The following is a 120,774-nucleotide window of genomic DNA, read 5'->3' on the forward strand; positions in this document are numbered from 1 at the left end:
GAACCATGAGGTTGCGGGTTCGATCCCTGCCCTTGCTCAGTGGGTTAAGGATCTGGCGTTGGCGTGAGCTGTGGTGTCGTTTGCAGACGCGGCTTGGATCCCGCGTTGCTGTGGCTGTGGTATAGGCCGGCGGCTACAGTTCAGATTCGACCCCTACCCTGGGAACCCCTATATGCCGAGGGAGCGGCCCTAGAAAAGGCAAAAAGACGAAATAAATAAATAAAAGGACTCTAGTGGTGGACTTTCCGGCATATGACATTCGGACGGGGACAGGTTCTTGGGGAGCAAGGAAGTTTCTGTATTTTGCTGGGAGGAGGGGAGGAAAGGCCTCGCTCAGATACGTCCCAATTACAGTCTTGATGCCTTCACATTCTTCTTTTTAAAAACAATTTCCCCCTTTATAAAAGTAATGGTACCGTTTTAACAACTTAGCAGGTAAATACTGAAAAAAATCATCCCACTGAAGGAATGCAAAGTACTGCGAGCCTTTTGGGAGGTTTTGCCCTGGTCTCTTCCCCAACGTAGCTAGACGTGGATTGCTGCGGATTGCTGTCTGGGTTTTTATTAGATATTTTTGTATCGCTGTAGGAGTGCTTTAAAACCTCCCTGATGCTTGCCTGCATTTCCTGGCATTGTCTTGTGGCCGGGGACCTGGAGCACTACGTAGCTGGGGGATCTGAAGCAAGAGAGAACCCCATCTTTGGACTTCAGTTTCTCCAGCTATGAGCTGTGAGTGGAACATAAACTACCAGTTCCCACAGAGGTTTCATGTTTTAGGAGTCGAGCTGGCTTTCTTCCAAGCAGTGGCCTACTTGGGTCTCCACTCGAACTATTGGATCCTCCTAACTGGAAGACGGAAGGGCTCAGGGCAGGTCAGGGGGCCTGGCCCAGAGTATGGACTTGGGATCAGCCCTGCTGGGGCTCTCGTGGAAGGGACGAAAAGTGGCCACCTGCCCAACTCCCCACTTCCAGGTGCGTCCTCCAGTTGCTACCTAACAGGATTGGCCTTGGATTCCTCCTCCAGCTACCCAGCTACTGAGCTTCTTCGGTCTCCCCTCACGGGCCTGACCCACCCTCGGGGGTATTCGGGAGACCCAGGGCGCTGCTCCCTTCCACCACCAAGCGGGCAGAGGGGAGGACCCCAGACATCCAAGGCCTGAGTGTGGGTGCAGTGAGGTGACGTCCCTCTCCTGGGAAATCGGTTGGGCCCCAGGAGTCAGGCCCAGGGAGGCTGCGCCTGCAGCCCGGGTGCGGCGCCGTCCCCCTGGCTATCTTTCCTCTCCGCGGTGGCCTGGGGGCGGACGGACGCGGCGGCGCCCATCCTGGCCTCCGTGCGGTTTCCCGGCTAGGCCCAAGGAGGTGGTGGAGCGGGAGAGAAGAGGGAGGAGCGCGGGGAGCTGGAGGGGAAGATCGAGGAGCAGTGGGGTGGGCGGGGGTGGGAGGTAGGAGCAGCCGGCCGGGAAGGAGGAGGAGAAGCGGCGGGCGGGGGTGAGTCCGGGGTTGGGGGGGCGAGGAGCCGGGAGCCGACGAGCCCCCAAGGGAGACTGGAGGCAAAGCAGCCTAAGGAGAGTGAAGGGTTTGCAGCAAAAAGGGGGAGGAGCCGCCGCGGGAGAAGGGGTGGAGGGAGGGGCGAGGACCCGGGTAGGGGCGGGGCCTGCGTACGCCCCGCCCCCCGGCCGCGCCGAGGAACGAAGATGGCCGGGCGTGCCGCGGGAACCGAGGAGCTGCCGGCAGCAGCGGCGGCGGCGGCTCTGGGGCTGTGACTCCACGCGCGGCGGCAACCCGAGTGACCCAGGCAGCGCGGGCAGCGGAGCGCAGGGCTAGGTGGGCGGCGGGCGGCGGGCAGCGGGCGGGCGCCCGTGCGCGGGCGCCGGGCGGAGGATGCATCGGGCGCGGCGGGCGGCTCCCCGCGACCGCCCCCGCGCCCCGGGCGCCGGGCCTTAGTGCTGGCGGAGGAGGCGGCGCGCGTGGGGCGGCCGGGCGGCGGCGGGGCCCGAGCCGTCATGCCGTGGTTGAGCGGCGGCCGCCGGCGGCGGCGGGGACAGCCGCGCGAGGCCCCGCGGGAGCCGCCGCCGCCCGCGCAGTCCCCGCGGGAGCCACCGCCGTCCGCGACCCCCGCCGCGGCCCCCGCGCCCCCCGCGCCCTCCGCGCCGCCACCGCCGCGGGCCCGAGAGAGCGCCGAGCTGCCGTTGCCCGCCGGCTGGGAGGAGGCACGCGACTATGACGGCCGGGTCTTCTACATAGACCACAACACGCGCCAGACGTCGTGGATCGACCCCCGGGACCGGTAAGGGGGGCGCGGGCCCGGGCTAGTGTTGGGGCACCCCATTCCTTGGCCCAGGGAGAGGATCGAGGACACCGGGAGGCCTCTGGGTCTGGGCAAAGATCCGGGTGCCCCCTTCCCCGGGGCCCTGGACGAGGATCGAGGCGCCCCCTCTCCGGGCCTCGAGCCCCTGGAGCGCGGAGCCCTGGCCTCCTCCCGGCCTCCACTGCGGGGCGGACACTCTGACTTGGTTCCCTCACGTCACCCGCTGACCGACGCCTGGGAGCTGGGCGCCTGGAATTTCCTCTCCAGGGGCTGACGGATGGCCCTCTCTTCCTTTTTCCGCCGCGGCCTCGCCCATCCCTGCCGGGCCTCTGCGGCCCACCGCCCCGGGCTGTGGCCCCACAGGCGCCCCCCGGCCCCGCGGTGGCCAGATGAGCTGTCATCTTGGAGCTCAAACGTGCGCCCCAGCTCCGTGGTGTGGGTTCCTTGTCTGGCAGGCTCAGCCTAGTTTCCATTCGAAGACTCTGCCAGATGGGATGGGACACTTCAGGGATTCCCGGTTCTTTGGAGGAACCACCAAACTGGGTTGGTTACTCTTCAGCACCTTAGAAACAGAGTAAAAATTCTGATGGAAAAAGCCTTGTGTACTGCGGCCAGAGTGGACTCTGATTAGACCCATATGCTTTTGGAATAAATGGAAAACAAAAGTTGAATTTTCGCTTTCCTTTTTGTGCAAGATACGAGTAGAGCTTTCAAGTTGTCTTCTGATTCATGTAACTAAATCCTCCGGAGTGAAAAACCGATGCTTCTAAAATCGAACACCAGATTGCGATTAATTAAATTCGTGTAATGACGGTTTCCCTTAACTTTTTGTTCCATTGTCTGTTGGTTTCAGTGGTTCAGCTGCTCTTGGAGAGATGCGTTTTTTTTGTGCACTTGGAATTTTGTTGAAACTGAGCGTTTCCAGTGATTTTCTGATATCTTGTCCTCTCGGAGCAAGTTCGCTCCACGCTGGGCCTGAGTGCCAGAAAGGAAATACTGCGAGCTTCCCAGTGATTTTAAGACATGAAAAGGCCTAGTGTGGTGACATGCTCCTGTTTCCTCTTCCCTGCACAGGAAAGGCAGCGCTGCATGGCATTGGCGTTTGAAAATAAACTTTTGAGGAGGGAAGCCGAATTATTGTTTGAAGATTTCTCTGGGTTTGGATAGGGAAAACAAAGAAAGGCAAAAGGATCATGGTTCCCTAACAAAATTCTCTTTGAACATTGCAGACTTCTGGACTCGGAGACTTAGATGAGTTATAGCACAGTTTTTATGGCTTAGAAAGATGCTTAGTTATTTTGAAAATCAGGTGAGATCATATTATAATTTTAACCAAAGGCTCGAGCCACAGCTGTCTGATCAAGCCTCAGATGGTTCTGGAGTTGGTAGACCTGCTTGGAATGCGGCACCCTTTTATGCCGTATGTCTGCTAAAAATCCAAACAACTGGAAAATGACCCAATTAAAAATACTCTTTTGCTTAGGAAAGGCGAAGACTCATTTCATGAGGATAATATAAAACAGTTGGGGTTACGGTGGAGTGGGGACTCAGGCTGGAAAGCACACATGTAAGAATTTCCATTTTTAGCGGTCCCACCGGGGACCTAGGTGAGCAGGCCCTCCAGAAGACAGCTACCAGAATCTTCCTTTCCGGGCATTTCGTATGCATTTCCGCTGTGCCTCTTTCCAGAAATCTGTGTCGCTGAATGACACTTTCACGCTTTTCAGACATCGCCTATGTTACAGATTTTTAAAAAGTCCTGTTTCTCATGCTCAAAGTGTCGATTGAGTGGAACAAAAGTGGATATTTTCCTTTTTTTTTTTTTTTTTTGGTAAAGTAAAAACATGTGTACACTTTTATGAGACATTGTTTTTATAGCGAGTGAGAATTCAGCAGGGGACAGCTTGCACTTCGGCTCCCATAATACCTTGCCCGAAATATGTATGGAATGTTCAGCAAGCCACAAACATTTAAGTGGAGCCTACGGAAGGGTGTAAATGGTGTAATAGTCATTCTTCTTCTTCTTGCAAAACAGAGCCCTGCTGATTTTGATAGGTGACTGGTTATCCTGTAAAGTCCTAAGTGATTTTCACTATATGGGGAAAAACTGTGTGTGTCACAACACAGCCTTTTCTCCATGTGCATCTGACAGTGAAAACCCTTTTTTTTTGGCGTCGAGTTTGGCCCCCCCTCCCCCCCATCAGCAGACAGTACTCAAGACGTGAGGACTTTCCCTGGTTGTACGGCTATAAATACCATAACATTCCTTGCATTAATAATTCGATTTAACAAAAATGAGGGCTTTCCCCAAACAGCTTCCAAACAGAAACCTGACAAGAGAGGCAAATAAATAGGTTTTTAGGGGAAATGAACATACGGAGGAATAGATGAATGTCTTAGGCGAAAATTGTGACTTGACTGAGAACCTCGTTTCATATATAATTTTTTAAAACCGTAATAGCCTAAAATATGCTGCCGTGAGCCAGGTAACCAACCGAGGGCCGAGGGTTGTAAACAACCTCTTCCAGCATTTTAGAGTAATTCCATTCAATGCCGTGGTGAACATTTCATATTGCCAGCTCGGGACGTGTTTGGTGAATGGTTGTAGCTGTACTTTCTTTTTTGAGTGACAACCAAGAGGTTGCAAGCCTGAGGAACCATCTTTACAGATGTGGCTACAGATGTGTTAAAAAAAAAAAACAAAAACGCACAACCAAAACACCTCAGTGTTTTCAAAACAGAATTTCTTTCGTGTGATCATGAACCCACCTGCGGTTTAAATTCACTATCTCTGCGGATCAGAATTGTGCGTATGATTTTCCCAGTTCTGGGGTGGGAGTCATACCCAAAACTTTGTTAAAAAATACCAAGTTAATTTACCATTTCCGTGGCTGGTCGTTGCTAGCAGCGAATCGTGTGTGGTTTACATTAGTGGCACATGTGCCTTCTACATATATGAACTCGCAGATCAATGGTCACTTTATAAAAAGGTGGTTACCATGTAGGCGGGAAATACGGGAAGACCTTTTTTGCCGCTTTTGGAAACATTCGGTGCCTTCGACGGTTGTGTCTCTGTCTGCTTCTGGCGGGGTGGTGTTGACAGCCTCCTGTAGATGGACTGCGTGGTCGAACCTTCCTGTTCTGCTTCCGAGAGCTCAGTGGGGATTGTGCGTTGCTGGAAATGCCCACCTGGAGCAGAGTAAGAGGGGTGGGCCCCTTCACACTGGGGACCAAAGCAGAGCATAAATGGTCAGGATGCTGCTGGGAGGCCCCGATCCTGTCATGACAAAAGCTGTTAGGGAGCCACTTGTTCACGAGATGGGATTTGACCTGCGCCACGCGGAGGAATTCTGTGGTGTATTAAAAAAGTCCTTTGAACCATTGCTAGTGCTTTAAGGAGAAAACAATCCGTGGTTCTGGAATTTGCCATGTTGGAGCCCCACATGACAGGGCCCGCTGACATCACTGCTACCTTCTTGGAACCTAGGTTATTCAGTGTTAATTAATAGGAGGTTTCCTATATTTACCACCACAGAGTCTATTTTGGGATTTTGTAAACTTTCTGATAAACAGGTAATGATTTCTCCACTTTTCACTCTTTAAGATTATAGGTAGTGTTTGTAAAAACATGGGGGAGCGCCTGGCTTTTAAGGCCATAAGCTGTGGGCTTCTGTAAGACTCTTCCATTCAGATGATCAACACCCACTTCCTGGTTTATTCTTGGTCTAATATCTTTCTTTTCTTTTCTTTCTTTTTCTTTTTTCTTTTTTTTTTTTTTTTTTTAAGAAAAGTGAATGGAAAAGTCATTCATTTCCAAAAATAGCTCTCGGATGTTTAGAAATCTCTGTTTCCTTTTCTTCCCTTTCAGTCTGATTTTGGAAGTGGCAATTATGGGTTTCACCTTCTCTCGTAGGCACTGTTGTTGCAGAAACCCTTGGGTCAAGTGTCCTGTCAGAGGTCACCTGCTGGGCCCGGTGAGCTTCTTCTAGCCTGGGTCCTTTTGCTCACGGGCTGCCTTTCCAGTAAATCCAGGAAAATTAATCTGATAGAATAAAAGAAGAGCTAAATTCTTCGGAGTTCAGTTGTTCCCATTTACATCCAGTAAAATGAAGTGATATTTCTAGATTCCTGGCCTTCTGTGTGCTGGGATGGTAGATGGAGACCAAGTGTGTCTGGGAGATGGGAGACACACAAAACGGAGACTGTGATGGTTGCCAGGCCCCATTATCAGGCGGCGATGGCTTCTGAGAAAAGGAGGAGGGCTCACTAGAGCCTGGGGGTTCTTTATCGTCTTCCACCGTCTCCTTGGTCGAGGCCTTTCTAGTGCTTTCTCAGTGCTGGGGCGGGAAGCGGCAAGGTGAGAAAAGTGCTGCAGCTGCGGAAGTGCTGGGTGTGTTTGGTCCTTAGAGAGGGACCAGGTCAATTTGACTGACCCAGCGTCTTCGTGTATGGCAGGCCAGACTCGGGCAAGGCCTCGCATAGCTTGAACCCTACAGCTTTGGGGTTGGAAGAGTCAGGGCTGTCTCCCACAAACTCCTCATCCCATACTTGAGGGCCACAGCCAAGGGGTGCATCCCTGTTGGAAGGACAGGGACTTGAGCTGAGTCTGACCCTGATCCAGGGCTCTGTCGCCTGTGCCACCCAGCTGCCCAGCCCCTGCTTAGTTGTAAGCATACTCCCTCTGTTCATTCGCTCCTGCATTTACTCATTTGGGAGCTGTTGCCCAGCCTCTCCGTCTTAGGGTCTTTTCCAGGGTTCAGGATCCCAAGGGCGGAGCCCCAGCGGACAGGCCCTGCCTCTGGGAGGGCTCACACGTCCTTTCCCCTGCGGCCTCCCATGCTGTTCCTGCCTCCAGGGTCTCCCCGCTGGGATCCTTGGGTCTTAAGGGCACATGTGGGGTGCTTAGCATGTGCCAAGCAGTCTAGGCGCTTGCACGGGTGCTCGACCTGAAAGCCCACGACGACTGTGTGAGCTGTAGGGCAACAGGTGATGGAGCGGAGGCCCAGAGGGGGGCACTTAGTAACCTCGCTTCCCAGAGCCTGCGAGGAGCGGCTTCTTTCTGACTCCAGAGGTGAGCCCCGATCCACTGCTGAGGCCTGACTCTCCCCTGGCTAAGGAACTGCGTGCCCCTTGTACTGTGTTATGCCCACTGGCTCCTTTTATCTTGTGTTCCTTGTTGTTAGATATTTAACAGGACCCCCCCTCCCGCCCGCCCGCCCCCTCCCCCAGATGGAATAATGACCTTCCAAAGATGTCCACATCCTAGTTTCCAAAACCTATTAATGAGTTACCTTCCAGGCAAATGATATTTGTAGGTGGGATTAAGTTAAGAATCTTGAAATGAGGTGATCATCCTGGATTATCTCGGTGGGCCCAGTGTAATCACAGGAGTCCTTACAAGAGGGAAGCAGAGGGTTAGAGTCCGAGAAGGAGATGCGACAGCAGAAGCAGGCCTTGGAGTCATGTGACCCTGAGCCACAGAGTGCAGGCAGCCTCTTAGAAGCTGGGAGAGCCAAGGAAGTGGATTTTCCCTTCGAGCTTGCAGTTGGAACACGGCCCTGCCGACACCTTGATCTTGGCCACATGAAACTGATTTTTGACTGCCGTCCTCCAGAAGTGTGAGATCATAAATGTGGGTTGTTTTCCCACCACGTGGTTTGTGGTAGTTTGTTACAGCAGCAGTGGGAAACTAATACAGCCTCGATGCTGTTTTCCCAGAGGGGCTGGGAGCGTCTGGCGAGCTCGGTGTCTTTGGCAGCAGCCACACCAGTCCATGTCTGTTGGGTGCTCGGGGCGGGGCGGGGGGGGGGGGGGGACTGTGCTAAGCATTTTACACTTTCTGCCGGGCTCCTCACCACAGCCCTAGGAGTCCTGTTCCTGTGGATCGAGTCCGGAGTTTCACTCACGTTAGGCCCCAAGTCATATATATATATATTTGCATTTTTATTTTATTATTATTATTTATTATTTTAATACTTATTTCCCCAATACATTTTTTTTCTACTGTGCAGCATGGTGGCCCAGTCACACATTCTCTTTTTGCACAGTATCCTGCTCCATCATAAGTGACTAGGCATAGTTCCCAGTGCCACCCAGCAGGATCTCATGGCTCATCCATTCCGAAGGCAACAGACTGCATCTATGAACCCCGAGCTCCCCAGCCATCCCACTCCGTCCCCCTTCCCCTTGACAACCACAAGTCTGTTCTCCGAGTCCATGCTTTTCTCTTCTGTGGGCCCCAAGTCCTGTCTGATGAGCCAGCCAAGTAAGCGTGCGGGGCAGGGCGGATTTCTGAGAGAAGAGGCCACGTAGGAACGTGTCGGAGCTTTTCACGGATGCTGACGGCCCTGAGCCGGAGATATCCAGGGTACCAGGACTAGAGAAGTCAGGGACTCTGTCGGAGAAGCTGTGAAGGAAACAAGCCGCGCCCGGGACGCAGCCGATGCTTGAATTCAGGCCGAGGGTCGGCAGAGGAATCTTGCTGACTCACCAGAGGCCAACCTGGAGGCCACCTGTCAACCGCGCTCAGAAGCCGTCACGGTTGCCGCCCCCGTCGTCGTCGTTGTTGACCGTGCGCGCTCGGGGTCTTGGTGTCATCGGGGAGCATGTTGGGCCGCTCGGCGTCCTTTGTGGCTGAGAGGCCGTGTCCTCGAAGGTGTCCAACCCTGGCAGGTGCCCCTGTAGAGCAGGCTCTCGCGGCCCCACACTGTTAGCCCCTGGGGAGGGGCTCCGTCCGTGCTGTCGCGCTGCCTGCGTAGCGCAGGGGGTTTGGCCGCAGCCCTGGCCTCTACCTGGGGCCTGCCAGCCGCACAGCCCCCCAAGACACGACCCCCGAAGGTGTCTTCAGACGTGATCAGACGCCCGCTGGGGCGTCAGCCGGCCTGTTTGAGACCCGCTGATCTCCTTCTGTCCGCCCGGTTGCAATGACGCCTGTTGAGGAGCTGGATTTTCTCAAGTGGATGGGCAGTTCCCCAGGTGTTCCTCAGCAGAGGGTGAGACCACAGAGACCCGCTGTCTGTGTTTCCACGAAGAACGGGTGTTATACATGTTTTTGTGCAAATCCCTGCATTTACTAAGCATGCAACTAGGAATACCAGTACATGGAGCTTTGGGAAAGTAATATGAATGTATTCTTCAGTTGGTAGAATATTCTCCATCAACAGGTCGTGACTAAATGCCAAGTGTATATGTGTGTGCAGGGGACCAGAAGAAAATGAGTGTGTTAACACTTCACTGTTCCACAGCATGCCAGAGAGCCGGCCTGGCCTCCTGAGTGTGTGTGTGTGCGTGTGTGTGTAGATTTCAGGTTGCCTGAGACCTCCCTAGAGACATACCCATCCCCCCCAATCCCTTCTCTGGATGAAGGAGCCACCAGAGAAAGGTGCCCGTCTCTGGTGTGGGGAGCCCTCTGAGTGTATGGGTCAACTGGCTTTGTCCTGTTTTTAAAAATTGAAATAGACCTCATATACTGTAAAATGTACCATGTTATTTTATTTTATTTCAGTTTTTAGGGCCGCACTCGCGGCATATGGAAATTCCCAGGCTAGGGGTTGAATTGGAGCTGTCGCCGCTGGCCTGCACCACAGTCACGACAACGTGGGATCCAAGCCACGGCTGTGAGCTACACCACAGCTCATGGCAACGCCAGATCCCCGACCCACTGAACGAGGCCAGGGATCAAACCCGCATCCTTATGGATACTAGTCGGATTCGCTTCTGCTGTACCACAATGGGAACTCCAAAATGTACCGTTTTAAGTGCGCAGTTTAGTGGGGTTTTTTTTGGTACATTCACAAGCTTGTGCAACCGTCGCTACTATCTCATTCCAGAACATTGTCATTGCCTCAGAAAGAAACCCTGGGAGTTCCCACTGTGGCTCAGTGATAATGAACCCGACTAGTGTCCATGAGGATGTGAGTTCGATCCCTGGCCCTGCTCAGTGGGTTAAGGATCTGGCATTGCTGAGCTGTGGTGTAGGTCAAAGACTCGGCTCGGGCCTGGCCTGGCTATATGGCTGTGGCTATGGTGTAGGCCAGCAGCTGTAGCTCCAATTCGACCCCTAGCCTGGGAACTTGCATAGGCCACAAGTGCAGCCCCCCAAAAAAGAAAGAAAGAAACCCTGTACCCATGAACAGGTAATTCCTCATGTCCCCCTGCTCCTGGCAGCCATGAAGCTCTCCTCTGTCTCTGTAGATTTGTCGGTTCTGGACGTTTCATGTACTTGGAGTCACGCAGTCTGTGGCCTTCCATGTCTAGCTTATCTCACTCAACATCATGTTTTTGAGATGTGTTTGTGTTGCAGCCTGGAGCAGTGCTCCCTTCCCTTTCATCACCAAATACTGTTCCATGGTGTGGCTCCACTGAATTTTTTTTTTTTTTTTTTTTTTTTTGCCTTACCCATAGCATGCGGACGTTCCCGGGCCAGGGATCAAACCCGTGCTACAGTGCCATCTGTGCCACAGCTGCAGCAACGGTGGATCCTTAACCCTATGCGCCACAAGGGAACTTCCTCCACTGTGTTTTGGAAGCCGCCCTGAGGTGCCCTCCCTGTCCAGGTGTTCCCTGCAGAATATAGGAAGTAGCTATGTCTTTAATTCCATTATGTCAGCTCCCAACTATTTTACTCGAAGTAAAATGACCATGCATATATTTACAATGTCAAAATATAAACATGACCTCGTGTCCTCGGTGAGAAAAATGAGGTCTCGGGCTGGCCGTGATCAGCTGTTGTCTGTTCTTCGAACGCTGCTTGTTTTGGCTCCTTGATGCCTGGGAGCAGGCTTCTCCGCTAGGACTGTACACAGTCGAGCTGGCCGGGAGCTTCAGGAATCCTGGCACCTGGCACGTGGGCCAGGTAGCCCCGTGTTCTAAGCTGCTCTAAAGATTGCACTGTGCAGTTCGTTTGTGCCAGGGCTAGTGCGAAAGTGAGTCTGGAGATGGGAATCACCATTGAGAGACTTGGTGCATTTATGAGTTTTTCCCTGCAAACTGCACCAAACCCATTGTCGTCGTCGTCTGTCCAGTTTTGAAGAAGAAAGTGCTCTTGTCCTGTGCCCCAGCTGGCCAGACCTGCATTCGGGTCCTAGCTGTCGTTTAGCTGGCTGCACCTGCTTGTAACATCAGTTTATTGTGGCCCTCTCACATAAACTGGGGCCAGCGTGGGTGGTGGCCGGGGTTCAGGAGCGAGGGGGCTGCGTGCGGAGCCTGGGTCCCCAGCTACAAGGCAGCAGAAGTTGTTGGCATGTGGAGCGCAGCGCTGCATTGCAGCGAGGTTGGAAAGCCGCCAGTCTGGAGGACCGAGATGAGGAAGCCCTCAGTGGCCGTGGGTGTAGGATGGGTCCAGTGTGTGCCTTAAGAGAGAGGGGTCAGTGTCTCCGTTCACATTTGTTTGTAAGGACTTTGTGTTCCTCTTTGGGGGAGATAGTGGTGGGAACCATGAAGATAGAGTCAGGGGTGGCCAGTATGTCTTTTTATCCCTGTTGCTCTTTGAACTCTGTGGATTTATCAACTCTTCAGATAATTAAATGAAAAATTCCGCACAGAACAGGGTGCTGTAGGAGTTCCCTGGTGGCTCAGTGGGTTAAGGATCTGGGGTTATCACTACTGTGGCTCTGGTTGCTGCTGTGGTGCAGGTACAAAACAAACAAACAAAAAACCCCGGGTGCTATTATAGATAAAAATTTCAGAAGCCCTTCTCCTGCCTCTTCTCCCTTCCCCTCCCCCCCTTCCTTCCTCGACCTCTATCCCCTGGCAATTTCTATTCCCTAACTTGAGCCTAGAATACTTTCCTGTTTCTAATGATGATGTCACTACCCAATATAGTCAGCCAGTGTTGCTCTTCGGTGGATATTTTCAGTTCTGTCACTGCGCATTTGGAATTTCAGAATTGTGACACATGGCTTTCATGGCCTACTGCTTGGGAATTGCCCTTCCTGTCTTTTTTGAGGATTTTCTCCCGCCCCTTTTCCCTGGGTGTCCATTACTTTTTGGAAGCGTCAGTTACATGGGGACAGATGGACGCGTTGGGTGAAGTGCAAGAGGATTTGGAACGGGGGCGTTTCAGGCTTCCAGCCCAGGGCGACCGGCAGGGCCGAGGCCCGGCTCCCGTCTCCAGGATGGGGCCTGGCGTTCCGAGCGCAATTCAGGGACGGTCTGGCCGCAGCCAGCCGCGATGGCACCCTCTCTCCCGTTCCGCTTCCGTCCAGAAATGCCCCTCGCGCACAGGGGCCTGCTTCTCAGAGGAAACGTTCTGAAAGAGGGCATGACGCTGTCCTGACAGTAGGCCCTTCTGAGGCCTGGTGCTGCATTTATGAAGCTTAACGTGCTTCATGGGACTGATCACCCCATCACTGCAGCCAGAGGATCGGTGGCGTTGGTAAAACTGGATTCTTGGACATCCTGGTGACCAACAGCGCTGCCTGGTGGAGTTTTTCTCTGCACCCAGCTGTGCTTCTCTCCCGCAGACCCCACCATCCAGTCTCGGTTGGCGCGGTGCTGTGATGCACAGGCGTGCGTGGTGCTGATGGTCAGGCCCATGGGGAGCTCACGGAAGCGTTCTTGCCGCGTGAGAATGACCGCATGTAGAAATAGGCAGAACGCAAGAAAATGCCCGCTTGCCTCCCTCAGGCACCCGGCCTTACAACAGCTGGCCGTATGGCCTTCTGGTCCCTTCTCGATACCTCTCCCGAAGCATATGTGCAGAAGCCTGGACCTTCGTTTTGGAGGTTTATGGAAATGGGATCGTGCTCTCCCTCTCTTCTCTGTGCCTTGCCGTTTTCATTGAACGGTCTGCCTAGGTGCTCCTTCCACCATCAGAAGACGTGGATCCACCACCGTTCTTTTCAAAAAACATGTTTTTATGGAGGTAAAGTGAAATTCACTCAATGTAACTCCTTCTCAAAAAAAACATGGTGCCACCACGCCCTCTGTCCACTTCCAAGACATTTCCATCTCCCCCAAAAGAAGCCTGTGCTCATTAAGCCCTCACTCCCCGTTCTGCCTCCACCAGGGCTGGCAGCCACCAAACCACCCGTGTCCTCTCTGTCTCCGTGGATTCGCCTGGCCCGAGAAGTTCAGGGAGGTGGGATCAGGTTTATATATCTGTGTGTCTGTATACAGATGCCCTTTCGTGTTTGGCTTCTGCCACCTTGCCTGATGTTACTGAGGTTCATCCACGAAGTCGGGATCTGGTTTGGGGCTTCTGCTTTTGTTTTAGTGCCAAGGACACACATACCAGCACGTGATCCTAACTGAGGGCAGCCATGTGAACTCTGCACATGGGAGCAGCCGTCACCCTTGAAGAAAAATCAATTGCGGATCAAAGAGATCAACTTAATGTAGCTTTTAGTTTGTTGGAGAAAGAGAGAAGTAGAGAATGTTTTGAAGTTTCTTTTTAAATTGAGGGCTAGGAAGCCAGAAGTGAATGGGGTTTTTGTTTGTTTGTTTTGTTTTGTTTTTTCGTCTTTTTAGAGCTGCAGGTGTGGCACATGGAGGTTCCCAGGCGAGGGGTCCAATCGGAGCTGTAGCCGCCGGCCTACGCCAGAGCCACAGCAACGCCAGACCTGAGCCGCGTCTGCGACCTACACCACAGGTCACGGCAACACCGGATCCTTCACCCACTGAGCGAGGCCAGGGATCGAGCCCGCAACCTCATGGTGCCTAGTCGGATTCGTTTCCACTGCGCCACAACGGGAACTCCAGCGAATGGGGTTTTTAATAAATACAAAAAAAAGAGATGCTGCATCTGTGCCAGATGTGGTGGAGGATAACACATAATTAATATCACCTAGCTCTTTTCCTCAAGGAGATGGGAAATGAAAAGACCTTATATAAAATAGTAGGCCAGCGATGCAGCCGTTGCCAGCCTGCTGCTGGGGGAAGGGTCAGCCTTGAGGTCAGAGGGTGCCGAGGGTCCAGGTCCATGCCTGTGCCATGCCACTGCGCACGTCCCCCGATGTACTTGTGGCAAGATCTTCTTACACAAACAACAAGAATAACAGTACTTGTTGTCGGTCGGCGACCTGATGCTTGCTGAGTGTAAACTGTTTCCCAGATGTGGTGGCTGGCCCCGGGAGATCTTAGGACAGGGGTTGGCTAATAGCAGCCTGCAAGCCGAATCCAGCTGGCCACCTGTTTTTGTACAGCCTGCAAGATAAGAATGGATTTCCATTTTTAAATGGTTGAAAAAGAATCAAAAAGAGAGTAGTATTTCGTGAAAGTTATGTGGAATTCAGGTCTCAGTGTCCATAGATTAAGTTTTATTGGAGCACAGCCATGTCTGCGCAATTATTTATTGTCTGTGGCTGCTTTTGAGCTACAAGGACAAAGTTGAGTTGCTGGGCAGAGACCATGTGGCCTGCAAAACTGGAAATATTTACTGTCTGGGCCTTTGCAGAGAACATTTGCTGACCTCTGGTCTTAGGAGAATACGGGGTCTAATCCAGGTAACTATTAGTCACTGGGGGTGGGGTGGGTAGGGCCGGGGCAGGGGGAACAGGCTAGGAAGACTCCAGCTGGGGAGTTCCCTGGTGGCCTAGTGGTTAAAGGATCCAGCGTTGGCAGTACTATGGCACGAGTTCGAGCCTTGGCCTGGGAAATGCATGCCATGGAAGTGGCAAAATAAAATAAAATAAGAGAGAAGACCTCAGCCGAAAGTCTAAGCAGCTGGAGGGAAGGAGCTCAGAATTGTAAAATGCAACTGGGGACCTTTGAGTCAAGGAACCCTCAGAAGAGGCTTCTTTCCTCCCCCCAGAAGGATGCTGCATCTAACTGTCAGGAGACAGCCACGGCAAGTTAGATTAGCTCATTTAAACAACGTGCAAATTCAGGTGACAGTTGACCCTTAAACACCTTGGGTTTGAACTACGTGGGACCACCTGTGGGTTTTTTTTTTTTCCCCAATAACGAATACTCCAGAACAAAACTGTGCATCCGGAAGAGCCATAGGAACAGGGGGCTAACTCTACGTTATACGCAGATTTTCAACTTTGTGGAGAGTGGGAGGGTGCACACCCCAGCCCCCGTTTTGTTCAAGGGTCAACTGTACTTTATGTAAGGCAGGAAAATAATCACTTTTAGAATGATTTTCATTAAAAAATACACAGCTAATTCTGGGGATCTAATGCACAGCATCAGGGTTACAGTTAATGGTACTATAGTTGCATACCTGAAAATTGCGAAGAGAGCAGATCTTACTTGTTCTCATCACCAAAAAGAAATGGTGATTATGTGATGTCATGTTGGAGGTGTGAGCTAATTCTGCGGTCATCAGATTGTTGCCCTGTGTATGTGTATCAAAATCAACACATTTGTGCACCTTAAATTTACACAATGTTACAGGTGTTACATGTCAATTATATGTCAGTAATACTGGGGCAGAATACACAGTTAAGAAGCCAAGATTTAAAGGTATGAAAAATTTCAGTTCCTGGGAGAATTCAGGTATGGGACTCTCATTCTTTTGTGCTCCCAGGCAAACAAGCCTCTTCCCCCTCCCGCCACCCCAGCCCCACTGTGTGTTTAATGAACTTCAGTGGTTCAGTTACAGGAATCCTGCATGTACACATATGTGCCTGCTCAGAGCTCATGGAAGGACAGAAGAAACCCAGCTGCTCTCCACCTCTGTCTATCCCCCTTCACAAACCTGGAGACACAGGGAGAGCCCTTCTTTAGCCTGTTCCCCTTCAGAGGAAACCCCTAAACCTCTGTACGAGTCCAGCCAACAGGATATGATGTCGGGGGACACTGTGCGAATGGTGCATGCAGCTTCCCTGTACAGTTCTTTGCAACTTTCTGTGAATCTATAATCATTTAAAAATAAAAACAGTTTAAAAAAAGGAAATGGGAAAATGAAGAAACCAAGCGGAGATCTAGTTATTTATATAATGTTTTTACATTAAATGACCTCTTCCCTTTAACTCAGTTATTTACGTTTTATTCTGCTTTTTCTGGACACTACCTAGCACATAGCAGGTTCTCAATAAATGTTTGCTGAATGTAGTTATGCATGTAGAAACAGGTTTTCTGTCTTTGTAATGATAATCTTGTATTTGTGTTTTGCCCTGAGTTTTCCTTATATACAGTTCCTCCAGAGCAATGTCTTCTCGCCAGCTGTCAGAGCCCCCATTTTCTTGGGGTGACCCCCTTTGTAGACCTTCTCTGCAGCTCCGGGTGAAGTCCTGGTTGCTCAAAGCCAGTGGGTCTCAACTAGGGGGTGATTTTGCCCCCTAGAGGGCATTTGGCAGTGTCTGGAGACATTTCTAATTGTCACAACTGGAGGTGGGGATAGGGTGCTTCTCGCATCCAGTGGGGAGAGGCCAGGAATGATGCCAGATGCCCTGCAATGCACAGGACAGCCCTCGCCCTAACAAAGAATGATCCGGTCCCAGTGTCAGTAGTGCCCGAAGTTGCTCTAAGCAGTCATAGAGCAGCTAGGCCTGCAATTGGCTGAGGCAGGAGCACATAACCCAGAGCTGTGAGGGGAGATCCGAGACAGGCATGGGTGCGAAGAAGGCTCCTGGTTCCCATAGACCTACACGGAAGTAACTTCTATTGATGCCTTGTCTCCACCTAAATCTGGAGCTGGGCAGAAAAGTCGCTTCCATGAAATCCAGTAGGGAGCCGGCTGGGAAGCCGAGGGTGGCTGAGTGGAAAGCCTGCGTCCTTGATAAGGGGCGTGGGTGGACGATTTAAGGCTCTGGAGCTGCCTGTCTGCAGCACCTTTTCTTCCGTGAAATGTAACAAAATCTCCTTATCTTTTAAAGTCAGTTGAATTGCAGTTTCTGCTATTTGAAGCCAGTGGGGGCATCCTCACTTATGCGTTTCTATGCTGTGTTGCCCTGTAGTTCTCATCAGCGACATTCTTGTTGGGAGCATAGGCTCCCACTGAGCAGCTGTACTGTAGTTTATTCAATATTCCTCTGTTTTTGACCGTTTAGATTGCCCCTAATTGTATGATATGTAAGTACTATTATTGTAGTACTGCCAGTGTGCGGTTATTTTTCTCCATAGCATTTTGTTTCTGTTTTTTGCTTGTTTGTTTGTTTGCTTTTTAGGTAGGTTCCCAGGCGAGGGGTCTAATTGGAGCTGCAGCCACAGCTACACAGCTGGGGCCATAGCAACATGGGATCTGAGCCACATCTGTGACCTGCACCACACAGCTCACAGCAACACCAGATTCTTAACCCACTGAGCGAGGCCAGGGATCAAGCCTCATGGATACTATTTGGATTCGTTTCCACTGCACCACACAGGAACTCCCTGGAATATTCTATTTTGGAATGTTATAGAATTACAGAAAAGTTGCAAAGCTGGGATCGTTTTGCCCCATTGGTAACATCTTATATCAGCATCATACACTCGTCAGAACTGAGAAGCCAACCTTGATATGTTACTATGAATCTACCTCCAGACATTATTTGGATTTCACTGGTTTTCCCACTAAGGTTGCTCTCTTTTCTATTACCACAGTCTTTGGAAGGATTACATTGTTGCTATTTGTATGGTCGAAACCTAATATTTTGTATGTTTTCCCTCCATCTCTCTCTTGTGGGTATTCACCTCTCCTTCCTGCTTTTGACAGACCTGCTAGGAGTGCTCTGAGGCCGGCTGGAGGGCAGGGCTTCTAAAGCACGGTGGAGTCACTGACCCCAGGAAATCCGATGCATGGTAGAGGTTCTGGCTTTGGAAACACATGCAAACACACAGAAACCTGCCTGTGCTTTCAGGAGGAGTACAGACCCCTCCAGCCCAACCGTGGTTCCCAGAATAACAGGTTCGGTGTGAGATGGGCAGCCACCCCGAGAGGTGCCTGCCTCACCCACTGTGCGTGTCGTTGAGAGAAGGGGTGCACGCACGTGTGTTCTTCCATCACTAGCCCAGGTACATCTGCATCACACAGCAGCCATGGTACAGTGATTCGTGGAGAACCTTCTCTGCTTTCTCTGACCCTTCTCGGTCTCACACCCAACCCACCATTAAACTCTGGTGGTCAGTCACTAGATAGGAGCCCCAAGTCCTGGATAGGTTTCCCATGGGAAGGGAAGTGGTGGACGTTTCTCCGAGACACCATGCCAAGTGAAGTAAGCGGATGCAAAAGACAGCATGTTAGACAACACGTGTGATTCGATGGATGCAAGGTGTCCAGAAAAGGCAGATCCAAAAAGGTAGAAAGTGGATTAGTAGTACCCTGGGACTGGAAGTGACTGCTAATGGGCACCAAGGGAGTGATTGGGGGTGACGGAAAGGCTCTAAAACTGGATAATGTGTTGCGCAACTCAGTACCTTTACTAAAAATCATTGAATGGTACCCATAAAATGGGGAGATCTTATGGTTCGCAGATCATACCACAGTAAAGCTATTTTTAAGAAGATCCCGAGTTCCTGTTGTGGCTCAGCAGGTTACAAGCCCTACTGGTATCCATGAGGGTGTGGGTTCTCATCCCTGGCCTTGCTCGCTGGGTTAAGGATCCAGCATTGCTGTGGCTGTGGTGTAGGCCGCAGACGTGGCTCCAGTTTGTCCCCTAGCCTGAGAACTTCCATATGCCGCAGGTGCATCCCTAAAAAGCAAATAAATAAATAAATAAATAAATGAAACAAAATATCCCTATCTGGAAATTCAAGGGCTTGCGTTGCCTTGGTAGTTGGGCACACCGGGCTACATAGATTAGACTTGGCAGCCTCTAACCACGCAGAAGGCTTCTAGGCAATGTCCGTACCATCGCCAGGGACTCTTACCAAGAAGCCACATGTTAAGGTCACCCAGTCGGGGGAGTGTACCACCATGCAACACCCTGGTGATCATTACTAGGTTACAAGTAATAGTTGCTTTCACGAAGGCAGCTGGCGCTTTCATTCAGAGGGGTTTATCTTATAGGGCGACTTCTTAGCACTGCTGACTTTTCGTTTTAGAAAAGGCAGCGTGGTATCTGCTGGTGTGGCAGTGTGTAGAGTACAGTGCCATTTGTGGATAAAGGATCATGGACACTGGGGCCTTTCAACATCAGCATTGCTATCTTTCACATCTTTAAGAGGAAGACCCTCTTAAAATTGTATCATATGCTTTTGATTTTTTCTTAGATACATTCAAACATAACATTTTCGTGATAGTTACGGTTTGTACAAGGGCCCATGGGTCTTGATAGGTTTTTAAAATGTGCCAGTAATCCCAGGGGCCCGAGTGTGGTCAGCCTTGATTTTAGACATAGGTGGTCCCGAGTGTGACGCAGGGCTCTGTGTTGGATGTGTGCCCCAAGGCTGTGTTTGGCCTCTGAGCCTTGCTTTCTTTCCTCTCTGAGAGCATAGGGGCACTGAGGGCAGTGTCTAGTGTGTAGTGGACATATTTTACTTGTTCTTGTGGTCGTACTAAATAATCAGTCCACTTGGTGGTTCTTCAATGTCTTTTCTGTTCTGCGTATCATAATTTCTCCCCTCCATCCTGTCACTTCTGCTTCTGAGTCAATTCCTTAGTTTCGTCGTAGTTGTGAAGTGCCAGAGACCCACCATTGTAAAGACAGGCACTCTGAGTATGTGCTAACTATTTTCCCTCTCTGCTTGGAGCTCTTTTTGTTTGTTTGTTTGTTTTAGGGCCGCACCTGTGGCCTCTGGAAGTTCCCAAGCTAGAGGATGAGTTGGAGCTGCAGCCGCCAGCCTACACCACAGCCACAGAAACTCGGGATCCAAGCCACATCTGTGGCAATGCCGGATTCCTAACCCACCGAGCGAGGCCAGGGATCGAACCCGCATCCTAATGGATACTAGTTGAGTTCGTTAGTGCTGAGCCACAACGGGAACTCTCTGGAGCTATTGTTTTCATTCCCTTGGTTTTGGAGCTGAGGAAGGGAAGTTAGTGGAAATGAAATGTTACTAACAGATTAGAGCAGTGCCACCAAGCTCTTCTGGTAAAGCTAATAGTAAATATTTCAGGCTGGGCGGGCCTCAGGGTCTCTGTTGCAACCGTTCAACTCTGATCTAGTAGCAGCTCAAAAGCAGCCATAGGCGATACCTTACTGTGCCTGTCCCTGGCTGTGTTCAATAAAAATGTATTTACAGAGGTAGGAGGCAGGCTCGATGTGGCCCTTGGGACCTAGTTTGTTGATGTGGGACTGATACCATGCTTATTTGTATACTGCGTTCACACACCCAAAGCTTTTGCATCTTGGCTTCTCGTTATAGTGGTATTAGCCAGGGCACAAATCTGAGAACACCCTGAATACATATAGAATGACTGATTTCCAGGTATGGAGGTTATCTTGTTCTGGAATTTGGTATTTGAGGTACTCAGTGATATCAGAGATTTTTAAAATTCACATCATATGACTAGATCTTGTTCCGTAATTAATCGACACTTAATATTGGACAGATACTGAGAATAGAAGTTGATCAAAGGGTAAGATCTTCAGCTACATCTTTTTGGCTACCGTGTGCAATACCGACAAGAGAGTTTTCATATGTGTATTAACAGCTTTTGGATGTACATTTAAAGTCACAGGTGAAAGGAGTTCCCATTGTGGTGCAACGGAAATGAATCCGACTAAGAACCATGAGGTTGCGGGTTTGATCCCTAGCCTCGCTCAGTGGGTTAAGGATCCGGCGTTGCCGTGAGCTGTGGTGTAGGTCACAGACGCGGCTCGGATCGTGCATGGCTGTGGCTGGGGTGTAGGCCGGCAGCCATAGCTTCGATTCGACCCCTAGCCTGGGAACCTCTACATGCTGCGGGTGTGGCCCTAAAAAGCAAAAACAAACAAACAAACAAGATAAAGGCACAGGTGAGGAGTTCTTGCTCTGGCAAAGCAGGTTAAGATCCGGTGTTGTCTCTGTGGTGGTGTGGATTCAGTCCCCAGCCCAGAGTTTCCATATGCTGTGGGTGAGGCCAAAAAAAAAAAAAAAAAAAAAAAATATATATATATATATATATATATATATATATATATATATAGCACAGCTTAACTTATTTTGGAGTTGAAGTTACATTTACCCAAATCACTCTGCTGTTTGGTCTGTCAATGGAGCTTGAAGAACGCACGTCCAAACTGATGGCTCTGGAAAGTCCTGGCTCTGGTGGGGCTCGCATGCCGGTGGTGGGACATGGCGAAGCTGGTGAAGCGGGTTAGAGGGGTGGTGGGAGCTGGTGGGTCCCTTGGGCAGTTAACTTAGACGTTTTCCTAGCAGCCCGGAGCCAGGGCCCAGAGCTGTAAGAGAGATTCACCCTCGGGCTCAGGGATTGTCCCGGCACAGTCAGCACCTGCGAGCAGTCATTTGGCCCCAGGAGACGTTCGGTCGGCCCGGCTCGTGGCAGGGCCTGGGACGGACCTCTGGTATCCTAGTCGCCTGTCTGCTTCACCCGCCTCCCAACCCTTGCCACTGGGAGGGCGCAGGGTCCTGCCAGCGGGGACGGCAGGGCTGTAACGTGGGCAGCAGCACGAGGGGGCCGGGCCTTCCCTGTGCTGTTCCTCAGCGATGCTGTCGGGGCGGCGAGGGACGCGGTGGAACAGGAGGTGCCATGCCACGGATGGATCTCCGTCTTGCCATTTTAGCAGCTGAGCTCTTTGTTTGTTTGTTTATTTGGGGGTGGAGGAGCTGCATCAGAGACATGCCGGAGTTCCCGGGCCAGGGATCAAACCTGTGCCACAGCAGTGACCCGAGCTACAGCAGTGACAGTGCCAGATCCTTAACCCACTGAGCCACCAGGGAACCCTGTGTATTCAGAGTATGTCTGTAGAGGAGATTTACCTATACTTTGGAATGCCCGTACAACGTGGTAAATTCTTGTGTTTAGAAACCAATTTTTACTGTTATTATTACTGAAAAGAAAAGGGGGGGGTAGTTGCTTTCTTTTCTTTCCTTTTTTTTTTTTTTTTTTTTGTTGTTGTTGTTGTTTGTTTGTTTGGGGCCGTGCCCATGGCTTGTGGAAGTTCTCAGACCTGGGACTGAACCTGCGGCACATCAGTGACCTGAGCCACAGCAGTGACAACCCCCAATCCTTAACCGCTGTGCCATCAGGGAACTCTGGTAGTTGCTTCCCAGTGGTTGGGTGGTTGGGATCTAACATGATAGGGCTGAAGCCCATGGTGGCTGGTTCTGCAGAGCTCTTTCCTCGGGAAAGTCACATCGTCTGTCTGCGGTGCCGCTTTCTTTGCTGCAGACAGATTGCTTCTGAAGGCATCTCGCGTAGATCATTCTGTGATTGGTGGGCCCAGGTTAACCCAAGATTGCCATCTCATCAGTCTCAGGATTAAGCGCCAAGACACCAGCAACCAGAATGCCCCCCATCTCCATATCCCAAACCTCTGAAATGCCACCAGGCAGATGGCATATTGACAAAAATGTCAAGAAGAATTACCAAGAATAGCTTCTTGCATTCACACGTACTTGTGTGTGTTGGGGGGGGGGGAGGTGGACGGAGCACCATTTGCATTTTAAGTGCCACCGTGGTGGCCAGAACCAATCATTCCTGCTTGAGCGACTCTCAACAGTCAACTCTATCTTGGGGCTCTAGACAGACTTTCCATTTCTGAATAAGCTCCCATGTGCTTATTTTACCTTGAAGATTATTCATAGAATTCTTTTTCTTATGCCATTTATAACCTGGCTCCTTTCAAGACATGGATCACGATAAAGTTTTATATATAAACATGTAACTGATAAAATACTTATTTTTCCTGAGTCATTGGCAGCATCTCAGTTCTAAATCCAGTGCCAGCTCAGTAAATATTTGGAATCCAAAGTCTGCATTTCCTTCACATGGGCTAATTTTTACCTTGTCATATGGAGAAGCATATGCTTGCTCTCCATCTATTTCGGGGCGCTTAGGAGCCACTCTTTTCATCGGTGGGAGTGGACCTCATCCCTTTTTTGTACCAGTGAAAATAACCACCCTCGCTTGTCACTTCGGAGACACGTGCTGCTTTTTGTCATTTTCAGTAAAACCATGTGGATTAATCCCAACCAGGTTATGGGGTAGGAGGAAGAGCTAAGCTGGTTCTTCCACCATCCTGAGCTGCCGGATTAGTTTGTGGAAGGCTCTCCAAACTCCTGGCTAGTTCAAAGACAGCTTGGAATCCGCAGAAGCTGGTCCATGTCGGCTGGGAGCTGCTCATTAATCGTGTAACAGAAAAACCAAGCACGCCTCTGCGTCTGCCCTCTCTTTCCCGTGGTCTTTTTTATGTTTCAGTGGTGTTTGGTTGCTTTACCTCTCTTCCTGGAGTTAAAGAAGGCTCCTTGGCATAGTCCAACCTACTAAAATAAATGAAAATTGGGAAATTTTCCGAGAAGCAAACCAGTGACATAATGGTACCCCTGGCATTCGAGTTACTGGAATTGGTTTTGTGAAGCAGTTGGCTGGTACTGTTTGCAAAGCTGGGAGGTATAAGAAGTGGGTTGGGGGTTTTTTCTCACCACAAAGGTAGCGCTCCATCAATCATTTCCGTATGAAAGTTCTTTTTTCTACCCTTGAAAGGAAAGGGGAACCAGAAGTATGACTTTCAAGCCATCGTTCTTTTGATTATCAGGTCTTGTATTTACTGGAAAGATAGGCTCAAAGTCAGAACTCGCCAGAAGCAGGGAAAAGAAGGTGCTGGAGAAAGAGCTGCCATTGTAGCGCAGTTTGTTTATAAAGGAGCCAGGAAATATATGTACTCAGGGTAACCACCTCTGCTCCAGTGGAGTTGTGTAGTGGAACAACAGCCCACCTTCTCTAATCAATATTCCTCAAGCCGGAGTTCCCGTCGTGGCGCAGTGGTTAACGAATCTGACTGGGAACCATGAGGGTGCGGGTTCGATCCCTGGCCTCGCTCAGTGGGTTAAGGATCCGGCGTTGCCGTGAGCTGTGGTGTAGGTCGCAGATGCAGCTTGGATCCCGCGTTGCTGCAGCTCTGGCGTAGGCTGGCAGCTGCAGCTCCGATTCGACCCCTAGCCTGGGAACCTCCATATGACGAGGGAGCGGCCCTAGAAAAGGCAAAAAGGCAAATATATATATATATATATTCCTCAAGCCACATTTCTTCAACACCTCCAGGACCTGACTCCTGTCGCTGCCATCTCTAACAGTGGCTGGTCTGCCAGCTCAGGGTTAGATGGTCCTTTCTTCTGTTGAACTGGCCCGGGCGGCAGCTTCAGTTTCACCTTCCCTCTGCTCCTCGTCTGGGCCCGTGGTCTCATTAGGGCGCATTAACATTCCCCTGTTTGGGTGTCCATGATGAGCGCCCCACGGGCCCTTGATGCTGAGGACACCTCTCTAGTTTGTTTTGTGTTCATCTGTGTGGACCACACTGTGGGTCCGTCCATCCTTTGGGGGACCTGATTTTGAATCCATACACTGTCTTGGCTCTGTTGCTCTTGAGTGCCTTGTAGCTATGATTTCGCCGTTATCTTTGTTTCTCTGAATGTTATACGTCTATTTATATTGTTTTATTTCATTTTTTCCTTTTTAGGGCCACACCGTGGCATATGGAAGTTCCCAGGCTAGGGGTCGACTGGGAGCTGCAGCTGCCAGCCTACACCACAGCCACAGCAAGGCAAGATCCAAGCTGCGTCTGCGACCTACACCACAGCTCGTGGCAACACCGGATCCTTAAGCCACTGAGCGAGGCCAGGGAATCAAACCCGCATCCTCATGGACACAATGTCAGGTTCTTAACCTGCCGAGCCACAATGGGAACTCCTATTTGTGTTGTTTTAAAGGGTACAGTTTTTTTTTTTTTTGTTCCCCCAGAGACAGGGAGGGCAGTATGTCATACTCTTGACCCTTGATGAGTGAGGTGTCAGATAAAACGCTGGGGTCTTAGCTACAGAAATGCTCTCATTTTTATATTGATTTAGGGTTGCGTGTGTATATGTGTTTATATATCCCCACCCTAGGAGATTTGGGTCAGCAGGGCCCAGGAAGTTGCCTGATAGCCACTTTTCTGCCGTCTTTAAAGCCGGAGGTACAATTCATAGAACATGACATTAACCACGAACCATTTTAAATGGTTAATTCAGTGGCATTCACGGTGTTGTGCAACCGTCACCCCTATCTAGTTCCAAGATATTTTCATCACCGAAAAGAAAACCTTGTACCCATTAAGCTGTCACTCCCCCATTCCTCCCTCTTTCCAGCCCCAGGCAAGCACCAATCTGTTTTCTGTCTCTCTGGTTTGCTGATTCTGGACGTTTCTTGTGCATAGACTCGGGATAGTTGGTCTTTTGTATCTCGCACAATGTTTCAAGGCTCATCCGTGTGGCAGCACCCATCAGGACTTGATTCCTTTTCAAGGCCGAGGCCCATTTCACAGCACAGAGTGCATTGTGTTGACGCCTTCCTTTGTTAGCGGGCACTTGCCTGCTGTCCCCCCTTGGCCACGGTGAGTAGTGCTGCCGTGGCGGGCATGTGCAGGTATCTGTTTGAATACCTGCTCTCAGCATTCGTGGGTATGTCCCTCGGGGTGGAATGGGTGGGTCGTAGGGTCATTCGATGTTTACCTTTCTGAGGACCCACCAACCTGTTTTCCCAGCAGCTGTACCATCTTACATTCCCGCCAGCAGGGCAGCAGGGCTTTCATTTCTCCACGTCCTTGCCGACCCTTGTTGTTGTTGTTGTTGTTGTTTTGTCCATTTGGTTTTTGAAAAAAAATGGCCATCCCAGTGGGTACGAAGTGGAAGCTCCTTGTGGTTTTGACGTGCCTTTCCCTGGTGGCTGATAACATCAAGCCTCTTCCCATGTGCTTGCTGGCCATTTGTATATCTTGCTGCAGTATCTGTTCAGTTCCTTTGCCCATTTTTTCATTGGGTTGTTTGCCTTTCTGTTGTTACATTTGAGGGCTTGTTTATACATTATGAATACTGGGCCCTTATCAGGTATATGATTTGCAACTGGGGTCCATTTTTGCAAAGTTCTCCTGGTGAATGCGGTGAGCAGCCAGGCTCAAGAACACTCATCTCTGGACCAGTGATTCTTGGGGCTGCCTCCGAAACCCCTGGGAAGCTTTCTAAAAACAGACACATGCAGCCCCTTAGCCTCACATGAGCCATGGGGTTCTGATAAGCTCCCTTCCCACCCCGACCCCCACGCAAACAGCTCCTTGGTGAAGTGGTACTTCTCAGGTGACCGATGACCTAACCGAGTGGCAAGTATCATCCAAACAGAGACGCCAGCAGTTCCATGGAGAATCAGCCAGCATCCGCTGCCTGCTCCCCTTTCTTCAGACTGTCCAGTGCCGCGCATCCTGCTCGTTCCCATCCCCGGACAGCCTGGCCCTCCCCGGAGGACAGACTTGCCACATGGTCAGGCCTCTCAGGAGGGAACATTTCATCTGCCTGTTTCCTCTGTGCCCCTGGGAAGGGCCCCCAGCATTCGCCTGTGCAGTGTGGAGCTCTGAACTGATTTTTCTCGGCTCCTTCTGACGGAGAGAGCTCTGTTGGTGCTTGCTTGAAATGTTTCCACTTTCATCACGATAAGCTGGAATGTTGCGGTTTTCCACTCTGCGGAAAGATGTTGTCAGTGTGTTTTCTGCGCCCTCATTACCCTTCATTCCGCAGGAGGCCGAGAAGGTGGGATGGTTGAAGGTGCTGGGTGGGGCTTTCGGGTGAAAGTTCTCCTCCGCTGGGAGGCTGGGCGCCGGGGGCAGGAGCTGGCGTGCGCTCCGGTGATCTCTGCTCCGCAGGCCTCCTCCCCCGCCACTCTGGCCGTTTCCTGCGGCATCCCTTATCACCCGGGGGGTCCCTTCTTGCTCCTGGCTTCCTAGGGGCTGGGTCCCCGCCTCATTCCAGTGCGCCGCCTGGATTCCCCGGGTCTCCAGCTGGTCACAAGTGACTGACTTCCGTACGCACTTGGGGACCCGTGGAGTGGCGTGGCTGTGGCATCCAGCAGCTCGATGTGGCCACAACCACAGCGACTCGGGATCCTTAACCCACTGAGCAGGGCCAGGGATCGAACCTGAGTCCTCATGGATAGTAGTTGGGTTCGTTTCTGCTAAGCCACAGCGGGAACTCCTCAGTGACTCTTTTAGAACCACTGTCTTCCTCTGAAAAAGGAGAAACCGATCCTGGGATGAGCGAGGCCTTTTACTTTTTACCCTGCGCGGAAGCGTATTGTCGTGAAAGGTTTTAGTGCATGTGTTTGGTTGGCACTTTGCCCTTCTCTCCGCTTTGCCAGACCGTACGCTGTCCGGGGCCTGCCCTCATCTCTCTTGTCTCCCAGAGCTTTTCATGCAGTCGGCAAGTGGCAGTGCCATCACCCACCCCTGGGGTTGGATAAATAATTATTTGATTGCAGCTCTAAACATATTTTAAATACTCTAGGTGGAATTCTCAGTTTGGAAAGTAGATTAAAATAACTGTGCCCCTGTGCTCACCACGGATAGCTCCTGACTCTGCTTACCTCCCATCTTCCCTACCCCTGGAAATGCCCCTGGCACCACCCCCCATGACTACCTACCTGTGAGCCTCATGTAGTCAAGCTGGACTTCAAGTTAAAGTTAAAGAGCATTTTAAAAGCGACTGCAGGAGTTCCTGTCGTGGTGCAGTGGAGACGAATCTGACTAGGAACCATGACATTGTGGGTTTGACCCCTGGCCTTGCTCAGTGGGTTAAGGATCTGGCGTTGCCGTGAGCTGTGGTGTGGGTTGCAGATGCGGCTCGGATCCCAGGTGGCTGTGGCTGTGGTGTAGGCTGGCAGCTGCAGCTTCGATTCCTAGTCTGGGAACCTCCATATGCCGCGGGTGCAGCCCTAAAAAGACAAAAAAAAAAAAAAAAAAAAAAAGTCTGTGGCTCATACCCCACCACGGATCAATAAGGTCCACCTTCTGGGGTGAATCCAAAAGGGGTTCTGCTGGCAGCCAGTGTGGAAACCTGCTGCCGTCGGACTCCATGTTGACAGTGACGAACGGATATTTGTGGATGATTTCAAGCCCATCATGAGACTGGGGCCCTTCAGCCCTGACCTTAGAAACCAGAAACATCGTTGTAACGACTGGAGCTGTTATAATATAATAAATGTTATATCATTGTTAATAATATTATTATACATAATATGTGGCATAGCTGTTCGACCTTTGTAAAGGGGAAAGAAAGGTTGCCTAGCTAGACATGCCATCGCAAAGGGACGGGAGGGTTCGGTGTTGTGCTCCACCTAAAAATCATTCATCTTGATGCTGCATCACTGCCTCCCTCTGAGCTTCTGCCGCGGCCCTCCTGCCATCGAGGGAGTTTGTCAGGCAGTGGCAATTTGTTAATTATTTGCTTCCTGGCGGAGCTGAATTCCTGGAGGTTAACTCCTGGCACGTAGCATCTCAGATAGCTTTCCTGCAGTGAATATTTAAACAGATGAATAGCACTTGACAATTTTCGTAGAGCTTCTCCTAGGGTGGGGTGCGCAAGCTCTCTCATCCGTAGCCAAGATTACATGCCTGAGACAGTGAGCATCATTTAGACCAAGCCTCGTGCCTGCCTCTGCTTGGCAGGAGCTCCCTGTGCATTCCGCCTGTTTGCTGGGCCCCCTCTGCTCTCCTCCCCTTGGCGCGGTGATGGCAGACTTAGGTGCCCACTGGGGCTGGCCCCCCGCCAAGTGGCCCGATGTCAGAGGTCATGGCGTGGCGGGGACGGTGGCATGCCAGGGAGGGGCCCTTTCTAAAGGGGGGTGGCCCTCATCAGCTTTGGCCATTTTGGTCTTTGGGGACTCGCCTCCCCATGTGCCAGCTCTTCTGTTTCTCAAGAGGGTTCGAAACGCAGGTGTGGGAAATGAAATCTCCTGGGGTCAAATGTCAGCATTCCAACGGGGTTTGGGTGGAAAATCCGAGGCCCAGCAGCGCCGACCGGACGGAACATGTCTGCGGGCTGAGCTGGCCCCGGGGCACCTTGGCGTCAGGTGCCTCCAGCTCACTGCCTGGCTTGCCCTTCCCCGAGACCCGGGAAGATTGCAGTGACGGCCGCGCTCGTTCGCAGGGCTCATGGAAAGAGGAGAGGAGAGGATTCTGGGTCAGCTCTTTCTCATAAGAAACGGCCTATTTTATTTGCATAGACATACCACAGTCCCATCCAACCCTCTACCTGCAGTTATTGCTGTGTTCGGGTGTCTTTTTCTAGCTAGTCTTTTTTCTTTTTGTAAATAAAGAAACCGAAATGTGATCCTGTATCAGTAATATAGCCACCCTTTCTCCCTGACCCGTAGTAACCAAAGCACTTCCAAGTTATTCCAGTGTAGTATTAAACATACTTAAAAAAAAATTATCCCAGGTAGGCCTCACGAGGAGGGGCATTCAGGGTGCTTTGTAGGCAAGGGGCCACAGTGCCTAAGCACCTGGCTTGTAGTAGGTACTGGGGACTAACCACGGCACGACTGTTGGCAGGCGGTCATTTTTTGGATCCCATCTTTTTTTTTTTTTTTTTTTTTTTTTTGTCTTTTTAGGGCCGCATCCATGGCATATGGAGGTTCCCAGGCTAGGGGTCAAATCAGAGCTGTAGCCACCAGCCTACGCCAGAGCCACAGCCACTCCAGATCCAAGCTGTGTCTGTGACCTACCCCGCAGCGTGTGGCAACGCCGGATCCTTAACCCACTGAGCAAGGCCAGGGATCGAACCTGCGTCCTCATGGCTCCTAGTCAGATTCGTTTCTGCTGAGCTGTGACGGAAACTCCGGATCCCATCCTTATTGTTGGCCACTTGGCTTATTTCCTTTTTCCTGTTATTGTACGTGGTACCGTGATGCACCTCTTTCTATGTTAAGCTCTTTACCTGTTTTAGATCATTGTCATAGGTGACACTATTGACATTTTGGCCTGGGTGATCCCCTGTCCTGTGCCTTGTAGGATGTTTAGTGGCCTCCCTGGCTTCTGCTCACCAGCCTCACTTGTGACAACCAAAAATATCTCTGGACACTCCCGCATGTTCTTGGGAGGCTCATTGGCCCCTGTTGAGAACCACTGCCCGAGTGGGATTAGGGACCCGAAGAGTGTCAGTGTATTTTAAGATTTTGGACCTTAAAATATATGCTGCTCAGAGAAAAGACTCCAGTGAGCTGCTGTCTGCTGCCTGTCTCTGCTCTGGTTCACCCCGTCTTCTTCCCCCGAGGAATCTTCTTCCTCCCGCTTCCCTGTGACTGTCTCGAGCAGTGCTGTCCAGTAGTAGAACATTCTGTGGTGACGGAAGGAGTCAGTGTCTGCTCTTGTGTGGCAGGCATGGGCCGCATTTGTTTCTTGAGTACTTGCAATGTGGCTAGTGCCCCCGAGGAATGACCGTTTTATTTAATTTTGACTAATTTCACTTTAAATGGCCACACGTGGCTAGTGGCTACCACGGTGGATGGTGTAGGAAAGCCCCCCTCTGTGGCAGCCCCAAATCAGCCACCCTTTCTCAGAGTGGCCCTGCTCTAAATCAGATCGACAGGGAATTTTGAGGTGACTTCTCCTTGGTTGGTTGTGTGAGTTCAGCTCCTTCTTTTGTTACCTTCCAGCATCCCAGTTAGACAAGCAGTTGAAGGAAATAAGGCCTAATTGCAAAGCGAAGGAACTCGGGTGCCCTCTGGCCCCCTAAACCTGCCTGGAAGGTGTTTGCCCACAATTCCTAAGGGACCTGATTTGGGAATTCTGGCTTGAGAGGAGGACAGTTTTCCCTTAACTCATTCCATCCGTGTCTTCCTTTTCCAGAAATGTCCTCACTGGCCTAGATAGATGGAGGCTTCACGTCTTCATCCCTCTCTTTCTCCCTTCATCTTCGGGTCCGTTCCGCAGCCATCCCTCCCTCTGTGTCTCTCTCCTCCCTTCCTTCCCGCCTTCCATCTGTCCATTGACCTCTCTCCTGATCCAACTGTTTGTCCATCTTCCCATCCGTTTATCAGGCCCTCTGTCCAGCCTTCAGTCCATCCAGCCCTTCCTCCATCCATCCTTCTCCCGGTCCAGTCTTCCCTCCGTCCTTTCGTCTGTCTCTCAGTCCATCCCTCTGTCCATCCATCTGAGCACGGTGCACTCCTGCTGGAGGGTACGGGTCTGAGCCAGGGACCGGGGAGGCAAGACCTCTGTGACCTTGACTTTGTGATGTGCACAGTCTAGTGGGGGCAGCCCAAGATGCTTTCCCTTCCAGGAAGATGCAGAGCAGAGTCTTGGGGGGGGGGGGCAGGATTTCCTGGGCTCGAGGGGAGGTGGCTTCTACAGGGAAAGGGGGCTCTAGAAGCTTAGAGTGAGAAGATGAGTTAAGGTCATTTTAGGACTGAGAGCCCTGGGCCGCTTTCGGGGAGGAGAACAAAGGCAGAAGGCCTGAGCCCTGTGGTCTTGTTCCCTGCACCTGGATTGCTGGGCCATGGTGTCCCAAAGCTGGGCAGCCTGCGCCCTTTGTTCCTCCTTGGTTTCCGGCCCTGGGAAGAACTCCTTAGCTCACTTGCGTCCCCTCTGCCGTCGTGAGGCAGAGCCCAGCACGTGAGGCCAGCAGTGTTCCGGCGACGGAGGGGCCAGGCACGTCCACACGCGCGATTCAGCCGGTCCCATTTACCTTAACAGTGTGCTTTGGGGACAGTTTAGAACTCTGCTCGGGGGGCACAGGCTCCGCAGGCTGGCGGCTTCGTCTTGGGGACATGCACTGACACACTGGACAGAACAGGTGTATTTCAGAAAAATCCCGGGTTCCTTGCTCTAGCTGTTGCTCTCTGCCTCAGACATAGGTGGGTGCCGTGCTTTTGGCCTCCACGGCTCTCCTGGCCAGGGCTCCAGGTGGGGGCGTGCTCCAGCCATCAGTGTCCCCGTTGGCAGGGCCAAAGGGATGATTCCGCAGGCTTCCCGGTAGTGGCAGGAACCTCTGCAGAGGACCTGGTGTGACCTCTGAGGGAACTTGCTGGAGTCTAGCCTATACAGCTGGCCCAGGGGCTGCACACACGTTTCGGCGACAGGCCTTGAGAGGCTCGGGGTGGACACGAGTGGCCTTCTAGAGGATTTGGGATCCAGAAAACTGAGCTTCCAAAGGGTGGCAGGGACGCAGAGGCGGGAGAGCCACAACTAGAGCTCCTGGGGTTCACTCTGAAGCCACTTCAGGGGACTGCTCAGGTATCATTACCCCCAGTCCTGCTCTGAGGATTTTTTAAACAATTCTTAGAGTTGGTATTGAGCAAAATGACAGCGTCCCTGCACCAGTGCCTGCAGCAGTTGGCAGAGTAGCGGGGGGCAGGCGGGGGTAGCAGTTTCCTAGGTTCCAGGATATCCTGTCTCCAGCCTGGCAGCACCCAGACCCCCAGCGCCCAGTCCCCATGTCATGCCGGGCCCGCTGGGGATGTTGCCATAAAGGCAGCAGTGACCGTCCCTGCCTCCTCGGAGAGTCTCAGGGAGCCTCTACAGCGGTCATGACTTTCCCCTTGGGCCGGCCCCCGGCAGTGCAGGTGCCCCACAGAAGGCCTTAAGCGTGGAGTCCTCCCGATGTCACTGAGAAGGGGAAGCAGCAGGCCCCCGGAAATAGCTGAAGTGCACCGAGCAGCACCGGTGCTCCTGTCACCCTTTCAGCTCGCCTCGCCTTTGGCAGGGCCCTGGTGACTGGCTTCACCGGCGCCAGGACCTGCGCTGCCACTGTCCCCCTGGCCTAGCGTTTCTCCAGCCTCCACCTTCCCTGCCCACAACTCTGGCCCCCTTCCTCCTGGCACTCTCCCCGGAGCAGAGCTGATGACCCCCGCCTGGCCCCATTCCTCAGGCCCCCAGAGCCCCTGTGCACTGAGGCAGCCTTGTCCCGTACTGGGTCGCCTGGGTCTTCCTTGAGCCACACCCGTTCTCACCCGCGGCCGCCTGAGCCTGGGGCAGGTCCCCAGTCCCTCGGGCGGCCTCTCGTGCCCTCACTGGTGCTCCTGGCTCCTGGGCCTGGAACCCACGGCTGGTGAAAGTGGCCTTTCCCCCAGGAGCCGTGCTCGCTCCCCGGCGCCTCTTCTCCTGGGCGGGGAGCTTTGGGAACAGGCTTCCCGAAACCGGACGTCCCGGACAGGCGACATTTTGTGTCTCCACGAGGGCGGCATTCGGGGTATACGTGTAAGCACATTTTTCTAGGGAGGAGATCCGTGGCTTATCTCAGATTCCCACGGAGATCCAAGACCTGAAAGAACCGCTGTTTCTGAGAACTCGCCCTGCCCTGCGCCCTTTCCTGGCACGTGTTCCCTTGATGCGTGACTGCGCGGCTTAGATGTTCCGGCATCTTCCCCCGCGCTTTTTGTTCACGGTCTCGGATGGGGATACACGCGAAGATGCATCTGTGAAGAATGGAATCCTCCTGCCAGAAAGAACACAGACGAAGGGACTGCTGCAACGTTGTGTGTGTCGTTGGTGGGGTTGGGGGCGGGGAGGCGGTGAGAGGAGAGAATGAAGCCCAAAACGGATGGCTGATACAATCCTTTAGCTCTTACTCGTAGAAGCCTGGCCCAGGACTTCTGCACCTGGGAACAATACGCGGGGGAGAGCTTGATCTTGGCAGTGTTTGCAAAGCTGAAATGGAGATCACAGAGCCCGGAGTCCTGGGCCGTGTCTGCCGCCGTGTGCCTGTGTGCCGCTCAGCTGAAAGGATGGCCAGACGGTACCGGGTCGCCTCCCCCTGTGATGCCATTTCTAAAGAATGTTATTGTTGGGTCCCTTCGCCCGCCTTGGCCAGTGGGGTTTTCCTCTCCTATTTCAGTTGAATTTTCTTCTTCCGTCAATTGTTACTATTTGTTTCTTTTTTTCCCCCAAATCCTTCCTTAAAGACCCCCCCTTGTAATTTTTAAATATCCTTTCCTGTCTGTTGTGTTCCGTCGTAAGTTAAGACCAAACCTTTATAATACTTATTTATTTTTTATTTTTTCGGCTGCACTCGCAGCATGTGGAAGCTCTCAGGCCAGTGATTGAACCTGCGCTATGGCAGTGACCTGAGCCGCTGCAGTGACAACGCTGGATCCCTAACCCCCTGCGCCACAGAAGAACTCCAGGGTCGTATTTTAATTTAATTTAATTTAGTTTTTTTAGGGCCATACCTGCAGCATATGGACGTTCCTGGGCCAGGAGTCAAATTGGAGCTGCAGCTGAGGCCTACGCCACAGCCACAGCCACATGGGATCCAAGCTGAACCTTCAACCTGTACCACAGCTTGCAGCAACGTCAGGTCCTTAACCCCCTGAGCGACGCCAGGGATTGAACCCGCATCCTCATAGAGACAACATCGGGTCCTTAACTCACTAAGCCACAAACGGGAACTCCTTGTATTTTATTTTATTTTATTTTACTCGCTGAATTTTATTACATTTATAGGTGTACAGTGATCATCACGGCCCAGTTTTATAGCATTTTCATCCCAAACCTCCAGCCGATTCCCCCCCAACCCTCCTCTTTGTATTTTATTTTTAAAGGAGTGTTTGAACCCCCTCATCTAATGTTTTGGCCATATTAAAAATAAGATGGCCATAAACTTCCTGAACTGGACTCTCCTTGGACTAATCATCATTAGCAATTTGTCAGGAGAGTAGGGGAGATAAAAATTACTTAAAATCAGAATAGGGTGCGTCTTATGCCTATTCTTTTAGCGGTAACACAGCATCTCTCTCTCTGATGTCTTCCTCAGGGATGGTGGTTCCTGCTTGATTGGCTCTTGAAACCCTCTCGTTTTTGCCCAGCATCCTTCCTCTGAGCTGGATGCGACCCCAGCAGGCTTCTTCCCCTAGTTTTGCCGTTTCTAAGGTGCCGGCCCCTGAGCTCACTTTCCTCCTAGGTCAACTCGGGGTGGGGATAATGGTCCCATCTTTTAAAAATCGTTGTGTTGATTAAAGGAGATTCTCCCGGTCCCTCCCAGCACAATGCGGGCTCTGCCCCGGGGCTGGCGGGTGAGCTGCTCACTTTGGTGTCTGCAAAACCCACAGGGGGGCTGGCGGCAGCCCTGTGCATTGAGCATGCCAGTCCTCGTGTGACCGGGTGGAGCCACCTGTGGGATGTCCTGCAGGGCTGCCTGTCTCAGTACTGCTGACCGCGCCCTGCTCCGGAAGGAAAGGAGACGATTTTGTGTCACGCGTGCAAGTGAAGGACAAGTTTCATGACATAGTATCGTACTAACCTTGTGATTGTGAGGTGTGATGTACTATGTTCTTTTTTTTTTTTTTTTTTGTCTTTTTAGGGCTGCAGGTGCAGCATATGGAGGTTCCCAGGCTAGGGGTCGAATCGGAGCTGCAGCCGCCAGCCTACACCACAGCCACCTGTCTAGTATCCATGGGGACATGGGTTCAATCCCTGGCCTCACTCAGTGGATTAAGGATCCAGCGTTGCCATGAGCTGTGGTGTAGGGCGCAGACGCAGCTTGGATCCTGCGTTGCTGTGGCTGTGGAGTAGGCCGGCAGCTGCAGCTCCGATTCGACCCCTAGCCTGGGAACTTCCATATGCCACGGGTGCGGCCCTAGACGGCAAAATAAATAAATAAAAATAAATAAATAAATAAATAAATTTTAAAAAATCAGAGCAGAGTATGTGGGAGTCTTCAGAGACATGTCCTCCACTCTGTGGCCTGCTGAGCTGCCTTTCTCCCCTCCAAGCATGTACCTGTCCAAGAAGAGCTGTTCTGGGGAGGAAGGATCCCAGAGCGCCTTGGCCTCCGAGCCCTGCAAGCTCACACAGTTCAGGCCTGGCAAGCTCAGTCCGATCCTAAGTGCCCTTTCCTCTCTCCAGTCTGCCCCCTTGCAATTGTTCCTTGACTCCCGGTGGGCTCCGTTCTGGTTTTGATATGGTGTGTCCCTTTCTGAAATGGGCCTGATTAGTTTATCACACCGTCTAATGAAGGCCTGGTGTATGTGAGGCTTCAAAAGTCGAATTAGAGAAACAGCCTCCTTTCTTTCTGGCAACTCACAGACCAATAGGGGGGGTAGTAGCTGTGTCAGATAATGACAACAGGGTAAGTGCTGTCGCGAACAGAAACATGGACGGTGGTCCTTTTTCACCCCTTCCGCCTGCAGACCCCATGATGAGGAAAGGACAGAGCATCCAGTCCTCTCCAAACAGTGTCTGTGCTTGGCTCACATGCTCTGAAATCGCTCAGGATGCTCACATAACCAAGTAAGATTACATATTCAGACTTCTCGCAGATTCTGGTTTCTCCCCTTTTTTCCCAGTGTCAGCCAGCTGACTGTTCTAACCAACAGCTCCAAGTCGTCGCTGAACAGAATAGCAGTTTCTTGTCCGTTTCAGTATGGGCCTGTGGGGGTGGGGAAGGGGAAGGGGCTTTGCAGACTCCATGATCTAAAGAGTCATTTGGGGACCCAGGCTTCTATGGTTTGACTCTTTTCAGGCTTCTAACGAAATAGCACAGATGGAGTAGGTCACAAAGAATAGGAAAATTTTCCTCCTGGTCCTGGAGGCCGGACGTCAAAAGACCAAGGCTCCAGCGTGGTCGGGTTCAGCGAGAGCCCTCTCCGTGTTTCAGAGCCAGTGATGCCTCACTGTCCTCAGCAGGACACTTTATAAGGGCACTCATCCCGCTCTGAGGGCCCCACCCCTAACACGATCGTGTTAGGTATTAGTATTTCAACATACGAATTGAGGATGGGGGCGCAGGTATTATGCAGACCACAGCAGCCGTCCTCTCCTGGGTTGGTTGTTTTTAGCCAACAGGCGGAGGACACGAGAGGGCGTGGAGGGTTCCTCAAGGAGATGATGGGACAAGCCCGGAAGGGGTGTTGGTTTCCTCTACCCACGGCCCAACCAGCTGAAGCCGGGTCACGTGGCTCTACCAGCTGCACGGGAGGCTGGGAAGTGTGATCTTTCTCTGGGCCCAAGAGGAAAAAATCTGGGGCTTGGTAGAAATGTTAACATTGTTGCTACTCCACTGCTTTGGGTGAGGAGTCCTGCCTTACAGGAGGCAGCCTTGAAATATTGGCTCAGTGCTAAAGCAGGACTGTCTTACTGTGGCTCTTGAAAGATGCATTTGGCATGATTCTCAGTGGGATTTTGTGACCCGATGGATATCCCTGTTGGGATTTCAGTGACATTGACTTTCAAAGTGAGGTGAGTTGACTGTGCTCAGGTTCTGCCATCTCCTCTCAGGCTAGCCAGCCCATTTCTCCCCTCTGAAAAGCTGTGCCCTGCAGCAGGTGCTGGCACCGGGCTTTGCAGTGCAGAAGTTCGGGAAGATGAATGCATCCCTAAATGATGTGTTGTTCCCGGGAATGACACAGAGACAAATGTCAGTAAGATGTGCCTGATGGAGGCATAAAGGGCAGTGGGAAAACTTGCTAACGCAGAAGCAGTGAGCCTGGCGCTGAGCCTTTTGGTTTTTAAATCACGGACGGAGGACACTGGAGGCCTCCTGCAAACGCAGTCTTGCAGTTGCCAGGGAAGGGGTTCACCTGCGTCCGATTCTCTGCGCTCTCTTGTCTGGTGGATTCACTGCTAGTCATCAAGCCCCTCCCCGTCTCCTCTTGCCCTGAGATGTATGTGAGGAGCTGTTTGCTCTTCGGATTAGTCTGGGAATTTGTCCGTGAACCGTAACTGTTAGTTTTGTGTTGGAGTCAGTGAAAAAACTGGTATTATAATTTTTTTTTTCTCCTAAAGAAGACAGTCTTTTCACATGGAAATCATGAGTGTAATTCAAGAACAATTCTAAGACTCATCACTGAAATCGGATCACTCATGCTCCCTTAATACACTGAGGCGTTCCCTTCGTGGCTCAGCGGAAACGAATCTGATTAGCATCCATGAGGACGCAGGTTCACTCCGTCGCCTCACTCGGTGGGTTAAGGATCCGGTGTTGCCGTGAGCTGTGGTGTAGGTCGCAAACTCGACTCGGATCCTGTGTTGCTGTGTCTGTGGTGTAGGCCTGCGGCTATAGCTCTGATTAGACCCCTGGCCTGGGAACCTCCATATGCTGTGGGTGCAACCCAAAAAAAACACACCAAAAAACCCCCCAAAAACAACAACAACAAAAAACCCCACTGAAATGTCAGTCGCAATGTCTGGACTGAGTTCTAGGTTTGACTAGCCTTTACCCTAACTTCTAGAATTGGGACTCGATGACAGCTGCCCAGGCAAGTACGTACATGTTCTAAACACATAATCAGTGTGATTGAGTGACTCGTCAGGCCTAATGTGGCAGGTTTGCGGTACATGCAGTGCTGTTTTAAACGTGACAGAGAGTTGAGGAATCGAGCTTCTCAACTTCTTTTGGGGGGTGATCACCCTCTCAGGGGATCGGCTGGCAGCCCTGGACTGTGCTCATCAGCGTTTTTGTGTGATTTCAGGAAGTTCAGAGACGCGCTCACTGCTGAGAACCTGGCTGTCAGGTGTCAGCGTTACACCACTGAAGTTGGAGAGGCGGGGGCACAGCAAACAGGGTCCAGTTCTCCATGTACCAACCCCGCACGCCCAGGGTCTGTGCTCTGGCGGGCTCTGAAACTCCTTCCCTGTGAGCCACGTGCGGCAGAAAAGGTGAAGGGAGTCGCCCTAATTTCTTGAGGATTGCTTTGGAATGAAATGGAGATAAAGAGTGTTCTGTCTGAATCGCATCTCTCAAAGAAGCCTGACCTGGAAATAGGAAGACTATCTTGTGGCTGGAGACTGGAAAGCATAGACCAAGGCATCACAGGATTATGCTGGCCTCCTTTTCACAAAGGAAACGTGTTCCCCATCAGTGTGTGTCCATAGATTCAGAGAACGGAGTACTGGTTACGAGGCAGGGCGTCGGGGAAGGGCCAGATGGGTAAAGGATGTCAACTGTACGGTGACAGACGGAAGCTACACTTTTGGCGGCGCACACGCTGCAGTGTATACAGAAGTCAAAATATAATGTCGTACACAGGAAACATATATAAGGTTATCAACCAGTTATAACCAGTGTTACCCCATTTTAAAACCAAACTTTCCCCATTAGAAAGATTGTAGGTCATCCAAACAGGTTCACTTACCCTCATGGGCTGAAAAAAAAAGTCAGTGTCTATACTCTTCTCTCTCCTCTCTGCTCTCCCCTTCGGCTGCCCACCTTTACTCTTCTGCGATTTGAGAAAGTGGGTGTCAGATTTCCCCGCCCCTGGGAGGGAGGGTGTGGCTTTCGAGGTGCTGGAACGGTGGCCCCCAAGATGTCCACGTCCCCCTCCCTGGAGCCTGTGACCGTGTTACTTGCCATGGCACATGGGACTTTGCAGATGTGACTCACCGCAGGGAGCTTCTCCTGGATGATCTGGGCGGGCCCGGTGGGATCACGAGGTCCTTTCTGAGTGGAAGAGGGATGCCGGAGAGGGAGAACCTGGGAGCTGGCATCCTGAGAGAGACCCCGACCGAGGCTGGCTTCGAGGAAGGGAGGGGCCGCCACGGAGCACCCGCAGAGGAGCAGAGGGGGGCCGCAGAGGGGTTCTCCCCTGAGCCTCCAGAGGCGGTGCAGTCTTACTGACATTTCGGTTTTCTTTCTTTCTTTCTTTCTTTGGCTGTGCCCTCGGCATGCCGAAGTTCCCCAGGCCAGGGATCGAACCCGTACCACAGCAGCGACCTGCGCTGCAGCAGTGACAACAGCAGATCCTTAACCACTAGGCCACCAGGGCAACTCCTGACACTTTGGTTTTAGTCCAGTGTCGGATTTTAGTTCGTTCCAGTCTCCGGAGCAGTTAAGATGATCAGTGCGTTAATGCCACCGAGTCTGTGGCCGCTCAGCACTGCCGCGAAAGGAAGCTCCTGCGGTCTGAAGCAGGTCTCCTGGAGGGTGAGGCGGAGGCAGGTGGCGGGTGGAGCTGGTCTCCCCACGGTGACTGAAGAGGCCGCCCCCCAGCCAGCCTGGCCCTGTGAGGTTCATCGGATCATGCCCATTTGAAAGAGAGGAAACTGAGGCTGACCCCGAGAGAGCAGGAAGGACTCCTCCGAGGTTTCAGGGCAGTAAATGGCTCTCCTGGCACGGGCACTAACCGAAATGGCCCAGGGCCACTTCTTAAAGAGCCTTGCAGGCTGCAGCAGGCAAAGGGGGCAAAAGGAAGCCAGCGCCTGTGTCCTCCAGCCCTCTCCCCCTTCTTGCCGACCCGCTCTGATAGGAATGGCCAGCAAAACGGACCTGCCGGGGCCAGGAAGAGCTGTGTTTGAAGGGGAGACCTCCGCGGGGAGCTGCGGGCGGGGAGGGCCGGCGCTCCGGGCTAATGCTGCTCGGATAGGAGTCGTCGGGGGACCAGGAGAGCTGGAACTGGCCCCGGGGGCCTCCCGATCCCGCGTGGGATCGCCAGGCGCCCTGCTTCTCGGTTCGTCGCCCAACTCCCCCCTTCCCCCCCCCCCGCCCCCCGTCCCCAAAGCGCCGTGAAACTTAGGCTCTCCTCCCGCCCTACTTGTTCTTGGAAAGTCCAGCATGCCCGTGCCACACAGATGTATCCCCGAGCCCTTGAACACGTGCGATCAGGATATTCCCAGGGGGTGACGAGAAAGGCCATCTCTGAGTGGCTGTAGAGTGTATGCTGCTGGTAAAGCGCTTGCGCGGTACGTGTCCCCTGGGCGCCCTGAGCCCATGTCCGTTATTTACAATAAAGAACAGAACGTTGGAACATCCTTAAATAGCTGACTGGAGGTGCCTGGTAAAATAATTATGGTTTACTGCCTATGATGGAAGGTTCTAGCATGACAGAAGGCGATGCTGACAGAGACCTAAAGGACCTGAGGAAATACACAAATGAAAAGAATCAGTGTATGAAATTGTATCCAGTATGATATCAGCTGTGGAAAAATGCAGGCAGATGCACTAAAACACGAATCCAGGGCTTCTGGATCATAGGGGATTTTATTTCCTCTTCTTTATACTTTACTGGCTGAATTCTTTACATCGAATTTAAGTTCTGGAGAAAAGAGCTTCATATCCTTCAACCTTGTAAATTTACTTCTGGGAATCTTTCAAGGAAAGTAATGTAAATACAGATTATGAGCTTTATGCACAGAGATGTTCCTTTCATCATAGGTTTAAAAATTGATACATGATTCACGTATAACATAAAAGCCACCATTTAAAGCATCCAGTTTACTAGTTTTCAGGATAATCTCAAAGTTGTGCAACCACCAACCACTATCTAATTCCAGAACATTTTAATTATCTCTGAAGGAAGCTCCATACCTCTTAGCAATCATTCCCCATTCCCTCTGTATCTCCAAGCACTGCCACCCACTCATCTGCCCTCTGTCTCTATGGATTTGACTGTTCTGGATATTTCTTGTAGGTGGAGCCATACAACATGTAGCCTTCTGTGTCTGGCTTCTAGTGACTTCAAGGTCCATCCATATTGTAGCATCTGCCAGTAATTCATTCTTTTTTCTTTTTTTTTTTTTTTTTTTGCATTTTTCAGGGCCACACTCAGCCTATGGAGGGTCCCAGGCTAGGGGTTGAATCAGAGCTGTAGCTGCTGGCCTACACCATAGCCAGAGCAATGCCAGATCCAAGCTGCCTCTGTGACCTACACCACAGCTCACAGCAACACCGGATCCTTAACCCACTGAGTGAGGCCAGGGATTGAACCCGCATCCTCATGGATACTAGTCGGATTTGTTTCCACTGTGCCATGACAGGAAACTCCCCTTTTTATGGCCGAATAATATTCCATTGAACGGATAGACCATGTTTTATTTATCTGTTCATCAGGTGATGGCCCTTAGCTGTTTTCATCTTTTGGCTACTGTGAATAATGCTGCCGTGGACATTCTTTCATGTAGGCATATGTTTTCATTTTGCTTAGGTACACACCTAGGTGTAGAATTACTGGCTCAGGTGGAAACTCTTTGTTTAGCTATGTGAGAAATTGCTGAACTGTGTTCAAGGCAGTTCTCATGAATATTTATACTAGTGGAAACTCGGAAATAATGTAGCTACCCGTAGTGCTTAGGTCGCTTATATTAATCCCCTTAGCCAACTCTTTGAAGACATGCAAGTTATGTATTCTTAGATCAGGTGCCGGAAGTCAAAGGCAGTTGAGACAGGGTAATTGTTCTCGAGGAGCTGACTCTTCAGCGCTGTTCTGGGTGAGGTTTGCACATAATTTAAAACAAGCAGGGACAGAATACTTTGGCTAAAGTGTTAGGCCGTTCTTGAGAAATTTTTGGAGAGACTCAAGGTCTGAATAAGTAAACATGTTACAAATGGACAGAGAATTATACATACTGTATGATCATGACTGTGTCAGGGAAAAAAAAAATGAAAAGAACCTAGAAAAAAGACGGAGGAAAACACCCCAAAATAGGAAGAATGGTTTTATTTGAGTGGTGGTATGGATGGATCTCTCTCCCCTATTTCGATATATTTCCAAAACTGTGCGATAGAAACGAAAATACCCTGGAGTCTGTGTGTCGTGACCGTGGGAAGGAGTTGGTGGGACAAATCTAGCAACTAGTTTTTGGGGGAGGTGAGAACTCAGGGGCCTGGACTGGCCTACCAGGGGGTGAAGACAGGACCTGGCCTTGCCTCGGGGGAACGTGTGCAAACTCAGTGCACGGCCCTGGTGTAGAGACCACTCTGCTTGAGGACAGGCCCCTGGACATCGAGGTCTCAACCAACTGGGAGGATGCCCACTGGCAGGATGAGGGGTCATGGGATTGGCCACCTTGCCGAGGGTGCTCACCGTGCCAGCCACGTCTGAGCTCACTCCCGGGTGGCTCCTGGCCTCCCCCTGCCACGCAGGGGTCATGCTCTGTAGCCAGCAACAGCCAGAAAGCCCTCCTCGCTGAAGAACAAACAGCAAAAGAACGCCACTGTCGCAGACTCCCAGGCACTGCCCTTCTGACAGTGAAAAGGGAGTCCAGATTTATTCAGCTCTCCTCATCGTGGCAATGCGATCCAAGGGATTCTGAAACCCAGTACGTCACCTGGAGTGATGTGGTCGTTACTCAAGGCATGTTACCCACCAGCACCCTTCTTGGGGGGAAGTCGTCGTTTTGATACCGGGGTGGTTTTGAATACCCACGGTGGTTTGTGCGGTACGACAAAAAACCCCAAAGTCTCTGTCCCATAAATATTTTGGAATGATAACGAGGACAGTAGATGTAGGCGTTCTCAATGTCGTTATTGAAAACCAGGCCAAAATGTGTCTGTATTCAGTGACGTCACAGCTCTCTGGAGGCTGCATCATCCTGATAAATAGACGGACGAATCAGAAGAGCAGCGTGTAGATATTTATGTGCATGTTCTTGAATAAGACAAGAAAGCCTTCTCTGCACTTCACTGGTCCTACTAGTGGGCACAAATGTCCCCTGCCATGTGCGATGCACTGGGACAGCAAGTCAGGGCTTACGTAGTTCATGCATTACCCATTGCTGTATCACACAAATTAGCCTGAGATTTAGTGGCTTCAAGTGACAGTGAGCATTCAGTCACACGATGTCTGTGGTGCAGGAGTTCAGCTGGTGGTCCTCGCTTCAGGTCTCACGAGGCGTTGTGGTCAAGTTGCTGGCTGGGGCTGCTGTCGCTGAAGGCCTGACTGGGGCTGGTGGATCCGCTTCCAAAGCCATTAATTCATGCTTCGTTTAGAGAGGAAGTGGAATCAGAGACACGTGGATTCTTTATCAAGCCCCAAAGAACATTCACCAAAATGGTAGCTCCGTCACTTTAATTTTTGGAACAGTGAGTCTGGAAGTGTTATTTTAATGACTTGCATTGTTGTGGGTCGGAAATCGAAAACCGTGAACTCACCATCATTTTATAACAGTTCTGCGCTGTAAAGGAAGTGAGCTGGGCTCAGCGGTGCTGCCAGGTCAGGCTTCCCACCTGCGTTTGTGGACTGAACGAGCTCGTGTGGGCAAACGCGCTTCTTAGGCTGCGCCCGCCTGTGCTCCGGCAATTTTCTCGAGGCTTCCCGGTGAATCTAGAAGAGCAGGGATGTGCTCAGGTCGCAGTTTATCTTAAAGCAGCGCTGCGTTTGATGGGGTCTGGTCTCGTTCCAGACTTGAATCATGCCTCACACCCAATAGCCGTTAGCGATTTGCCTTGGGCCGGTGCCACCACCACCTCGTTCCCCACCTGTAAGGGAGCCATGGCCCAGACGTCGGTGTTTGGGGAGGGGACAGATGGCAGGCGGCAGGCTCATCTTGTGCTGCTGTGAGCTTCTGAGGGCCTCATGTTCGAGAGGATCATCCACGGTGTGTTTTATCGTCTGTGTAAGCATTTCTGTTTCGCTGTTGACTCTCACTTTTAAAATCCTCTGTTTAAAATGAAGACGAGCTCCGTCAGTGCCTTTCTGAGGGTGTCGATCAGTTTCTAAGTGCTCCTGGGAGAGCCAGAGCCTTGTTGTCTAACCAGTTCGGGGAAATAACATGTTGAGAATGCATCCTGCTCCTGTGGGCTTTGGCGCTGGTTGTGGTGTCTCCCATTCCTGGGGCCAGAGGCTCCAAGGGAGATGTGGGAAGATTGAGGCAGTGAAATTTAGGTTATCAGATTCCCATGCATACCAGCCTGTGTGCATTTATAGAGACAACTGATTAGATAGCTGCCCGGACTCAGACAATTATAGGTGTGGCCTGTTTTCTACCACAGCTGTCTTGTCAATCAGCGTGATCATGGGGGGGGGGAGGGAAGGGGGGGGCCTCCTTAAAGAAACCCATCTGGAAAACCTGTCCTTTATCCATCTGTGTCAAGCCGAGGTTTCCAAGATCAGATCGACTTCAAGGAGAGAGGGCTGTGGACAATGCACTTGTGTTGGTTTTTCTCCAGAAAGCAAAGAGAACGCTTTGCAATTTCTGATTTCCCCATTGTATAAGGGAGACAGGCCGTATTTAGTTAAGCATCTCCTTGCATTGTTCCCAGCCTTGTTTGGCTTTTTGCATTTGGTCAACGGTTAATGTTTAACTCCCTGACCTAGGACCGCTGGTAGATGAAACTCCCAAGTGCATTTTATTTATTTTAGTTTTTAATTTTTTAATTTTTTTGTCTTTTTCAGGGCCGCACCCGCGGCATATGGAGGTCCCCAGGCGAGGGGGCTAATCGGACCTGTAGCCACTGGCCTACACCCTAGCTCACGGCAACGCCGGATCCTTAACCCACTGAGCGAGGCCAGGGATGGAACCCGCCACCTCATGGTTCCTAGCTGGATTCGTTTCCACTGTGCCACGACGGGAGCTCCCCCAAGTACATTTTAGATAGATTTAAGCCAGAATGTACAGAAAGCGAAAGCTGTGATGGGGGAACCTGTGTCAGGGAATGAGAGCAAAACACAGGTGCTCGCCTGTTGTGGCAGAGTTATATTCCGTTGTCATCACCTCAGTAAACATGCTGCTTGGAAGAAGATGCTTGTTTTATGTGTTTTGTGACTGTCCGTATCTGTTTTCGGCTGGTATGTAAAGTTGCATGTTGAGATAGCGATGCTTTGAACTGTGAGTGCATTGAAATCATTAGTGATTACTGTTTAGGTAGAGGCAGTGAATTCATTTTCCAAGCCAACAGGTGGAGCAAAAGCAGTCCGATAAGATAACATATAACTTCGTTAGTGAAACCTAATTCTAGAGTCGATTCAGCGAACATCCGTGACATTGACCTGACTCTCACATTTGCTTTCATAATTTTATTTTGCAGGATAACAAAGCCATTGACCTTTGCCGATTGTGTTGGGGATGAACTTCCTTTAGGATGGGAAACTGTGTATGATAAACAAATTGGAATTTATTACATGGACCACATAAATAGTAAGTAGAGTGCCGCACTGGAGTTACTATCTGTGAATGAGTTTTCATGCTGATCTCGAAGGTGCAAGGAACTCTTTTTGTGGAATGACTTAATTGTTGCTTCCTAACACTCCGTTTCACTGGCTTTTATAAATGGCATCCGAAGTGTTCCCTGGCTGAGCGCTTCACAAAGCGAAGCGGTTCTGTAGCTGCCGGGCTTGTGTGGTGCTCAGGACTGCCTGGAATATGTCCACTGGAGAGTTTCCCTACCCAGTAGAAGGTAAATTTCCCCGGCAGCCTCGTAATAGAAACCGCTCTCAAAAGGAGAAGGAGGAGTTCCCGTCGTGGTGCAGTGGTTAACGAATCCGACTAGGAACCATGAGGTTGCGGGTTCGATTCCTGGCCTCGCTCAGTGGGTTAAGGATCCGGCGTTGCCGTGAGCTGTGGTGTAGGTTGCAGACGCGGCTCGGATCCCGCATTGCTGTGACCCCAGCGTAGGCCGGTGGCTACCACTCCGGTTCGACCCCTAGCCTGGGAACCTCCATATGCTGCAGGAGCGGCCCAAGAAATGGCAAAAAGACAAAAGCCAAAAAAAAAAAAAAAAAAAAAAAAAAAAGAAGGATGTTCCCCACAGAGTTACTGTTTCTAAGTTCTTGGAACAGTAAATTGCCCAAGTGGTTGCCTTAGCTCCATTCTGTCTTAGGCCTTGGATTTTAACTTTAATATACCAGTCCTTTGGGGGTATGGGAAGGGAGAGAATGATGTCAAGACCAGAGCTGGAATAATGGGTCCGTGCCCACCCCAGCCTTCTTTCTAGAATTGAGGAGAGCAGTGGGCCTCAACCCGGGCTGCTTTTGCCTCTCAGGGACCCTCGGTGATGTCTTGAGGCATTTTTGGTTGTCGGGCCCGGGAGAGGGGCAACCGGCATCTGGCGGACGGAGGCCGAGCTGCTGCTCAGGGTCCTCCAGTGCCCAGGACGGCCCCCCCGGAGGCCAAGCTGCCCCGAGTGCCAGTGGCGCTGAGGTTGACACGCTGGGTCCCGCGCTGCATTTGGTTCTAGGCCTCTTGTCCACGCCTCCCTCCTGGCTCTCTGCCTCCTCCCCAGCCTTCCTCCATCGGGTACCAGCTGGGCATCCACTTCCCTTTCAGATTCACATTTTCTCACTCCCGCATTTCCTTCTGGCTGCCCCCAGTGTTTCTGTCGTTGTCATTGCTACCGGCGATAGAAGTTGCCCCTAAGTTACACTTCTGTCGTAAGTGCCAGGGAGGCCGGGAGGGCCCGAAGATGCCCATGTCCCACCTCGTGAGTGACGAAGCCCCTTCCTCCCTCCGTCCCCATGCTGAGACCCACCCAGGCTGGTGTCCTTAGGGCTGATCCCCACATTGTCGCTTGCCAGTGGCCTCCTGAGTTCAGGACTCGCAGACCCAAATGGCGAGGGGTCCTGTCGGGCCTGGGGCGGTGGAGTCCTGATCACGCTCTTGCCCTTTGTGTGATTGCCGCTCATACCCAAAGCGTGGGCAGGGGCTGCGGGCCCTGCTGCCTTCCCGGGCAGTTGTCCACATGGCAAGAGGGCTTCTAGGTGGATACACCACCTGCTGGACTGGGCTTGGTGCTCAGTGACCCCCCTCGAGGGCAGCCCTCCCCTGGCGCCACCTGACCTGGTGCCTCTTGTCTGTGCATGCAGGGAGTCGAGGTGTCTGGGCTGCTGCGCCGTGGGCTGCGCACATGCACTGGGCTTTGGGCGCTGCGGGCCCTCGCGGCATCCCTGGCGGGCACAGGGGTCCGCCTCGCACAGCCGCTCTGGAAAGCCTGCCTGTGTGCCCTGCGAAAGGAAGGATGGAAGAAAGGAAGGAGGAAAGGAAGGAAGGGAAAAGTGGTGCCTTTGCAGGAGGACTTAGAGGATGATGGAGTTTCCTGGTGGGCAGAGGAGGACAGAAGCAGCCTAAACACATGGATGAGCATTTCCAAAAGATAGGGACTGTGAAATAGCCAGTCTGTTGAGAGGATGTTTGTGGGGGAAAAGACAGAAACTAGAAGTGAAGCTGGCAAGTGATGCTCCTTGGGACTCAGACATCACGTGGAGGATGTCAGACGTTGTCCCTTAAAAGAGGTGCATGTAGGGAGTTCCCGTTGTGGCTCAGCAGGTTATGAACCCGACTAGGATCCATGAGGATACAGGTTCCATCCCTGGCACTGTTCAGTGGGATAAGGATCCGGCATTGCCGTGAGCTGTGGTGTAGGTCGCAGACGTGGCTCGGGTTCAGTGTTGCTGTGACTGTGGTGTAGGCCAGGAGCTGCTGCTCCAATTTGACCCCTAGCCTGAGAACCTCCATATGCTGCAGATGTGGCCCTAAAACAAAGAGACAGAAAAAGACGTTCGTGTGTCACAGAAGTGCAAGCGGTGTTGGGAGGGTGAGTGGGAAGCACACTGAGGACGGCCTTTGGTGGGACGAGGCAGGAAGCCCGCGTATTTTTGGAGAAGGGATGACGAGGGTGCTGAACAAAAGGGGGATGGAGAGAAGGCACAGCACGCCAGCCGATGCTCGGTGCAGGGGCAGCAGCCACCCGCTCTGGATGACCCACAAAATGTCCTGGCTGCGGGAGAGGAGCAGGAGTTGGCCGAGGGTGAGTCTCAGGTTGGCTCGGTGGCTGGGGCCCCGTGACAGCGCCCTCCCCTAGAGGCCCAGCAGGAGAAGCAGGCTCGTCGTGGGGCTTTGTTTGGATTGCGTTGAGTTTGGGTAGCGAAAGGGCGCTGTGTGAGAGCGACTTCTGCTTTGGACGGATGACTCAGAATTACTTTGCGTCCGTCCAGGTGGAGATGCACCTAGGAGGCAGGTGGAGAGACAAGGTGGGCGCTCAGGGGAGAGGGTGGAGCCGGAGATGGGCCTGAGCCCTCTCACGGGAGCTGGTAGCCTGAGAGAACCGGAGTGGAAAATGCGGGAATTTGGAGCAGGGGAGACAAGAAGTCCACGGAGAATGCACAGAGACACGGGGTGGTGTCCCGGAGGTGGGAAGGGGCGCGTCCCGGGTGGAGGAAGTCGAAGAGAGGAGGGTTGGACACGTCTCTTAGGTTGACAGTGACGAGCCCCTTTGGCTTCATGTCCACCAGCATTTACTTGCAGCCTGAAAAGTTGTCTGGTTTTGTCTTCCCCTCCATGGATCTGTTTCTTGTCTACAAATCTTTCATCTTATCCCAGGCATGGGTATGTAAATAGGAGGCGATCCACACTTTGGGAGGGTTTGTTGTATAGACACTTCCATAATGTGCACCCTGGTAGTTAATGAATTCTCATATCGGCTGGTCACATACCTGCATGATTATTGTCCATTTAAAGATGTTACTTTGAGACGTTTCCCCGGTGGCTCAGCGGGTTAAGGATCCGGCCTTGTCACTGCTGTGGCTGTGATCACTGCTGTGGCACGGGTTTGATTCCTGGCCCGGGAACTTCGGTCTGCCGTGGGCATGCCCCCACCCCCCCACCCCCCAAAAAAAGAAAGAAAGGAAACAAGAGATTTTTATCTTGAAGTTATTATGCTCTTCTCCTGTTCATTTCAGAGCTCACCCAGATTGAGGATCCCAGAGAACAGTGGAGACGAGAGCAGGAGCGGATGCTGAAGGAGTATTTGATTGTAGCCCAGGAGGCTCTCAATGCCAAGAAAGAAATCTACCAGATTAAGCAGCAGCGGTTCGAGCTGGCCCAGGAGGAGTACCAGCAGCTGCACAAGATGTGCGAGGACGCCAGCCGCTCGTACGCCAGCTGTGAGTTCCCACACGTGACTTTCAAAGCCATCTCCTGGCTAGGTTTTCTGCAGACACCAAACTTGACTCGGGCGAGACAGCTTCATAAAGTATCTAGGCGCACACTGATAGGCAGTTAGCCTTCCCGCACTGGGATCAGATGGCCATTTACTGTCACTCTTTATATTGATCAAGTGCCTACCTTGGGCCAGGCACTGCGATGTGCCGGAGCTAAGAAAGGCGAGGTCCTGGAGTTCCTGCTGTGGCTCAGTGGAAACGAATCTGACTAGTATCCCTGAGGACACAGGTTCGATCCCTGGCCTTGCTCAGTGAGTTGAGGATCTGGCGTTGCCGTGAGCTGTGGTGTGAGTCGCAGATGCAGATCAGATCCCACGTCACCGTGGTTGTGGTGTATACTGGCAGCCGTAGTAGCTCCAGTTAGACCCCTAGCCTGGAAACCTCCATATGCCATGGGTGTGGCCCTAAAAAGCCAAAAAAAAAAAAAAGGTGAGGTCCTTGCCCTCAAGGAGCTTCCATGCAGGTGGAGAAAGGAGGAAATAAACACACACACTTCAGGTAGTGATACGATACGAAACAACCTCCTGACTCACACCTGTCAGCATGACAAAGGGCTGCAGCCAGAGACCCCTGCCGTTAATAATACGGCTTGTCTTGGGTGATCCTTGGGAGAGTTTCAGGCCTCCCAGTTTCTAGGAGGGGCTGGAGATGCCAGGGCCTCTCGTAGCCCCGCTCTTCTAGGGGGAAGACTACGAATGGAATCTCAGAGTTAATCCAAGCAGTTTACAGGCTGCCGCTGTCCCTGGGGTTTTGACCAAGCTCTTTCAATTTGCCGTTTAAGCGAAACTCCGTTGAGGAAAACTGTTAAATGTGACTCAGATGAACTATTTCTGGCCACAGGCTGAAGTTCACGACAGGGATCCTCTTGGCTTGTGCCCTAACAGAGGTCACCTCCAGAGGCCTGGGCCCAGGTCAGGAGCTGCCGGTGGCAGGAGCCATGGCACGCCCGGGCTCCCGCTGGCCACGTGGGTCTCACACTGCCCGGGTCACCGTCATGGCTCGTCAGCTAAAGCAGGGAGGCATCTCCTTGCTCCACTTCTGGGATCAGAATCACGCGTGCACTCACTTCCCATTGCTTCCTTCCTTGGCAGTGGCTCCCCGCAAAAGGAACCAACCTGGCACCGGCTAGAGTTTTCTCTGCAACTCTGATTGCAACATTGGGAGGCCTTGTAACATGGCGATGTTATTTTCCCTGTAGCCTCAACAAACACTGTTGGGTCGGCGAAGTTACTTTTTCAAGGTTGCATCGCCAGTAAATGGTACAATTGGGGTTTGCACCCAGATCCCTTTGTGTACATAACCTCCAGTGCCATGTACTGTTTCCAAGATGCTTAAGAATCAGCTCAGAAGAACTGATCATGGTTTGGGAACACTTGCCCGCCTCCCATTGTGCAAGTTTCCTGGAAATAAGGACCGATTATAAATTGACACATCGGGGGGCACTTTTGCACCAGTGAAAGGGGCAGGTCGAAGGCAGGGGCTCCTTCCTTCCTGACTTTCTCATGACGAAAGTCCTCCCATTGCTAAAGTATTCATTTACTTTTCGGTGGATATTTTCTTCGCACCCGGGGTTGGCATGTACTCAATGCTGGGGACACGATTTATCCCCGATGGCTGATTGCAGGGGAGAAGGAGGCAGTCGCGGTAAACAGAGGCATTAGCTAGAACAGCCGTTTCTGACCGTGGGACGGAGCGGGCCGGGGGAGGAAAGCGCTGCCTTCCCCTCCCTTTACAGAGTTCCCCTGAGTTATGGAAATCACCAGAAGATGACTCTGTTCATTGGAGAGGAAGGATTGTGTCTCACTATCAGGCCATCTGGTACCTGAGACTTTCTAAGCCTTGACCTTTTTTTTTTTTTTTTTTTTTGTCTCTGAGCACAGCGAAGTTCTGCTTTGCTGCATTTGCACACACGTGTCCCTGTGAAACTAAGACCCCCCCCCCTTTATTTCTGTGAGCTTATCGCTGGTCCCCTAGCTCCCGGCACGGAGGCCGGACTTCTCTGCCAGAGAAAGTACACCCGTGCTTTCTCTCCAGCTCCATTGTCTAGCGTTTTCTCCTCCCTTCTTCAGTGCAACGTGCTCTTCTGTTTGCCTTCTTTTTATCAGCGAGTACATTTGTTATCTCAGAACCTTTTTTTTTTTTTTTCTTTCATCCTCCCTGAGAAACTCTAGCCGCCACATGCATTCAGATGAGGTGACTGAGCCTCTGCAGGATCTTTCGGAAGGAGTTCTCGTGTGGGGGAAAATTATGGTCTGAACCACAGGCCGGCAAGTCATGGCCCCCAGGCTGACTCCTGTCCACTCCGGGTGTTTGTAAACAGACTTTTGCTGGGACCCAGCCACGTGCCTTGTCGTCTAGCGCAGCCACGGCGGCGGAGTTGACGAATCATCAAGACAGAGAGTTGCTGGCCCACAACCTCTCTGGTTCGTGGCAGAGGAATCTGCAGCAGTGGCTCTCAGCCCTGGCTGTGTTGGGGGGCAGGGGAGCTCCCAAAGGGTCTTTAGAAACTCTTACTGCCTCCCCCCCGCCCCCCCCTCAAGATTTTGATTTGATTGGCCTCGGGTGGGGCCGCTCTTTTTTAAAGCTCTCCAGGTGACTCCCAGAGCTGTGACCCTCTTTTGCAGCCTCAGGAATACGACGTCGTCGTTAGCCTGGCTCCGAGGAGTCCCCAGGCATCTACACCCAGGAGTCTCTTCGGGTGGCTGGGAAAGAGGCAGCCTTATCTGCCGTGAGAAAGCGCTGACCCGCCCTGGATTCCTGGGTCAGGTGCTGGGGAAGCTTGACCTCGGCAGGCAGTCCTCAGGCGGCCCGCATTCCTTCCGAGGCTCCAGGCCCATCCCACAGAGCCTGTCTTCCTTGTCTCTCATCCACTATCTCGCCCAGGCCAAGGGCCACAGTGCATCCGTTCAGCATTTTGTTTGCCCTTGCGCGAGCATGTTGGAGCAGGCAGGGGGAAAATGGCCCGCGCAGCATTTTCCACAGGTATTAGCTGGCAGGACTGGGGCTGGGAGGTTATAGCAGAGCACACACGTCTGCCACATCGCTTTGTCTCCCTAGAGAGAGAATACTGGCTTCAGATCTGGTGATCTGGTGGCATCTTGCGTGACTTTTTTGTTTGTTTGTTTTGTTTTTTTTGGCTTTTTAGGGCTGCACCCGTGGCATGTGGAAGTTTGCAGACTAGGGGGTCGAATCGGAGCTGTAGCCATTGGCCTGCACCACAGTCACAGCAGTGCAGGATCCGAGTCGTGTCTGTGACCCACACCACAGCTCACGGCAACTCGGGACCCTTAACCCACTGAGCAAAGCCAGGGATCGAACCCGCCGCATCCTCATGGATGCTAGTCGGGTTCATTACTGCTGAGCCACAATGGGAACTCCCATCTTGCATGACTTCTGTAGGTTCCCTCTGAGTGGGCTAGTTGGATTTTTTGTTGTTGTTCCTCTGCTTATGGTGCCTTTAAAAAAGAAGTCACGCCCTTTTTTTGTTGGCCTTGGTTATTCACATGCTTGCCTTGGTCGCCTGCCGCTCTGATAATTAGCATGAAAACTGTCCAGGCCTGCTGTCCTTTCTGCCAGCCATCCTCCTGGGCTCCCTGAAGCAGCTCCTTACACGGCTGACGCCTGGGGGCGCATACCTGGGCCAAAGGTGCAGTCTGCCCGGAGGACGCCTTTGGAGAAGGCCTGCTGGTTTTGAAAGCACATCCTTCCCCCCCCCCCCCCCCGGGGTGATCTCAGGTTCTCACGGCACTGGAGGCCTATGGGTAAGAGCGAGACGGAAACAGAGATACACGGACCCGTGGCTGTACATGCGTTTCCCCCTTTCACTAGCCCGTAGCATCGAAATCCAAAGTAAGGACTGGGGCCAGCAGCATTTGGGGTGCTAGATACACAGATCGAGTTCACCTGTTGAGCCCTGGGGAGCTGAGGGGCCGGTTCTTCTTATGATGGAAAAGCTGATCTGATTCATGGGAGCCCAGGTTCTAGACAGAAGTCCCTCTTTCACTGATGGCACCGTGTGGATCAAGTCACTACAGACTCGGCCTTGATCTCTAAGGTGGGGAAACATAATTGTCCCCCGCTCAGAAAGATTGTATGAGAATAGACGAAATAAGTGTGAAAGGCACCCTGTGACAGCCAAGTGTCATAATTTCCATTGTTGTCGTCCACACACAATGTAGCCTTCTTATTCTAATGTCGCCTTATTGTTACATTGTCCAAAGCGAAGCTGTGTGCCTGAGGGGACTCCCTGAGCTATTTCATAGTTCTGCCCACGCCAACTCTTCAAGCCAGGAGAAAGCCTCAGAGGTAGGGGGCTGGTATTTGCCCTTAACCTGGAGATGGGAGACTTGCCTTCACAGAGGAGGCCACTTGCTTTTCTGAATATCGTGGTGCCCGGAGTCCGGAGCTCTTCCTTGGACTCTGCCAGTGGCTTCTGTTACACCTACTGGCGGACATCAGGAACTGAGAATTTGTCTTTATCCACTGAATTATATCATCACCCGTTAGGCCAGGAGTTCCTCCGTGGCTCAGGAGGCTGCCGTGGCACGAGTTTGATCCCTGGTCCGGGAACTTCTCCATGCCGCGGGTGTGGCCAGGAAGGAAAAAAAAAGTTATGCCGTGTCCATCAGTCTCCTTAGCATTTGAAGATAAAATGTCCTCACCGTCTTAGGAAAACTTGAGTTGCCTTTTCCCTCATCCCAGTCCTGGAATTTTTTGATTTTAGAGATCGTCGCAAAGGTAGCATGAATGGTATCCATGAGTAAAACCTCTTTGATCGTTTAGGGTGGTCGCAGCTGTGAGTAGCAGAAAAGACGGACTCCCCTGGGCCTGGCCGGTAAGGCTGTCCATTGTCACCTCACAGTGACAGTGTGAGGCTCAGCCTCCCCATTGGTGGACTCGGCCGTTCAGGGATGTCGTGGTTTATCAGGAACCCGCTCCAGGACTGGCCCAGGCTAAGTGTCCTGGGGGAGAGGTGTTAGTTAGTCTGGGGGCAGGTTGCTGTATGTCCGTCCTCCGTCTGAACCCTCTGCACTTCCCGTCTGCACTGCAAGTCTCTTTGCTAATTGTGCCTGTGAAATTGCACAGCTGGAAAGGTGGGCACCGATTTCAGGTCATCGTTACTGATGTGTAGCGTTAACTTCTCTGGACTTTGGCGATGGGCTTGCTCTCTACCTGGAATGGGAAAGAGCCCAGGCCGTGACTGTTGGCATTGTCGTCTCCAGCTGCACGGTGACAAGTGGACACAGGTGGAAGTGAGGAGTCGGCAGACTCTAGGCTCATTTGCATGTCATCTGGGCCCCCAGTGGAAGCCCCTTAAACCAAGGCCTGGGAAACTTGAGTCCCCAGAGTTTAATGTGGCGATTTTATGGAAATAATTGCTGCCTCTTAAGGGCATTGTTTGAGAACGTCGCTTTTGTTTCTGGTCTTAAATGAAGCCAAGGAGTCAGACAAGATGGAGGTTAAAGGATCTGGAAAGAGCCATTCTTCATCTCAGGAAGAATTCTGTTTTAAAAACATTTTACTCCATGTCTTTGAAAGATTATGATACTAAATATAAGAACATTTGAAATAAAGTTGGCAAACGCTTAGCTCCTCCAGATATTTATTCCCCGTAGATTCTAGTAATTTGAAATTCTGAATGATGGGGTCTTAAATAGATTTTCCATAGAACTGTTTTTTTTTTTTTTTAAAGGCGATATCTGAACAGCTCAAATTAACTTTGGACGTGGTTCTACTTGAGGATTTTAAATAATCTTGCTGTTTAAACCACTCGATGGCTTCGAGCCATCTTCTCTAATATAAAATCAGGGCATGATTATAAGCTAGTTTCTAGGTGTTGTTGGCACTTAAGATTCCTGAATGACACCCCTTGGTACTCAGATCAAAGGAGTTAAAGAATGGGTGCGGGCACCACAGATGGGTCCTGTGAGCAGGTCAAGTTAATGAACATGACCTGGAGGCAGATGACACCAGTGTGGGGTGACGCAGGAGGAGCCTCCGCAGCTCGGGGACCAAGTCACCACAGCGTGGAAGCCTAAGAGAAAGGGGACAGAAGCATCGAGAAAAAGCGATGCGGGGCAGTGAACGGGGCGATAGAAATCAGAAGTGGCCACGCGCTGCTCCGGTCGCTGAGACACCGCACGGGGCCTGGCTGCCCTGATACGGGCGGCCGCAGCGGCGATGCTGTCGGTTAAAAGACTTCAAGTCCCGGGCGCTGCTCAGCTGAAAAAGGCATCCTGCTCTTTGATGTCCTTTGGCTAAACATCTGTCACAAACAAGCAGCTAGAATAAAAGCGAGGGTGCCTCGCCTCAGCTTTCAGGGAACCAGCATCGTGGAAGGATTGCTTTTTCTCAAGCCTGCCGGATACTGACGCATTTCTGGAAAGTTGTCTTTTTCATTTTAGGACTCTTTAGTGGTTTTTTCATTCTAAGGTCAAAATCGTTCATGTCGAGAATATACATGCGAAGAGAGTGAAAAATCACATCTTTTTGCAACGAAACCACTGGGAATAATAGTTAGCTCTGGAACTCTCTCCTTCCAGTGACTTCCCTGGGTGTGTGCATTTTAAAAGGAAATAAAAATGGATTCATACTAGAGTTCCCTGGTGGCCTAGTGGGCTAGGGATCAGGCATCGTCACTGCTGTGGCTCTGGCCACTGCTGAGGAGCGAGTTCCATCCCTGGCCTGGGACCTTCTGCATGCTGCGAGCTTGGCCAAAAAAAGAAAAAAAAAAGTGGGTTCATACTGTGTGTACTATTTACATAGCAAGGACCAGTTTCTATACCACAAGCACACCTCCTCAACCCCCGCCTCCTGCATATATATGTTTTTGGCTTTGTTTTTTATGGCCACATCTGTGGCATATGGAAGTTCCCGGGCCAGGGATCGAATCCAAGCTGCAGCTGTGGCAATGCCAGATTCTTTAACACACTGCACTGGGCTGGGGATCAAACCCGAACTTCCACAGTGACCCAAGCTGCTGCAGTCGGGTTCTTAACCCACTGGCCACAGCAGGAACTCCTCTATGTGGTTTTTAACCCTAGTAGTTTTGAAGTCGAAGTAAATAGAGTTGTGTTTTGCCTACAGCCATATGTCTTATTTTGTGGAATCACATAGAAGGGCCTCATGCAAAAATCAGACGTCAGGATTTGAGGTTGTGAAAGTTCATTCTTTAGGAGCCAGTCCTAACTTGTAAATCTCAGACTTAGAATTAATTACTTCATATGGTGAATCAGAAGTTCTTCTCTTTGTGTATTTATTTTGAAGGATCCATCGTAAAGTAAAATATTTTCCTTCTTTCTAGCCTTTTCTGGATATTCAGCAAATACAAAGTACGACCCATACCAAATAAAAGCAGAAATAGCAAGTCGCCGGGATAGGGTGAGTAAAATGAGTATTTTCACAGCTTGAAGTCTTGTATGTATTTTTATGTAACATCACTTATCATGGTTCATTTTATGGCCGTCAGTGTGTCTAACAGTCATGTTTTAATAAGATTTTCAATTTCATGAATTATTATTACATTTGGTTTTGCTTTCCAGCTTTTTTTTTTTTTTTTTTTTTAAGGTTCTGACGCTCCTTCTTGGTGTCGCTGGGTTCTTTATGTGCCACCTCATCCCCGGGGCGGGGCTGTCTGGGAGGGGGATGGGAGACATGTCAGAGACACTGTCTTTGCTGGTGTCTCAGTCTCTTTCAGTGCCATGCTTCTCACATGCTAGCGCACCTACAAGAAACACTTGGGGAGTCGGTGCAAAGTGTGAGCTCCAGGCCACCACCCCCCCGCCCCCGAGTTTTGTGCAGTGTATGCAAGTTCCCAGGCTAGGTGTTGAATCAGAGGTACAGCTGCTGGCCTACACCACAGGCATAGCAACTCAGGATCCGAGCCGCGTCTGCGACCTGTGTAACAGCTCATGGCAACGCCGGATCCTTAACCCACTGAGCGAGGCCAGGAATCGAACCCACAACCTCATGGATGCTAGTCAGGTTCATTAACTGCCCAGCCACGATGGGAACTCCAGCCCCGAGTTTTAACACTGGCCCAAAGTGGGCCTGGGATCTGCTTCAAGAAGCACTCCAGGCCCTGCCTTCAGGGAGTGGGAAGTCATGGCTTGAGCAGCGGGATCTCATTTGTGGAATCAGTGGGGAGTAAGTGGAAGAGAGGACGAGAAACGTGTGACAGTGGCTCACGGCAATGTGTGAATCCATATCTTGAGAAAGAAAATCGGCGCCGGTGCCAGGGTTGCACGTGGGGAGGAACCTGCCAGCGCCCCGGGCCTTGTGCTTCGAGGCGACCCAGCTCCTCGGGCCTGGCTGTTTAATGGAAGTTCACAGAGAGCTTGGGTGATCCAGCCGGTTGCCAGCTGACCAGAAACATAGATGCTCACAACTCTAGACGTCATTTTTCACAGCTCGCTTTTGGAAAAAAACCGTGTCATTTGTTTTTAGCTTTCCAGATTGAAACGAGAGCTGACCCAGATGAAGCAAGAACTGCAGTACAAGGAAAAGGGGGTGGAGACCCTGCAAGAGTAAGTGGCCTGCAGTGACGGAGGGGAGCAGTGCCTGTGATTTCCAGTCGTGCTGACCTGTTTGGTGCCTGGTCCTCTGCCCTAAAACTTCACGGGTGGTGTTCGCTTTGGTGCTTTTATCGATGCTCATTCCTCGCTGACCCCGAGTATCAGAGCGCTCTTTTCCCCGAAGATGCTTTGTTCCTTTAAATGGAAATACTTGGGAAAGAAGACCTTTATTTTCATATTTACACACATCCTTGATTGCTCTACTGTCCAGAACACCCATGGCCGTTTAAATTTCAGTTCCTGTTTTGGACTACCAGTCTCGTATGTTTTTCACTTGAAAATTTACACTTAAACTAACTAAAGTTAGTAAAATTAAAAATTGAGTCCCCCAGTCTCATCTGAGATGCTCCGTAGTCACACGAGGCCACGGCAGATTTTCTCCACCTCGGTGCTAGTGGCACTTTGGGCCAGATACCTCTTTGTGGCTTGGGCTGTGTTTTGCATCATAGGAGGTGTAGCAGCATCCTTGGCCTTGACCCCCAGATGCCAGTAGCACCCTCTCACCCAGTTGTGACCATCAGAGATGTCTCCAGCTATTGCCAAGTGTTTCCTGGAGGGCAGTGACGGAGGGAACTGGTGCAGGCTGAGGACCCCGGGCTAGTGGCCCCTGCATTGGACGACACAGACAGGAGGACACTTCCATCATCACAGGACATTCTGTGGGGCAGCCCGATCTGTAGGGCTTCCTCCTGTTGACATCTTTCCAATTAGAACTTTATCCCTAATTAGAGTTGGGGGATAAAGTTGTTGTCATTTGTGAGTTATATATGAAGCGAGCAAATTGAAGGAACAGCACTGGTGATCTCCAAGAAGGAGTTTTCCTAAGAAAGGGCGTCGTGTGGCTGCTGGTCCAAGGTCCGTTGCCTTGAGACTCAGAGCCTGGTTTCACTGGCTGAACTGGGACCTGTGCGTCACACCTTCAGTGCCTGCTTTTCTCATGTGTCATTGGGGATTCTCTCAGCTCGGCCACTATGACAAAATACAGAAAAAGACTGAGCGACTTAAGGAGCAGACATTCGCAGTTCTGGAGGCCGGAAGTGAAGCTCAGGGTGCTGGCAGATTCACTGTCATAGGCCTGCCTTTTTGCTGTGTCTTCACGTGGTGGGGGGCGGGGGAGGCCCCTGGTCTCTGGTGAGCCTTCTTTTTCCTTAAGGTCACTCATCCCATCCTGGGGGGTCCCACGCATTTCTCTATGTGAAGCCAAAGGTTATATGGTGACGTCCGCGTAAGTCTGAACACTCTAGAAAATAAAAGCTATCAGGGCTCAAGTGACAGAGCAAACCCCTTTCCCTTGGCATCGCTAGGAAGTAAGGCCATCTCTTGTAGTCAAGGGACTTTTCCGAAGAGGAAAAGGCGGCCTCGGTTTCTCTAGGTTCATTGGAGGGGAGGCAGAAGCCAGCACAGGAGGAGCTGTAACGTCACACCTGCAGCTGGCGGAGAGCGTAGGTCCTGCTTCTGCCCAAAGAAGGGCCGCTGGGTTTTGATTGTCTGTCTTCCTTCCTTCGTGAGATCCCACATGTGGGGGTGGCCGTGGTACACACCCCCCCGCCCCCAGAGCCTGTGGGGACGCTGGCCCTCCCCGGGGAGGCCGAGCGAAAGGTTCTGGACCTGGCCTTGGTCCTGGGGGGCCCACCCCAGCTTTCCAGGTGGAGCCACCTCGAGAGGCAACGGTAAATGGGCTGCTGTGTTGTCACCGCACATGTTCACACTGTGCTGTGACAGCATCGCAGGAAGGAGAGGGAACCTGCCAGGCTAAAATGCTCCGAAGCAGAAGGAGTCTGATGCCTTCCGCTGAGTTACACGGGCCGTGCATGAGAGGGACACAGCCTCTTTATTTCGCTGCTGTTGAGGGCTGGCTCTCGTGTTCGGATCGAATCACGCAGCCTGGTGTTACTTGTTGAGAAAGTTGGAAACCTGGGGTAAGCATCGCGTGCGTGACTGCGCCAGCCCTACTGTCACAGGCCAGCTCTAAGCACAGACGACTCGTGAGCAGCCGTATGGCAGTGGGCTCCTCAGATGTTATCACCAACCTTTGACTTAAGGCAGAGACCCTAGATTTTCCTCCAGAAAATTTTCTGCTATTCTTGCTTCCCAGAATATCCCGTGTATTTTTTTTTTTCCCAGAGCACCTCACCAAGAGTTTGGCTACTTATAACATTTTAAACTCGACGTGTTTATCTTGGTGAACTTTCCTGGCTAGCAAGGAAATCCATCATTACGCTTGGGTCCAAGCGAGGAAAAAAGAACCTTTTGTATTTTTTTTTTTTTTTAAAGTCTGTGTATGTTGTTAATTTTTGTAGATGGGGGCTGGCCGTGAACACAGTCTGTGGGTTAATGATGGAATGTGTACGTGTGTGTTTGGGGGGGGGAATAATATGTGTAAAGTTTTAATGATGGAAAATGTCAGGCATACACAAAAGTAGAGAGAATAGTGTATTGGAACCTGCCTCTGCCCCTTAGCCCATGTCACCGGCTGACCACACAACGGCCAGTCTTGTTTTGTCTGTCACGTAGCCTCGTCACCCACGTTACTGAAGCAAATCCCAGAATCATATTTAATCCAGAAATATCGCCTGTCAAGTTAAATACCTGTACCGCTTAATAGTAATCTCTTCACGTTGGTCCTTCTCCAGCGAGTTTTTTCCATTTCCCGGGTCTATTTGGGTCCAGGTTCAGACAAGGCCCGCGCAGTACGTACGTTGGGTTAGCGTGTCTCTGAATCTCTCTGCCCCTCGCCTTTTTTCTTTTTCTCCCCCTTCCTGCTGACATCTTATTTGCCAAAGAGGCTCATTTGCTCGACCCGAAAGGATTGCTCTGGTACTGGATTTTGCCGTGTGATTGCGTGTGGCATCATTGAACACGCTCCTGTGTCCCCTGCTGGGGATGCAGACTGGTCTCATGGATTCGAGAGGACTGATCTGACTCGAGTTCATTTTCATTTCCTCTCCTTTTGGGGAGGATGTGCTCTCTCTCATGGGCGCGAGAGAGCGTCTCGGCGTCCTTGTACTTGGCCTTTCTCTGGAGACCCTTTATGAGAGTCTTCGGGAAACAGGAGCGATGTTGACGAGTAATGGAAATCTTCAGAAAAATCGGGCGAGAGCTTCCTAGGCGCCGCAGTCCCAAGGTTTCTGAAGCTTGTTTTGAAAAAAATTAGCTTCCTGCAACTCAGGACTAGAGTCCAGGGCCGAGGGGGGGCGAGCGAGGGTGTCTGCCGTTTCCCAAGTGGGTGACGGCCAGGGATGTGCCAGGTGTGCTCGTGGGTGCGGAGGGCCCCCTCTCTAGTGGCGCTAGACCTCCTGGGCATCTGGAAGGTATCTCCTGTTGGACCGCGAGGTGTCCCGCAGCCAGGAAGCTCGTTTAACACCGCTCCCCCCCGAGTTGCCCATGCTTATGTGCCGCCTGTGACGTCCCTGAGTGCTGAGGGCCTGGACGCTTTGGGGGGAGCCCTGTTCTGGCGACCTTTTCCCTGTCCATGTTCGCTGTGCCCTGCGCCCACACCTGGCACCCGTCCCCTCCTCAAGCCAGCTTTGGGGGTTCTTTCTTTCTTTTTTTTTTTTGATGTGATGTGTCTCCACTGTGTGTGGCCCCCGGTGGCTCATTGTCACTTAGAATACGATCCAGACTGCAGACGAGTCGGCCCCCAGTCTCACCTGCATCGCCCCCTTCCCTGGCTCTCTGCACTGGAACTTGGCTCTTGTGCCTGTCCCCTCCCTTCCATGGTTCTCTGGACAAATGACGTCTGGAAAGAAGCCCTCTCCCCAGATTCTTTCCCCACTCCCAGCTTCATGTTCCTTAAACAAGCCAGCGGTGGCCTGACCTAATGGTTTCCTTCTTGTCTGTCTCCTGGCCTAGCGGGACGCTGCTGCTCGGGGACACGGACTTGGCTTTGTTCCCTGCTTGGTTGGCAGGACCCACACAGCTCTGGGTGTAGTGCAGGGCTCGGTGGGATGAGAAGACTGGCCAGGGTCACTTCAGGACGCTGGGACCCTCTGGGCGAGGGCCTGGGCCACGAGCATCGCGGAGAAGTCCCTAAATCAGCCCAGTCGCCTTCTTATTACCTGCCCTCCAGCGTTTCCTTCTCTGCTCCTTGCTGTATTTGTATTGCACTTACTGTACTTAGGTTGTGTGTTAAGAAATCCTATTTCTATCACTGCCGTTCAGAGCACAGAAGGGAGTGTTCCTGAAACGTTCCGATCCCCACTTTCTGTGCGGCACGTTCTTCGCCTCTAGGTGGGCTTCTCCGCTTTGAGCCTTTTAAATCCTCGGATGGTGTGATGACGCTAAGCCCACGCGTCTCCTTAAAGAAGAGCGGCTGCGCTCTCCTGAGCCTGCAGCACCAGAACGAGGCAGCCTTCGATCTTAGAATGAGTGTTTGCCGTCCGGGGGGATTTAGGGGTTCCAGCCGAGAACGGGGTTGTTCACCGTGAGAACACGCTCAGACCAACGCTCTGCCGTGAACGGGGCACACGAGGCACAGCCCGTGCTGAGAGGCCGGCGCTGCTCAGAGAACAGTGCTCGGGACCGACGGAAGCGGGGGCGGCAGCAGGGCCTTGTTCTCGGCGGAGGGACGGGTCTGGCGTCCCGCCCAGGACCGGCTGCCGGCCGCCTTCCGAGGCTCGCCCCAGGCCCCCTGCCGGCGCTGGTAGTGTGTGGTGTTGACGTGGGAGAGCTTGAGCCGCTGGCGGCCCTGTGCTCCGAGGTGTGGGTTTAAGGGCTCATTTGCGCGCAGTCGTCTCGACGCCTTCAGCTGGGCGGCAGGTGTGGACACCCGCGGGCGGCGGCAGGCGAGGAGGATGATCGATGCCTCCGCAGTGCCTTGTCCACGGCGCTGCGGTCAGCGTTGGACGCGGTGCTGTCTCCTCTTCTCTCTGAGCATCCCTTTCAAAGGCAGCCCGTACGGGGCACCGGTTTACGTTGGGACATCAGACTGGCTGTGTGGGTGGCTGTCAGATCGGATGGGGCGTGGGTTCGGCGGCCTCGGCCCCGAGTGTATTGCTAGCCTGGCGACAGGAGAGGATGGCTCTGGTGTCCACGTCGCTCTGTGCCTCCTCCTGGCTGTGCCACCTTCAGCAAGTCACTTAGGCTTCGCAAAGCTGCTGGGGCACATTGAGGGTTCAGAAGACTGTGTGGTCTGCGTACTGGTGTTTGTTTGTTTGTTTGTTTGTTTTTTCACACTGGGTCTTAGTCCACTCGGGCTGCTGATAGCAAAACAAACTGAGTGGCTTGTAAACAACAGAAATTCATTTTTCATAGTTCTGGAGGCTGGAAGTCCAAGATCAGGGTGGCAGCATGGTCAGATTCTGTGACTGATAAGAGCCAGCTTCCCAGTTCATGAATGGCCATCTTCGCATGGGGTCTCTCCTTTTTTTTTTTTTTTTTTTTTTTTTTGCTTTTTAGGGCCGCACCCACTGGCATATGGATGTTTCCAGGCTAGGGGTCCAATCGGAGCTGCAGCTGCCGGCCTACACCACAGCCACAGCAATGCGGGATCCTTAACCCACTGAGCAAGGCCAGGGATCGAACCTGCGCCCTCATGGTTCCTAGTTGGATTCGTTAACCACAGAGCCACGACGGGAACTCCTGGGGTCTCTTTCCTAAGGGCCCTAATCCCATTCTGAGGGTTTCTCCCTCATGACCTCGCAGAGGCCCTGCCTCCTGATACCCTTGCTCTGAGCTTTAGGATTCCAGTCCGTGAGTGTTGGGGGGACAGAAGCATGCCCATCATGATGCCCTGTGCAATAACTTCTGTCCTTATTATTACCGCCTTTTGTTGAGCCCTCATCACCTTTCCGTCATCTTATTTGAGATGCGCAAGCACTGTCTTGGGCTCTTCATTAAAATTTAAAAAGTAAAAGTTCTTTTGCAGTCACAGATGTTATTTAATGAACTGGAATATATCAGTATTTTAGAAAATACCAAATCATTAAGTATATCCTCTGAATTTGACTAAGGTTCTAGAGGGAATTTGACAAAAGGGAGAAAACTCCCAAATAAATGAGTTTTGCTCTTGTGATAGAAGAGGGTTCCTGTCATTTGAAGGTTTTGTTAGACGAGGATGTATCAGTTGACCAGTGGAAGTGGTTTGAATTCTGTGGACCCTTGCTTCCCGGTATCAGAGCATAGGGACCCCTCCCTTGGCCACTCTGTGCAGGGGTGCGCCCAGGGCGTGGGTGTATCAAGGGCCATCACTGCACCTGGGGATCCAGCTCGGATGTGAGAATTGGGAGAGGTTGAATCTCGGCTCTGCCAGATCTTCGCTTGTCTCATCTTGGGCCGCTTACTCTGTCTGAGCCTGTCTTTTCATTTTAAAATAAGAGATTATGCCTATCTTGTAAAGCTGTCGAGGCTACTAAATGAAGTGACAGACAACATACAGCAAGGCTCTGTCACCTAGTAGGTGCTTGATACATTGAACTGTCTTAATGTGCTAGTTATATAATTATATAATTTACTCAGTTGCTGTATATTATATACAATATGTCTATGAAGTTATATAATATCTTTTACATAACTATATACTTCCTAGAACTTCGAGATCGTTGTCTCTCATAGCTTTCACACTTTCTTTTTCTCCTTGGCCACACCTGTGGCATGTGGAAGTTCCTGGGCCCGGGATCGAACCCACACCACAGCAACAACCTGAGCCTCTGTGGCGACAACACTGGATCTTTAACTCCCCGAGCCAGGAGGGAACTCCGCTTTCATATTTTTTCACAGGGAAGTCTTTTCCGCTTCCCTTGCCCTCACATGCCATCTTCTGTGGGAGCAGATCACCCGAGACGGAGCAAGGCGAGGGGCTCGCAGAAGCACGGCTGGGGGTCCTCGAGCCCCGAGCCCCGTGTGGGCTCTCCCCTTACCTGCCCCAGCCCACCATGCTCGGACACCCTCAGGACAGAGGGACAGCAGCTGCTCTAGGTCAGTCTTCCTTCCTTTTCAGGGTCTCAGAGCCGCTTGGGTAGATCAAAGGTCAAAGCCCAGGTCCGTGGCCTTGAAGTTGAACTTTTCCTTCTCCGAGGCTCTCTGCCGTGTCTGCCAATGGGAAGCATTACAGGGTGGCTGGTCCTCTCCCGATGGGAGTTGGGGCCATTTTTCCTCTAGGTGGCAGCCCTTCCCATTGTAGATGCCGGGCCTTGACCGGCGGCTGGCTCAGTCCCTGGCTTTGCTGATGGCTGGCTTCAGCCCTCCAGCAGCTGAAAGTCGAAAGAAAGGCACGGCACCTGAGTACAGAGCTGGAGCTGATGTGATTAGCGCCTCACATGCAGCCTTGACACTGGGCATCTGTCTGCACTGCTGTGACTATTTGCTTAGCACTGATTTTCAAGCCATTGAAAACATTTTGTTCAGCGTGGTAGACTTTCATTTCTCTGTATCGGTGTCACTGTCAAGTGATGATCCGTTTGCTCTATTCTTCCTTCTGGAGGAGCCAGTAGACCTGGTTAGCAAAGGCGTTTGGTCATTCACCATTACCAAACAGACTTTTCTGGCCTTGGGGTTTTTGGTATCAAAATGGTGTAAACATTTTCTGCAGACGTACTAACCAGCCTCTGCGGGTTGTGATGTGTGACCTTCGATGAGACGGATTAGAAAGCCTTTTATCAGAGGATGGACACAAGCAGACATTATTCTATAAATGAGTCTAGATTCCCTCTGCCAGAAGAGTTGGGCCACTCCCTTGGCAGATGGAGTGCTGTGAGTGGCCGGCCTGCACTTCTGCCTTGCGTTAGAGACTCCCGGGTCTCCATAGGACAGCTGAAACGGAAGAACACGTGGCCAGGCCGTGTTGGGATGTAGGGGTGTCAGCATTCAACGTGTGCGGTCCTACAGAGCCTCTGGATGCGTCTCCAAGGAAGAGGACTCGAGGGCTCAGGACCGCTTTTCCCGCACACTCAACTTAGAGCTGACGGCACTCCCAGCCAGGCCGGCGAGCCGGGAAGCCCTGATCCAAAGGGAAGGAGGGTTTTCCTGCTTGTTCCTTTTTTTTTTTTTTTTTTTTGTCTTTTTTTAGGGCCACACCCGAGGCATATGGAGGTTCCCAGGCTGCCGGTCTACGCCACAGCCACAGCAACTCGGGATCTGAGCCTCATCTGCGACCTACACCAACAGCTCACGGCAACGCCAGATTCGTAACCCACCGAGCGAGGCCAGGGATCAAACCCGCATCCTCATGGTTACTGGTCGGGTTTGTGACCACTGAGCCACAGCAGGAGCTCCTCCTGCTTGTTCTTTTTGTCCTTCTCTCCTGCCAGTGGTGCTGATGGCTCACGTGAGCTCTGATGCTGAATTTTGCTGTGAGTTGTGATATCTGAGGCCAGGGGTTTGTTCATGATAGTAAAGTAGCAGAGTTGGTGAGTTCTTTACTTTTTCTCCAGGAGGAAGTAGACGCGGCATTATCCTGATAGCAATCATCACTGCAGACGTCACCTGCCAGGCCTCTGCTAAGCAGGCCCTGGTCTCACATTTTCTCGTTCAGTAGGCGAAACATTTGTAGGGTCCCTGTTTGAGGCAGGACGAAACTGAGGTTTAAAGAAGGGCAGTGACTTGCCCGGGGTCCCACTCCAGAGCTGGAGTGTCACTGGCATCCAGCAGCCCCCCGGATGCTTTTGTGAGTGGAAAATAAGGGAGTTTGGGCTGGCCGTTAAGGGTCCGGGTGTTCCGGAGACACGGGAGAAACAGTTTAGAACCAGAACCTGCGTCATGGTGGATGTGGAAGCTGAAATGCAAGCTGTGACCTTCCAAAGGAGTTCCTTCTGTTCCTGGAGCCAGGTGTCTTCTTCAGCCCCGAGGGCTTCTAAGGCTTAAGACGTGGACATGGAGGATGCGAGCAAAGATGTGCTTCGGGAGGCTGCCTGCTCTTTGAAGGCCAGAGCCAGGCTGCTCCTGGTCCCTGCTCTGCCTCCGGTACCCAGCACCAGGCCCTGTGCGCCCGCCCAGGGGTGGGCTGGCTGGGGGGAAGGATGGACAGAAGGGAGTTCGTTTGAAGGGCTGGGACGAAGAAAGGATGAACGGACCTTTGGCTGGAAGGAAAGCGTTGAGGAGCTGAGCAGGAGAGAGAGTGATAAATTAGAACCAGAGTGAAAGACAGGAAGCTCCATAGAGGAGCCGGGAGCAAAGTTTCCAACTTTTGCACGCGGCGTCACTCTCAAAAGCTCACTCCTTTTTGCCGTTTCCCAGAGACTCTTCTCGCCCATTGGTTTCATTCGTCTGTGTTTGTAATAGACATTTTGGGCCACTGCCCCAGGTGCTGGGGAGAAATGAATAAGACACGCTCTTCCTCTCAGGGAAGTTTAAAATTTCAGGACGTCATTAAGCCAGTGATGTTGCTGCCTCACTGTTAGGAGAGGACCTGAGAACCCTGCCCGCACCCCCCCTGCCCCGGGCACAGGGCGCTTCCGGAGCAAAGGGAGCTGCCCACCCGCCCAGCCTCGTCTCTGTGAGTTTAGCACCAGCAAGGGAGGTTTTGTGAGATCTTTCTCTTTGCCTAAACATTGTTTTCAATAGTTTCCCACCTCTCTATGAAAGCTTTTGAGGGTTTTTGTGTGTGTGTGTGTGATTCTTATTTAATGGAACGTTATAATCTCGCACGGAGTGACTCATATTTCTTTTTTTAACCAGGATTGATCGTAAGATGTCAAGTGCTCACACCAACTACAAACTGGACGAGGCGCAGGCTATAATGAGCGAGCTCAGGACCATCAAGAAAGCCATTTGCACAGGCGAGAAGGAGAGGCGGGACCTGATGCAGGTAAGAGCCTGGGTGCCGTCGGAGCCCACGTCCGTTCATCTGCCCGCCTGCTTGTCTGTCTGTCTTTTTCTTTTTTCTCGCTTTTTTAGGGCCTCAGGTATGGCCTTTGGAAGTTCCCAGGCTAGGGGTGGGATTGGAGCTGTCACTCTGCCAGCCTGTACCACAGCCACAGCAACGCCAGATCCTTAACCCACTGAGCGAGGCCGGGGATCGAACCTGCATCCTCATGGATACTAGTCGGGTTTGTTACTGCTGAGCCACAATAGGAACTCCCTCAACTGTCTTTTATTTAAACATTTTAAAAATGTATATATTATATATATGGTTATGCATATTTAAAATGTGTATATAATATATATGTATGATATCTTCTATATATGTGTGTGCACATATATATTCATATGTGAATATTTAAAATATGCCTATTAGTTTCCTAGGGCTGCGGTAACAAAGAACCACCATCCAGGTGGCTTAGAAAAACAGAAATTTATTCTCAGAGTTCCTGCTGTGGTGCAGTGGGTTAAGGATCCATCATTGCCACAGCTGAGGTGTAGGTCGCAGCTGTGGCTCGGATTCAGTCCCTGGCCCGGGAACTTCCTTATGCTGTGGGTGTGGCAAAAAAACGGAAAGAAAGAAAAGGAAGGAAGGAAGAAAGAAAAAGAAAGAAAGAAAAATGTATTTTCTCAGAATCTGGACAACAGAAATCTGAAATCAAGTTGTCGCCAGGCCAGGCTCTCCCTGAAGGCTCTAGGCGAGGGTCCTTCCTGCCCCTTGTTGCTTCTGGGGGCTGCTGGCCATCCTTGGCTTGGGACTGCAGCACCCCCTGTGTCTCTGTGTACATTTGCACTTCTTAGAAGAACACCAGGTACTGGATTAGAACCCACTCTGATCCAGTATGACCTCATTTGAACTCCATCTGCTGACTTTGCTTCCAAATAAACGCATGGTCCCAGGTTCTGGGGGTCAGGTCTTAGACGTGTCTTTCAATTCAAGCCACAGCCATGGGCGATACATTGATATTGTTCAAGAATCAAAATAATTCAAAAAGCCTATCGGAAACGTCTTGCCCTCACCCCATTCACTCACCCCCCATAACTCCCTGTGTTAGCCTCCTGTGGACCTTCTGGTGTTTACACGGACACATCTAAGTGTGACGCCGGGCCTGCACCTGCTGCCTTGCAGGAGCGTCCTCATCTGACGGTGATGCCCTGAACCCTCTCCCGTCTCTGTCCTCCTGGACCCTCCTCCTTCCTTGATCCGGCTGCATCCTATTCCACCCAGTGGATAGATGGGTTTCTGCATTGCAGCTTTATATTGCTTTGGGTTTTTTTTTTTTTTTTTTTGCCCCTTGAACTCCTGTGGTTTCAGTTATTTTTAGAAAAAGCTGAGTTTCCGCAGAGGAATGCCCGCGGGCCTCTTGCTCCCTGCTGGACTGCATCGGATGCTCTCTGTCACGGCTTTTCTTTGCGCCTCCGCACACTAATCGAGCCCCTGGCGCTGGTGGCATTTGTCTCACTTCTGCAGTGTGTAAGACACAGGAGGACACGGGCCAAGTGAGAGAGGTGCTCGCATGAGCGCTTTGTGCGGCAGTGCTTCCTGATGTCAAGGACACAATACTCTAGGCTGTCCCCACGGTGTTTGTTCAATTTCAGGTTCCCGGGCCCCACCCCAGGGCTGCTGGATTAGGTGGGACCCAGAAATCTGTGTTTGCACACGCCCTGTATTTCCAGGTCTTGGCGGCAAGGACAACAGCTGCCCTTTGCTAAAGCCTCTGTGCGGTGTCGGGCAACATGCTCTTTGGCTGTCACCATGCGGTCCCTGCCCAAACCTTGGCCTGAGCCAGGTGCCACTGTCCCCAGGGATGTGGGGGCCTCAACCCAGGCAGTGGAGCTGGACTCCCTGCCCTGTTCTTTCTGAGCTTGCAGAGCTGGGCTGGCCACCCTGGTGCCTCGAGTGGGTTCTGCACGGTGCAGGCTGGAGCTTGACTTTCTAGAAGATGCTTTAGACCCCAGCATCTTCTCAGAGACGCTCCAGGGAGACTCATAAGCAGCGTCTTGTAATAAAAATCACATGAAATCTTTTGTCTTTCTTATACAAATGTAAAATCTTGGCCCATCCCAAGCCACCTTTGGCTACGTGCAGAGCCAGCTGCGTGAGTTGTGCTGCACCTGCGCGTGCCAGTGCCTGCGGAAATGTCTGCCCAAGATGACGCATTCACAAATCTCTAAAAGTCTTAGAAAATCTACTCTCTCGTACACTTTTGCTCAGAGGAGTTCCATGTGCCCGAAGACATACCTACTCTGATTTTTGGCAAAGTGACATCCATGTAAGATGACTGCTGACCGTGTAGAGTTATGACTGAAAAATCGGGTTACACACATGTGCTGTGAAAGGATTGCCACGGTAAAAGGAGCACGTCCACCGCCTCACATGCTGCCCTCTCTTTTTCTCCGGTGAGGATTTTAAGATCGGCTGTCTCAGCAACTTTCAAATATGCAGTGTAGCACACTGTTCATGGCACTTACCGTGCCGTGAACATTAGGTCCTGGGGACTTGTCCTTCTTATAACTGGACTTCTGTTCCCTCTGACCACCATGTCCTCATTTCCGCCAGCCTTCCCGCCCCTGGCAACCACCATCCTACTCTGTCTCTCTGAATTTGGCTTTTTTTGGAGGGAGTGCTTATTTTTTTCTTCAGGAAACACAAAGGTTTAAAAAACAGTAAAGGAGTTCCCTGGTGGCTCAGCAGGTTAAGGATCTGGTGTCGTCCCTGACTGTGGCTCTGGTCACTCCTGTGGCGTGAGTACATTTCCTGGCCCGGGAGCTTCTGCACACTGAGGGTGCAGCCAAAAACACAACCAAAAAACAAACAGAAAACAGTGAAAATGTGCCACACACAGTTGTCCTCTATATTATCCACACGCTGCCAGGAGGACTCAGTTGCCATCTGACTGAAATTACTACGAGTTTTAAGAACGGTGCGGACGCTGACAGACGCGTCCGCTAAATCTAAGGGGGATGGGGTCGGGGCGGGGCTGCCGACCTGGACCAGGAAGGAAATGCGTGCTTTCCAAGGGAAGGGAAGCAGCATCACCGTTCAAGCCGCTTGTTTCCTTCTGTTCCAGAGCCTGGCCAAGCTCACCGATGGCTTCAAGAACAGCTTTTCTCTCAGCGACCCTCTGCAGGAGTTCCCGCACAATCCAGGCGCGCTGGGCGACTCTTTGCCCCAACAGTTCTGTGACGCCGGCTCTCAGACGGACATCATCGGAGAGGTACGGCCGCCGGGCGGGGGCAGAGCCCCGGGCGCAGGAGATGAAAGGGCTGCCTTCGCGCGCTGCCGCTCATCCGCTTTAATTGTGCACTTTCTCTTCAAACACATTTTGGCTTTGGTGCCATGATGTGTGTAGAAAGACTCCTGTTTTGCACATCCAGCTGTCCTGCAGGTTCACTGGCCTGGGATGCAGTAGAATTGCTCATCACCCTTGTGCCGGGGATGCAGATTCTCAAAAGCACCTGGAGTTTAGATGCTTTGGGACAGACAGGTGACTTTTTAGAGCAGGGATCAGCTGCCTTTTCCTGCCAAGGTCCGAGATGGTATTTCAGGCCCTGCTGGTCACGCAGTCTCTGCCATGGCTCCTGGGCTGTATCGTTATAGTGCAGAGCAGCCACCGGCCATGTGTGAACAAGCGAGAGGGGCTTGTCCCATTGAAGTTCCAAGAAAACTTTATTTACAGAAAGAGGTGGTGGGCCAGATGTGGCTTGGGGCCACAGTTTGCTGAGCTCTGGCTTAGACCAGTGATTTTCAAAGGCTTTGTGGCCGTGTCACCCTTGGGTTATGCTTTGATGCTGCTGCTTATTCTTCTAAAAGAACGTCAGGACATTGAATTGAATTGAAATTGATTTTTATTTGGGACTTGGAAGAACTTCTGAATGCCCATTTTGATCAAGAGTGAAGCCTTGAGTTAGCCACAGAAACAAAGTTGACAATTACCATTTGAAGCTAGGCAATGAATACCTAAAGACACGCTTATGGTAATGGCGTTGAGTGAAGTTTTACATTTATTGGTTACAAATTGAAAAACAATGTGGACGGCTTCTTTTTCTTTAGGCTTATTAACTAAAGATGAAAAACCACTGGAATGTGGAATGCCCCCCTAAAATTAAATAAATTAAAAGAAACAAAGGAAAAAAGCCACTGATTCAAAAACTCTGAGGTTTTTTTCGTTTGTGTGTCTATTTGCCTTTTCTAGGACCGCTCCCACAGCATATGGAGGTTCCCAGGCTAGGGGTTGAATCCGAGCTGTAGCTGCCGCCTACACCACAGCCACAGCAGCGCGGGATCTGAGCCTCGTCTGCAGCCTACACCACAGCTAAGGCAACGCCGGATCCTTCACCCACTGAGCAAGGCCAGGGGTCGACCCCGCAACCGGATTTGTTAACCACTGTGCCACGACGGGAGTGCCTAAAAACTCTGGATTTTAAATAATTAGCTAACCTTTTTAAATGTTGACAAATAGGGCCTCTTTGAGGAGAGTATAATATAGAAAATAATGACTTTGTGTCTTGGATGCCCTGAACTGTCCTGTTTTCAGTGTTCCCCTCATTGTTCTCAGAAGTACACCTGGGCATTTTTTGGACCAGGTGTATCTTTGGTTTAAACGGAGAAGAATGTGTAAGTCAAAAATGTCTGGCATTTTTGCCTAAAGATTTTGGCATGAGAGAAGGAAAGAAGCACAAGACTTACTGAATTCCATGAATAATTCATCGCTACTTAACATAAGTTTAGAATTCCATTTTAGAGACTCTTTAGTTTGAGAGAAACGGGTAAGATTGAAGGTTCTCTAATAACCTGGGTAAGACTTTCTAAAAATGTCAGGTGGGGAGTGGCTGGTTATGCTGCTGTAATAACTTCAGCAGTAAATTATCATTGCTTAGGAGTTTACTGCCACTGGCCCTGGGTTGGCAGCGTCATGGCTGTTATCTCGATGTAAATAGTTGTTTCCATTCTCTTTTTTGACAGATGAGGGGATCAAGAAGCCAGGATACCTAAGGGCATGTAGCCAGGAATCAGTGTCTCTGATCCCTAAACCCTCATGCTTTCTGCTGTGTCATGTTGGTGTAGAAAAATATATCAAAAGGCTCTAACTGTGTTGGTCAGCTTTTTGCCCCATAACAAGACACTCTCAAACCTAGCATTTTACAACAGCCCACTTTTATTAGCTCACACGAAAACTGTGGGTCAGGAGACGGGGCTGGATCCTCTGCTCCAGGGGCTCGCCTCAAACTGCAGTCAGGGTGTGTTAGCCAGGGTTCCAGTCTCATCAGAGGGCTTGGCTGGGGAAGGGCCCACTTCCAAGCTCACGTGATTGTCGGCAGGATTCAGTTTCTCACACATTGTTGCACTGAGGGCTTCTGTTCCTTACCGTATAGATCTCTCTAGCGTGGCAGCTTGCTGCATGCACGCCAACAGAGTCTCCAGTACGAAGGAAGTCACAGTCTTTTGTGGTCGAATCGCAGAAATGACTTCCCACCAATTGTGTCCTATTGGTTATAGTCAAGTGTAGCTCGCTCTTGAAGGGAGGGGATTTCACATGGGGTGAATCCCAGGAGGTGGAGGCCACCGGCGGCCGTCTTCGATGTCTGCCTGCCTCACTGAGGCGTCCCTTTGAGTTAGCTTTGTGGGATGAGGGCTGATAGAACCAAACATGCTTTTCAAGCCCGCAGCTGTGCAGGCACAGATTTGTAAGCAGTAAAGTCCTCACCTTGGACTTAAGCAGTCGGGGTACATGCTCTGGGGTACACAGGAATTATAAAGCAGGAACCTGTTTGGCTGTAAGCTTCTTTTCTGACTACAATGTTCATTTTATTCTCAAAGAAGAGTACAAAAATAGAGCTTGGGGGTCCGTAAATAGCATTGAGAAGAGGTTTAAGAGATGGCATTTATGTCTTGATGAAGAGTCCGCTTTCGGGGTCTCTAATAAAGAAGATGACCAGGTGACAGCTCATGTCCAGTGTGGACAGTTTCTGGAGATGTGATGCTACAGCCTAAACATATCCATAGTGGGGAGACCGTGGAGGGAGGCCTTGGATAGGGCTGCTGAACTGTGTAAAATTGTGTCACATCTCACTGGCGAATGCATAGTCCCTTATGAGGCATTTCTTCTTCTTGCCATTCAGGGCATTAAAGGTGGAACGAAATTCCCCCACTGACCTGTCTCCAAACTCAAATCAGTAAATTCATTGCTGATCATTCAAGTAGACTGTTTTCAAATAATTTGTTGACACGAACGAGATCATTTAAAAAAAAGTGAAGACTTAGTGGCCATCATATATGGCCTAGATCTGGTCACATCTCCAGATGGAGCCGATTTACTGAAACTAGAGTCATATATTTGCAGGAACGAAGGAAGAAGTATCCAAGGGGAGCTCCAGTTACCTCCCATACAGGTCTTGTACTTTTTGTGTGCGAATTTGTTGGCTTCAGTGCAATTGGTGTGACAATATTTAGGGACAGCTAGTGATCACATCGGAGCACTGCATTTCAACTTGAACTCCTAAGGTGATGGGCCTCAATCCGAGGCTTTTCCGTACCTTGCCTTCTTTCCTTTTACCATTTTTGTTTTTGTAAGTTTTAATTTTTTGGCCACGCCCACGGCATGCAGAAATTTCCTGGGCCAGGGATCAAACCCATGTCACAGCAGCGATCCCGGCCACTGCAGTGTCAAGGCCAGATACTTCAACCACTGCGCCACACGGGAACCCTCTTACCTTTGGTTCTTTAACAGCCTGTATAACAGTTGAAAGGGTCCTGTAGCCCAGACCTCACAGGGCTGGCCAGTTTTAAGGAGAACACCATTATTTTGTATTTATTGAGGAATAAGAGAATATGCTGCATAGGATGAGATGCATTCTTGTGCTTTTGTATTAACTTGGAGTAATTCCCTATTTTTTTTAACTTAATTTGTGGAGTTCCCTTGTGGCTCAGCGGGTTAAGGATCTGACATTGTCACTGCTGGGGCTCTGGTTACAGCTGTGGTGCAAGTTCAATCCCGGGCCCAGGAACTTCCACCTGCCATGGGCATGGCCAAAAAAAACCCCTTAATCTGTTGTTGCGGTTTGGAATCACACAGTAGATGAATATGCCTCGACTGTTTTAAAGAAAAATCCACTCGTGTTGGGAAAGCAAAAGTCTTTCCAGCCCCGCTCCCAACCCCTATAATAAGAGGTGGCAGCTATTATTTGATGTCTTTTCTTCTAGACCTTTGAAAAATGGAAATTAGAAGATGAATTAAAGTATTCTTCATAGTTGCTGAAAAATTTAATGAATTTTCTAGTTTGAAAATATGTTTTTAATATGTTTTCCTTTTTTTTTTTTTCTTGCTTCTGTTCCGAAAAGTTTGTTTTCGATGATAAAACAAGACTTGTGGACCGAGTCAGGCTTAACTGGCAGTATGAGGAAGCCAGAAAGAGGTAAGCAGCTCCTTTTTCAAATCTTGCCTTCCACGTACTTTCTTTCTCCTGTGGAAAGAGGTTTCGTGGAGTCCCAAAGTGTGATTTTACCCACTTTTTATCAGAAAGCAGCGTCTGATGGGGCACAGAATTAAGGATCTCCCTTTATGCACTGCTTCTGAATCACAGGACAGAACTTCACGTGCGTTGGAAATGCGAAACTCCCAGTATTGCAAACAGTTATAAAGACAGAATTTAAGAAAGAGAGAGCCTTTTCCATTGCTCCTCCTCCTCTTAGCTAGCGGAGAACTCCCTCCCTCCGACCAGCTTAAGCAAAACTTCTTTTCTATATGTGGCTTCTCATTCCACAGGTTAATGGGAGAAGCCACACATCTTGGTTTAAAAGACAGTTTAATAAGGATTAGGTCAACAGGTGATCCCAGGACCTAATCTCCTCCATTTTGACGGACAGAATTGAAACGCAGTCATTTCTCTTGACCTGGGTTGTAAATCGCCTGCCTTCTGCAAACTTGACCTTGTTTGTGCATGTTCGACGTGCGGCTCTCCCTCCCGCCCTCCCAGCCTCAGCCGGGTCTGTGGGCAGCATCGTGGGGCAGGATGTCGTCCCCCACAGGCGCTCAGTATTTTTAGCCTGTCACATTTGTCCCCATGTCTGCCGTTTCCAGTCTTCTGGCCCAGCCCTCTCTAACTTGCATGTTCTCTCTCTCTCTCTCTCTTTTTTTTTTTTTTTTTTTTTGGTCTTTTTAGGGCTACACCCTAAAAAGCGTATGGAAGTTCCCAGGTTAGGGGTCAAATCGGAGCTGCAGCTGCTGGCTTACACCCCAGCCAGGGCAATACTGGATCTGAACCATGTCTGTGACCTACCCCGCAGCGTGTGGCAATGCCGGATTCTTAACCTACCGAGCAAGGCCAGGGATCGAACCTGCTTCCTCATGGATACTAGTTGGATTCTTAACCCGCTGAGCTACGACGGGAACTCCATGTCCTCTTTTTAGAGACTCTCTTTTGTGCCTTCTGGAAAGAGTCTTAAATTATTTCAAAATTTGTGCTTTGGACAGCTGCGAAGGCTGTCTTTTTCAAAAACTTTCTTGAGTCACCTATGAGCTGCTCTTGGGGGAGGGGGGTGCTTGGGGGTACAGGAGAGAAGGAGCACAAAGCCCAGCAGGGCGAGGGGGTCCATTCTGGAAGCCGAAGAGTTGGGCCCACCCAGTATCCTGTAGCATTCGTGGATGTCTGCAGATCTGCTTTGCTGCCTTTGCAGCAAATGTAAAAATAGCAAGCACAGCAGCTCCCCTGTCCCCTGCTGGAGGGCCACCTTCAGCTGTCACGGGCCCTGCGCTCAGGGCCTCTCCACCTGGTCCTCCCGGCTCTGCCTGACGTGCGCGAGGCGGGCTCCACACCTGCACACGGACCTGCTGCTGCGCCCCTTCCCTCCGCGCTCTGTCCTTCTCTCGCTGGCGCTTGGCAGATGCCAGTGTCTCTTCTCAATAAGCCTCTGCTCCTTCGTGCCTGTTTCTGCCGCGCCCTGTGGGTGTTGGAGTTTGCTGTGGTGTATTAAAACGCAGAAAATAGATGCTTGCTACATTTAAGAATGTAATTGGTGTGCATTTTGCTGTGACATTTACTAACCAGAGCAAGAGATTTCTTTGTTTTCTGGCGATGAGGTCGGTACCCAGTGATAACCTTTGAATCATGGAGAGAATACGTTTGGGGAGAAAGTCCAGTCTTTAAAACCATTACTCTGGAGGACACTGAGCTTCATCAGGATCTTTTTAAATGAAGGGAGTATTTCAAGGACACCAGAAGCTTGTTAGCAAATGCAGTGCAGCTGCACAGGAGGGTCCCAGCCCTTTTGTGGGACAGCAGGGGCTTCCAGAAACTCCTCCCTGAGAGTTCCCATCATGGCTCAGTGGTTCACGAATCCAGCTAGTATCCATGAGGACACAGGCTCGATCCCTGGCCTTACTCAGTGGGTTGAGGATCCAGCATTGCCCTGAGCTGTGGTGTAGGTCGCAGACCTGGCTCGGGTCTGGCAGTGCTGTGGCTCTGATTAGACCCCTAGCCTGGGAACCTCCATATGCCGCGGGTGTGGCCCTAAAAAGACAAAAAAAAAAAAAAAAAAAAAAGAAAGAAAGAAAACAAAGAAGGCAGCGCCTTTCTGGGCTGCACTGGCAGCATTTAGAAATCAGAGCTGTGTTGTAACGACGTCCTGGGTTGGCTCACACAAAGCACTTCAGCTCCCAGTGGGGCAGGGTAGGGGGATGAGAAGGCAGGACTTCCCCCCTCCCAGGGGACTTCTGGCCATGTCCAGAGGCATTTTTGGTTGTCACAGCTCTGGGGGAGGTGCTGCTGGCATCTCGTGGCATCTTGACATCCTACAGCCCCCAGGACGGCCCCCAACAAAGAACGTTCCAACCCAAATGTCACATGTGCCAAGGCCAAGGACCCCCACTCTGCGCTGGAGGACTGTGACATCTCAGTAAGGCCATGTCTCCCCGATTTCCCGATGGCTGATCTCTATGCGTGACCCCACCAGCTTCATCCACACCCCGAAGCTGTGGGCAGAGGAGGCTGGGGGGTTGTACTTCCATCCAGCACCTGCCCTGTTCCAGATGATTCAAAAGAAATTGTGTGGTTCGTGTGATGCCATAAAGACGTGTGGGCTTCGAAGGTCCCCTGTGGCACAGTAGGTTAAGGATCTGGCGTGGGTTGCAGCTGAAGCTGGGATTTGATCCCTGGCCCAGGAACTTCATATGCTACAGGTGCAGCCAAAAAAAAAAAAGGTCTTTAACCTGCTTGGGAGATAAACTCCCCCACAGCCAACAGAAATATGTGAGGATGCCAGTGGTTCTCTCTGGGGGTGCGGATACCCCCAGGCAGTCCCTGTGATGTGTATGTGTGTGTGTGCGCATGCGCATGCGTGTGCAGATGCACACATGCACGTATGTACACACATGGGCCAGAAACGTGCAGATATATGCTTGTACATCTATGCACACCTGACACATGCATGTTTACATATATATGAAAGCGCTGTTTTTGTCAAAGGCACAATCGACAGAGACCTCCTCTCTTCCCACCTCCTACCATTAATGAGGTGTTTTTGTTTAAACATTTGAATACATTCAGCCCAGTGTAGTTCAATGTAGTACATGATGCGCAGCTTTGAGAATGGGTATCACTATCCTCTGGACGGACATGTAGACGGTCCAGTTTCTCCTTGTCGCACATGATGCACATCTGCTTACAAGCCGCAGCCTTGCGGAAATGGCTGTTGCCTCGGACAGAGACCTGGCAAGGGAACACGTGGGCCGAGAGATGTGTCCTTGGAAAGTGCTGCCACATACCACCCAGTCGTCTTGACGCTGCCACGCGGGCGATGAGAGCCCGGACTTCTGTATCTCTTCAGCGTGTTCAGCATCACTAGTCTTTGTACACTTCAGCAGAGAAACGGACAAAGACGTGACCTCAGCCGTCACGCGCAGAAAGGTGTACTTTTCACCGGTGATGCAGTTGGATGGAGTTTCGGTTAAGTTGCCGAGTCTGAATTTTTTCTTCCAGTCAAGTGCCACATCGCAGCATCCCATCCACATTAGATCCCATCAACCACTTGGGGCGGGGGGGTGGCCTTGGTCCCCAGAGGCTCTTTTTGATTCTCCTGACCAGAGAGAGGGCACTGCTGGCCTCCAGTGCGTGGAGGCCCAGGATGCTGCCAAAAACCCTCAACACACAGGACGGGCCCTCAGCAAGGACTTCGGTGGCCAGAGGTTCTTGCTGCCATTGGGAAACCTGACTCTTGGACCTCCTGTTTTGTTCCGAAATCCCTCCTGGGGTGTGAACAGCAAGGGCCCAGGAGCAGGGTGTGAGCCTGTTCCATCCACGTTGGCCCTTCAGAGTTCCTCACCCATGCAGGGCCTCAGAGCTGGCAGGCACACTTCTGATTTAATGCTTGGAGTTGGCAGGACAATGCCCTCCCCAAGACGGCCACGTTAATCCCCAGAACCTGTGACCGTATCGCCTTCCATAGCGGAAGGCGCTTTGCAGGTGGCATTACGTTAGGACCTTGAGATGGAGAGATGACCCTGGATTATCTAGACAGCTGGGTGTTCTCCCAAGGGTCCTTGAACACAGAGGGAGAATCAGAGGAGACGTGCGGGCAGACGCAGAGGGCAGAGTGACACAGGGCCAAATGCCAAGGGTTGTGGGCAGCCCTAGAAACTGCGGTGAAGTGGCTTCTTCCTTAGAGCCTCTAGAAGGATCACAGTCCTGCCCATCCACTTTTTACTTGACATCTTTTTTTTTTTATTTTATTTTTTTTATTACTCAATGAATTTATTACATTTGTAGTTGTACAATGATCATCACGATCCAACCTTGGAACTGTAAGATAATAATTGTGTGTGTGTGTGTGTGTGTGTCTGTGTTTGATTTTGGCCGTACCCACAGCTCATGGAAGTTCCCGGGCCAGGGATCGAATCTGAGCCGCAGCTGCAGCCTACACCACAGCTATGGCAGCGCCAGGTCCTTAACCCACTTTGCTGGTCCCGGGACCAAACCTGCGCCACCACCGAGACAACACCAGATCCTTAACCCACCGCGCCACAGCGGGAGCTCTATACTGTGTGTTGTTTTAAGGCACCAAGTTTGTGGTAACTTGTTAGAGAAACAAAAGGAACTAACACCGTGCCCCTGGCCCTCCGCACTTCCTCCACCTGCAGTGGGATGCTCAAATGGTCCTGTGGCCTCTGCCCTCCTTCTGGTCACTTTGTCAGAGACACTTCTGCGATCATCCTGGACAAAGTAGCACTGCCCCGTCCTGACCCCATCACCCCGATTGTCCCAGCAAATGTCACCACCCGACCTGCTGTCTACTCACATGTTTGCTCTTTTAGCGCTTGTCTTTCCCTGCAAGAATGTAAACCCCAGGAGGGCAGGGATTTTTGTCTGTTCAGGCCATTGCTGTAATTCCAGCAGTGAATCACCCGGTGAATATTTATCAACCGAGTCAACAGGGGTCCCCTTTGGTCACACTTGCTCTTTGGCCTTCACCCCTGCAGGTGGGTGAGCGCAAGGAGCCCTGGGGCCCAGGCGCGTTGCAAGCCAACCACTCTGCTCCTGGCTCCCTTCTCCGGGGCCCCCGTCCTGCTGCGAGCCTTGGGGTGGTTCCCCTTGACCTAAGGAGAGAAAGGGCATCTAGACATGCGTGCCTGGAGGGGTCCGATGGAGGGAGGGCACAGTCTCTCCATTCCGGGACCGTGTCCGCTGGGAACACCACCGCCCCGAGCTCGGGTCCCCCTGAGTCTTCATGGTCACTCCCAAGGGCTTGTGGTCTTGGAACCGGAACCCCTGTAACAAATCCTCTCCTTGGATGCTGGAGAAAATGGCCTGGGAGCTGGGCCCTGACGGATGCTGGAATTGCGTCTGCCCATATACTGTGGAAGGGCTTTCTCAACTGAGAGGAGAGTGGGATTGGGGCAGAAAGTTGTAGAATGGCAAGTTTCTTGGGGGCAGGGGAGACTAGTCCCTGAGAGAGTTCTCTGAGGTTCGTTATATGGTTGAGCAGCACTTCAAAGGTGGGATCCTGATTTTTTGATAATTAAGTTTGGTGCTTTCATTGGACTTTCACCTGCTTAAAAACATCCTTGAAGCATTTTTGTTGCCCAGTGGTTGATCGCTGTGCCCTCTGTTGGGCGCTGTGGGTTCTGGTCCCCTGATGTGGTGGCACTGTGGGCGCCAGTCCCCGTGGAGTCATCACATTCTGCCTCTGTCCCTGCACTTGCTTATGGTTAAGGCTGAACTGCAGAGTGAGTGCACTCCTGACGTGAAACCTACTCGACAGCGGGTCCCACAGGTACCAGCTGCACCTGGCAAGGCGCTGGACTCAGTACACTTTGTAGCATAGTCAGGACCACCCTGTGTCCTCCCGCCCCCCGGAGATCTGTGACACTTAGGGAGGGTCCGTGTCATCAGGTCTCGAGCGCAGAGCCACCCAGCACCAGGTCAGGCATTTCATTCCAGTGGCCTTTTCCGTGTGTTTTTTCATGCATGATTGGAACAGCCTAGACCTGGGAAGGGAGCTGCAGCAGGCAGGTCTTTGCCAAGAACTAAATCTAGAACCAAGACGTTCCTGTTGCACAACCCAGGTAACGAGGACCACAGTGAAAGCACAGTGCTTTTGAGATTCTGTCCAGGGACTCTCCACGCGGCTACTTCCACGATGAGCATCGTTGGAGAAGGGTTTCCCATACACAGGAAAGCGTCACGTCCCCTGTTACCCACTAATGTGTGGAAGAGAAGCCCGCCCCCATGGCCACACCCGTGGCAGATTTAGGTTCCCAGGCTAGGGGTCGAATCGGAGCTACACCTGCCAGCCTACGTCACAGCCACAGCAACGTCAGATCAGAGCTGCATCACAGCTCACGGCAACGCTGGATCCTTAACCCACTGAGTGCGGGATCAAACCCATATCTTCATGGATGCTAGTCAGGTTCATTTCCTCTGAACCACGATAAGAACTCCTATTTTTTTAAAAAAAAAAAAAAATTTTTTTTTTTTTTTTTGGCTGCTCCTGCAGCATGCATAAGTTCCCAGGTCAGGGATCAAAACTGTGCCACAGCTGTAACCAGAGCCACAGTAGTGACAGTGCCCAATCCTTAACCCACTCGGCCAACAGGGAACTCCAAGGTGTCACTTTTAATGGCAGTGTTAACAAAGAAGAACCTTGCATATCTAGATTCGAGATTGTTTTTCAGAGTTGGGAAATCTTCAAGGTGCAATAAATATGCTGGACAATGAGGGCTTTTGTGTATTTCAGATTTGAAGGAGGCTTATGAAAAGTGAACCTCATAATCCCAAGCATTGGTAGGATTTCTAGAGAATTCTCTAGACCAAACCACCACTCTCATGGTAACTCGTTTTGTGTTTTCAGCTCTAGGTCACGTGTAACCTCCCCAGACAAACACTTCTTCCTCCCTTCAGGAACAGTGCCTTGGATTCCGAAGGCTGACCTTCCGATAGGAATATTTTCACATTATTGGTTATAAATTTTAGAATTTTCCAAAGCCATTTTGGAAGAGGCAAGCCTTGTTGAAGCAGTTCTGATGACGCAGATGGCTCCTTATTTTTAACCTAAGAGCACTCGTTCCAGAACTGTGCACAAACTTTAGCTGTTTCCATGGCAACACTCGCGGGTCCGACAGGAACAAAACATTCGGCCCGTCCAGCTCCGCTGTGTCTTAGCGTTTGTTGCCAGGATGGGTCCTGCCGTTCCCTTGTCGTCGGGAATTGCTGCCCTGCTAGGACTCCAGCTGAACTTGATCAGTCCCTTGGATTTTCCCTTCATTTCTCAAGTGACCTTGGATCTGGGTTTGGGAGTGAGACGGGGCTGGGAGAAACCCAGGAAGGCATCCCTAGTCCCTGCGTCTGAGCTCCGCCTCCCTGGGTCAGGCCCAGAGGAGGAAGCCTGGAGATGCTTTGCATTTGCAGAAGTCGCTCTCTGCAGAGCTGTTCTTTCAGAGGGGGCGAGATGTGAGGGCAGGGAGGGAGAGTGGGGTATTCGTAGGCCCGTTTTCTTTTTTCCCCCACCCTGCGGCATATGGGGCTCCCCGGCCAGGGATCAGACCCGAGCCACCGTCTTGACCTAAGCAGCAGCTGCAGCAACACTGGATCCTTAACCCACTGTGCCAGGCCGGGGATCGAACCCGCGTCCCAGCACTCCCAAGACGCTGCCAATCCCATTGCGCCACAGTGGGAGCTCCTCGTGGGCCCTTCTCGTGCCACATGCTCCAGATTCAGACGTCTGGAATTTCCAGTGTCAAGTGAGAGATGAGCCGAATGGCCCCTTGGTTCAGTGAGCTGATTTCACTGCCCCCCCTCCCCCCGAGTCAGATCTCCGCTGAGACTTTTTTGAACTTTGACTTTTCATTCAAATGGCTGTGTAGGGAAAGAAAACTAAGGAGAGGAAACCTAACATCAGATCTGCAGCTGTCGTTGACATCTGAGGATGCGAGGCTCCACGCTGGCACTGCATCCAGGAAGGTGGCATGGGGACCTATCACGTCCCCCCACTGTCAGACGGGGCCGTGGCTTGCCTGGAGTGCCCTTTCTGTTCCCGAAAGCGGCAGTATTTTAGCAACAGATGTTCTATCGTTGATCACAGAACTTAGGCATACATCCAAGCAACTGGGGAGTGTTCTGGATATGCGAAACAGGCCTCAAAACTGTGGAATAGTCAAAGTGCATTTTCTTCTTTGAAAAATGCAAGTCATGTTTGCGATTTCCACGTGAAAGGCGAGGGTGTGAGCAGTTTCTGCAGCCCAGATGCAAGTTTCCACTCATAGTTGAATGGCGTCTGGGTTATAGCAGAAGAGGTGTTCGGGCAAATACAGGAAGGGAAAAATGATTCAGAGTTGACTTCTGCCTACATGAGGCCCACTCAGGGGACGGAACTTGGAAATCACACTGTGAACATGACGCCGGAAGCCTTGACTGGGGACTTGCTTTCATTTCTTCAGGATCCTAAGCACACGGACGATGCGTATTTTAAAGCCTTAAGGGCCTTCGTGAGAGATTATGTATAGATAGGCCATAAAAGCGGTCACCTATCAAAAATAAGAGGGCTTGATCCCTGACCTCGCTCGGTGGGTTAAGGATCTGGTGTTGCAGTGAGCTGTGCTGTAGGTCGCAGACGCGGCTTGGATCCTGCGTGGCTGTGGCTATGGTTAGGAACCTCCATATGCTGCGAGTGTGGCCCTAATAATAAATAAATAAATAAATAAATAAATAAATAAATAAATAAGAATCAGAGGAGTGCCCTGGTGGCTCAGCGGGTTGGGGCTCTCGCATTGTCACTGCTGTGGCTTGGGTAGCTGCTCTGGCATGGATTTAATCCCTGGCCTGGGAACTTCCGAAGGGTGCAGATGCGGCCAAAAAAAGTTGGAGGGAGGGGATTGCTTTTGAAAATATGTCTGCTTGTAGTATGAGAATGATTAGTGTGTATTCATTAGAAGGCCAATATTACTCACTTTAGTTGAGCCCAAATAGGCTTTCCTGTGGATCAGATAGTTTGCAGTGACAAATTATGAGGACACAGTGGATTTGCTCATTATCATCCATCTCTTTTATGCTGACTCCTTACCTTTGGCGTGACTTGATCTGTGGTAGAATATTCTAGCAGTTTCATTGGGTCTCATGTCTGGTTTGCTGCTAACTGCTTTCTGCGTCTGCTGGGAGCATTTGCTTGGGCTTCAGTTCTGTGACTGCCACGGATTTTAATTACACTAATTAGACATAGATGGACCTTTAAGCCCACTTGGACTCCTAACCTTGTTCAGCTGCATCTGTCATTAGTCTTTTCGGTGACATGATTGGGCACCATTTTCTACCACATTTGCAGGACATTTGTTTTAAGTTAGAAGAGAACTTCAAAAAATAGCAACAACAACAACAACAGCAAAAGACAAAAAGACAAAAAAAAAAAAAAAAAGGAAGAGAACTTGCTTATTAATAAAGCCACTGACATTCAGCTGTTTTCTTTACCTTCTTGGGGGGGGGACTGGGCTTGAGTACAGTGTGTACATTTAAACGCTACCTTGTGTACTCTTTTCATGACTGTGGGTTTTTCTGCTTGGTTTAGTACTCGAAGAAGGAGCCTGGCCTGGTTCTCCAGCTGGGCTGACTAGTCCCTGCGCTCATGTCTAGTCCGGGAGGAGGAGCCTGAATTGGTTCAGGGATGGCCGGGAGACTTTAACACCCGCATGCGTGCCAGTTGATGGGCAGTATCTGCAGGAAGCACAGTGTTGAGAGGGATGCTGAAGTCTGATCCGGCTTTGATGAGAGACGTGTGTCCAGTGGGGGCAGCCTCAGAAGCACGTTCCCCGTTCCCATTTCAGTGGGGATCATCATGTGGGTGCCTCGGGCAAGCCCCGTAGAGCTCCAAGGCCACTGAGCATCCTTCTCACCACGCCGGGCTGCCTGAAAGCAGCGGTCAGACTTAAGCGAGCATCAGAAGCGCTTGGAGGGCTTGTCAGAGCCCAGGTTGCCCAACTCCATCCGCAGAGTGTGGCCTTCGGCAGGTCTGGGGTGGGGCCTGAGGTTTGCATTTGCAACAAGCTCCCAGGGCACACTGAGGTACCCCACTTTGAGAACTGCTATCTCCGAGGCTAGAGGGCTACGTGCACCTGCCACTCTCCTGCCCCCACAGCTCTCTGGGGATTTTGGTTTGGGGCCACAGCACGGGGTTCAGGTCAGGTCTGGAGTTCCTTCTTTCTGCCCAGAAACAGCCCCCATCTCTAGCCACATATGAACTTAACGGGCTTAAAACATCCTGCTCCTCTGAAAGGATGCTCTGAAAACGCGAGCTGCACCTCCTCCACTCGCTCTCATTCCGCACCGCCGCAGGACACCAGCAGGGATACAGTCTGTCTGCCAAGCAGACATGGGACGTTTCAGCCCGTGGGTGGTGGTGAGAGCCGTATTTTCACCCCTGGCGGGGGGGGGGGGTCGAGCTGACAGGGTTAGTGCGGCTGACTGGTTCGCATCCACCCAGATGTCCCCCACGCCACACCCACGCTCGCCAGGGCCGCCTCGCCGTCTTTCATGTATTTGCTGAGTCGTTTGTTGCTCGTGTCCTGCGTTCAGCTCTTGTTGCGCACCTGCTCTCCGCGAGGCATTGTGACTTTCCCGTGTGGTCAGGACCTGCGGCACTGTTGAGCCTCACATGATGGGGGCGTTTCTCTCCCCGGACTCTCTCAAGGTGGGGTCAGCAGTTGGGCAGGAGGCTGGGAGCGTCTGGTGCGTGTCCAGCCACCAAGGAGGGGGCGCAGAGAGCAATGAACTGGCCCCGTCCTCCTCCAGGACAGCCCTGCGTAGGAAACCCCAGATCTGAAATAGCGCCTCGCCCATGGGCGCTGCGGGGACTGCCAGCCTTTTTGTCAGGTCTTTGAAACAAACGGGATACGGTTACTGTCATCCCAAATCTCACAGGCCAGGGTAGATTATGCAAAGGACTTACACGTAATTTCTATTACACCTCATTTCCAGATCCTTTATTTATTTATTCATTTGTCTTTTTAGGGCCGCTCCCGCGGCATATGGAGGTTCCCAGGCCAGGGGTCGAATCGGAGCTATACCTGCCGGCCTACACCCCAGCCACAGCAACGCCAGATCCCAGCCGCATCTGCAACCTACACCACAGCCACAGCAATGCTGGATCCTTAACCCCACCGAGCGAGGCCAGGGGTTGAACCTGCATCCTCATGGATGCTACTCAAATTGGTTTCCACTGAGCCATGACGGGATCTCCTGGGGGGGGGTGGTTTTTATTTTATTTCATTTTATTTTTTGGCTGTGGCATGCAGCTGCTTGATGTGGGATCTCAGTTCCCAGGGCTGGGCTTCATCCCTCGGCAGTGAAAGTCCTGAGTCCTCACCACTAGACCACTGGGGAACTCCCCCAGATCCTTTATTTTTGTCGTTTGGGGTTTACTCAGTGCAGTGATTCCAGGATTTGTCAGAGTGAGTTTCTAGAATCGGGGCGATGGCGTGCAGCGTGTGAAGACGCTGTTTTAACCCAGTCTTGTGGATGCTTTTGCCTCCCTGTCTCGCAGGGTGTCGAGTATCCAGCAGCAGCTGGCCCAGCTCGAAGGCGAGTCCTGGCCGGGCATGGCCGAGGCCGACAGGGACCGGCTGCAGCTTGTCAAAGAGAAGGAGGCCCTGCTTCAGGAGCTGCAGCTCATCATCCAGCAGAGAAGGCCGGCGGAGGACGTGGCGCGGCTGGAGGAGGAGCGGCGGCGCCTGGAGGAGGAGATCCAGCGAGCACGGGCCACGTCCGCGCAGGGCGCCACGGAGAGGTGGGCTGGCCGCCGGGGTTCTGGGGCGGTCCGGGCGTGCTGGGGACTGGCGTCCAGCTCGGGGCCAACTGGAAAAGCTGAGCCAGAGCTGAATTGCTGGATTGCACGTGGTTATTTAATCTCGGGCAGCTCTGGCCTGGCGGGTTTCCTCGCCAGGGGGAGGGAGGCCAAGGGTGGAGGGAGCATGCACCTCCTTCCGCAGAGGTGCCAGCTCTGCCCAGGGCTCCCGAGGCTCCCAGGGCCTGTTCAGAAGTGGGAGAGGGGCGTTCCTGCTGTGGCACACCAGGATCGGTGGAGTCTGCAGCACCGGGACGCAGGTTCCATCCCCGGCCTGGCACAGTGAGTGGGTTAAGGATCCACTGCAGCCTAAGTTGCAACTGCAGCTGGGCTCTGATCCCTGGCCTGGGAACTCCATATGCCATGGGGTGGCTAAGAAAGGGGAAAAAGTGATAGAAGTGGGAGAGGGTCGAGAAGGGGACAGAGCGAGGGAAGATAGAACCTCTTCTTAGAGCCCACCTGCACCCTCCGCAGGGGCTGCATGCAGCGCGCCCCTGTGTTTCAGGACGCCCCCCAGACAGGTGGGCTCCGTGGCCTGGGTCTGGCTCCCAGGAATGGGTGGAGCTCACAGTTGGCCTGGGGAGGAGGCATTGCACCCGTCACCCCACTCGGAGTAAAGCCTACTCAGAGCAAATGCGGACTTGCCTCCGCGGCTGACGAGGGACTATGCAGTGGACGTTTCCGTCTGTCCTCTGGTGCTTCTGCGTTGTTCCAGCTTGTCATTACCTGCCGTTCGCCCCTTGGTCTTCTCTTGTGCCTGTTCCGGGTGGGAGGGCCTCGGCGTTCCGGTTGATTCTCCCTTACGGGGGTGGATTCAGTCCCACCAATACCAGCTGCTTCTCAGGACCCCACACCCTTGATGGTTTCTGCCCCCACCGTCTAGAAATCCCAGGGCACACATCCAGGGACCCCCGCAGAGCAGGTGTTATGCTTGATGCCTGGGTTCAGGACCTGGTCACCTAAGCTCGTTCCCTTGATGTCTCTTGTGGGACCCGCCCAGGAAGCTGCGACCTCGGGTACAGCGCCCTCAGCTGGGACTGAATTGGCCCAAGGTGCCCCCCCCCCACCACTTCTGGCCTTGGGTAAGGAGAGGGGTGTGCACAGCTGCTGATGAGCCCCTGTAAACACTCAGTCTTCCACCTCCAATGCCGGGTGCAGCCAAGTGCCCCGTAGGGTTCCCTGAGCAGTGACGGTGACATTCTGGGCCTGGCCCAGGCAAGCCTATTTCTCTCTGCTGCCTTTGTTTGAAGCCCGTTGGAAGATTGGAAGCCTGGGGTCCTGAGGCGGAAGCTCCCCCCGCTCCCACCCCGGGCACGGGCTGTGGGGTGTTAAAATTTAATCATTCAAACCTAAATCAGTTTGGGGGAGTTTATAGCTGAATTTCTTCTTAGGAAAATAGGCTTGTTATCTTTGAAATCGACCAACGGATTGGTTTCTTACCCGCAGGATTCTCCTTCAGGAAAAAAGAAACTGTCTCCTGATGCAGCTGGAAGAAGCTACCCGCCTAACGTCTTATCTCCAGTCCCAGTTAAAGAGGTGGGTAACTGGAAGGGAGAAGACCATGCTTGATTGGCACCACAGAAGGACGTGTCCGTGAACTGCCCCCTTCCCTTTAGCTTGCTTTTCTCTCCCCGAACTTAGAACCTGCAGGGGTTGTGAACACAGGACAGAAAAGTGGAGACATGATATCGTTACGAGTTGCTGCTGATTCATGATCCAAGGATGGTGGGGAGAGCCCAGTGTGACTTCAGAACAGCAAATCTGAAGTCAGACTGAGCCAAGGACTTGGTTACAGCTTCAGAAGTGTATATATCCATCCGCATCCATGCACCCATATGTTTTTATTTTGAGCATTTTTTTTAAAAAGTATGAATATCTTTAAAGTCACATTTAGGAGTTCCCGTCGTGGCTCAGTGGTTAAGGAATCCGACTGGGAACCACAAGGTTGCGGGTTCGATCCCTGGCCTCACTCAGTGGCTTAAGGGTCCGGCAACGCCGTGAGCTGCGGTGTAGGTCGCAGACGCGGCTCGGATGCTGCGTTGCTGTGGCTGTGGTGTAGGCTGGCGGCTACAGCTCTGATTCGACTCCTAGCCTGGGAACCTCCGTAAGCCATGGGTGCGGCCCTGGAAAAGACAAAAAGACCAAAAAAAAAAAAAAAAAAGGTCAGATTTCAGATTTAGATGCTCTGGGGACTAGCTCCTGTTTTCAAGCCCTTCTGTGTTGTGCAGCGTAGTGTGAAGGGCTTTCTGTGTGTTGCTTTCTCAGTTACCCTCCACGGAGTGCCTTGAGGCAGGAAGGGCTGTTATCAGGGCGCCCAGTGGGAAAATGGAAGGCCCAGAAAGGGCGCAGCGCTTGCCCAGATGCATTCAGCGGGTCTCAGTTCGACCTAGAACTTGAACTCGGGCTTGAGGGCTTGCTGGTAGCCACGGCTCTCGACTGACCCTCAAAGAGACCGAGGAAGTGGTTACAAAGGTGCCTTCCAGCGCTCACGGGTGCTCGAAGGCACGCCTGGGCTCCTGGGGCCACGAGGCGGGACTTGGTTCTGTATGGAACCGAACGCAGCGGAACCGAGGCCGGGCTTCGCAGCCTTGGCAGCTCGGCAGGCCCGGCCCCGGCCGCAGGCCGCCCTGCTCAGCTCGGGGGCGCTCTCGTTTCAGCCTGTCGGCCAGCACCCTGACGGTGTCCTCGGGGAGCAGCCGCGGCTCCCTGGCCTCCAGCCGGGGCTCCCTGGCCTCGAGCCGCGGCTCCTTGAGCTCCGTCAGCTTCACGGACATCTACGGGCTCCCGCAGTACGAGCGGCCCGACGCCGAGGGCGGCCAGCTGCTGCGCTTCGACCTCATCCCCTTCGACGCCCTGGGCCGAGACGCCCCCTTCGCCGAGGCCGCCGGGCCCTCGGGCTTCCAGAAGCAGCGGCGCTCCCTGGACACGCCCCAGTCCCTGGCGTCCCTGTCCTCGCGCTCCTCCCTGTCCTCCCTGTCCCCGCCCAGCTCCCCCTTGGACACGCCCTTCCTCCCGGCCTCGCGCGACTCGCCCTTGGCCCCGCTGGGGGACGGCGGCGTCGAGGGGCCCGGCCTGGGCGCCTTGGACCGGCTGCGGGCTCCGGCCTCGGCCCTGGGGGAGGAGGAGCTGCCGGGCCCGGCGTCCCTGCCGCCGCACGGGCTCCCCGGGGACGCGGAAGGACCTCGCGAGAGACAGCCCCAAGCGGCGGCTGCCGCTGCCGCGGGTGCAGGTACGGGGCCCCCGGGCCGGGGGAGGAGGCTGTGCCAGTGGGGAGACCGGGTGCGGGGAAGACCCGGGAGCTCCCGGGGTAGGACTGCGCCCGCTCTGCGGGCTTCTTCCTGGGCCCTCGAGCTGCCACCATAGATGCCACGGCTCCCCAAACTGGCAAAGGAGTCTCTCCCAGGTACCGGACCTGTTTTCGCAATGTGCTTAACTGTTGAAAATGACGGTAAGAACCACGCATTCCTCCCCTGGGAGGCGGCTAACCGGGTACTTGGGCCTCGGTGAACTCCCTCTCCAGGGTGTGTACCAGATGGAGCTTTCTCTGTGTGGCCGCATCTCACCAGCTTGGGGACGGTGTCTGGTTGGGACTCTGCAGAAATCTCTGCTTCCTTTGTCCCTGTGGCTTCATCTCTTTGTCCTTCGACCTTGTGATTTTCAAGGATGTAACTCCATCAAAGGGGAAGACGAAAGTAACGCATTCAAAAGACATTTGGCATACCTTCAAAAGACATGCCAGCGAGTCCAGTCACGTCTGCTGAGTCAGTTTCTCTGCTGCTCTGGAAATCGAGAAACATGTAGCCGTGAGAATTGCATCCACCCAGTCGGTGGTAGTTCAGCCTCCGTTGGGTGGCAGGCTCTGGCTGCTTGTAGCCCCTGTGGAACACCAGACTGCTCTGCTGGAGAACAGTCTGGTTGATGGCTGGTGCACAAAGCGGGACCTGGGCTCCAGCCCTCCCCATCTTGACCCCGTGCGCTTTTGTGAGCCAGCCTCCAGCGACCTTGCCGTCCTTGATTTTTAGAGAAGATTGGGACCAAGGCCCCTCCTCCCTGGAGTTGAGCCCCTTTAACTTGTACTCTCACCACCAAACTGTTTGAACGTTCCACGTAGGCTGGCACTCGGGGATTTGTGTAGCATAGCGCTTTTGGCCCCTGGGACACACGTGGCAGTGTCTGGGGGCTGGTGGGGAGGTGCTCCTGGCATCTAGAGGGCAGAGACCAGGGACACTGCTCAACATCTTACAGTGCACAGCACGGTCCCCCCCCCCAAAAGGGTGATCCCACCAAAATGTCAGGAGCGCCGAGATAAGAAACCCTGGTTGGAGTTCCCATCGTGGCTCAGTGGTTAACGAATCCGACTGGGAACCATGAGGTTGCCGGTTCAATCCCTGGCCTTGCTCAGTGGGTTAAGGATCCGGCGTTGCCGTGAGCTGTGGTGTAGGTCGCAGACTCGGCACGGATCCCGCGTTGCTATGGCTCTGGCGTAGGCCGGCGGCTACAGCTCCGATTGGACCCCTAGCCTGGGAACCTCCGTAGGCCAAGGGTTTGGCCCTAAAAAGACAAAAAAAAAAAAAAAAAGAAAGAAAGAAACTCTGGTCACTGGCTATAAGTCGTTTAGCAGCAGCAAAGGATAGACACATAATGCGAATACAGAGCCAGGGTGGTGTCATGGAAATGGCTTCAAACCAGCAGCTTAGAGACTCAGATTCTGTTCCCTGCCCTTTTGACTCACTAGCTGTGTGACCTTGAGCTCATCTTTGGACCCGACTGAGTCTCAGCTTCGCTGGCCTTGAACGAGGTGGTCTTTATGGACTCTTCCATTTACCACATTCTGTTACCTGTCAGGTTTTTTTTTTTTTTAGTGTATAACCATGATGGAGATAATGCAAAAGAATAGTCCTTTGTAGCATTTATGTGTTTAGCCAGAGATCCCTTGTGTTCTGAGGCAGCCCTGGGCCTTTTGGCATCTCTCTTAGTTCGGTATCTCCCCCTCTGTTTGCAGACACACCTTTCTATCCCCAGATACATTGTTTCTGTAATTTGCATATACAGAGGAATTTCCTTCACTCCGATTTCTTTGTTATAATCCCACGTTCAGTGGTCCATGTTTGCTACTTTCATTCAAAAAGAAAATGGAGGAGTTCCCGTGGTGGCTCAGCAGGTTAAGAACCTGACTGGTATCCATCAGGATGCGGGTTTGATCCCTGGCCTCACGAAGTTAAGGATCCAGCGTTGCCGTGAGCTGCGGCATAAGTCGTGGGCCTGTCTCGGATCCCGTGTCGTGGTGGCTGTGGTGTAGACTGGCAGCTACAGCTCCAAATCGACCCCTAGCCTGGGTACTTCCGTATGCCTCAGGTGTGGCCCTGAAGAAAAAAAGAAAGAAAAAAGAAAATCCAAAATGAGGACTCAGTTGGGCATCTGTTGGTGCTTGGGTTTACTTTTCTCCCTGCCTCCTCTCCCCCGCCCGGTGCCAACCTTTCTTTTGAGATGGAGGAGTTATCGGTCTTATGCGGGAAATCCACATGAGGCCCAATGCCCCTTCTGGGCCAGGGGAAAGCTCGGGTGGGAAGGAAAAGAGCTGACTTGATTTCTGCTCCTGATTTCCTTTGCTTTCCCACGGTCTGGCCAACAGTAGGATGCTTAGACAGAGAGGTTGTGCAGCAGTCTGATACTGCCGCCTGGTGGTGCATTCGTATATGACACTCCGTAGAGGGGGCCCTTGCAAACAGGAGATGATTGATTCAGTGAGTGAGTCCTAGTGGGTGCTCCCAGGGGGCTCGGTTGGGTAACCAGCTTTAGGCATGGACTCAGGGTGACCCCTTGCCTTGATGCGTGTGGTAATTCCTGAGCCCAGAGTCATCGTAGCTTCAGAAAGTTGGCAAGGATCTTCGGACTCATTACATGAACCCCGCCCTCCCCGTATGATGCAGTTCCCTCCACCCTCCAGTCTGATGGCGATCAGCTTTGCAGGCTAAGTTTGACTCAAGCGAGGTTTAGCCAGATCAGATTTTAGTAATGTGCAATTCAGAATTGCCCAAACCTGTAAGGAGGGCTCTAGGAATGAGTTCTTTCACTGCCTTTTAAATCAGCTTAAGGGGACTGAAGGTGGGACAGGGGACAGAATCAGTCTAAGGGGACAGGGGAGTGGGGAAATAGAGTATAGGCATTAACAGTTTTTACATGTTTCCTGCAGGTTTATCTTCCCCAGATTTTACAAAGTCAGAGGTGTCGCGATTTTGAAATCCATTCCCGTTTTCATTTCCCGTTTTCATTTGCTAATATAAGTCCATAAATATCTTGACTTTGTTCTTGTGTTTATTGATGTTTTTATAGCATTCGTGCCCTGTTGAAAACTGTCGACTTCAATTCTACGGTTTTTTCACCTTGTGCCTCTTTTTCCCTTTTCTCTCTTCTCTCACGCGGCTGGCCAGAAACGTTCACTGTAAGTGACCTTGGGCTCCTGCTTCCCCTCGTTGGTCAGGCTGAGACACATCTCCATGCCGTGTATATAGGATGCTCGGGGCGAGGTCACGAAGGGCATGGCTCGCGGCTGTTCTGCAGTGTAGCGCAACGGTTACTTCTTGTTGTTGTTGTTACCGCTTCAACAATATTCATCCCGGCTACAGAAGTGGTGGGGAAAGCTTTTTTCTCAAAGCTTGCAGTATGTTTTGCCTCCTTGCCTTTTTTTTCCCCAGATTTCAGTGCTTTCACTGTGTGAGGCCAGCACCTGGCAGCTTTGCCCACAGTGTGGTCTTCACCATGCTTTCTTCCTTTTCTTCTAGCAGCGTCGCTGTCCTTCGGTCTCAGTGTCTGTCCGTCTGGGGTGAATGGTGGAACGGTCAGAGGCATTAAAGGCGTGTCTGGAAGACCGTGGGTTCCTTCTGTCCCTGGCCTCGCTCCCCACCATCCGCCTTGTGGCCTCGAAGCCCGAGAGCAGACTCTTGGGGCGTGTGGTGTGGGCTCTGCGCTGTGCCTTTTTCGCATCCAGGGAAACTGCTGACTGTAGCTCTTCCGTCGCCCCCTGTCCGGTTGCTCCGTGGATGTGCTAAAGCGGGAGTCCCTTCATTTCCTTGCTCTCTTCATCCAGCTTCACTGCAGTGAGAGAGGAATGTCCGAGTTGCAGCACTGGCTTGACCGGCAGTTGCCTGGATCGATGGGTGGTGTTGGTTCCTTAAAGGCCCGTCAGGCCGAGCCTCAGAGCCGGGGATGGACGTAGTGAGCAGTCGCGTTTGCTGGGGATCCGTGCAGCAACCCGAGGGGCCCCCCTGCGCTTCGGAGCTGGGGGCTCTCGCTCCTTCACGGGGCGGGGGTGACGAGACGAGCCGGGCGTGGGGGGGTCGTGATCTGGATCCGAGCGTCTCTGCCTCTGGCCACCCCGGAATGGAGCTGCTCTGTCCGTGCCTGAGGAGGGGCCGGTGGCCCCCAGGCTTGGCGCTGCAGGCCTTGGGAAGGTCAGCTGTTGTCCGCAGTTGACACCGCGAGACCCAAGGCCACGGCCCTGCCGGTTTTGTACCCTGCTCCACATGTTTGGGTTGAAATGTTATGTGGATGTGAGTTGGTTGGAAAGAGGCCTGCGCGTCGGAGGACTCGCGCTCCCCGCCCCTCAGCCGTGCGCAGACACCTGCAGTTTCAGGGTCTGCAGCTGAGGTGGCTGAAGAAAGTGGGAAGACAGGAGGGGTCTGGATGCTGAGCCTGGGCTTCGTGGTTCCAGTCTGAATTCTAACTGTGCTCGCCCCCCTTGAAAGCATTCGGGCTCCCGGGTCCGCTGTCACATGGGGCGAAGGCAGACGGCCCGCCTCTTGTCACTGCTTTTGTTAAGAGGAACTCGTTGCGGTGAAGGACGGAGTAGAAAGAGTCGATGAAACAGCACAAGGGAAAATGTCACTGGCTGGCTGTCTTTGGCTCTTGATTAAAATAGACACGAGACAAAAATAAGCTGCTCTGATACGGGCCTTTCCGATCCCAGGAAACAGTTCCAGAAGCAGAGCTGGGCCCAGGGCTGCAGCACAGGACCCTGCAGTTAGACGGGGTCAAGGAGATGCTGCAGTGGCCGAGGCTGGGTGCGCCTGTGTCCTCTGAAAGTCACTGCCTTTGTGTTAGCGTCTGTTTTGATGGTTTCGGAAACTCCTGTTTTCTGATTATAAAGTAACGTGGTCTGTGTTTATTGTACAAAATGTGGAGAATACCAAGCGGCACAAAGAAGGAAATGCCCCTCTCACCTCTCGGAGCGCGCCCTGCTGTCCCCATTCCAGGGATGTCCCTTTCCTGGGCTTCGGGTGTGACAGTTTCTCAAAGTGCCACGCCAGGGTCCTGTGTCCTGCGTGCTCATTAGGGAGGCGAAAAGAGATTTATGACCGTTTAAAGAGCTTTCGGAGAAGGAGCCAGAAGCCAGTCCGTCCTTTCAGTTGTTCACTCTAAGACAAGGCTTGGGCACAGCGGGTGTAGACACATCTGCGCACGCGGTGGCCTGTCTGAACGCTCAGCCCCCTTGTGCTCCGATGTACAGTGTTCATTTCTTGGCCTCATGGTCCCTGGCCTCCCCCACTGTCACCTCCTGAGCCCGGCCGTGTCCCTTCTTTGCAGCAGTGACTCTTCGAGAAGACAGCGCCAGGAGGCTGGAGCGGAGGGCGCGCCGTGTGTCCGCCTGCCTGTCTGACTACTCGCTGGCCAGCGACAGCGGGGTGTTCGAACCTCCCACCAAAAGGTTAGAAGCTGACCTTCTCCCCGCCCTCGCCTAACTTCCCACAGTGTCCCTGGTGAGCACACCCCAGACCCCTGCTGAGACCTGTCCGGAAACTGCGTGTCCCCAGGGGACACCTTTTGGGGCGGCGGGGCTGTCGCAGCCCGCACAGAACCCCTCTGCTCCCGGGTGGCCTTTGGAGGCTGGCCTGGCCCTGTGCTTCCAGGACCCCTGCTTTCCCGCTGGCCCTGGAGGGTGTCAGCCCAGTAGAGCTGGAAGAGGGGGACCAGTCGACAGCAGAGACCTGCTTTTCTAGAAAGGACATTCACTAGAAATGGATCCCCCCGCTTCTTTCCTTAGCTGGAGGAGTCGCTTTGCAAGGACAGAGCAGCCTTGGCGATTCTGGGCTTTATTTCGTTTGATACCTTTGATGTCTTTATTTCACCTTAGGTTTCAATACACTGTTTATTTATTGCAGAGCTTTTAAAAGTTCACTTTTGTCCTGAATATCACGTGAGGTTTTGAGACGTACTGAGTTCATTCCCCAGCACCAGCACTTTTCAGCCGGTGCCCTCCGAGATGACGTCATGGATCCAGGGGACCTGCCACGCCTTTGCAGTCGCTTAAAGTGTTGGCATCGCACCTTAATAAAACTCTTCTGGGCATGAAGTGCCCCCAAGTGACAGGGCTTCTGTCAAGCCCGCGGTCTTGAGTTCGGCTTGGATAACGGGGTGCCTTTCTGATTGTGTTCAGGAGTGAAGATGCTGAGGAGCCAGCACACGGGGACGCTGGCGGGAGCGAGGGCCCCCAGATCCACGTAGGCTTCCTGTGAGTCCGGGGGCTCCTTCCCCGCTGCTGCTGAAGGTGGTGGGTGGACTGAGGCCCGCCTGGCGACTCACCTCCGCACACAGGCGGCGGTGGGCATGGGGGTGGGGTGGCGGGACCCACGTGATCTGGCTGTTGCTCCCCAGCCTGAGGACCCTCCACCCCATCTCAGCGGCTTCAGGGAGCGGACAGGGTGGCGGAAGGAGAGAGGGCGAGAGCAGCTCCGCTGCTGTCCTCCAAGCCCGAGTCCCAGCTGGGGACCGTCACTCCACGGAGCCAGGGCTTCTGGGCCGAGACGTAGGGGGCAGGGTCCGGGCGTCAGGAAGTTACTGAGGGAGCCGCCTGAGCTCTCCCCCTCCCTCGCACCAAGTGCCAGGTGCTTCATGGGCCGGGTTTTGGGTTTCTAGTTACAGTTGCCGTAAAGGCAGCAGCCAGTGGTGTTCGGACCAGCAGCTTTCTCCTGCTGACTTGGTCATTCCAGCGGCGTGTTCTCAGTGTGGGCTCGGAGGGCACTGGGGCTGCGTGGTTCTGGGCGGGGATGGGAGGAGCAGCACCCTGTGCGCCCCAGGGTGTTGAGCAGCAGCCCTGGTCTCCCCCCACTGGAGCCAGTAGCAACCCCTCCCCAGCAGGGCATAAGAGATGTCCCCCGACTTTGCACGTGTCCCCTGGGGCGGGAGTGGGACAGAATCACCCTCCGTCGAGGCCCACCGCCATAGCTCCAGCAGAGGGATTTCTCCACTGTGGGGAATTTGCAGTCCGTGAACTTGCGTTTTATTTTCTAGGCATGACAGTGCCAACGAGTGTCTCCTTGTGAACGTGCTGCAGCTGAAGCACTTGGCCGGGCTGCTCGTGAGGGAAGACTGCAAAATGTAAGCTCCTTCATGGGCCGGGCCTGCACACTGGCCTTCGGAGGCCAGGGCCACGTCCCGCCGGAGCTGGCTGACGTGTTCTGCGTGGCACTTTGGGGAGGGAAAAAGACTGTTTGGAACCTGGATTTAAACCACCAGAGAATGTCTGTCTGAAATATATGGATTGTAACCTCAAAGAAGAGTTTATTACCTGAGGCAGGGGGACCTCGTGGAGCCAGGCTAGTCATGTGCGGCGGCCGTGCTGAGAAAGTGCCACGTGCCCATCGGTGGCAGCATCTGGGCTTAAAAATGTCCATCCTGGTCACCAGGCTGCGGGGTGACACAGCCACACTAGGGTCTCGGGATCCAGTGAGGTGCCTGCAGAAGCCCCAGGCTGGGATCCAGGGTCCTTGTCGAGCAGGGAGCAGGAAATGCGTGTTGTTCCCAGCTGGGAGGCGCTGCCTCTGTGGGTGCCGCAGCCCAAGATGGGTGCCCGACAGAGGGTCCCACTTACCTGGCGGGTCAGCACTCCTGTGACGGGGGTGCCAGGCCGGCAGCGCCCTCCCCTTCTGACTTTATAAATGGCCTCTCAAGGCCGTAGAAGCGGCCCGGTTTTTAGTGGCCGAGGCTTGGCCCTGCGATCCCGCTCACCCTGCTGATGCATTCGCCGCATTCGCCCATGCTGAGCTGCTCCTGGGTGCCGGCTTCCTTGCCGGGGGTGGGGGGGGAGGCCAGGGAAGCCAGCCCGGCGGTGCCCGGCGGTGCCCGGTGGGGCGCGCAGAGCTTGGAGAGGGAGCCGAGCGGCTGTTCCCCATGAAGACCGTGAAAGCAGAGCCCCTGCTGGAGTCCGTCTCGAGTCCTTCCCCGTGCTTGAAAGTCCTCTCACTGTGAGAGCGTCTTTCCCGCTCCTCTCCGGGGCACGGCAGTTCTGGGGGTTTGCTCTTAACTGAGAAAAGGGCCTTTTTGAGAGACCTGACGGTTCTGCCCCGGCCACGGGCACGGCTCGGGGGCAGTGTGTCTGGGTGCGGGTGTGGGCCTGCGGGGTCCGCGCAGATGTGGCAGTGAGCGCCGCCTCCGTCTGCCCTTCCCTCCCTCTCTCGGTTCCAGACACATCCGCGTCTATTTGCCACCGCTGGACTCGGGCACGCCCAACACTTACTGCTCCAAGGCTCTGGAACTCCAAGCCCCCCTGGTATTTAACGAAGTTTTCAGAATCCCCGTGCACTCGAGCATGCTGACGTTGAAGTCCCTTCAGTTGTACGTGTGTTCCGTGAACCCGCAGCTGCAGGAGGAACTCTTGGTACGGTGCCCTCCCCGCCCCTTCCCGTGGCCTGCGGTGGGGCCCTTAACATTTGCCCTGATGCCCGTCAAGTGCTCTCTGTAGCTGGGACTGCGGAAGGGGTCGATAACACCCCTGCTCTTGTCAGGGGTCCTGTGCTCGAAACAGAATACCTCCGCGAGCACCTGCAGAACCCCCGTGCGGCAGCTTCTCAACATCCCTATTTTCAGTCACGAGAACTCGTGAGCAGGGTTGATACATTTTGGCAAATAGAAATACAGGATGGGCAGTTAAATTCGAATTTCGCATCACGTGTGGATGCATCCTCAAAATTTTAAGAAATGCACCCAGACGCCTTCTCTGGGATCTGGTAGCCCTCGAGCCGGCCAGCTCAGAGGTCCATCTCCCTCAGTGAGCGACTGCGGGGCCAGGACTTGGAAGCCAGGGTGCTTTCTCTCCAAGGCTGGAATTTTCCCCCCGGGCCCACCCCTCAGTGGCAGAATGCCATCTAGTCCCCTGTGAACCTCAGACATGAAGAATGAGCACCTCTTGAAGTGGCAGAGCCTGAGCTTGGCCCAGCGTGCCCGATTGTCCGCTCTCGGCCCCTGGTCCCCCTCTAGCACTTTCTAACTGGGCTGAGCAAGCAAGCAAGCGAGGGGCTGCCCCCGTTGGGATCCTTGGTGATGACTTTCATCAGTGACATGTTGTGTGGTCTTTCTGATTAAGATTAAAGGGTGTCCTTGATGCCCATTGCTTGTTAAGGTGAAATCCCTCCGGGTCTGTCCTGCTTTTCTTCAACACCTTGCAGGGCATCGCTCAGATTAACTTGGCCGACTATGACGGTTCAGGCGATATGCAGCTGCGCTGGTACCCGATCCAGGTGTTCACCGGCCCAGAGCCGCCCCGGCGGGAGGATGAGCGACCAGGGGACGGTGCAGCCCGGGACTCTGCACCCGCCACCTCTGGGAAGACGGTAGGTGGCCCGGCCTTGAGACTGGCTTCTGGGGACAGCGATGCTATGAACCATCTGTGTGGACTTAGCCTTAGAGCGGGATGGCGGGATGGAGAAGCAGGAGTTCAAAGAAGTCACAGAAATGGATCATAATGATGTACACGGCTGTTCATGGTACTGTTTCTTAATGCAGAGGGTTCATGAGCAGTTGCTTTTTTTTTTTTGTCTTTTTTTGTCTTTTTGCCATTTCTTGGGCTGCTCCCCACGACATATGGAGGTTCCCAGGCCAGGGGTCTAATCAGCGCTATAGCTGCAGGCCTACACCACAGCCCCAGCAACGCGGGGTCCCAGCCACATCTGCGATCTACACCACAGGTCATGGCAACGCCGGATCCATAACCCACTGAGTGAGGCCGGGGATTGAACCCTCAACCTCATGGTTCCTAGTCGGATTCGTTAACCACTGAGCCACGACAAGAGTTCTCTTTTTTTTTTTTTTTTTTTTTTTCATGAGCAGTTGCTTTAAAATCCGAGTCCTCAGAGCTCCACGAAAGGCCACGTGACTGTCTTGCTGTGCGCAGTGGGGCGAGCTGCTTCCCGCTGGAGAGCAGCAGGGCCGGCCTCAGCCCAGCCGCAGGGATGCTCGGCGTTTGGCCGCCCTCGGCCGAGGCTGCTCCTGAGCGGTGCCCCTGTCATCCCGCAGGACGCTGTGACCGTGCTGCTGGCTCGAACCACAGCCCAGCTGCAGGCGGTGGAGAGAGAGCTGGCCGAGGAGCGGGTGAAGCTGGAGTACACGGAGGAGGAGGTCCTGGAGATGGAGCGGAAGGAGGAGCAGGCGGAGGCCGTGTCCGAGAGGTGGGCGCCCCGCGGCGGGCCGGGAGGGGAGGCGGCGGCCGCAGTGGTAGCCTCTGTAGGACGCACTGGGCCACCCTTCGGCACCTTGGTCCAGAAGTCGGGAATCTCACGGGGGAGTGTAGGCTGACCTGGACGAGGGGTGCTCTGACCCCAGCTCTAGAGGCCGCTTTTCACACTCTCTTCCCAAATTTCTCCTAAAGAGGACCGTTGAGTGACTCTGCTCTGCCCAGAACAAATGCAACAAGACCCTTTAAGTTTTATTTGTTTTTTAACTGCCTTGCTGGGATAGACTCTCCCGGCCGTGCAGCTCACCCCTTGAAGCGCACAGTTGGGTGGTTTTTAGCACAGAATTGTTCCCCCTTCCCCACGGTCAGTTTTGGGCGGTTTTCATCCCACCTTGAAGAAAGCCCGTAGCCATGAGCAGCCAGGTCAGGCCTCCTTGCCCAGGCCCTGGCGAGCGCGCTCCTCCGTGCCATCTCCATGGGTTTGCCTGCTCTGGGCATTGCCTCTCACCGGAATCAGGAGGTGCTCCTTTACGTGTCACCCGGAGCCGGCTGTGGGCGAACCCTGGACCCGGTGCAGGTGTGTCTGCAGTAGAGGAAGAGCTCGGATGAGCCGGCACCTCGAGTGAGGGGCTTTCTGTCGGATCCTTTCCAGAGGCACTTTTGTATTCCTTTGCTTCCAGGTCTCTCCATAAAGCGCGTCGTGTGTCCAAAGCTTGCCACCTCTTCCTCATCGCTTCCTCTGGATTTCCTTTTGAGAGGAATCTGTTTTCGGGAGGGAGAGTGCATGGCAGAGGGGAGGCTGTGCATTCAGGGATGGGCGGGAAGCTGCGAGGGCTCCAGGAGGGGCTCCCGGGGTCCTGGCACCTTCGGCGGCTGCAGTGGGTGATGCAGACAGACAGACCCGCTTTACGAAAGGCCTTGTAGCACTGTCTTCCCCAGAAAACACAGGTGCCCTTCTCCTTATGAGAAAAGCCAGTGTCTTCAGGCACTGGGAGCAAGGATTGGGCGTCTCTACTTCCGTGCTCTGAGCGCAGCCCGGAGCTCCATCCCACAGTGGCGAATGTTATGGGGGTTTTTGCTGTGTCCACCTTCAGGAGCTGGCAGGCTGACTCAGTGGACAGTGGCTGTAGCAGCTGTGCCCAGACCAGCCCGCCGCACCCAGAGCCCTGCTGCGTTGGCGTCGACTCCATCCACGGCCACATGTTTGCTGGCCAGGCAGATCCTTACAGCCCTGGGAAACTTCAGCCGCCACCGCGTAAGGTATGTAGGAAAGGTCGTGGGCTTTGACAGAGGCCCTGGCGGCCTGCCCGCTGGCACCAGGCCCTGCCCTGCAGGGAGAGGGGGTGTGCTGCCTGAGGGGACTGGTGGAGCAGCTGATGGACTAAGGGAGCTGACGCTGGTAGGCGTGGTGTAGGTGCAGGGTGATGGGCCTCCCTGCGGACATGCTTGATGTCCACACAGGGGCTTGGGTCGCTGCCATGGCTTGGGTTTGGTCCCTGGCCTGGGAACTTCCACATGCCACGGGTGTGGCCAAAAAAAAAAAAAAAAAGAAAAGAAAAGAAAAAGAATTGAAAGCAGGTCTCTAAGAGAGAATTACACATCCGTGTTCATAGCATTATTAATCACCGCAGCCAAGACGTGAAAGTGGCCCCTGAGAGATGAACAGCTAAGGAAGAGGTGGTGTGTATATTATATAGAGTGGGGTAGTAGCCTTAAAAAAGAGGGAGGTCATGTCACGTGCTACAAAGCAGATGAGCTGCAAGACCTTGTGCCAAGTGAAATACGCCAGTCACTTAAGGATGAACACGTGATTCCACTTACGTGCGATTCCTAGAGCAATTTACAGTTGCCGAGTTCCTGTCGTGGCGCAGCAGAAACAAATGCGACTGGGAACCATGAGGTTGCAGGTTCGATCCCTGGCCTTGCTCCATGGAGATGAGGATCCGGTGTTGCCATGAGCTGTGGTGTAGGTCACAGACACGGCTCGGATCTGGCATTGCTGTGGCTGTGGGGTAGGCCGGCAGCTACAGCTCTGATTTGACCCCTAGCCTGGGAACCTCCATATGCCGCAGGTGCAGCCCTAAAAAGCTAAAGCAAAAAAAAATTGTGGTTGCATCAAAAAGAAGAAAATATCAAGAAATAAATCTAATCAAGAAGGTAAAAGAGCTATATTCAGAAAACTAGAAGTCATTGATGAAAGAAATTGAAGCCAACACAAACAGTTGGAAAGATAGGCCGTGCTCATGGGTTGGAAGAATTCACGTTGTTAAAAATGACCTTACTACCCAAGCCAGTCCACCCACTGAGCACCATCCCTATCAGATACCAAAGGCATTTTTATAGAACTGGAGCAAATAATTCTGAAATCTGTATGGAAAGACAAAAGACCCTGAATGGCCCCAACAACCTTGAGAAGGAAGAACAAAGCTGGAGGTGTCATGCTTCCTGATTTCAAACTACACCACAAAGCCACAGCAAGCAAAACAGCATGGCACTGGCACACACAGAGGCACATAGATCAATGGAACAGAATAAGGAGCCCAGATTTATAGGGTCAACTACTCTATGACAAAGGAGGCAAGAAAATAAAATGGGGCAAAGACAGCTTCTTTGATAAATGGTGTTGGGAAAACTGGACAGCTATATACGAAAGAGTCAAACTGGGCTGCTTTCTCGTTCCATCCTAAAATGGATCAAAGACTTAAGTGTAATACCTGAAACTATAAAACTTCTAGAAGGAAACATAGGCCATGTGCTCTTTGAAATCAGTCTCAGCAATATATTTCAAGATCTCTCTCCTTAGGCAAGGGAAATGAAAATCAGTGAGACTTTATCAGCCCAAAAAGCTTTTGCACAGTGAAGGAAACGATCAGCACAACAGAAAGGCAGCCTACTGAGTATGAGAAGTTATGGGAGCTCCCGTCGTGGCTCAGTGGATTGAGAACCTGACCTAGTCACTGTGAGTATGCAGGGTCCATCCCTGGCCTCGCTCAGTGGATTTGGGATCCGGTGTTGCCACAAGCTGCAGTAGAGGTCACAGATGTGGCTTCGATCTGGTGTTGCCATGGCTGTGGCGCAGCCCCGCAGGTGTAGCTCCATGCAGCTATAAAAAGAAAAAAAGATTAGGAAGTAAGTAAATGAAGGGGATAAGATATTTGCAGATCTTATATCCGATAAGGGCTTACTGTCCAAAATATACAAAGATCTCAGATAACTCAACATGAGAAAAACAACCAACCAACCTGTTTAAAAAACTGGGCAGAGGACTTGAATAAGCATTTTTCCAAAGAAGATATTTGTATGACCAACACACACATGACAGGTTGGCCAGCATCGCTAATCATTAGGGAAATGCAAATCAGAACTACAAAGAGGCATCACCTCATCCCTGTCAGAATAGCTGTTATCAAAAAGACTACAGGGAGTTCCCATCGTGGCTCAGCGGAAAGAAACCCGACTAGTATCCGTGAGGATGTGGCTTCTATCCCTGGCCTCGCTCAGTGGGTTAAGGATCCCGCGCTGCTGTGGCTGTGGTGTAGGCCAGCAGCTGCAGCTCTGATTCAGCCCCTAGCCTAGGAACCTCCATATACTGCAGGTGTGGACCTAAAAGACAAAAAAAAAAAAAAAAATGACCACAAATAACAAGGGAACTCTTGTGCCCTGTCGGTGGGGAGGTAAATTGTTGTCACTATGGAAAACAGTATAGAGGTTTTTCAAAAATTAAAAACAGAACTACCATATGATCTAGCGATTTTACTTCTAGATATTTTTCTGAAGAAAGCAAAAATGCTGATTAAAAAAGATATATGGGCCCCTATGTTTATTGCAGGATTATTTACAGTAACCAAGACATGGAAACAACCTAAGGGTCTGTCAATAGATGGAAGGGTAAAGAAGGTGTGTGTGCACGTGCACACGCCCGCGCAATGAAATGCGAGCCTTAAAGAAGAAGGAAATCTTGCCATTTGCAACAGCACAGGTGGACCTGGAGAATGTTGTGCCAAATGAAATAAGTCAGACAGAGAAAGACAAATACTACATGATTTAGAATCTAAAAAGCAAAACAAATGACAGGCGTTCCCGTTGTGGCTCAGAGGTAATGAACCTGCCTAATATCCATGAGGACGTGGGTTTGATCGCTGGCCTTGCTCAGTGGGTGATGGACCCAGTGTTGCTGTGGCTGTGGTGCAGGCCGGCAGCTGCAGCTCCGATGCAACCCCTAGCCTGGGAACCTCCATGTGCCGCAGGTGTGGCCCTAAAAAAAGAAAGGAAAAAAGCGAAACAAATGAACAACCGTAGCAAAATAGAAACAGACTCGTAGATACAGAGAACAAACTCGTGCTTGCCCGGGGGATGGGAGTGGTGTGGGGATGCGGGAAATAACTGAGAGAGATTAAGAGGTGTAAGCTTCCAGGTATAAAATCGGTCCCTTACCCAGGAGGTAAGCTTGGCATAGGGCGTGTAGTCAGTAACACTGGATGAGCTTTGTGTGGTGACAGATGGTAAGTACACTTATCATGGTGAACATTTTGAAATGTATACAAGTCGCGAATCACTCTGTGGACCACCTGAAGCCACTATGATCCCGGGAGTCAGTTCACCTGGAATAACAGCGAGCGAATGAATAGAATCAGACAGTATTTCGTCTCTCGTGACTGGCTTCTTTCACTCAGCCTCGTGTTTTCGAGGTCCGTCCTTGGAGTGGAATCTGCTAGGACTCCACTCCTGGGGCTGCTTCCACCTGTTGGCTGTTTTAGAGGTGGCCGCTGGCAACATTCGTGTGCAAGGATTTGTCTGAACCCTTGTTTTCAGAGCTCTTGGGTACACACCGAGGAGTGGAATTGCAGGGTCTGACTTCAGCTTTACCAGGATGTGCCTGGTCGCTGTGTTGAGAAGCGTCTGAAGGGAGGAGGGCGGCATGGAACCCGGGGGGTGGCCGAGAAGCCCCCTGCACTGATCAGGCACAAGGTGACGGGGACACAGATGGAGGGTTGGTGACAAGAGGTCAGGACACGCTTCGCCTTGAACACAGAGCCAACAGCATTCGATTTGGGACCAGATAATAGGGCGTTTGAAAGAGAGCCGGGTCCAGGATGACTCGAAAAATTGTCTTGCGAGAACACACGGCAAATTGAGATCTTTGTCCGAAGAGGAGGGCTTTGCGGGACCCTCCGATCTTGCGCCTGGGGCACGTCATGCGTGAAATGCCAGCCGGTTAGACCTCCAAGGGGAGAAGGGAGAACAGCCCACATGCAGTTTCCCGCTTGTGTTCTCGCAAAACATCGTGGTGAATAAGTGAATTGCTCTCCAGGTTGACAAGGAAACCAACACGGAAGACCTCTTCCCCGAAGAAGTAGCCAGTCTTCCGAAGGAGCGGCCCGGCCGCAGGGCCCGCGGCTCGCCCTTCGTTCGGAGCAGCACCATCGTCCGTTCGCAGACTTTCTCGCCTGGAGCCCGAAGCCAGTACGTTTGCAGAGTAAGTCGGAATTCCCTTGCCATTGGACTGGAAGTTTCCTTGATCTCCCCTTGGTTTGTTTCATGTTTTACTTAGTCGTGCTCAGAGACGCATGTGTTCCCACAAATGATACCGGGAAATGACCCCAAGCAGAGTGGCTGTGGAGCTGCTGTTGGTCTCATCTCCCTGGCTTGCCCTGGGCGCATCTAACCCTGGATTTCTCCAGGATTCCAGTCTGTTTCCCCCCAGGTTTCCAGGGCCATGTGTGCAGTGAGTCGTGCTCAGGAAGTAGGGTGGATCGTTTCTCTGTCGGTCTGAGGGCTAACACATCGAAAGAGGGAGCCTCCCGAATTGGGTTGAGATCAGGAAGTCGGGTCACCGAGTGGTTAGAAGTCCTGCGGTAGAATGGTACCGGGGTCCCCGGGGGATGGCAGCCTTGAGGACTCCCACCACACGGGTGGTGGCGGCGGACGCTGGCTGGTTCTCCGCCTCGGCTGCCCCTGGGCCAGCAGCCGAGGGCGGGGAAGCTCCCGGCAATTCTGCAGGCACACTGGCTGAGAACTCTGGAGTCAACGGAGGGGGAGACCCCGCCTGCTCCGGTCCTCAGAGACAGGACAGCAGACTGTGGCTGTGTGACAGTGACCGCACAGACTGGGAGAGAGCCGGCATCGTTGAAATAAGCGGTCCCGATGCTGTGGCCTGGAGGGGCCGCTTGGGCTGAGGAGAGACCCTTCCCACTCCTTGGAGCAGGGCCTGGGGAGAAAGGGCTGCCATGGAGCTGTCTGCTAGGGCGGAGTCGGATCCTATGAGTGAAGCAGACCCTAGACCTGTGCAGGAGACACAGGGGTGCGGTCCAGGGGTCCCCAGCCCACCCTTGGGCTCAGAAATTGACTAGCACTCAGGTAACCCTGAAGAGCCACGCTGCTCCCGTTGCTGGTGCACCAGACTGCAATGCTGGAGTGTAGACTGCGGTGGAGGGGTGTAGACCACCGCACACAGGGAAAAGCCACGTGTGGTGGCATTCCTGAGATCCCAGGCGCCCGCTGCCAGCCCTCCTCCCCCAGGGGCTTGTGTGGCCGCTCTGCTGTCCCCGAGCAGTGACAGCACACACGGAGTATTGCCAACCCAGGATGCTCGCCTGAGCCACCGTGCAGAGGTCTTGTAGGGCTTGGTCACGAAGCACAGCTGCTTGCCTCTGTGGCTGACCTCGGTCTCCAACGCCTCCAGAGGCCAAGCCGGTGGCCCAGCCTCTGTCCCTCTGCCCCTGTCCCCCTGCCCCTGGGAAATCACAAGGTCAGCAGAGACTGTGTGACCAGGGTGAGCTCCCCAGGTCAACAGGCACTTAGGGCATTGTAGGGACTTACAGGTCACTGCCCAGGGGCTGAGCAAGGAGCTGGGGCGGCCATGTGTGCAAGGCCTGTGGCGCTTGTCCCCGCACAGCGAGGTGTCCAGGTTGTGCGACCCGGGGCAGCCCAGGGTCAGGCCTGGGCCCTCACCCTCCATCAGGCTGCAGCCCTCTGGGGCCCCATGCTTAGTGGAGCAGCCGGAGGTGCCAGATTGAAGGCCTTCACAACCTTCCTGATCCTAGACCCTTGCCAAACCCCTGGGAGGGGCCTCAAGCCTTCTTGAGAAGGATGGGGTGAAGGAGGAGGAAGCCCTGCCCCAGAGACAGGCCTCCGGCTCCCGCGCTCTGTTCTGTGCCCCGTGCAAAAGCACGCACTGACCACTGATGCTTTCAGAGGCTCTCTGTCTTCATGTGTGTTTGTGATGAGCCCGAGGGTGTAAACGGGGTGCTGCGGCATTTCCTGAGACGCGGGCTTCGCCGGCATGGGCAGTGAGGCCACGAAGGCAAGCACTTTGCTTTCACACGGATGCATGATGCTGGAGGGAGGATCCGCCACCAAGTGAAATACAGAATGTCTTGGCTCCGGTGAAGCTGGCATTATTTAATTTTCTTTTTAAAAGCGTTTCCCTCCACCGGCAGAGTGGGCGTCAGGGGTGTGGGCTTGTCCTGCAACCTGGAACCCGTTTCCCCCCAGCTCTTGCCAAAGCTAGAAATGCGGCCAGTGAGCTGGGTTGCCAGTGCAGGCTTTCATGCCCATCACACCACATCACGTGGCAGTCGGCACTGATGGGACGGGAATTGTGTTGACTCGATTGGCCTGGAAACCTCGGCTGCTTGGGTCAAGGGACGTGAGGGAGGGCTGGGGGCGGAGAGGTGGTCTGCTCATGTGGTCTGTCTTCGTTCTACTTGAAACTCTTGTGTAGGTTTTATCTGAAACCCATAGTTTTTGTAAAGGCTCTAAAAGTCCTAAGTGAGTTTGAGTTCCTGCGAGGAGAAACACAGTAATTTGGTTCAGAGGACACAGAGGAGGAATGTCGAATTCTTGATAAAGTACTTCTGAACCTCTGTCTTTTTGGTGCAGCTTTATCGTAGTGACAGCGACAGCTCAACGCTGCCCCGGAAGTCCCCCTTTGTCCGAAACACTTTGGAAAGACGAACCCTTCGCTATAAGCAGGTATGTGCCTGGTAGACTGAGGTGCAGTCTACGTGTGCCCTGGGAGTTATTTCTAAAAACCTGAGAAGGTACTATTTTAGGTAATATTAATTAAAGAGTAATATAGTTATTTCCTTGTTTAATTTTTAAAAGTGTGTGTAATGTCAGCATGTTACCAATCTCTCTCAATTCCCTAAGATAATGTCATAATCTAAGATAATACTGGGAGTTCCTGCTATGGCTCAGTGGGTTAAGAATCTGACCAGTATCCATGAGGAGGCGGGTTCGATCCCTGGCCTTGCTCAGTGAGTTAAGGATCTGGCATGGCTGCAAGCTGCGGCGTAGGTCACAGATGTGGCTCGCATCTGCATTGCTGTGGCATAGGCTGCCGGCAGCTGCAGCTTCGACTCGACCTATGAGTCTGGGAACTTCCATATGCTGCAGGTGCAGCAGTAAAAAGAAAAATAAAAAAAAGATAATACTGAATCTTTACATTTTTAAATATAATACATTAATAAACACTCAGCCATTCTGTATAAGAGATTCTTTGACAAGGGAGTATTTGCAGTTTAGAAGATTTGAGTCTTTGAACGTAGAGCGTTCTTCTGCATAGGACTCTTCTCCAGTTTTCATTTCCTTTATACGCTAGGGTTTTTCTCCACATTAGGCCGGTTTACAAAGTTGGGCTGCTTTCACTTTGCAAGCTAGTGGTTCCTTGTCTTTCCTGGGCAAGGTTTCTTTTAAAGAAAAACAATTCCCAGATTTCCTTGTGGCACTTGTATTTAGAGTAGCTGCTGACCGAGGATGATCAAGAAAAAATACATAATTCAGCTATAAAAGAATCGGCAGCACTGCTGGTGGCATTCGGGACTAGAGCATTCTTTGTCGTGGGGGCGTCCTGTGCACGGTGGGATGTTGAGCTGCATCCAAGGTCTTGACCCGTTAGTTGCCAGTAGCACCCCCTCCCCCAGCTGTGGCAACCAAAAATGTCCCCAGACGTTGATAAGTGTCCCCTGAGGTGCCAAGTCACCCCTGGTTGAGAATCAGTGAGCTCTGCTTATGAATACAGCAGTACTTTTAAATGAACTTGTATTCGTTGAATCACGTACTTAACTTTAAAATAGTGTGTGTGTGTAGTCACCCTCTGAACTCCGCTGATGGCTGGTGGGCTTGTGATTTGGGGGCAGTAACTGTTTGCCATGGGGTGGGCAGTACTGCTCTCAATTCCAACTACCACATTCTTTTTTCGGGAGTTTTCATTGTGGCTTAGTGGCAGCGAATCTGACTAGGAACCATGAGGATGCGAGTTGGATCCCTTGCCTTGCTCAGTGTGTTAAGGATCCGATGTTGCCGTGAGCTGTGGTGTAGGTCGCAGATGTGGCTCGGATCCTGCGTTGCTGTGGCTGTGGTGTAGGCCGGCAGCAGTACCTCTGATTGGACCCCTAGCCTGGGACCCTCCATATGCCTGGAGTGGGGCCCACAAAAGCACACACACACACACACAAAATCTTTTTTCATGGTAGGAGTTTTGTTTTGTTGCTTTGTTCCCAGGAACGGTTTGAATCCGAGCTGCATCTGCAACCTACACCACAGCTCACAGCAACCCCAGATCCTACTGAGCAGGGCCAGGGATCAAACCCTGGTCCTCATGGATACTAGTCAGATTCATTTCTGCTGTGCCGAAAGAGGAACTCCCTCTTTTTTTTTTTTTTTAATTTTTTTTATTAGCAGGTTTTTTTGTTTGTTTGTTTGTTTTGGCCATGCCCATGGTATTCGGAAATTCCCAGGCCAGGGATCAAACCCACGCCACAGCAGTGACAATGCCAGATCCTTAACCCACTGAGCCACCAGGGAACTCCTGTGGTAGATCTTTCTTGAAAACAGCAGACTTGCTTACATCAGGCTTGTATGGGGAGGAACTTTTTTGACAGCTTGTGTGTGTGCGTATTTGTGCATGCATGGGTGTGTGTGTGTGTGTAAAAACAAAAAGCCCTCGTGTGGTTTATAACATGCTTTTTCCCCCTTAGGCAGTAGTTCATTAAGATTTTACCACATCAGGAGTTCCCGTCATGGCTCAGTGGTTAACGAACCCGACTAGCATCCGTAAGGACCAGAGTTTGATCCCTGGTCTTGCTCAGTGGGTTAAGGCTCTGGCGTTGCTGTGAACTGTGGTGTAGGTTGCAGACACGGCTCAGATCTCCTGTTACTGTGGCTGGGGTGTAGGCCGGCGGCTACAGCTCTGATTCGACCCCTAGCCTGGGAACCTCCATATGCAGAGGGTGCAGCCCTTAAAGACAAAAAAAAAAAAGAGAGATTTTAGCACATCACTATACTTTTTTCCCATCATTTTACAATGGCTGCATTTTGTGCTGGCCTTGCAATATATTTGATCAGTTTTCACTTGTTAGGCGTTTGGGATATTCTCTGTTAAAAGCCTTTTCTACGTCATCATGCGCCTTTCAAATGCAAGTCAAAATGACATTTTGGAACAAAAGAAAAGGCACATTTTGTGGCTTTTGCTGTATTCTTGTTCAGTAGCACCTGAGAAAGATTAGGCTTACCTGCTCTGCATGCGAAGGTCTGTTTCTTCACACTTTTGCAAAAGCCGAGGTCCTCATTGAAGCCGTTGGCTGCCTCTGATTTCTTATGAACTGGAGCTTTGAGCTCCTCTCACTCAGATCGACGTGATCCATGTCCCATTAGCCTCGGCAACCCTGGGGGGGGGGTCTCCCCGCTGGCGACTGCTTCCCCCAGTGGGTCACTGGCGGAGGAAGCTGGGCCAGGGCCGGGTGGGGCACGCTCACGGCCTGTCTCCCAGCCCTGCAGGTCCCCCCTGGCGGCGCTGGCAGCGCGCACGTCTCTTGACCTGGAGCTGGACCTCCAGGCGTCGCGGACGCGGCAGCGGCAGCTGAACGAGGAGCTGGGTGCCCTGCGCGAGCTGCGCCAGCGCCTGGAGGATGCCCAGCTCCGTGGCCACGCGGACCTCCCGGCTTGGGTGCTGCGCGATGAGCGCTTCTGGAACCTGCTGCGGGAGGCGGAGAGGCAGGTGAGGCCGGGAGCTAGTGAGCCTTGCCCCAGCTGATGGACAGATGGCCCGATGGACAGTGTTGTGGGGCCTGGAGGGAGAGTCCCTGGACAGGCACCTCGGTTCCCCACCTCGGGTGGGGTGTTCAGGGGGCCCGATCTGCTATCCAGGACCCCACAGTCGCACCGAGGGTATGGGCGGGGGAGATGGAGGCCTGGAGGCCTGGGGGCCTTTCTCCCCCTCTGAGTGCCCAGAGCTGGGCACCACCTCCGTTCTTCAAACTAGAAGTAAAACCCTCCATTTCATCCCCTGTTGCTATTCCAGACGAGACAGACCAAACTTGACTTCCATCAAGAACAGGCAGCTGAGAAGATGCTGAAGAAGGCCTCCAAAGGGGTGTGCCAGCTGCGCGGGCAGAACCTCAAAGAGCCCATCCAGGTGCAGACGTTCAGGTGGGGAGAAGCCGGGCCTCGATTTCCCGCTGGCTCTATTGCCCTGCCTTTGTCATGATGAAAGTAAAGTGAATACTGAAAAAGACCCACAGGCGGGCAGACCAAAGTGGGGAATCCCACTGCTCTTGGCCTTGTGGGGTTTTCTTCTCATCTTGCTTTTCTCCTTTTTGGCCGCACCTGTGCACGTGGACGTTCCCAGGCGAGGGATCAAACCCACGCCGCAGAAGCGACGGTGCTGGATCCTTTCACCGCTAGGCCCTGAAGAACTCCTGATCTTTGTTTTCTTTTTTCTTTCTAAAATATTTTTTCCTTTTTTTATCTTTTAATTTTATTGGAGTACCCACTGGGAACTATATCTAGTCACTTATGGTGGCGCGTGACCATGTGAAAGAATGTATATACGTGTGTGTGACTGCGTCACCTTGCTTTACAGGGGAAAATTGACAGAACACTGTAAACCAGCTATGATGGAAAAAATAAAACTCATTTAAAAAATAATAACACAGTCCTATTGGAGTATAGTTGAGCTACAATGTTGTATTAGTTTCAGGGGTACAGCCGAGTGAATCAGTGATGAATGTAAACATATCCATTCTTTTTTATCATATAGGTCTGATCTTTCTTTTCTCAACACTTTTTGTCATGCTACTCGTAAGCATAATGCAGAGTTCAGTTTTGCATTTAGTTATTTATTTTTTTGCTTTTTAGGGCCGCGCTCATGGCATGTGGAGGTTCCCAGGCTAGGGGTCAAACCGGAACTACAGCTGCCGGCCTACACCGCAGCTACAGCAACTCGGGATCCGAGCCGCGTCTGCGACTTACACCACAGCTCACGGCAACGCCAGATCCTTAACCCACGGATTGAGGCCAGGGATCAAACCGGCAACCCCATGGTTTCTAGTCAGATTTGTTTCCGCTGTGCCACGACGGGAACTCTGCATCCAGCTTTTTTAAATTAAAATGTCCCATGTTGTCACATACTCTTCTATCTGTAGTCTGATATAATTTACTTATTTTCTTCCCTGCTTTTTTCCAAATGTTTGCTATTGTAAATAACACAGTGATTGACATATATATGTATATACATTTTTATATGCATACATGTACAGATATGTACATATATTGGAACAAATGTAAATACATATTTACATGCATATATATATACACACACACATATGTGTATCACCTTTGCCTTTTTAGGTTAACTTTTGATTAAAGCATTCTAGATATATAGGAAAGTGTACATATCATATATAGGAAATATTTCAGTGAATTGTCATGCACGCTCCATGGCAAGAATCAAATGTTGCTGGCACCCCCAGATTGCCCACACCAGAATACCCAGCCTAGATTAGCTTTCCCTGTTTTTTTTTTAAATTTATTTTTATTGAAGTATAGTTGATTTCTGTTGTGCTAATTTCTGCTGTACAGCAAAGTGATTGTTATACATATAGATGCATTCTTTTTAAAAATATTCTTTTCCAATTATGGTTCATCACAGCAGCTTTTCCTGTTTTTATTTATTTATTTTCGTCTTTTTAGGGCCACACCCGTGGCATATGGAGGTTCCCAGGCTAGGGGTCAAGTTGGAGCTGTAGCCGCTGACCTGCGGCCACAGCCACAACCACTCCAGATCCGAGCCACCTCTGTGACCTACACCAAAGTTCACGGCAACGCCAGATCCTTTATCCACTGAGCGAGGCCGGGGATCGAACCTGCATCCTCATGGTTACTAGTCAGATCCGTTTCCACTGAGCCATGACGGGAACACCCTGTTTTGATTTTTCACTTGAGGAGAATTACATAGTTATATCTATTTTCTTTTATGTCTGACTTTTAAAACAAATCGACATAAAAGTCACGTAGCATAAATTAACTAACCATTTTCAATAAATGAATAATTCCATGGCCTTTAGTACAGTCACAACTGCTATCCAGTTCTAGACCTTTTCCATCACCCCAAAAGGAAACCCCGTACCCACGAAACAGTCTCTCCCCATCCCACCCGCCCATCAGCTCTTGGCATCCTGCCTTCTTTCTGTCTCTATGCGTTTGCCTGTTCTGGACCTTTTAAGCGGAGTCGTACAGTATATGGTCTTTTGTGTTTGGATTCTTTCACTCAGGATAATGTTTTTAAGGTTCATCCATGTCGTAGCAGGAATCAGTGAATGGTCCCTTTTTAGGGCTAAATAATATGTGCCAAACTTTCATTCATCCTTAAATTTTTTTTATTAAAAAATTATTTTTTTATTTTATTAAAAAAATTCACGCTGAATTTCTACCTCCCCATCATAAAAGAATATAAAACACTACAACTGTCTTCTCTTCAGTTATAACTTAGAAGTCCTTAATCTGTATAGTTTCTCATTTATTCATCCATTTATTAATAAAGCAAATATTCACTGAGTGTCTGCTGTATACCAGACACTCTTCTAGGCACTGGAGACAAACCCTTGCCCTCGTGGGGCTTCGTAACTTCTTTTCAGATTTAGAGAATCTTTGTTAAAAACATACGCGTTCCTGGGGATCGAAAAGCAATGTGTTCTATGAGTATGAAAAGCGATCATTGATACCAGAGCCTCTTGCCAGCTCTCACTGCGTCTCTATCAGCCTGTAACCTGTCTTTCTTTCCAATCCCAGGGAGAAGATAGCATTTTTTACAAGACCAAGGATTAACGTACCTCCTCTGCCCGCCGATGATGTTTGATGTAGTACTTTGTACACATGAAGTATTTATCCACCTGTTTTATTTTCATGAAGTTCTTAGACTAGCTCAATTTGTCTTTAAAATATTTGTGCAAAGCTATTAATATACACATTTTGTAAAAAAAAATAAATAAAAACAAAACATATATCTATACATATATATTTTATAATAGTGACGGCAACAGGGCTTGGTTTTTCCTTGTTGTGAAATTGACATCTCTGAAGACAGGTTATTTTATAAAAGATCAATTATCACGTTAAGAGTGTACAGTTTTTACGCTGTTTTATTTGACTTAAAGGCTGGAAGACAGAAACGAAGTGAGTTCAGGTAAATTCACTGTATTGTAATTTATTTATAGTACTTTTTTTCCTTGAAGGAAATTACCGACTTTAAGATGTATTTTAAGACTGAGATTTTGTTCTTCAGTATTTGTCATGCAGTAGAATGGAACTTTGGGGCCGGTTCTGTTTCTCGCCCAAAAAGCAAACGGTCAGTGCTCGATTGGTCACTCTCCCGTTTCTCCTCTGTGCATTGATCATGTGTGTCGTACAGGCTCACCCCTCTGTGTTCTGTTAAGAGGCTGTTCGCAGGGTCCCGGCCCTAAGTCAGTGCCATGGGCCCCTGGCAGAGCCGGGTCTCCACTGCGAGCTGCGCCCCGAGGGCCCCTCATTTCCGTCTAGTCTCATTGCGCCCCTTTGCATGTTCACCCTGAGTCTGGAGCCGGTCATAGAGCCCCCGGCGGCCTGGCCCAGTGGACGCCCCCACCACTTGCCCTTACCCGGCCTCGGGCAGCCTGGCCTTTCGAGTCTGCTCCGTCTGATCCTGAGCTTGACAAAGGAGGTGGTGGTGGAGCTTCTGCTCTAGTGCTCTGCCGAGAAGGAGAAGGAAAAGAGACGTGGGAAGGCACAGTCTCAGTGACTCAGCGGATCCGCTGACAGATAAGTCACGACATAGACCCATAGCCTTTGAAGGCGCTTCTTTGAGGAAGCCAGCTTACGTGGGTAACTGCGGTTACCCAGCGAGTCACTTTCAGGAGAGTGTTTGCTTTCCATCAAGCCCCCCACCCCCACCCCATACTGGAGTCTTCCCCATATTTCTTCAGAAATCATAGAACCAGCTCATGAAGACAGAATGTTTATGTCATCCAACTGTCCCAGCCCTCCACAGTGCCCCCCGCTGTGGTCTGCCTCCTCCCCGTTTATTACCATGCAGTGCCCTCTCCTTCACGAGGCCCTGGGGAAGTAAACGAGGCAAGGCACAGCGAATGGAAGAGGAAGCAGAACCTTCCTCCTCCGTCTTTCTGCCCCTCCCTTGGAAGTGCACCCCCTGCCCTTAATCAGCAGCCTCTCTCCTCATTAGTCTGTACCCTCCCCCTTGTATAACCCGCCTTCCTTTTCACGTTTATTACAAATGAATTTTGTAAAAGCATTTCATTGACATGCGACCTATCACGGACAGTGACGTTGTCAGTCGGTGATGGTAAGACTGAAAACTTTGTGCTTTTTTCACAGTCGTCACTTCTTGCTATGTATTTCTGCCTCTAGTCTTGATTTTTTTTTTTCTTTTTTTTTTTTTTTGCTAATTTCCCTGTATACAGACCCACAACAGAGGTAGGTAGAGACACACACGCAGCATCAGTGCTTGCCAGGAGTGCCCCGTGGGAGACAGCATTGCTGAGCAGGTCAGGATGGTGGCAGGCCTTCTCTGTCCCAGCTGTTGAGACTTTAAACTTTGGCCCTCTCTGTCCCAGCTGTTGAGACTTTAAACTTTGATGAAGTGTCTGCCACTGGACTCTGGGGTGTGTGGAAAGCAAATTATTGCTGTCTCAGGTGCTTGGCTTGCGGGGCATGGGAGAGGCCCCTCAGCTGCGATGCCTGGCTGCTTTTTAGCCAATGCCACGTGAAGCTCTAAGTGGGTTGGAGGGTTGAGGCAACTTTTCCTGCCAACTCCCATGAGCTGGCACTGTGGAGAAACCCACCATGCCAATACAGAAAGCCCACAAGGGTTTTCAAATAAGTGTCACTGCCCAGTAGATAAGAGATTTCCGTTTGAAGTACTTCCTTACCCCAGAGTTTAAAAAGAAAAAGAAAGGAGGAGATCCCACCTTTGCCCCCCCCCACCCTCCCCGGAGCAAATGCAGCTCCTTCAGCTCAAGGAATGCTGTGTTTTTGCCTTTCCCTTCTGCCTCCGTCCGCATCTGTCTGCTTCTGCACCTGGGTGGGACCATTGCAAGCAGGGAAAGAAAAGCCAGACAGATGAAGGCAGTAGGACACAAAGCATCCTAACTGGCTTCTCTTTCGTGACTTGGTTTTGCAGCTTCCAACTAGTTCAGACCGCCACCTCCTGGAAAATATCCCACATGTCAGAAAAGTGAAGTCCTAGCGTCTTAAGGGATATTTTCTTAGGTTTAAGTTTGTCCCTAACTGTGCCTTGTGATAAGAAAACTGCCATGTTTTATCAGCAGTTTTAGTCCAGAGACAATCTGAGTCTGCCACCAGGGCCCTTTAGAAACAGTACAATGAGTAAAAGGGAATTTGATTTTCATCTTGGCACTGAATTGTCCCCGTTGAAATGAGTGATCTTCTGTTGTGGGAATGAGTTATAATCAGTATTCATCTCTATTTTTGTCACTGTTCTAATTGTGTCATTTGTATCGTTTGAAAATATTTCTTCTTTAAAATTAAACTAACCTGCCTTAAGAACAAAATGGAAATGTGTGTGATTTTTTTTTTTAATTAATCACAGGGAGTTCCCGTCGTGGTGCAATGGTTAATGAATCTGACTAGGAACCATGAGGTTGCGGGTTCGATCCCTGGCCTCGCTCAGTGAGTTAAGGCTCTGGCATTGCCATGAGCTGTGGTGTAGGTCGTAGACGCGGCTCAGATCCCGTGTTGCCGTGGCTCTGGCGTAGGCCGGCGGCTATAGCTCCGATTGGACCCCTAGCCTGGGAACCTCCATATACCAAGGGAGCGGCCCTAGTAAAGGCAAAATGCAAAAAAAAAAAAAAAAAAGGTAATTACAGAGACTTAAATATATTAAAATGTATATCATTTCTTCCAGCATAAAAGTAGAGGTATGAAAATAGAATGATACAGTGAACACACATGCCGCACACCCCCCCCCAACATGGATTGGTCACAGCCCACTTCATTTGGTCTACACCTGCACATATCCCCTCTCCCGTGTTCTGAAGCAAATCCCATATGCTTCGCTTCAGCTATAAAATATCAGTACGCATGGCTGAAATAGAGACACGCACTGGATCCTTACCACATCCTGATATTTCGTGCTTTTTTTTTTTTTTTGGCTACCCCATGGCATACAGAGTTCCTGGGCCAGGGATCAGATCCAAGCTACAGTTGCGACCTATGTTACAGCTGCAGCAATGCTGGATCCTTAACCTGCTGTGCTGGGCCAGGGATCGAGCCCGTGTCCCAGCACGGCGTAGATGCCATTGCACCACAACAGGAACTCCAAATCTTAATGTTTAATGACTCCTTAGGGCATTCGGTATCCACGGTTCTCCTTTTCACTTTTCTCAAAAGACAGTTTGTTTTTTTAAGTGTAAGGATGGACTTTATTTTTTTTAAAAGTCTTCTGAGGATTACAAAGTAAATGCAGATCACTGCGTGGAATGCAAGTGATTACACTTTGCCTGTGAGTGAAACCTTTATCCAAATTACTCATTTAACAGTTTCACACCATTCGCAATGGTATTGGTTAATTTTTTTTTTTAGGGCCACACCCGCAGCATATGGAGGTTCCCAGGCTAGGGGTCCAGTCGGGGCTGTAGCCTCCAGCCTGTGCCACAGCTACAGCAATGTCAGATCCAAGCCGCATCTGCGACCTACACCACAGCTCATGGCAACACTGGATCCTTAACCTGCTGAGCAAGGCCCGAGATCGAACCCACATCCTCATGGATACTGGTGAGGTTTGGTACCGCTGAGCCACAACTGGAACTTCTTCACCTATTTTAGGAAGGCATCTTTCTGGCCTATTTTTATTATCTTGTAGCAATCTCATTGTGTTTCTTATTTTCTCTTTTGAAATCATTTTTTTAAAAAGCATTACTGTGGCCAGATCAAACTGGCCTCAATACCGTAGCATCAAGTAACCCCTCCTGGCTGCCTCTGGGCTCACTCTAGCCTCCCTCAGGCCCATCCTCCTCCTGTGGCCCCTCTGTTTCATGTATGTCCTATTTGTCAGCTCAGGCCGCCGTCACAAAACACCACAGACGGGGTGGTTTAAACAACAGGAATTGCTTTTCTCACAGTTCTGGAGACTGGAAGTCCAAGGTCAAGGCGCCAGCAGGATTGGGTTCTTCCGAGGCCTCCCTCCTTGGCTTGCAGACGGCCACCTTCTTGCTCCCTGTTCATGTGGTCATCCCTCCGTGTCTGTACCGCCCCTGCCTGCTCCCCCTTCCTGTTCTTCTAAGAATGCCAGTCAGATTAGGGCCCCACCCTGATGATCTCATTTTAGCTTAATCGCCTCTTTAAAGACCTTATCTCCAAACACAAGGCACACTCTGAGGGGGGTTGGGGGTTCACCATATGGATTTGGGGGGACACAACTCAGCCAACAACAAACAGTATGTCTACATCAGCCAGCCCTTCTCTCGTTAGAACACTGCCCACCGTTGATTGGAAAAACTTGTGTCCTAGCCGTGTGCCCATGGACTGTAAGGTCTGAGGGCAGAGGCACCAGGTCACTCCAAAGCGTTGCTGGCCCTCAGGCCTTGCACTGCGAGCGCACAGTCTATACAAACCTGGCGACTCAACGAAGCAAGGTACCTCTTGCTGCTGTAACCAATGACCATAAACGGAGTGGTTTCACACAATACACACTTACTCTTACCTTTCTGGAGGTCAGAAGTCTAAAATGGCTCTCACTAGGCTAAAATAAGGGTATCAGCAGGGCCGCGTTCCTTCTAAAGGCTCTAGGGGAGAATCTGTTTCCTTGCTTTGTCCAGCTTCCAGAGCCCGCTTGCATTTGTTGGTTTATGGCCCCTTCCTCTAAATGTGATAGGGAAGAGCAAATCTGACTCCATATTGGATCTGTTTCTTTTACTTTAACCTCTGTATTCTATTGCTTTTGCTACGAGTTAAAAATGTTGCCTAGGAGTTCCCATTTGGGCTCGGCATAATGAACCCGACTAGTATCCAGAAGGATGCAGGTTGGATCCCTGGCCTCACTCATTGGCTTAAGGATCCAGTGTTGTCGCGAGCTGCACTGTAGGTCGAAGATGCAGCTCGGATCTGGTGTTGCCGTGGCTGTGGTATAGGCCAGCAGGTGCAACTCCAGTTCAACCCCTAGCCTGGGAACTTACATATGCTGTGGGTGTGGCCCTAAAAAGACATAAATAAATAACTAAATAAATATGTTGCCTATAGGATTTCCCTGTGGCGCAGTGGGTTAAGGATCTGGTGGTGTCAGTGCAGCGGCTCGGGTTGCCTCTGTGCTCAGGTTCAATCCTTGGCCTGAGGGTGGCGCCAAAAAGAAAAATGTTGCCTGTAGCCTGAAATATACAGGATAGCCCATTCTCAAGGCTCTGACCTTTCAAAGTATAACACGTTTCCATAAATATATTGATAAGTTGCAGAACAGAGAATAACATTTGTCTTGTTGGAGGTTTACTGGAACATGATGACCTGACCTAGGGGGACAGCGGCAAGAACAAAGGATTCTGACACCAAGAAATTTGCAACAACCAACCATACCTCCTCCCCTTTTAGTAGAAAAGAAACCTGAATTCTAACTTGAGTAAGAGAGTTCTTTGGGACACCAGTCCACCATCCTCTCCATCTGTTGGCTTTCTGAATAAAGCCATGATTCCTTGCCCCGAA

General features: G+C 51.8%; 1 protein-coding gene across 1 annotated transcript; it reads left to right on the forward strand.

The window, feature by feature from the left end:
* The first annotated feature begins 1,803 nt into the window (after nucleotides 1-1,803).
* On the forward strand, nucleotides 1,804-117,635 carry WWC3 (WWC family member 3). Its single transcript, XM_013985877.3, has 23 exons — nucleotides 1,804-2,287; nucleotides 45,752-45,861; nucleotides 49,398-49,601; nucleotides 56,962-57,038; nucleotides 58,104-58,183; nucleotides 67,844-67,973; nucleotides 71,098-71,244; nucleotides 75,369-75,442; nucleotides 87,048-87,290; nucleotides 88,794-88,883; nucleotides 90,005-90,576; nucleotides 95,931-96,051; nucleotides 96,781-96,855; nucleotides 97,635-97,721; nucleotides 98,808-99,000; nucleotides 99,788-99,952; nucleotides 100,635-100,786; nucleotides 101,886-102,051; nucleotides 106,103-106,267; nucleotides 108,673-108,765; nucleotides 111,563-111,790; nucleotides 112,094-112,221; nucleotides 114,862-117,635. The coding sequence occupies exons 1-23, from the start codon at nucleotides 2,004-2,006 to the stop codon at nucleotides 114,926-114,928; spliced, it is 3,651 nt and encodes a 1,216-aa protein (XP_013841331.3). The 5' UTR covers nucleotides 1,804-2,003; the 3' UTR covers nucleotides 114,929-117,635.
* The last annotated feature ends 3,139 nt before the right edge of the window (nucleotides 117,636-120,774 follow it).

Source organism: Sus scrofa, chromosome X, assembly GCF_054392235.1.
Source record: "Sus scrofa isolate SSC_HxYL_T2T_F1_AM1 chromosome X, Sscrofa_HxYL_maternal_Yorkshire_Landrace_v2.0, whole genome shotgun sequence".
Lineage (NCBI taxonomy): Eukaryota > Metazoa > Chordata > Mammalia > Artiodactyla > Suidae > Sus > Sus scrofa.

Bases quoted from the DNA above. Each gene is read 5' to 3' on its own strand.
- WWC3 (XM_013985877.3), top strand. From the start codon at position 2,004: ATGCCGTGGTTGAGCGGCGGCCGCCGGCGGCGGCGGGGACAGCCGCGC. The intron at 87,291-88,793 runs GTGGGCTGGCCG...TCTTACCCGCAG, and splicing joins GCGCAGGGCGCCACGGAGAG to GATTCTCCTTCAGGAAAAAA. The intron at 99,001-99,787 runs GTACGGTGCCCT...AACACCTTGCAG, and splicing joins AGCTGCAGGAGGAACTCTTG to GGCATCGCTCAGATTAACTT.